Raw genomic sequence first — 122,212 nt, 5'->3', positions numbered from 1 at the left:
CAGCCAGCTCAACCTAACTCCATACTGTGGTGCTCTGCTGCCACCCTCTGGCGGTCATAGAACATAGCAGGCACACTAGCAAATGATGAACTGATAAAAAAAATCCAACCACAATGACTAACGTTCTAGGACATATTCTACGTTGAAGGTGAGCTGAAATGTCACGAAATAATCATAAAAATATCAAGATGATATGATACACTCATTAGTTCCGTCGAAATTTTTCGATAGTCCCAACCCGCAGCTATTGACAATCAATTAACTTTATATCAGTATTGTTGTAGTAACCGTCTATGTCCACAGGAGGGCATCAGGATTACAGATCCTTCAAGAACGTAGAATAACATTATTCACACGTCTTCCGAAATAACATTGTTGTGTGGTTTTCCACGGAATAGTTTAACACATATATAGCTAGTAAATTCAACACTGCTATTATATTTGTTTTAAGGCTTTTGATGACGTACTTAAAGCATATCAGATGAAGAAGACTGAGTCAGATGCAGGCAATTTATTCGCTGTGGAGACCCCTGAAGGTAAAAGCCGACAGGAAAAGGAGAAGTACTGTAGTTGTTAACCACCCAGCGGGGTCTCTATCTATCCATCTGCCATCTACCTATCATCTGTCTTTCCATAATCTATTTTCATATCAATCATCTACCGGTCTTTACCTCTTTAGTCGAGGAGCATAAGAAAAAATCCAATGAAGAACAGGGCGAGGAAGCATAGCACATCCTTCAAGGTGGTGTCGTTGCCGTCCAGGTACCTTTGCACACATATGTAAATGCCAGATGCCCCGAAAGTCATCAAGTATAACGCTAGTATCAGGAGAAAGTGGTTGCTGCAAAGCTTACTGAGGTCCAACAAGAAGTTTGTGGCGCGCCCCAACATGGCCCTTGGCATCGCAAATTAATCCAGACGTTAATTCATGCTTGTTGCTTTAGGCATAGCAAATGAACGAATGAATGTTTTTTAATGTTGTTTTATGCCTTTTATGTTTTCAAGCTTTTAATTTTTTTACGGCTTTTAAGTAATTCGTCTGTGGACTTTTCAGGAAATGTGCTGACCAGGAAGTGGTTGAAGTACATTCACCCGAGGTCAGGGCTCGAATATGAATTCAGCATGCATGTCTTATTTTTCTTGTATTTTCGTTCTTTTAAAAGGTTTTGTGTCTTTTTGTCTTTGTTATTTTTGGTTTTTGAGTTCACATCAGGAGTCACAGCCTTTAATTGTTGCTTTAACTAATCCAACAATCAAGAATGTTGCACGTTGAAATGATAATTCTCTGTTTACATCGAACCAAAAGCGTCCTATGCACTCCAACTTTGAAGGAAATACTTTAATTTGTTTCGTTTATCTTAACAAAAGTTTGCCTTCTATCCAGTAAAAAAAACAAACACATGGTGATTGATTTTCTGAAGTTTTATTTAGAATATTTCATCCAGAGGCACTGGCATCTTGTTGCATCTGTATTAAATGAAATTGAATCATTTGTAGTTCCTCACTTTGGCCACAGGAGGGCATCCAACGCATTTACCATCAAGAGCCTTCCTAATATTTTATGAGCAATGGGGTTTAACATGTCTTACTATTTGAAATCGTAAAAATCCTAAAACTTCCCTAAATGCTAACTAGCAGTAGCCTTCCTCTCGCTTCTCGTTAGAGTTTCCTTAAGGTAGATGATTGTTCGTCTGGCTTCGGACACTAAAACTGAGTAAAACTAAAATGTGTAATACGGCCATTGACCACAGGAGGGCAGTGTCACCAATATGTGTTCATGTCCGATCTTCTTCTTCTTCCGGTGGTGTCTCAAAATAAAAGCATCAAATGTACAGGAAATATATTTGAGCGACCACCGGACATGAACCCATGTTGGTGACACTGCCCTCCTGTGGTTAATGGCCCTTTTACACATTTTAGTTTTATTCAGTCGTCGAACCCAGACGAGCAATCCGATGATTGGTGCGTTGTTGGACTCCTGGCCACGCCCTCCCTGTTGAAGTCTGGCTGATGATTGGTGCATTGTTGGAATCCTTGTTAATAATGATTAGTGGTTATTAAAAGAGTTTACAATTTCATCTACGTCGGAAGCAAGCGTGCAAGCAAACAGAAATAAAAGTGTGTAGAAATGAACGCATGAATTAAAAACATGAAATGGACCCAGACCCGATGGCAGCTCGGTCGCCATTCCAACCAGGAAGTCAGCGTCTCTCCATGAACGCGCCCTGCGTCTTCCTCCAGTCGGTTCTCCGTTTTGGTTCGTTCATCCTCTTTATTATTTATCTCTGTTCACCAATTCTAAAATTCAGAATGTTTAATAAAACACTTTACCCTCTAATCTGCTTGGGTAATTTGATGTTGCTTCCCTTTCCTCTAGACGGGTCCTAACATAAATGGGGGCTCCTAGAGGATTAATGACCAAATTTCCGTGACGGTATTCACGGAGCCAAATTGAGAATTTTGAATGTTGGATTATTTTAAAGATTCATCCGGATATTTAATTGGGGAGTTTGTTTAGCTGTCTACCTTGACGCAAATGTCTGACAAATGTTTTGGATGCTCAGATGCCCCCCTCGTCCCTCCGATTCTGAATGGAGCTGTTTCAGACAGTTCCTTCTGTGTACAGTAGGCGTGTACACAGAAGTGTACTTGTGTACTCCAGAACACGTGTACTCCAGAACACGGCAGAAACCAGTTACTACTTTGCTGCCACGAAGCCGCTCCTCTGCGTAATATCACGGGTTTTCCTTCTCAGCTGTCGTCTTTCTCCCGGACTACACTTCCGCTACACTGTGCTCGGTTGCTGGGCTGTGATTGGTGCATTACTGGACTCCCGTCCACGCCCCCTCCTGAGGTTTGCTACGATGATTGGTGAATGGCTGGACTCTTGGCCACGCCCTCCCCGCTGAGGTCTGCCCGGTAATTGGTCCGGTTACCTGGACTCCACGCCAAAACCTTTTACCACCTGCACTTATTTGACTGTACTTCAGCTTTATTTGGAAAAGTTGAACCTTCTTCTTGGTTTTCACCAGATTTAACTCACAGCTTTAACACTTTTATACAAGAAACTAACAGATTTTGAAACTTTTTGAATCTCACTCAAAACTCCTTGTACGTCTTTATTTGGACGGTAACAGTCGTTCAAAAATGATGTTAAAACATTAAAAACTCGTCACCATTTTTTATTCGTACTTTTCCCGTGAAATTAAATCAAATATATTTCCTGCTCGTTCCTTCATATTTTCAGCAGGGCTTTGAACCGGTTCATAAATCGAAAACCGGAAACGTTTGGTATTTTGGCAGGAACGAAACCGAAAACTTTATATTTTTTTTAATGTTCCAGAACAGAATCGGAACAGAAAATAATTGTAAACCGGTTAATACCGGGTTGTTGTTTTTTTTTTTCCCGTTATTTAAAAAAATATTTGACCTCATGTTTCACTTCCTGTCATTCACTGGAGGCAGGATGAGAGCAGAGAGAAGTGTCGGCTATCAGCAGCAGTTAGGAAAAGGGAGGTCTCCTGGTCACCATTTAATCATAACAGGTAAACACTGCATTATGTCAATCTTTAAAATGTATGATTTAGACATTAACTCATCGGCTGCAGTCATTTTCAGAGCAGTGTGTCCTCTACTGCCAGCGCTGTGTAGTAATACTGAGCCATGGGAGAAGCACAATGAAGATCTGTTGTTCAGCAATAAATGACATGGTGGAAGTTATTCTTGTCTTATGTCATGTAGTGTCTAAGTAGGAGGCATAAGCCTTAACTACATGATACAACTGTCATAAAGCAGAGGTGTAGTGCTGTGGTACTGTTTACTGTAGGGTAGGGATATATCTGTAATTATAGTCTCTAGTCTATAAACTGATTGCTTTAGTCGCCAATTTAAAAGTCCTTATTTTACCGTATTTTGCGCACCATTCTGGTCATTGTATAAAGAGACGCAGTCTAGATTACGGAGTTTAAAACGGCTTTATTTTTCGGTGCATGGCTGCTATCGGACGCAATAAGGTGACCGGTTGAACTGTGTTGTACTATGTATTTAAATTTCAAAAAATACACCGACATTATTCTTTAAATTGTTTTTTTTAAATTTATTGATAAATCTGTGATAAATCCTTTGAAACCCCCATCGAGTGTCTCGGTAGTTTCTCCACCGCTGACCGTCTGGTTTCCGGGTGTCTGTCCGGTCATGATGCCGGCTTTACAGTCCAGCGGGTGGAGGTTACATGTTGCGTCGTAAAGCGTGTCTCTTCGCTGACGTCATTGTCGGGGGTCTTTAGCCAATCAAATGTGGTTAACGGCATACCTGCGGTTCAGTACCGGTATATCCTCTATGCCGGTACCTACCGGAGGTGTGCCGGACGTAGCATCGCGTCGTGTTCTCTGATTGGTCCATCGCTGCCGGCGTACGTAGTGACGTAATACGTCCTTTGTCGGTGGACAATGGCCGAGCTGGCGCAGCGCTGACTAAAGTCACAAAAACATTTTTAGATTTGAGAAATTTTAAGGCTTTTAAGCGCGTCTAATGGTGCGCAAAATACGGCACCTACATATTTATGTTTACAAGGAACTTTATTTTTTTGTTCTAACCGGTTCAGGAACGTCAGTTTATGGGTGGAACACAAAACCGGAAACGTTATAATTCCGTTTCTGTTCGGAACGAACCGATTGGCAAAAAATTCTGGTTCAAAGCCCTGATTTTGAGCGACAACCGGACAATAAACACATATTGGTGACACTGCCCTCCTGTGGTCAGCGGCCGTATTACACATTTTTGTTTTACTCAGTCTTCGTGTCCAAACCCAGACGAACAATCATCTACTTTACCTTTAGGAAACTCTAACGAGAAGGGAGAGGGGGCTAATTCTAGTTAGCATTTCGGTAAGTTTTACGATTGTATTCATTTCAAATAGCAAGACATGTTAAACTCTATTGCTGATAAAATATTCAGAAGGCTCTTGATGGTAAATGCTTGACACCCTCTTGTGGCCAAAGTGAGGAACTACAAATGCTTTATTTTCATTTGATATCAGACGCAACACGATGCCAATAATTCATATTAATATAATTTTACTTAACAGGACAATGCAAAAGGAATTTCAAACGAACCAATCAATGAATCTTTGGAAAAGGTACTGAACTAATTTTCTGAGTAATTTCTCAAGATAACAATTTATCCTGATTCCCAAGATTCTGTGAATATACATTTTAAAATTCAATAACCCTTGCAGAAAGTTAATTTGTGGATCCTGCTTCACATCATTCTCCACATTTAATAATTAAATCCTCCCTGTGCTGGATGTTCTAACAGCCGACAAAGTAGCACTGAGATGAAAACTTCCAGGTCTTTTTATTGAAGCTTGAGAAAAGATTTCGCAGATGGAAACTTGAAGCAGAGAAATGATCACACCCAGTGAGCCACACACAAACACTGGGAACACTGGCGAGAGTCAGGTGAAGGCCACTGATTGAAAATTACCGTTCAGGATTGGTTGGCATAAAAATAGAAACTACACAGATGTTTAATTTGTGTTTCAACTTTCCTCTTGTGGGTAAGAAGACATCTCCTCGAACTGGGATGTTTGGAAACGAACCACTGATGCCGGTTAATGTAGATAACATGGAAGCTTTCATGTGTGGGACTGACAGCGGGTCAGTCTACCTTTCCTCTGTCCCCCCCCCCCCCCATCGGCCTTCATCAGGGTCTCTAATCCTCCGCTTTGGCCTCCATCTCTTCGTCGTCGTCATCTCCGTCCACCTCGGCGTTCTCCCGCTCTAGCCTCTCCAGCTGCCGGGCCAGCTCCGTCTCGTCTGTGTCCGTCACCACCTTTGGCTGAAGAGACAGTTGGGGTTTCGTTATTTGTGCCAAAGCAACAAATGAGAGAGCTGTAAAGGCTGATATTAGAAGAAAATGCGGCCCCTCACCTCCATCTGGATGTTAAAGACGCCCCTCTTCTCCTCAATCCTCTCCTTGATGGCAGTCATGGCCTGGTTGAGAACAGACAAGCCCTCCGTGCGCTCCAGAGTGGTCGTTGTCATCACGTAGCGAGGGGGAGCAATCAGGTTAATCTGGGAAGAATGGAAACATCTTGGTTTTATTCGTTTGATATATAAAAGTGTAAAACAGAAACGAGTAACTCTGGTCTAACTGGAGGTCCGGGACTGAAGACACAATATTGCTGCAGCTACCTTGATGGGCATCGCCTCTGTGGAGCAGCTCAGGCCGGCCCTGAGGGCCTCCTTCACCGCGTCGATGCCCTCATACCCGTAGCACGCCACCTCGATGTCTGCAGGTGAGGAAAAGAGCAGCAGGAGGTTAAAGGTCACACTTGGATCACACGTCAAACAAAGTGTTTTTAATGCAGTGGAATCAGAAAACTAAATCAGCAGCAGCTCGTTACCTGCTCTGATTTTGACGGCCTGAGGAGTGAGTCGTCTGTTGATGTTATCGATCAAGATGCTGCGTTCCTCCTCTGTTAGGTCCAGACTGTCCAGAATGGCAGGATCTCTGGAGGAGACGAACATATTTCACACTTGATTCGACCACCTAAATCATCATTTGCTAGCTTACATTTGTGTCTGACGGCTCAAAACCATGACTTACGATACGGCCTGTTTGAAAACGTCGTAAGCACCGTATCCCGGCCGCTTGTACTTCTCGTCAAAGACCCAGGCGGTGCGCTGGTACAAGCTCTCTAGCTGCTCATCCTTACTGTAGTCCAGCACTTCAGCCACATGTCGCAGGATACTGTAAACCTGCAAACACAACCACCACAATGTCAACATCTATCTAACAATGATCACGTGCTGCACAACATGAAAGCCTTTAGCCACAACCTGACTTACAGTCTTAGATTTGGTGAATTTATCTTCACACTTGATGGCCTCCTCTGGTGAAACTCTTCTTTTTGATAAATCAATGTAACCTAAAGTCAAAGCAGAACGAAGACAGGACATGATTCTTGTTTTCTCAGGACATAATCTGAACAGAAGCCTTAGACACAAATACAGAAGTTTTAGACATAGAAAGACATTTTAGACACAGATAAAGAAGCTTTAGACACAGGGTCTGAGAAGACTGTAATTTCATCTGTGCTGTCTGTCGTGCATATATGGTACATTTGACAATACAGTTCACTACGACATGAAGTTTCAGACACAGATAAAGAAGTTTTAGATACAGATAAAGAAGATTTAGACACAGAGGAAGAAGCATCCTCTGGCCTATACTCACCTTTCTCTTTGTCTACTCGAATGACCACCACACACTCATTGCGGCCTATGCGGATGAGCTTGTTGATAGAACGGATACGCCGACGCGACAGCTCGCTGAGGAGGATCATGCCCTCAATGTTGTTGTACTCCAAAAGGCTGACGTAGGCGCCCATCTCAGCGATGGACCTCACGTTCACCATCACGACATCCTCCACCTCTGGGAACCGGTGCTGGTAGAACCGACAGCTGAGCCCCGGCATTGCTGTGATAAAAGAGACGCAAAGATAAGAATATCTGAAGTGCTTCTAATATCGAGTTTGATTTCTAAAAATGTCATGAAATTATTCAACTTTAAAAGCAGTAGTTTAGCCTACTGCTTTTCAAGTAAGCTAAACTCTACACATATGGTCAGCCTGTGTGACTGACCATATGTGTAGAGTTTTCTATATGTAGGAAGGCCAAATGTAACCTAACTTCACCAGATTAAAACAAAATCATTTTGAAATAATTTAGAGGTTCACTGGTCATTACATACATTAGGTCTATAATCTGTAGTAAAATATACCCGGATTAGTCTTTTTGCCAAGATGTCCCGTAAAGAGCCAGAAAAGTTGGGAATCACTGATCCACAAGCCTCAAATCGCAAAACAGACCAAACAGCTGCTTTTCACTAAGACATGCAGATATATTTGCTCATTTTTAACTGCTCATAAATAAAACACGTGTCCCTGAGACTGTCAAATAACATAAAATGACTCCAACATCCCCAGTTCAAATTAAAGGGTACAATAGCAGCAGGATAACAAAGCTTGACAACAAGCTCTACATTAATTAATTCTATTGCATGAAATTTAAGCAGATGTTGGTGACTTATACTGTATTGATAGACGTTTCTGCAATATATCAAAGATATAAATTGTGTGAGCAAATTCTCGCATTACTCCCAATATTAAGTAAACAAAGCGAACCATTTTAAATGAAACTTTTTATTCACGTTTCTTGCGGTTGATTCAGGAGCTTTAGGGAGATTCGTTCTAGATATAACCCCAGGGAGTAAGTTCGCAGTTGTTGCTCGTTATTATTTCACATTTTAGCTTTGAATGGATGACGCAACGAACACGAACGACAACCGCTGATCCGTTTCGTCTTAGAAGCGACAACTGCCGTCAACAAAATAAGAAATTACTGCAACTCTTTAATGTCGATTACCAGAAAAAGCAAATACAACGAGACAAGGATTAATTTTTGGATCAAAGTCTGTTAGCTTCCTTGCTAACAACCGGTTTCTGACTCACATGCGGCGCATGAAGTAGCGGTAGCAGTAATGTAGCTAACTAGTTAGCTGCCCCGTGTCTTCGTCAATCCCTTGAAAACCTCTGTTGTAACATTAAAACTCACCTGTTTCATATGTTTAGGAAAAGGCGCGATGGATATTTCTCGTTTGGATAAATTTAAACGTCTAATTATATTCACTTAAGGGCTTAATCTAAAGATGTACTCGGGCCCGTTAGCTCACAATCATGGGTGCGCTAATATCTCGACCCGGAAAAGGATCGTCACAGGCTCTTCGACTCACGCATGCGCAGAACGTCTTCAGCAGTCACATGACCCGAGGACAGCTGATCAGCGACGGAGGACGATCACGAACGTTAGCTTTACCTGTCTGTGCACGTCGTTCTGCACGAAAAAAGAACGGTTTTGCGTACAGCGAACATATGTTAATTGAATAGAGTAAGAACTAACACTTCGGTAGTAACTGTTGGAAACGGAATTGAACAGAAGATCGTTAATATCCACGGAAAAACGACAAGATGTCTGGAAAGGAAAGGATCGACATATTCCCCTCTAGAATGTAAGAAGCCTCTTTGCTAGCTGGTTGCTAACGGATTTAGCTTGTGAGACAGCTGTGGAGATGTTTAGGCTTTCCACTCCTCATGTTGATAATTTCCTGTTATTATCTTTGGAAAATTCTTATAATGAACGTGTAGTTATATCAGGACCGGGTTACTGTGTAAAAGAGGAAGAGTTATCTGCTTGTCATGTGATGTCTCTAATATGAGCTGGCAGTCTGACATTGTGGCCAAAAAAAACCTCCTAAAAATGAAGTTTGTTGGATAAACCTGATGATTTATTTGCATATGATTAAAAAACGTTTTAATAATAATTTGAAAATAAGACGGTTAGCTGTTAGCTGTGTGTGTTTGAATCGCTTGTGTGTTTGGCTCCCAGGGCTCAGACCATCATGAAGGCTCGGCTGAAAGGAGCTCAAACCGGCCGGAACCTCCTGAAGAAAAAAGCTGATGCTCTTTCAATGCGCTTCCGTCAGATCCTCCGCAAAATTATCGAAGTCAGTTGAAACTAATCAATAACTAATGCATTGGTCCGTGTCCTTTTATTATTATTTTTTTACTGATGCGCGTTACCTCCTTATCGCTTTCCGTAGACTAAGACAAAGATGGGAGAGGTGATGAGAGAAGCTGCTTTCTCATTGGCAGAAGCCAAATTCACAGCTGGAGACTTCAGGTAAGACTCGGGCAGATCACGTGATGCGTTCGGGACACACACACACACAACTGTCTCTCACACGTGGAAATTCCATCCACAGCACAACTGTTATCCAGAATGTCAACAAAGCCCAAGTAAAGGTTAGAGCCAAGAAAGACAACGTGGCCGGTGAGCAGCAAAAAAATCCTGCCTAGGATTTACATCATAACTCAGAAGACAATTTCTTATATTTCATTTTCTTTAAGGTGTCACCCTTCCTGTTTTTGAGCACTACCAAGAAGGCGGGGACAGTAAGTCATGCATATACATAATGAGCCTTTGCAGCTTCTGATTGGCCGGTTCTCACCCCAGTGATGTCTTCCAGGTTATGAGCTGACTGGTCTGGCCAGAGGAGGAGAGCAGCTCTCCAGGTTGAAGAGGAACTACGCCAGAGCTGTGGAGCTGCTGGTGGAGTTGGCCTCCTTACAGGTAGGGGGCGCTGTTATGAACATACTCAGGTTAAAAGAACAGATTCCAAAAAGCGGTTCATTCTGAATATTATTTTATTTTAAAGTAATCGTCCTCTTTCTATCTTTAGACATCATTTGTCACTCTGGATGAAGCCATTAAGATTACCAACCGCCGTGTGAATGCCATTGAGCATGGTAAATTCATACCTTTTGACAGAATTGTTGATTTTGTTGTTTTCCTAAGCTTTATAATACCAATTTTTATCCGCTGCTGCAGTGATTATCCCCCGGATTGATCGCACCCTGACCTACATTGTGACAGAACTGGACGAGAGAGAACGAGAGGAGTTCTACAGGTCCTCCTTTTTTATTTACAAAGAACTCTAGCTGTTGCTTGAAATATTCTTTACCTTTTTAGATTCATTGTAAAATTTTAAGTATCTCCTCCTCTGGCAGGTTGAAGAAGATCCAAGAGAAGAAGAAGCAACTCAGGGAAAGGACGGAAAAGGAGATCGCTGCCCGCCTGGCTAAACTGGGTCCGATTGCGGAGCCGGCCAACATGCTGACAGAGGAGACTGACGAAGATCTACTGTTCGAGTGAAACCCTCCGGCGGACATTCGCTACTCCACCCTTCACCCTATTTATTCTGTGCCTCTCAGGCCATGTCTATATCCTCTCTTGCAAGTGATGACAGTTTTCTGCGTACTTGTTTGTGATTTGTTCTGTTGTTTCAGTGCAGGAAGGTGCTGTGTGTTTGAAGATCTGTCACCTCAGAGCCAAAGTGTTGTGTCACTGTATGTCTACACGTGGTTCACATTCCATGTGAGGATCGACTTGTAGATATTTCAGTATTCCTCACATTTAGAGTCATTGCATGCTGTAAAGCTTAAGGTGATCGTAGACTTCAGCGAGACTTGTGAGTCAGATACCCTCACGATGTTACCTCGTTACCATCGAAGCCCGTAAATAAACCCTGATGTAAAACTTTGTGTGCAAGTCGACAAAAGAACTACACTTGATCGTAATAAATTTCGCTATATCCATCTGTTGCCTGGATTTTTTACTAAGATTAATGCTGATTTAAAAGCGTTTCAACTCAGTGCACCGAAAAAAGATGGGATAATTGGGATAATTTGCATTGTGTCATCAATTTTTGAAGCTCAGGATGAAATCAATACATTTTAGGAGGTTCACAAATGTCAGATTTTATTAACACGTTTCAACAATTGTGCTTCAGATTCAATGAGAACCCCAGAAAGAAGCAGCGCTATTTGATGGGGACGATACAGGATATGTTCTTTATGGTACTGTAAAAAAACCCAACATGAAATACTGATGGTGACGATAAAAACTAGAGCTGAAGCATGAGGTTTGAAGTCGGTTTTGTTGTGGATGAGACTGGATTAAATAATACTGACTCTGGTGAAGACTGATTCAAAAACCATGCAGGACACATCCCGCTTCTCATTTTTTGTTCGGTACTCGCCTGATCAAGAAGACGTTTCATGTGTGTGTACCGTATACGTACACGCATGAAACAAACACAAAGACGTAGCAATAGAATAACCTTTTCTCTAGAAAATATATATTTACATTTATAAATTACTAAGAAGAATGGGATTGAAGTATTTCTATTGGTTTGATAAAAGACTGCATAAAATGAAACAAGGAAAAAGAACCACCCACAAGGACGCACGCACACACACACACACACACACACACTGACTAAAAAGAAAGGTAAAGCTTGAGTCCATCCCTGCAACACCCGGTGAAGATCACCTCAACGAAGGAGCAGAATGTGCAAGTGAGAATCCAGCGGCGATGTCGGTTCTCCTGTTCTACCTCCTTCCTCCCAGAGGCTCCCTGCGGTGTGAGCCCCCCCAGTGACCTCTAACACAGCCATGACGTGGGCACCCACTGAGGCTCGGTGTCCAGCTTGTTTATCAGTCTGAGCAGCTCGTGGAAAGCCTGGTCCGGATCCACGTTCACGATGGTCGCGTCGAAGAAGTGGCCGAAGTTCTGCTCCATCTCTCGGGCCTTCTCGATAACCGTCTTTAGCTCTTCAGGCTGTGCACAGAAAACAAGGTCAATGAAGGTTCCGATCAGCAGGTTTGATTATCTTAAGTCAGTAATAGGAATTATTAAAGGGGTAGTTCTGGTTTTTCTAACAGGAACAGAAAAAAGACAACTGTTCTCGTTTGAATAAAGACGGATCGTTTGTGTCGGACGACTCAGAAAAACTGAAACTTCCTTTTAAAATGATGCTCTTTCATGGTTGGGTTGTTTTTTTACATCTTTACGTTGTGTGTTTTTACGTTGTTTTTAACTCACAGAGTGCCAAAGACGTCATATTTCGTCTTATAGAATCCAAACGTTGAGTGCCAAAGACGTCATATTTCGTCTTAGGCGTTTTTTATAGGGAACGTTAGATCAAAGCGTTTCGCACATTCTGTGTGATTTTCAGCCTTGTATTCCATTTATTCCGGTCGGGGGCAGTGTTTGACACCCCAGATCACCAGATAAAACGACAAAGAAGCGTCGGTGTTGGGGCAGTAGTGGAGAGAAAAATGGCGAAGCGCAAGGCGAAAGCATGTGGAGGAGGCAGGTTCAAGCAGCTCACACTGGCACAGAGCTTGTCTGGCAGTGTAGCAGCTGGGGAAATGAGCGACAGCGGTAAGGATCGGGGTGCAGGAGATGCACCCAAGGAGGTTGAAGACCGGATCGGAGGCGAGGAAAGCGTGGCGGGTTGTAGCGGGGCCCCCCCGCAGTTCGGCGGCGTCCCACACGGGAGCGCCGCTGCGGAGGGTTCTCCGCTGCGTCTGTCCGGCGACGGTTCTGACTCTGAACCGGACCCGGACTCGTCATCTGACTGGATTCCGTCGGAAAGCAGCAGGGAGTCCTCCCCAGACCCGTGGGAGCCCACGGAGGATCTGAGGAGCAAAGGTAACTATTTTGCTACTTTGTTGCATGATGTAAAAAACACGCGTCGGCCCTCCGTCTCCCATAAGTTGTTCCCCATCCATGAATGTATTACTCTTTTGTGTAGAATGGTACTTATTTCAGGCATGTGTGTGTATATATGTATAATATGTGTGTGTGTATGTTTTGTAGAATAGTACATATTTCAGGCATGTGTGTGTATACATGTATAATATGTGTGTGTGTGTGTGTGTGTGTATGTTTTGTAGAATAGTACATATTTCAGGCATGTGTGTGTATATATGTATAATATGTGTGTGTGTATGTTTTGTAGAATGGTACATATTTCAGGCATGTGTGTATATAATATATATATATATATGTTGTGTAAAATGATATCCTACTTATTTCAAGCATGCATATATATATAGTGTAAAATTGTATATTTCTATATTTTACAGTCCCTAAAACGAGTAGAGGACGTGCATCTGCAAGAGGGAGAGGTGCGAGGAGACGCCAATCACTGGAGGTGGATGAAGGTGTTTGGGGTCATGATGGCTGGAAACCCACTAAGTTCCCATTCGTGGCAACCCCTGGTCCCCAGAATGCGGCTGCAGACCTGGATTCAGACCAGCCGGTTGACTTCATGGAGCTGTTTCTGACTGACGAGCTGCTGGGTCACATTGCCTCTCAGAACAACCTATATGCACGGCAGTTTATACAGGCCCATCCTGAAGCTCTGCCACACTGAAAAGGGGTACGTGTCACATGAGGAGGGCGAGGAGAGGGAGGTCGAAGACGTGCTGCAAACCAGGTCAGTCAGAAACAGAGACCCAGAAGGCAGACTCGATGGCCTGATGTCCAGGCACAAGCTGGAACGTTTGAGGGCCACCACAAAGAAGGCACATCCCTCAAGGAAATGTCGGGTGTGTGTTAGAAGGGGTGGGAGGAGTGAGACCAGGATGTGGTGCAAGGCCTGTCGTATTCCCCTGCATGCAGGAGAATGCTTCACTGCGTATCACACGCAAAATAAATATCATTGATTACACCCACACACACTCACCTGTAAATGGTTCTGACAGTTGAGAGTGAAATGAATGTACTTTATGTTGTCTAATTTTCAAAACTGTTATAAAATCATTTGTTCATCAAAAAATATTTTTCTAATGTTGTTTTCATTGTTTCAATAAGTAAAAGTATTTTCAGCAGTTTGATGTTGGAGTTTTGCTTGAATTTGCTTCTGTGCAGTAAAACGTCATTATCTCTGTTTTCTGGTCAAAATCAGCCGTTTTTGCTGAAACCACCCTGTGTTCTACGGGCAATAACTAAACACACATAGATGCTAGAAACAAACTTTTTTTTTCTGATGAAAGAAGACAGTCTAAAGTTTCGGGTGATATGTGGAATGCTTATGTAGCCTAAAAAATGAATATTTGGTGGGCCTTCAAAATTCAGTGAAAATGCTCAAAATCTCTGGCACTGGGGAGCTGTCCGCTCTGAATGTGTCTGGCAGTCAATGAGTTAAAGTCGCTTTGGATTTAAGAATCAAACAAATGTGTGTGTGTGAACTTGAATCAGTGGGCACCTTGGGTGTCTTCCCCTCTGAGGCCAGCAGGGTGCGCAGTCGTTCCTGCGAAGGGGGAGCGACGAAGATGACGAAGGGCTTGAGGTTGGAGGACCTCAACACCTGCAGCGACTGAATAAGAACCGGAAGGATGTGGAACTTTTAATTATCTTTAATTAATTTTTAATTACATTTTTAAAAATTAATGAATTCCTGTGTTGTTCAGGGAACGCCGCTCCTACCCTGGTGTGGAGGCACAGCAGACAGATGCGTCCCGAGTTGACCACGTGTCGAACCGAGTCCGTGCTGGTTCCATACAGGTTCTTCTCATATTCCCCAAACTCGATGAACTTCCCGCTCGCTACGTCCGTTTCAAAGGCGGCCCGGCTCACGAAATGGTACTCGCGCCCGTTGCGCTCGTGTATCCTGGAGTTCCTGGTCGTGTCTGGTGACGTGGAAAAACTGGTTGTGTTCCGTGTCACGTGATTTAAACGGGGATAACAGACACACGTGACAACAGCATGTTGGGACTTACGTGGAACGGCGACGGCAAACTTCTCCGGATCGATGGACAGGAGCCTCCGCCGCAGCTCGTCGTGGCCGCTGTTCGTCGGGCCAATCAGAGCGATGGGCCGCTTCCGGCTGGCCGGCTGGTGATAAAGCGACATCTCCTCATAGGTCAGGATGTCATCGTAATCTGAAGACACACACACACACGCACGGGGGAGGGGTTAATTAAAAGCATCTCTCACCGACATGTAAAAATCTCGGCTCTGCAGCTAACCATGACCTTTGACCTCCATGATGGAGCTGAATAACGCTCCACACTGTGCAGACAGCACGCCTTAGCTAAACATAACATCTGTCTGCTCTCCACACATTGATCCACATGTGTGTGTGTATGTCTGAGCACACACACACACACACACACACACGTGTGTGTGTGTGTGTGTGTGTGTGCCAAGCCTTCAAGCTATTTAGGCACCTGCTGGGCACCTGTTGACGCCTCCGCTGATCCTGTCTGCGAAAGCGGATCTAATCTGACTGCGACACGTCAAGTCGGGACAAAAGCGTCTGCGGGAGTGACGAGACGTGTCGACCTCGGCTAACGTGTGGAGTTAATTCCACCGATGCGTGGACGCCTGGAAGGCGGCCAAGGACAGACAGTAAATGAGAAGCGACAACCGGAGCTTCTTAGCGCGTGTTGAGGAACGGCGAGCACGTTTTCACGCATGCAACACGATTTTCAAAAAAAAAAAAAAAAAAAAGTCTAAGCTTTCTGAAGAGACAGAAACAGGCTCACCGGTGCTTTTGCTCACGTTCGACGTGCTCTTCTTCCGTTGTTTCTTGCCCTTCTTCGCATACCAAAGCTTCCCTGGAGGAACGACACGTCCAAAAATTACAGACCACGACCAGAGTGGATGCAAAATGTTTAAACCTGCAGGTAAGATGTGACGCTCACCTTGGTGCTCTCGACTCCTGTCCGTAATAGATTTCCTCATGGTTTCTCTCTGTTGCTGGAAACTTTTCCCTGAAAAAGAGCAAAGCACAGGGGAACAGATAGATTACCAGCAACCTAAACATGTGACCCATCTGGTGCATTTCCACTTCAAATGTGCATATAAATTGAAAAATGTCCATTTCTGATGTTCCACCATGGGGTTGGACTTCCAGGAGAAACCGAGGAACACCATAGAAGATGACTTGCTTTCCAATTCCAGTACTTAACCTCATTTTCTTACAGCCACAACAGACGGGGGTCAGAGTGTAATCACAAATAATTCTTAGGTGTTTGTTTTAATCTGCTTGTCGTGCCAGATGGGCGGTGTTTGCTGCCAGGATAGTCGTGCCAGGTGGGGGGTGTTTATTCACTTTCCTGAATGACACTTTCCTCTGCCTGCGTTCCTTCCTGCTGAGTGATGGAAGTCAGAATGGATTTGGATAAAGATCTTAAACACTGGGGTCCGATCCCGACCTGGAACGAGTCCGGCCAGCGGCTGGTTGTCCTCGTCCCCGTCCCTGTAGGCCTGCCACCAGCTGGGGTCCTCCTGGCTGATGACGTGGAGGATGTCCCCCTTCTGGAAGGACAGGCCCAGCTCCCGACAGGGCAGGAAGGGGTCGTCGGAGGGGTTGTAGTCAAAGTAAGCCCGCATGTGCATCTGAGGACAGGAAGTTACATCGTCAGGGAGGGCGTGGCGTACATCCAGACAGGAAGTCTCACGCGGGGACTTACCACCGTCTGTCTGTGCGGCGCCGGTTTGATCTGAGTGCTGGGGATGAGGAGGAACGTCAGGGTGCCGTGCATCTGTTGCTGTTGGAATAGAGAGAATTCGATGAATTAAACATGACAGGCGTCACATCTTTATTTACCCGGAAACCGCATGAAACATTTAGCAGCGTTTCATTGCTGGACATTTTTTACGGATGATATATTTTAAGAAGAACTATTTTTGCAAACCTGGCTCCGGAAAAAGAATCATAAAAAGACAAGATATAAATAAAGTCAGCTTTAATGTTGGTTACTCTGTCCCGACAGCAAAGGACGCTTCATGATGGATGAATGTATTTTAAGTCCACAGATTCAGACTGGATTTGGAGGGACTTGTAACAGGAAGCGGTTGTGCGATCAGGTGACGTTTCGCCGCCGGGCCTCACCAGCAGGTCGTGGACTTCATTGATGTGTTTCCCACGGATGGAAATCCCGTTGATCTCCAGGATCTCGTCTCCTTCGCTCAGGAGCCCGCTGCTCTCCGCCGCCCCGCCTTTCACCACGCGACTCACCACCACGCTCTCCATGTCGTTACGCACTGTGGCGCCCTGACAGGTGAACACACACACACACACACACACACACACACACACACACACACACGTGTCGGTTAACGGCATTCTCAAGTGGTCCGTAAAGCCAACCGGTCGCCGCTCACCAGCGGAGTGTCGCGAGCCTTCTCCAGCCGCACCAGTTTCACCGTCTCTCCCAGGTACTGGGTCACGTTCTCCTCGGCCATTTCCTGCGCCGCCACGCTGTCATGAGCCTGCATCAGCGCCTGCGTCGTAAAACACACATTTTTCCAATGCAACACACACAAACAAAATAATGAAAGACATTAAAAGTGATGAAGACAAAGAAGAAGAAGAAGAAGAAGAAGAAGAAGAGAGCAAACAACAACAATACCGCCGGTCAGAAAACCCGACTCGGAGCCAGGAACGATTGCTCCTTCATTTGGTTTAATGAGACAAGCGCTCAGCACCCCACAATTAATAACCGTCAGTCCAAATTAGCCTCCCCATTCCAGAGCTGGGGGGGGGCTTTGGCATACGAACAATTTGTCTTAACTTTTGTGTTTCTGGAACTGTCATCCAACGGCTTTGGCTTCATCTCAGCTCTGGAAAGCCGTCAAAGGGATGCAAATTTGGCCTAGAGGTGGGGGGGATGGAGGTGGGGGGGTGCCCCTGCCACACAAACACCTGACTTATCAGTATGGGGGCGTGATGTCAGAAACCAGCGTAATCTGTTCCACCCTGGCCTCGTGTCGTCGTTCTCCTGCTGCTGCAGAGACGCAGCTCACTGGAGGGGCTAATAGGGAAATGGGACGACTGGTCAAGCATCAGACCTCTAGTGCCCCCCCTCCCCCACCCACTTGTCAGGACCCTCAACCATAAACTCCCAGGGGAGTCTTCTACCTGAGCTTTCTTCTCACCCTGCTGCCTCTCTAACGGATGATGACAGCCTGATAATTCGGCCTTCTTTTTTTTTAAATCTCCAGAGGAACCACCGGAGCTCAAACTGACAAAATGTGTCCTCTGAACACCTCAGGTGTTTGAACGATACCATATATGGTGATGAAGTGAAGCCACCCTCCAGCTGCCTTTAAACCTGTAAGCAGGTAAGTCCCATTTCTCCTCTTATAATCTGACCTTTGACCTCTAGAAGATGACTAAAGTAATGCAGGCCTGGCCGGCTTGTTGCTCGCTGGTAATAATATTACAGGTCAAAGGTCGATATGAGGTCCGGGCTGACCTGCACATGAGGATTGGTGAGCAGAGCCCTGAGCTCCAGACCCTCCTTCTGCTGGCTGGACTGGAGGATCTTCTGGACCTGGACAGAAACACAGAACTGTGGTGACATAAACTGTTGAAACACAAACATCTCTAAACTATTTATTTACCCAAAGCTGAGCCAGAAATGACAACCAAGTCAAACTCTGTTGGAATCTAAATCTGTCGGCGCGCTCCAATTATCCGACGCTCCAAAAGTTATTCCACATTGGTGCCAACGTCAAGCTGTGATTGGCCGTCTGGGAGGCGGCTCTGTTTGGATTCTGCACCAGAGTCTTCACAGAAACAAACCCAGTAACTGTAACACTACCAACGCTTCCTGGAACGCCCGCCAGAACAATCTGCGTTCTTAACGCAAAACCTTTACAACACGAACATCTGAGAACTCAGAACTCAGTGAGATTTGATTAATACGTTAAAAAACAGGCAAAAGACTTCCACAGGGAGCTGAAACAATCAAATAATCTGATGTTTAACTTGCATACGTACAAACACGTCATGACTTCTGGTCGCTGTCAAGTAAAAATGTTGTGGGACAAAATCAAAAAAATCAAAAGTGTGGATCACATAAAATCGTGTGTTTGTGTGTGTGTGTGTGTGTGTGTGTGTGTGTGTGTGTGTGTGTGTGTGTGTGTGAGAGAGAGAGAGAGACAACTGAATCATGACAACAGAAGTCCCGTTACTCCTCCTTACGTCTCCACTTCCTGTTTGGAGCTTTAGTGCGACCACAACACTAATCAAAGCTCTCGCTAAAGAGCTGACACCCCCCCCCCCCGGTGCTCTACCTCGGCCCACGCTGCTCTAAGCTGCTGGACTTTCTTTTTCTGGCTGCCCAGATCCCGGCCTCCTTCCTGCGCTGTGCTGCTAGCAGGGGCCGCTGGGAGATTAGCCGACCCGACAGCCAATCAGAGCGTCCCACGGCCGCCGCCGCTCCGTTTAGAAACGCCGGAGCTCAAAGCGTTTGCTGTGTGAAGCTGACACGGCTGACTCACTGTATATAACGCTTTCTTTACCGCCTTAAAGATAGACGCGAGTCCTGCTCACTGCCCTCTGAGTGACCTCAGCCCGGCTCGTAGCGGTTCCATCAAGCGGCGGCGATTCAGCCATCAGCTAAAAATCACACGGCGCCAAGACGCCCGTATTGTGTTCATTCATGTTCCACCTCTCAAACGCTGACAGTAATCCTAATGAAACGTCTATTGTAGGTGTAGCCTGTCATTGTTGTCGACCTCATTCACAGAAAAACCCACGATCGCAATTTGACTTTTCACGGGGGCCGGGCTTCGAATCAGACGGTTTCTTTCCTTTCTCTACACTGGAGTGGAGCTCAGGAGTCAGAGCTGCGTTTCAAAGAGGAATCGGTGATGGGTGAACAATAAAAAGACTATTAAATACCATGTTTCATTGTTTCATTTACATGTTTTCCTCTTGTTCATCTCAAATGCGGAGCCTGTCCCCGAATCCCCGATTAAAAATCTTCTCCCTCCTGCCTTTACTTTCCAGCTCGCTCCATTTTCATACCTGTCCAGCGCAAAACAAATCCTTCCTTTTGTTTTCAAGCATCTTGTTAAGTACCAGGCAATTTACATTTCATAATAATTCACATTGGTGCAGCTGTTTTGTTTGGAGGGGGAGGCTGAGTTGAATTAATCAGCACCTGAAGCAAAGATTCTTCGCGCTTCATTGAGATTGTTGGGATGCTTCTCTCACACAGGCGCTTGCCTCTAAGTGGGTCCAAAATACTTTAAGAAGCTTCACGCCTAATGCACAAAAATTCCCCCTGTGTGCATACGGACGCTGGAGTTACACACTTGGTTTTGTGGCTTGGCAAGAATGGTCCAAAAATGAAAGGGTACAAGTCAGTTTCTTGAAAGCGCCGACATTAAAACAACCAACATTTCTACACCTTGAAGATCCAGCTGTATAAACCACATGAAAATCACTGGATTGATGCTAATAGCGAGGCTAGCTCCCGCCGGTTACGTACCTCCTGGCAGAGATCCTCTGCCTGCACGGTGAGGGGCGAGTTGGGGCTGACTCTGGACTTCTGTTGGGACACGGCGGTGTAGAGGCTGTAGGCGTTCTTGAAGTCCGCATTGGCGAGGAGCTGCACCACCAGCTCCACGTCCTGTTGGCTCTGAGCGTCGGTCAGGCAGCAGCGAGCCCACTTCAGGGCCTGCTGCAGCTCCTCCAGTTCTGGGGAAGAGGAAGCGACAGTGAGGCGGACTGGACAGAGGGGAAACGAAGAAAAAACCCGGCTAAACGATGGAAGTCAGGAACAATGTCGAGCTGAACGTGGGAATCATTTGTAGGATCACGGGGGTCACTTAAAGAGTGTTGGTTGTAGATCTACAACCTTCTCTCCCCCTCCCGCCCCTCTATTTCCTGTCCTACTCGTCTTCACTCACCAGCGACGTGATGCTGAGGCTCCTCTTTGGCGTCCTTTTCCTTCTCCTCAAAGGTGGGGTTGTCGATGCCCACCTTGGGGTTCTGCGACAGCTTCTTGAGCCTCAGCGAGGCGTTGGGGTCGATGTCCAGCCTCCCCCGGCTCTCGTCCTCTCTCTTCCTCCTCAGCTCCTCCTGGTAATGCTGGATCCTCTCCATGTGGGCGCTGTTGTGTGGGGATTTGACCAAGCTGCTCTCCTCGCACGGACAGTCCACCGCCCGCTCCCTGTGGCCCATGGGCTGACCGGAGGCCTCTTGCACAAAACCGTTGAGATGGGACATAATCATCACTCACGCATCGGAGCGTCGCTTGGACTGACCCCCCCCTAGCGTTTTCCAAAAATCTGCTAGGAGGCGTTACGAGGCGCTGCGCAATTCAGATGCCATGGCGCACTGGCTGAGGGTGTAGTCCTTTATGTTCTCCTGCGAGCCGTCATCCTGAAAGGAAGGGTGAGAAAAACTGTCAGCTACTGTTGAAAAGATCCAAGAAAGACACAATTTAGAAGAGATTCATAAAGGGATCTTTTTCTCAAGGAGACATTAACAGCTTGAAGGGTTTCATTGCTCGATAAAATATGCACAAGTTTGGCCACTGGTGTGACAGCTTGACAGCAAATTGAAAGCACACCTGTCAATATTAAACATACCAGAGAAGGCTTGGAGAGTCTCAGCTGGCAGCACACTCTTAGTTTTATCATACTGGAAGCGGAGGAGGGTAACTCGAGGGTTAATTAATTCTCCAAAAAATTTAATATTTGTATGACTGTTGGAAAAATTATAACTATTACACCTCTTGTCTACCCAAGTTCTACCACAATAATGAGTCCTTAGGAAGCACATAAATAATTGCATAATTATTTTTCATATTTTCCTTTTATAGCTCTGAATTCAGCTCCACTGGATCAATAAATCCTCATCATAGTTTCAGGATTACACCCTCTGTTTGCATCAACTCTCTCATGGAAGTTGAGTCGATTGATCCGGCGTCATGAACGGAGTAACTCCTGTGATATATATATTCAGCCTCAGAATGATGCAACTCATCAATGCCTTAAAGTTCTGGATACTTTCATCAGGCTTATTTCTGTGACTCTTCCACCCCCGCAACCTAACAGTAGATCAGAGTCGACCTCATCTATCAAACCACTAATCTATCCCCTTACATGGAAAGCTTTCTGTCCTCAGTCACCTGAAATCCCTTCGCCTCAGCCTCATCCAGCCATTTGCTTTGGGTACACCTGTCCACATTATCCTGTCCCGATGAAGCGTCCAATACAAAAAAATGTCCAAACCACCCTGAATGTGCAATCAAATGTCAAACTTCTTGTGATAAAAACTTATTTTGAGGACAACTGAAGGAAGGACCAGGACTGGGGAGGGAAAGTGTTCTTCCTGGACGCAAAAAGTGGATGAAATCAAGAAAACCCTCAACCTCCAAAACCCTAAAAAAAAACAACCTTTATTCCCACTGAAACCCACCCATGAGTCTTGTGTCATATTTTCATAGCCCCCCCCCCCCCCGCTCATCTACAGGATTCCCACAGTTAATTATATCTGACAGGTCTACCCCCCCCACTCCAGCATTTATCTGCATTTAGAGTGGCTGACAAACAGCATAGGTTGCCAAACGGGCCATCTGTTCCTGTGGGCTTAATTAAGCCGCAGATCTCATGCCCGACCCCGGATCAGCGGCCGGGCAGCACCGGCAGGGAGGAACCGGAAGTGCACAGACCTGAACATAAACATGAGCTCCATAAATGTATTTTTATTTATTTTTTATTAATTAACTCAAAATAAGATTGTAATGTGTGGTAGAGCTTATCTAAATAACAACGTTTTGGTCATCCACATTAGAAATAACTACAAATACATCATAAGATGTTGTGTTTAGGAGTGCATTCGAATAAAAAAAAAGGAAAATTAGCATTACATTTAATACACGTCACGTTATAAGAAATGCTAAAGTGAAGTATATTTTAAAAAGTAGCCGGAAGATGGTGGAATTGTTTTTAAAAAAATCAATCATGTTTTCTGAGATGTAATTATTTCTAACAACTTTAACTTTAGCAGTGTAACGTAAGCACTTATTATCTGCATTTATGAACACATTCCCGATTTAAAAAAAAAAAAATTTTGCTGGTTAAAATTGGTAGCAACGTCAACAATAGCAAGGATTTAGCTTAGCGTGCTAGCGCTAACTGCGTAGCTAAAAGGTAGCTGTCCCGTTAGAAACCGTGTACTCACCGCTTCAACGCCGAACTGTTTATCTAAACCAAAAAAAGGTTATTCCTTTAAACCAGCGCTCGAAAAACGTGTGTTTTATTCACACACGGACTGTCCGAGGTTCCAGGGAGACTTTCACGCTCTTCTCCGGACCGCGTTCACAGACCTGGGACTGACTTTTGTCCAGGCACCACTCGGGACACTTGTGGCCATCGCTTGCAGGACTGCTCCTGCTGTTGTGAGCCGTCTCCTAGGCAACACCGCGGCTCCACAGCGCCCCCTTTCTGCTAGGCGCGTAATGACTAAATCCCCCACCCGTAAGTCACTGGATGTGATTAACTCGGAATATTTTAAAGGTTCTCTTGACATTTTAACAATTAACAATTAATCATCTTGTTGTTAAAGTACAAAAAAAAATCCCGCAAATCTCACTGTAATTATCTTCTTACATTGGAGTTTTCTTGATCTCACAATAACAAACGACATTTAAGAAACAATTTCAGGTATTTATTTAAATGCTTGTTTGAGAACTGAAACTCATATAACAAAAGCAAACACACATGTACATATAAAACATCCAACCATGACAAAAAAATGTTTTTATTTTGTCCCAAATTATTTGAAGGGAAAGTCATCTGTTTGTACCATATAAAATAATAAACCAGAAATGGAGTCCTTCATTCACTACTGCTGTATATATTCATTAAAAAAAGTATGCTTTAAACGATCATTAAAAAGTCCATATTAATAATTTGTTTTAAGAATGCTTTTATACTTTTTGGGGGACTATCAGGTTTTAAATTTTGAAACGATAATAGCATTAATTAGAGCAAATTCCTCTGCCAAGAATCAAAATTAAAAAATGTAAACCATTTGGCCAACAGTGTGCACATTATCCTCATAACCAATACGACAGAACGGACCATCCCAGCCTACTAATCACCCTGCTGTCTACTCTTTCATCCCCGGGGCCCCAACAAGTTGAATTATCTTTTTTCGAAAATTACAAATTCAGGAGGAGCCCAGAGATAAAATGGTTGGTTACTCATTCGCTGTATATCTTCCAATAAATGACACACATTTCCTGCACCTGAGGGTGTGAAAAATTATCCATTATTTTCCCCACAATCCACTTCAAACTGATCCCTTTACCTTCTACACATTTCACACACACTCCCAGAGATGACTTTAAACCAAGTTCTTGTCACAGCATTATTAATCATGGCCAGCTAATGGGATCTTCTGTCATTTCACCTCACAGAGCAGAACGGAGCCTGTCTGAAAGCACGCAGCCTCAGGAATATCTCCACCAAAGCCTGGAGCTGCTGCTTTTCTGCTGTATTTTATATTAAGTTAATCCTTTCTGACACCTCTGTGCTTAACCTCTTTTCCTCATTAGACTCTCTCTGCCAGTTCTGGATTCTTAAATGCTCGCCTTCCTGGAAAGAGACACAGTAAGACCCCCCCATTTGCTTTGCTGTAATTCATTCCAATGCAGCTACTCTTCGTTCATTTAAGCTCCAGTGTTGGATGAAGGACTCGATTGCTGGTATATTGTTTTATAGGATATAATTAGACTGCTTATACTCTAATAACAATGTGTAAGTATAATTGTTGTTCCAAATAATGCTCAAATAAATTTGGTTTCATGAGATAATTAAACTCTCAAATATAAAAGTTCTGTTGTGAAAATGTGCATTTTAGATGCATTTCTTATACACGTACATACTTTTGTTTTGATTAAATGTTGGGTTATTTCAGCTCTCAAACAAACATTTAAATAAAAATAACAAAGAGTAAAGAGGAGAAATAAAAAACTCAGAACAGCCTGAAACAACCAAAGCCATTGTGATCTTTAAAGAAGGTTGGAACCCAATTTAAAAGCTCTTTATGTAATGAGTCAAATAAATAAAGTTGATTAAAAAATGAAATAATTGTCAAGTATAAATAAAAGTCAGACCATTACTCATTTATGCATCTGGCAAACTTTTAGCACCAAAAAAAGAAAATCATTTCTTATTTTCTTTAGATATATTTTATTAAAAAAAGAAAACCAACAAGAACTTTGTTTTTTTTTGTTTTTTTTTTTACATAATGATCAAGGATTTTTATTATCTTAGTCTCTTTCATCAGTTTCATATCATTACAGAAAATGTTATAGTACAGCGTTGTTCAATGTCTCCTCATTGCTTAATAATTTCCTTAGGAGTGCTGGTCACATATATCTGTACAATATGGTTCTTTTTTTTCTGTACATTTTTTGTGAAGTTGGTTAAAAAGGCTGTCAGCACTTAAAGAAGCTGCTTCTTTTCTTTTTTTTTCTCAAATAGTTGATCAAATAAAAGACTATTTTTCTCCCACCCCCAGGTTCGGCTCACCCCTCGGGGGAGAGGGGTGTGTGTGTGTTTGGGGCGAGTTTACACCTGGTCACCGTGAATATAAGGAAGCTTCAGGGTCTGGGCAGACTGGGGTGTGCCCCCCACTACCACCACCACCCTCCTCTTCCCCACCTTCCCCATCCCCGACACCACCTCCTCCCTGCCCAGGCATTTTGGCACTGCGCACATAAACAAGACTCACAAGATAAACAACAAGCAAAGCTCTTTGTGAAGCCATTATGATGCATACTAATGAGAGAAAAACAGAAGTGTCACCTTGATGGGCGCTCTAATGAGGAAGGGGTCTCGATGTGCCCCCCTCTTCCTCTTTCCTGAGCACCAATGGGGAATCTGGAGTCTTCCTCAATATTTTCATCATTTTTCAAAAAACTGATTTTTTTTTTTCCACTAAGGATGAGAAAATAATAATTTTCTTTTTTTTTTTTGTCCTGGCAGGCACCTACAGCTGTCTATTAAAATGCTACTGCTATAGATAAGGTCTAGCATTGAACACACAAAGCAATTGCAATGAAAGGAACAAAGTTGCCTTAATATAATAATGATAATAAGAAGAATAATGATAATAATAATAAGAATAATCATAATAATATATTACAGAATAAATCTCTTTTATAATTAGATTTTTTTCATTAAAATTTATATTTTCTTTGTTTGAAATACTATAATCTTTTTAAATTAATTTTTTTCATATGTATCTAGGTTGTGATCAAGATGTTGACTATACCTCAACGTTATCCAAATCAATAAAAACTAGCTGTGCCGTTGCATATTACAGAATAGTCAATGATATGTGGACATGCACCGTGAACCACCCATTCCGACCCTCGCTATATGACGCCGACGCTCCGTCCCCGGGTGATGACATCATAGCCGGCCGATGACCATGACGTCGACGACCTCGCCCTTGTGCAGCTCCACGTATTGCTCTGTTTTGGGAGGTAGCATCAGGAGCCCGTTAGCGCTGCGCATGCTCATCAGCCTGCTGCTCACCTGGTTCCCTGCAGCAGAAAGGAAGGGAGGTCAGAAGGGACAAAATACTGACAATTACAGAAATCTAAGACAATTATTTAGAGTATCTGTAATAGATTATAGTAGAAATAGTTTGATCTGAATTTATCAACTGAGCACTAAAACTTTTCAATTAACTACATCATTTCTGTGCGTTTAACAGAAATATTCTATCTGACAATAGCAGTTTTACAATCTAATGATGCAGAGATATGAAGTAAATATCTATTTGAAGTAACTGCATTTCACCAAGTGTATTTTTTAGCAGTATAAAAATAGCAAATATTCGGTCTAATTCTCTTTTCCTCATCCTGCATCCCTGGTTTGATGCTTTAGGGTCCCATCCTGGGTACCTGTGCTCTGTGCCCACGGCAGGGGCTCCTGGTGATGCCATGTCAAAATGCAGCGGTGGTATTCAGGACGAGGGTCTAACTTCACATCACATGACAACTAGAGAGGAAACACACACACAGCGTCACGTTACAAAAGATGGACAGATATTTGGAAATCCGAAAAACCCACCTTTGGCTGTCGATCCAGAACGGAGGATGCAGTTTAATCTATGTGCCAAACATTAACAAACCCTTCACATATTTTCTAACAGGCTGAAGGGGAAATGTGTTGGAACTTTCCCAACTATATTGGCAAAGCTTCCACCCCCCCCCACCCCACCCCAGAACACTATTTGACCCGGTCTGGAACCGTCTGCTGTGGGATATTATCGCCCTGCGTCTGCGCTTTCAGGCGATCCGGCGCGCCGCTAAGTGGCAATAATGCATTCAAGGTGATTTCCAACTGCTTTATAAGAGAAAATGATGCGACGTCTCCCCGGATGAGACAGGCAGGGGACGCCGGCTATGGATGTTCAGCGAGTAGGATATCATTAGGATGTTTCCTGCTCTATGATTTTGAATATTCATGACCAGAGCAGGCCTTCAGGTTAGTGTGGGCCATGATTGGTTTCTCTCCCAACCTTCAACATAAATATGCATCAGGAAGATGATGAAAATACTATTACATATAAGATGCAATGCATTGCAATAAAAACAGCCTGGAATTCAAGCATAAACATAAAACTTTTCATGCTTTCTATTTCCTCTTTGCAGCAGGTTGTTGCATCTTCGCTCAAATTTCCACATAAAGGAAGAGATTTTTATTTTTTTTTGAGGGACTGGTCTTTCTACTTTTTGGACATGAAAGAATAATTTTAAAAAAAAAACCTCTTTGCAAGAAAAAAATAAATCCTTTTTATGACCACCAGCGCTTCAGCGGGTGACGGTCTCGAGAGTCGGGCTTCCTTGTTGCCCTGTGCATCCTACCCTCGCTTTAATGATGGTGGGCCTTGGGTCCAAAATGCCCTGCATCTTCCTCAAGGCAGGGATGACAAAAAGATTACAGGTGACAACAGCGGACACAGGGTTTCCTAGGACAGATGGATGGATGGATGGACGGGGAGAGGATGGCGGCGGGGGGGGGGGGAGAAACGGAGAGAAGAATATATGAGCAACGTCTCTTCAGAGCCAGTGGGTGAATCACTCTTTCTCTCAACTTCACACACTACCTGGGAGGGCAAAGATTAGTTTGCGAGCACCGTCCATGTCCAAGGTGGCAAATGTTGTTGGGAGACTAAAAAAAAAGAAAAACCAGTGTTGATTTTAATTTTGATCCGTTCCTCTGAGCCTCCACTTTTTATTACTTACATTTTATTCATATAACTGCCTAGCAGGGGAATAAAGCGACGCATTTTCTTACCCTGGTTTCATGAAAACACGACCAAAATGGATCTGAGCGTGAAGATCGATATCCAGCACCTGCTTAAGGTAGTCCTACGAAGAGACAGTACAGTTACAAACTTTAAAGACGTGGATCTTCATCAAAGAGTCGTTTTGAGAGATCAACGGAATTATTTGGACTTACAGTCATTTGCAATTAAAGTTTTTAATGCTGCGTTATAAATATAATCTAAAAGTCTACTTTTACTGACTACTGCAGTCTCTACATGAACTGATGCTGATTCAAACACCAGTTTCCAGAGGAATCTTATCTGACCCTCACACATGTTGCAGGTGTCCAGTGAACCAGGAAGTGTTTTGTACACATCCAATTGGCCAATGTTTGAGAGTTGAGAGTTATATTCAGAAGATTTGGAAACTGCAGTAATCAATTAAGTTAACAGTTTGTGACACAAAAAACCCTTAAAATCTGTTGTATTGACCCATTTGAATGGTTTTATGTGTGACTGGTTATTTGTGTTTATAAACCAGTAGAAGTGAGAATAAAGGCTGCCATTCCGTTCTCTACCACAAGGTGTCAGCAAAACCCAACGCAGTGACCAGCTGGCTCACTTACCTTCTCTCCCATAGATACTCCTCCTGAGGTAATGATGACATCAGCACGGCTGATGCCTTCATTCAGAGCGTTGAGAAGGTCGTCGGGACTGTGGGACGCAAACAGACACACTCAAGGAATGAAAAGTAACTCTGGAGGAAGTAAAGAGATGCTACTGGAGCATAAACAGGAAGTTTACTTGTCGCCTACGATCCCCAGATTGATGGTGGGGTAGCCGTGCTCCTGGATGGTGGCGAGCAGGGTGGAGCGATTGCTGTCCCTGATCTTCCCAGGATGGAGGTCGTCTTCTGGGTTTAGCAGCTGCAAGACAGACGTGGAGAAATGGAATATCGAAAATCTGATTCCGACTTCACGTCAGTGGAGGTAAAAGTGAGGGCGGGGCTTGAGAGGGCTGTTATCTATCATATAACTTATTGATAATAGAGAGATTAAAACTAATAAAACCAATCATCTAGCGTTGTTTGTTATTACCTCATTCCCTGTGGACATGACAGCTACCACTGGGAATTTTTGGACCTCCACCTCCGTGACGCCCACAGTGGCCAGGAGGCCGATCTCAGACGGGCCCATGTGGGTGCCTTTAGCAAGAACACACTCCCCACGCTTGATGTCATGACCGATGGGCCTGTGGCGGGACGGGGAAAGGAGGACATTTAAACTGCGTTTAACAGGAAGGCTAATAAAATAATGAAGTAAGGCACTGACCTGATGTCCTGACCCGGACGAGCCTGGACCAGGATGCGTACCTCCAGTTCCTCTGTTCCCTGAAACACAAACCGCCGGTCAGATCCTTCAAAATGAGGCTAGAGGAGCACTGGCCCAAGCTGAAATCTTATTGGATCCTGAAGTCCCGCTTCTAACTAAATGTCATAATTTAGAATTGTGCTAAAAACATCTTATTTTTCCACATTTTGAAGTCAAAAGTCAGGTTTGTTCTTTTTGTGAACACAGCGTTCAAAGATGTCCTCACTGCTCGGCTAAAATCGGGCTTACGTCTTCGGACTCGCGGAGCAGCTCGGTGTCTTCCACCTGGACCACGGCGTCGGCCCCGCAAGGGATGGGGGCGCCCGTCGTCACCCGCATCACCTGACCGGGCATCACGGTGTGGGTGGGCTGCAGAGACACGCAAAACGTGAGGAAAATATCAACTTAAAATAAATAAAATAAAATAAAAAAACCAGCATGTAAGGAATTTCGCAGGTCTAGTCAAGGATACGCCGGCGCGCTCAGAGAACACATTTGCATGCTTGCCGATTCTGCTCGAGATGAAAGGTCAGTGTGGTCGATAAATCTGTGCAGCCCGCTCCTCTCTGAGGTCTCATCTGTTTTATACTTTGGCAGCACTTTGACTTTCAAGCTCCGCTTTGGAGCAAAAGGGGGTTTCATCACCTGCTGAAGGAACGCAGGTGTGCAATTACAGCTGGTCGAGGCGTGAGACCAAGGGCGAAAGCCAGGCGCTCCGTTTGTGTGTGTGTGTGTGTGTGTGGCAGGTGTGTGTGTGTCGTTGGGGGGGTGCAGACGGACCTGCTCTCCAGCCTGGGACTCTCCGATGATGAAGCGGTCGCCGGGACCGTCAGCCGCTACGACGAAAGAAAGACGTATTTAAGGGACGTGATTTAAACTTTATTTAAAACTCTTTAGCATAGCTTTAGCTCGAATTCTTGTGACGTTTTTTCCTTCTTCAGCAGCATTTTCATCCACGGCTTTAAATTTAAAAACTTGGATGTGTCTCCACATTCTGTAATACAGGTCCACTTCCTCTAAAAAGGTTCAAATTAGTCGTTTTTTTATTTAAAAATGTTAAAAACATACATAAACCTATTAGGAATCAGTTGCCATGACGACCCGGGACTCACCTCTCACAGCGTAACCATCTTTAACAGAGGCGGGGAAGGGGGGCAGGTTGTCTTTGGCATAAACGTCCTGAGCCAGGACTCGACCCATCCCATCTGTGGTGGAGGAGGAAGAAGACGGGAGTGAGGGGGAGGGTGGAGAACACACACACACACACACACACACACACACACACACACACACACACACACACACACACACACACACACACACACACAAACACAAACACACACTCCTTTTTTTTTCGGTTTCCGCCTTGTTGATTCGTGCATTTTCATTTGACCGTTTCCACCAGACAGACGACCAGAAAAATTAAAAAAAAAAAGAAACACACTCAGGAAACATTCGTGTGGGAAGAACAGAGACTCGGCAAAGAGACAATAGATCAGAGGGAAGGAAGGAAAGAGAGAAAAAGATGGAGAGAGAGAGAGAGAGAGAGAGAGAGAGAGAGAGAGAGAGAGAGAGAGAGAGGAGAGAGAGAGAGAGAGAGAGAGAGAGAGAGAGAGAGAGAGAGAGAGAGAGAGAGAGAGAGAGAGAGAGAGTGGGTGGAGGAGAAAAATCCTGGCACTAAAATATCTTAAGCTGCTGTGTGGCTATAAATAGATCGTCCCAGAGCCTTTATGCTGTGATGATTATGTGGGCATTAATGTGAAGATCTGAGCGTCGATACCAGTGAGTGAACACACACACACACACACACACACACACACACACACACACACACACACACAAACGCACGCACGCACACACGTCAGCTGATAGGACAGTCGTCACAAGCTTCTGTAAATAATGCATCTCGAGTTTATCCTCCGGTCTCCACGTCCGTTGCCGATAATGGATTGAGTTTATCGATCGATATTGATTCATGACGCTGACCAGAACACGCTTGAACGTCAAAATCAAAGGTGGGTGAAAATCATCGATAATAAAAACCACAAACGTGCATTTTGGGCGGTTATTTCCTAGACGTGCTAATCCTTCCAGCAAAAAAAACATCATAACTAATGTCAGGGGGCATGATGGGATGGGTGGAGGGTGGTGATGAGGTCACGGGGTGAGGCGGGGTGAGGCTCCTCACCTCTGTAGTTGATGATCTCGGTGCCCAGGACGGCGGTCATCTCCAGCACAGTGATGAAGGCCTTGTCCATGGAGGTGAGGGGGAACGGCGACATGCGGTGCCTCCGGGCCACCTTGGTGATGTCCACCGCGCTGTGACCTGCAGGACACGCCACGTCAGGAAGTCACGACAATACGTTCACGTCCAGGCTGAGTTTAGTGTAAAATCTTAATTTGGATGGTTTGAAAAACGATAGGAGGACAGGGAGGAGGATGTACAGTATTTTCCGCACGATAAGGCGCACCTAAAAAGCCTTTAATTTTCCCAAAAACCGACAATGCACCTTATAATCCAGTGTGCTTTATAATCCAGTGTGCTGGAATTAATTTTAATGAATTAATTTTAGCCCAAGGTTCGGAGAAAAAATGTAAAAAACCCTTCAAGAGAATTTCAGATTAATTCGGGAGAAGATATTTAATCACATAGGAAATATATATTTATATGTATATACTTTTTTTTTTTTAAATCACTAATATGACTGGATTAAACTGATTTGTATTTGAAGGGTTTGTATGTTTTCACATTTATCAGCGCAAACTGAAAACCCACGCAGAGGGATTGGAAGAAACAGTCCCATTTGTTTTCTCCCGGTTGCAGGATCCAGGTGTTAGTCCGTCACGTCGGTCTAATAATACCTCTCTAATAATCCCACAGGTAAAAGCAAGAAAAGGAAGGTGTAACTAATCTGTAATCTGCCCCTTCTCTTCCCTGCCTTATCTCTATCTGCCTGCCTGGCAGCGACGAGTAGATGCTGTGCTTTCACTCGCCTTGACCCAATTCCTCTCCTCTAAACGTACGCTCACGCTTCCTCATGACATCCTCTTGCTGAACATGAGGCTGAACAAACCGCTGGAGAACAAATCGCGATGCAAAAGCGCCACGAACCCGGAGTGGAAACTTGTTACTCACTTGATCTTAGGATATTTTCTTTGCTGCTGCATCGTGACTGCACCTAAAGATGGAGAGAGCGATTGGGAGGAGAGAGGAAGGAGAGAGAGAGAGAGAGAGAGAGAGAGAGCAGAAGCGGTGGTAATTTGAGATAAACCAAGCTGCTCTTTTGACATGCTTGAGATGAGAAGCTGTTTATACAACAGTCAGAAGCATTAGCAAGAGCCGTGTCACACTACACTGTGCACTTTGTCCTGCTGCCGGGAGATGGCTGCATCTCCTCCAATGCCATTACCATCACTTAATGTGCATTACATCATACCACAGGTGGTGCTGACACTGATAAATACACTGACATGTCACATCACTGGTAGATTACGGCGCTAAAAAAGAAGATGTGGACAAAGGCAACGACATACAGAGTGACAATATCGTATCACAAGGTCATAACAAGATGTTTCAACTGTGCTACGGTGTGACATCAAATGTGGTGGAGATGTGTCGAGTATAGATATAGAGTGGCTGTTCAGATGTGGTGCAGGCCTAGAAGGTTTTCTTTTCTTTGTTTTTTTTTTTTGTCGGAGAGTTTTAGAGAAGTTGTAAAAGTGGCGAGGAGAGCAGAGCGGGTTCGATCGGGGCTGAGCTTCCCAAAAGGCGTGACGGAATTCCCTCCCGAGGTCGGGAGATGTGTTGTGGATCAAATGCAAACAGGAAGTGACGCAGGGATGCTCACAGATTAATTTCCTGACGGCGTTTTGCTATTAAAACTCGTGTCTTCTGCCTTTTTTTGTGCAAGGCATTGTGGGATACTGAAGCTTATTGAAATCACTCAGATTTTGGCAAGAAATTTTACATCCAAATCTGTTCAACGTGATTAAATCCCAGCTGAGACAGGACAGCAGCGCCGTCATCCTCTTAATTACTATCATACAATGTATTTCCATACTTTACAGACTTTAATATTAGCAGCTTTGCTAATGCTAACGGAGCTGTTTTTTAATCCTCCTTGCGAAGAAGACGAGGCGTTACAATCGGAACCTGCGTTTGGGAAGCTCGGCCTCACGTAGCGACGAGATAAGGGAAGGAATCGGAAGTGGGAAATAATCCAGATTGGCCCAGTTTGTGTGGTTTCAATCAATTTTTCAGCCAATGGGACGTTTTTTTGGGGTTTTTTTAGCTCTCCAGTCGTCTTTCTTTTTTTTGCTGGTAGGATCTACTTTAATCCAGATGTGATGTCATTTCCTGGATGTTCCTTTCCTGCAGCGGCTGCAGCCTCCATAACGTCTGGGACCCGGCGTTCTAATCTCAGGTGGGCGTGGCCAGTGGTGAAGGTGAAGGCCTCCCTGTCTACACACCCAACCCCCAACCCTTCCTCCCTCGACGCCATGGTAACTGGGCTAAAATCTGTGACACCACAGGGCACCAAACAGCCAAGGTGAGAGGGTGCGATATGGGAGGTGGGGCAAAGTGAGTGGGATGGTGGGAGGGAGAGTGATGGAGAGAGAGACAGGCAGAGAGAGAGAGAGACAGGTAGGGGAGGAGGAGTGTGAGAGGATGGAGGATCAGCGTGACGTGGTCCCACAGCCCGGACAGAAAGGAAACAGAAACAGGAAGCACGGACTCGACAGACTTCACTAAACTACAGAGCCGAGACACAGCTGGGGGGGGGGGGGGGGTTGGTGAGGGAGGGGAGGGAGACTAGAAACAATAAAGACCACTAGAACGGCCTGATGACGTCTACTCCACAGACATCCAGCACACCAGACAGAGCTACTGAAAGCGGAGCATGTTAACCGGAGAAGACGGAAAACGAGGGGGCAGACAAACGGATGTGGGGGGGGGGGGGGAGAGAAGACGAGAAGGGAGGAGAAGGGATGGAGACAAAGTGAGACAGGGTGAACGACAGACAAAGAGATGGAGATAGATAAAGAGAAAGAGTGAACGGCAAGCAGAAGGGGGTAGAGAGAGAGAGGGGGCATTTGTTTTGCGCGCTCCTCGGCGGAGGGTGAGGGAAAGGTAAAAGGAGGTGGGGGGGGGAGGGGGCGGGATAGTTACTCGAGAGCTGAAGGTCCTCCTGCGATCATCTTTAAGCCCCTCCAACCTACACTGGAGCTAGTGGAGATAAAGCATCGAATCACATCAGCGTCAGTGCATCTGTCCCCAACCACAGCACCACAGACAGACAGACAGACGGGCAGACGGACACACAGACAGACAGACAGGCTTCCAACAGGACGAGCATCTCTAGTGGGAGGACAGGGCGGAGACGGGTGGAGAGGAGAAGAAAGAAAGCGTGAGGGGCTTCAGGGTGGATTAATACTTTAATCTCGTGAATAATCTGAAGCAACGCTCTCCAAAATATAAGAAAAATATGTTTTCGTCACTGAATCGATGAGTCGGCCAATCACGGGCCTCACTTTGGGACGAGACGGATGTGACTTCTAATGTTGCTGTCGATATTCCGCGTCTTCGAATCCGATGCAGCCAAAACGACTCCACCGTCACCGTGACAACGCCACATAAAACAGTCAGTCTTTTCTCTTTCACGAGCGATGTACGTGAATGCTGGTAAAAAGTCGTTGTCAATGCGAGAGTTGGGCGCGTATTAACAAAAACTTAAAGCGCTGGCTAACATATGCTAAGCTAGCTAAAAATACTCACGCATGTGTGTTTGTATCTATAATAAGTTTATTTAACAGTGGATTGGGATGATGATGATGCCTGCTGTGGTTGCTAGGAGACCTGTGTGACAATACAGCCCTTATAGAGAGAGAGAGAGAGAGATGGAGGAAGACAAAGGAGGAGGAGGGGGGGGCTAAAAACAGCTACAGACACAGATCAAACTTGCAGACATTGAAAAGCAGATGTGAAAACTAACAACCGACGACCAGGACATTGATTTTTTATTGAATCCACAACAGTGACATCACAATCTGACTAACTACAGCGGATCTGTTTGAAAACATCGCTGCTCTGATGTACCGTCACCGATCAGGGGGTGTCGTGTGTGTGTGTGTGTGTGTGTGTGTGTGTGTGGGGGGGGGGGTGACACTCAGTCTGAAAACAAGAGCCGAGCATCATCAGAGAGCCATGGGAGAGGAGGAGGGAGGGGGGGGGACACCTTGCATATGTAGGTGAACACAATGGTAAAGCTGGGCAGGGAGGGTGGTAGGGTTAGGAGGTGAAGGGGATTATGGGTGCGGGATGATTTGGGAGAGTTGGGGGGGGCGAAAAAGCAGACAGTCAAACAGTCTCACCCTCGTATCTAAGCTACCCTTCGCCTCACCCCCCCCTCCCCCCTCCACATCACTGGTGAACCGAGTGAGAGAGAAGAATGGCTTCAATGTGAGGGATGCAGATGTCGACACACACACCTCACACACACCTCACACACACACACACACACACAAAGAGTTTGGAAGCTCCCTTTAAGAACAGAAGTCGACGGGCTTAGATCGGATGCCCCCCCTCCCTGCCAGAAAACAACAATCAGGGCGATCAATGGGCCGGCGAATAGGTGGCGGTGTCGATGGACACAAAGTGGGGAGCGCTGCCAGGTCAGCGAGATACGTGGCTCTTGGGGTGGTGGTGGTGGTGGTGGTGGGGGGTTCAGGCCACCCGGGGGCGGGGGGGGAGATCGATGGGGCCAATAACCAGCCTGCTGAAGAGAAGCACCAGGAAATGATGGGATGCAAGCGCAGCGGTGCTGAGCTCAGCACAAAACAAAGGAGCTGTCAGACAAATTATGCAAAAGGAGGGGGGAGATTTATCCGTCCGCTGCGAGGAGGAGAGCGCCGTGACAGGGTGGGGGGGTGGTGGTGGTGGTGGTGGTGGGGGGTTCGTCTCATCCGGATTCAACCACCTCACACCATGGGACGGAGGAGAGGAGGGATGGGGGGGGGGGGGCAAGACGCTGGAGTGATAGCGACAGTGATGGAGGGAAGGACAAAATGCTACTGTGGCATTCCAGGAAGACGTCCCCCCCCTCCCTTGGGAGCGGAGGTGAGCGCCTGGACACACACACACACACACACACACACACACACACACACACACACACACACACACACACACACACACACACACACCCCAGATGGGTGAGGAATGAGTGGAGATCTCCAGAGGGAGGGAGAGAGGCAACGGGGAGGAACGTGACTCCAAAGGTGGCGAAACACAGGAGGGCAACTTCTGGTGCAACTTTCAGGGGCAACAACATCCCTCTGGATTGTGTTAGCTTCACCTCTGATACATTTAATTTTATTTTAATTTCTGCATGAATGATCACACTAACACAAAAACCTGAGTGACTCACAAAGCTTCTGTCTGTTAAAGTGAAAAATGTGTGTTTGTGCTTCTAAAATCATTTCCCTACAGATATGGGGGGGGGGGTCCCATCAGCTCATTGGCTCACAGGGATCACATGGTTTCAAGAGGCACATTATGATTGGACGACACATGTTCCACTTCTCTCTCTTTCCTTCAAATGAAAGGTGAAAAGGGAATTTTTTTTTTCTACTCTGGAGGAATTTGGAAAAAATGTCAGATTTTGGAAATTCTCAAAATAAAAAAATAAGTTTTTTTAAAAACTTTTTTGAGTGTATTTTAATTAAGTTTTAATTAAATGAAAATGCCAGGCTGGAGCTGACTGCCCTTACAATTATATGTAGGCGACAATCACAAGATAGAACAAAATCAATCAGTCTTTATGGCTGAATGGAAGCAGCTAAAACTAAAACAAAGCACAAACTTTCAATAAATCATTGAAACGTGTGTGAATGGAGTCCATGGGACCTACTGGTCACCCCTTCCTGCCTGTGCGCGTGTGTATCGCTGAGTGTTGCTAACGTGGATGCTAGCGGCCTGCATGCCGGTAGATAAGAGGTTGGTAGAAGGTTGGCGGGTTTACCTGGTCCAAGGTAGAGTACCTTGACTTGAGCGTGATGACCTCATCCAGGTGAGCCCTGAATTCTCTCCGTGAGGCCTGGTGGGAAGCCACAGGATAGTCACTCACCGTCATTACACACACACACACACACACACACACACATTCCACACACAAGTGCAGACAAACGGGCATGCACATCCACTCTCACTCGCACCGCACATCGGTTAGTCGTTCACACGTCTCCTCAGGCTGAGGGTGCGTGACCCCTGGTTGAACCCAAGACCTCTGTCTGACAACATGTGACCAGAGGGACAGATCAGAAACGATGGCGCCGCAGGGTGATGCGGATACATTCATCCAATCGGTGTAGAATTTATAAAGAAGTAGTGAATTACATCGAAAATATATTCAACAAAACTCCGAATATACAGCTCGTATGAAATGATCGAGAAATATTATTTGAAAGTCCAATGCAATTCAAATAAAAAGAATTTCTTAATGCTGCCGGTTGCACTTCACGTCAAAACCAGAAATTAAATTAATATAACTGAACATCTACACATGTTAATTAATTTAATCTGATAATAATAGATTTAAAAAAGACAAAAAAAAACCCAGAATATAATAAACTGGGCAGAACTGAGTCTCATAAACATTAAATTAATTTAATCTCTTAAGTGTATAATGCACAGGGTAACTGATATATATATATAGATGATATCGGTGTTTCTCTATCAGAAATACAACCACAGTAATCAATAAGAGTAAGATCTATATTTATAAAACAGTAGATAAATTATGTCAAACTTCTTCAGATTTCATTAATACATATGGAATAAATGGAGTCCGGTATCTTCTACTCAACGCCCCCCCTCATGTACAGATCAGAGTCACTGGGCCCTGACTAGAGTCACCAACACCGGCGCTCGTCGGTGTTGGTGACGCTGTGTGTGTGTGTGTGTGTGTGTGTGTGTGTGTGTGTGTGTGTGAAAGGTTGGAGGTGTGCACATACAAGGAGAGAAACACACTCTGTGTGTGAAAGCAGCATCGCTTTCACTCAAATACATAATTCAAGCAACTTTCAACTTCAGCTCCGAGGTTGAAACACAGATGAAGAAGATGCCGAGTGACGGAAGGTTAGACGCAACGTCGGGGGCGGCGGGACGTCACACACACGCACGCAGACACACACACACACACACACACACAACATCCATAACAAACCCAGGGAGGTGGGACAGGAAGAGATGGCAGGCAGGACTGGGGGAGGGTTACACAGGAAGTAAGGATGCAGGGAGAGAGGGAGGGAGGAGAAACGGGTGCCACGGTAACGGCATGCAGGAGTACCTCAGCAATGCTTAGGGTGGATGAACAGGAGGGGAGCCGCGCCTGGGGGGGGGAGAGAGAGAGGGGGACGGGGGAGGAGGGGAGAAGAGAAGAGGGTTAACAGAGCTGACCGACGGGCAAAGCAGACGGCGCCCTCTGTCTTTCAGGAGGACATGTGTGCCTTCCGAGCCCGATGGATGTTTCCAGCGCTTCACCTTATGTGCACTAATCCTAATCTGGGATGGAGACGCCTCTGGTAAACTCAAATATCTTAATCCTGCTCCATGTGTAACAAAATTTGTTGTGTAACTATAAAATCTAGATACGCAGATTTATTTTAAAAAACAATAAGTCAGGTTTAACTTGATCTCGAGCACCGAGTTTCCTCTAGCTAACACAGGTCCAAACCTCACTACGACACAACGCCATCCATGCAAGCATCAACCGTGGATCCGGAATCCTCGGCACGCAACACACTCCTCACACTCCTCACACTGCATGCCAACCTGGAATCTCACAGGAAATAAAACGAGACAGGAAATTGCAACGCAATTTATTTCTAGCACCCAGAAGTACCACCTATTACTGCTCTCCTGGGGTCCACTAGCTGGAGCATTTCCATTCATGCAGCGGTGAACACTTTTAGTAACTCCGCCGAAAGGTTTCACCACCACTTTCATTACACACACACACACACAGTCGGACGAGGATGGAGGTTACAATTCCCGCCTCCTTTAGCGAGACGTTTCAGGACGTCGCGCCCACGCGTTTCCTTACATACAGACGCACGTATGAGAAATAAATCCGACTTGAGACGTGATTGTGATCTGAAGTCGTTACGCCGTTCATTCATGAGGGAAAGTCAGTCATTCCAGCATTTCATTCATTTTTCTTGTCTTAGGTTTAGTGAAATATCAAAACAAAATCACAGCACAAACGCGACCATCTGTGCTGGCAGAGACTTTTACTGATTGAAGAGCCATTTCCATCGCAAAAATGACATATCTTATTTAAAAATATCACATCTATTCCTGGCATAATAAACCAAACTCAACGCGAATTATTACCAAAGTAATCAGATCCCTCTTGACCTTTCCACATGACACTAACATTTTAGACCATATAATAAATTGCCTTTTTATAGACTGGTTGTCAGGGAAATGAGCATCCCAATCCCGTCTAATTGAACTGCTGTAGATTCACAGTTGTTGCCCTCATCAGGACCACGGCTCAGATAATGGACACTGGCAGGAAACCACAGGAGGCTGAAAACTGGGACGAGGGAGCGAACCCCACCAGGATCTTTTTAAATACTCTGACAGAAAGTTGGCATTTTGTTAAGAGAAAACCGAATTCAAAAAATTAATTATAACAATGCACCTGATACACTTGTAGAATCACTGTGTGTAGTATTTTTAGTTCGTTACTGCATCAGAAATCACACTACTGTCCATCGTGGGTTCAGGGTAAAGGACCTGAGAATACTCCAGGCATCATTAAGGATATCAGAATTCTATTAATAAAAAAATTAAGATGAATAAATATCTGCTATAATAAAATACTGCAGTATTTTCAAACTGGGGGCCCTACAGAGCTCACATTTTACACAGAAGGACCAAGAATATGTGCAATTTGAAGAAAAATAAAAAATATTTAATGTTCATTCCCTCCAATTAGAAAAAGTGTCAATAAAGTTTTAAGACTTTTTTGAGGCTTCCCAAACACAAAAAAGACCAGTTACACAGCGAGGCAATTCAGGAACCAATCAGATTTCACCTACAGTATAGTGTCATCTGTTCGACTCCGCCCCTTGAATTTTCTGCTGTCCTGCTTTCAAAGTAAGTTTATTATTAGAATAAATAATGTTAAATAAAGATAAAAATGGCAGCCAACGTCTGTGCTGGTAATAAAATTAGATGAGTCTCCTTAGAATTAAAAACGGGTCATCACAGCTAACCGGAAACGCGTGTCCAGCGCTCCTCCTGCCCCGGTGATCCATTCATCACCTGCCCCCCCCCCCCCCGGGACATTAAGGACGAATTGAGTGTGTGGGCTGGACACTGTGCGATAACAGCTGACTTGACTGACTTGTATTCTGCTGCTTGCACACACTCACACACACACACACACACACACACACACACACACACACACACACACACACACACACACACACACACACACACACACACACACACACACACACACACACACACACACACACACACCAGCTCTTCTCTCTCCATGGCCCTCGGGCCAAACTGTCGGGATTCAGTGGGCGTGAATAACTGGAGACAAATATAACGCCGAGGACACCGTGCGCAAAAGTTGGGCGCAATCGCAACACATGTGCGTCGGAGGAGGCGCGCAATTTAATCCTCCTTTATATATATATATATATATATATATATATATATATATATATATATATATATATATATATATATATATATATATATATATATATATATATATATATATATATATATATATATATATTTTTTTTAAATAAAAAAAAAATATATATATAAATATTTTTTTATGTGCACGAGCTTTGCGCGTGTCACGAAGGATCGCCGAGCCGTTTGACCCAAATGTCCATCCGCGTCCCTTCTTGTCTGAGGCTCCCATCATCTGTTCTCTCCATCCACACCAGCGTCCCACGTGACCCAGCCGTTCCCCATGCGCCTGACATTTATCAGGGTGACGTCATCCTCCACGTATAGATCAATATTAAACCGCTTTTTAAAATCCTGGAGGCAGCTTGTCATGCGTGTCTGTGTCACCCGAGGACACGCAGATCCACAAAAGCGCAAATATCCACATGTAGATGTTCCGAGTTTTTAATTCTTCAATCCACTGGTGAAACAACAGTTTTTATTTTATAGAGGAAAAGTTGATCTTACCTCTAGTAAAGCAGCCTGTTGGATTTATTCTGCCTGGAGTTTGTATCTCTAAAACTCTCTTATTAATATCAACATTAAGTCTTTATAAATGTATAAATTAATTTGTGACTAAAAGATGAAAATGCGAATATTGTCGTCCATGCACGTCTTCAGGATACATTAAAAAAACCTATGTTGTCACCTTGAGCTAGGCTAGGCTAATTTGGCGCTTAGCTTTGCCGTATTTAGCATATAGGCATTAAATTTAAATATCCTCCTGGAATATACACATTTACACAAACTTTGCATCATTAATGAGGGAGATTTGTACAACAACAAACCACATCTTGATGCTCTTTTAGCTGCAAATGCAAACATTATATTTTAGACGCTTGAGCACAAAACCAGAACTTCAAGGTTTAAACAATCCCAGTTTAAACTATCCCTGGCTTGACACATCACGGTCTCCACGGCGACATCATGGATTCCGGAGGTGCTGCTTTCACACTCCTCTTTCCATGTGAGCCTCATTAACATTTACAGTAGTGCGCCGTGTGTGTGTGTGTGTGTGTGTGTGTGTGTGTGTGTGCGCGCCGTCCGCCATCATCAAACACAAGAGAAACGGCAAGGCGATAGAAATTACTCAACCCCACGTCTGCTTCCTCTCATCCAGCAGCCCCCCCATTCTATTACCCCCCCACCCCACCTCCAGGCAACATCATCATCATCATCATCATCATCATCATCATCATCATCATCATCAAGAACAACACAGGACACTAACGATATTTAACACACACAATGCATCCGTCCGTATTTCTACTCAGTTAATAATACAAAATTTCTTTAAGCAGGTATACACACAAACACACACACACACACACACACACACACACACACACACACACACACACACACACACACACACACACACACACATACACACACGTATACAACGCTCAAAACCTGTAAACACTCAGATATGCAGGAGGAAGGACATTACTTACCATCTTCTGCCTGGAGTCGGAACAGAATGATCTTCTCGGCACATGCACACAGGAACACACACACACACAGACACACACACACACTCACACACACTTTCACACTAACTGAGAGAGAGCGACTGAGCGAGAGGGAAAGAGAGGGAGAGATAAGAAAAGGCAGGCTGGAGTGAGAAGGGAGAGAGAGAGAGAGAAGAAGAGCCGCGAGGAGACGCAACAGCTATCGAGACAATGGGAAGAGGAGGAAGAGGAGGAGGAAGAGGAAGAGGAGGGTATGTAGCAGCACATACGGTGCCGCGCTAAATCATGCATGCATTGGGGGGGGGGGGAGTGCATCATTGGGGGGGGGGGAGTGCACGCGCAAGCTTGTATGAGCATTTCCCATGAGCCTCTAGTTTTCGTTGAGGGAAATGACTGATGGGACTTTTCTTTCTCTCTCTCACACACACACACACACACACACCACACACACGCACACACACACACACACACACACACACGCACACACACACACACACACACACACACACACACACACACACACACACACACACACACACACACACACAACACACACACACACATCTTCTCCTTGTCACCCCTCCTCTTCTCTGTGTCATTTTCATACTGATCTGATTCGATGGAGGGGGAGGGGAAGAGGAGAGGTAAGGGTGAGGGAGGGGGGAGGGAGGAAGGGTGGAGGGGGGGGGTGCTGCTGTGAGTCACACTACTGGACTCCCCCCCAGAGATGGACGGATGGATACAGACAGTCGAAAGCACCAAACCACCTTCCTTTTCCATTTTGAGTCTTCCATCTTTTTGTTTATCCTCCCCCTTTTCTCACCTCCTCACCCCCACACCGCCCCCCCCTCAGACCTCAGACCCCTCTAACTCATCAGCGCTCTGCCCCTTCCTCGCCTGTTTGCACCCTCCCACTCCCTGTTCCTTCTCCTCTTCTCTTCTCTCGCCGTTTTTCTCACTCACTCCAGAAAAATAAATCCTCCCCCCCTCCAGCAGGCCGGAACACGAGGAGTCACTTTTACGAGGCCTGCTGCACCAAGGGAGGACAACACACACACACACACACACACACACTCACACACACACACACGCACGTGGAAACAGATGTGAGTGGTCAATACCGTCAGATAAAACCAAACGTGAATAACTCCGGCGTGCGACGGCGCCGTATAACATCTGGTATCTGCTGCTTCCACAGGGGAATAAACCTGTGAGGAGCGACGACTCGGGCCGTAAAACAGCTTCGCACTGCGCCAGGAAACCATCAAGTCCGAAAAGGAAAACATAGTCCAGTTTAGAAACTTTTAAAAACTCACTAAAGTCAATAAATTAGTGATGCGAAGCCAGTTTCTAATGCGCTAAACATTAACCATGTTTTTGCTGATCCCTGTAGGCCGGAAGCGTCTGCAGTCACTAAAATTCTACCCCTTAAATGTTTGTTCGTTACTCAAAAATTCCTGAACAGATTTACACCAAACTCGGCAGAGGGAGGGGTCGGAGGTCAGGAGAGAAAGGTTTAAAATTTGAAGCGAATACGAGTAAAGAGACGAGATCCAGGGCTTCCTGAATCTATCGAACAAAACACCGGGCGGCGGGGGACGGGCAGCTTCAGGCAGAAGGGAGAGGCTAAATTATTTCCTTTAATTTCTAAGGAACTAATCTAATAACATCTCATGCTTTACATGAGTAACATAATATTATTAACACAATAACATGATATTAATATAATATTATTTGTTTTTAAAAAGTTTACTAGTGATTTTATGATTCCAGTATTTGTGATGGGTTTAAAGTCAAGTAAAATAAAGTTAATTTTCATTTTTCGCGACCCACGACAGCGGACAAAGCTGGCATTGGCGATGGATGAATCAATCATTTTTATTTTTCCACGCTTTTTTTTTGAACACCGATGTCTAACCGAGAACGACGTGAGCCGTGGTTAAGCTTTTCCGTCTTCTGTCTTTTTCTTTTCTTTCTTTTCTGGATTGTTTCAATCCTCTGTCACGACTTGTTTGCAGGTAAATCATCTGTGTGCCGATCACACCTTGAGCAAAATACCTTCCCTATGCCATGACATCACACTTCTTGCGAGCATGTGATCAGGTTAGCGATCATTAGAAGAACGGGATTTTGATCAGGCACGACGAATCCAACTGCTTTCAGACTTTTCCACCAAATCGGTGCCTTATATCCACGTGTGCAGATCGACACGCCGCTTTTCTGGCTTTGGCGGCGAGCAGAGTGGAAATACATTTACAGCGAAGGTCACCGGGAGGCGGCGGGGCGACGCACGACATTTGTCACCCTCCTGGAGAAAGATGAGGTGATTTCCATGAGCCGCGGCCTCGACTCTGAAGCCATACATCAAGTCATTGATAAAAACAAATTTAAACACAGCCGGGACCTCAAAAATGTGTGCAAAAGCTCCACTGGTGGGTCATTGGACATGATGGGATGTTTGGAACAATACACAGTAAACACAGAGCGTGATCGGAAGAGGACAGCAGACAAGAATAGAGAGATGTTTTGGAACACGGGAAGAGCACGTAAACTTTCAAAAGTGATCCAGAACCCACGTCTACGACAGCGCCTCGTGGATACGACCGTAATAAGACGACCGACACACTGATGAGCAGACAGGCTGGCATCAGCTGTGGATGTGTCTCAAAGAACCAGCGCACATAAAGAGTCTAAACAACATCACTCCAGGGAAAATAAGAAGGCCAAAACACACACACACACACACACACACACACACACACACACACACACAAACACACACTGACACACACCGTCAGCCATCCTCCCAGTCTGAGCCTCATCCTCCATATGCTTCATTAATTCCAACTCATCATTACATAACTGCACTAAATGCTCACAAGAGTGGAAGAGAACAGCTACGTGTGTGTGTGTGTGTGTGTGTGTGTGTGTGTGTGTGTGTGTGTGTGTGTGTGTGTGTGTGTGTGTGTGTGTTCACATACGATGCAATGTGACACAAGAAGAAAACTCTGGCTGCATGAATGATTGTCGAGCAGCTCGGTTTGTAATCCGTCTGTATCTGCTGCGGTTGGCGTGACGCGCATGAGAGGGAGGCGGTTGTTGATTCTGTGTGTGTGTGTGTGTGTGTGTGTGTGCGTGTGCGTGTGTGTGTGTGTTGCTCAACTCATGCACTATAAACGCTCTAAAAAATAAATCAATTCCTATAATTCTTTGATGTTATTTCAGGTTATCAAATCATGTGACAACCTGATGGAGAATAAAAATGGCGACTTCTATGAAGAGCAACTTTCCCATGATGCTCCTCTGTCGACAGGATTTTTACACTCCTGTAAATAATGAATCCTGTAAATTCTTCAGAGATTGAGCAACAGTGAGGCAACTTTATCAATACGAAGACATTTTGGGTTTTTGAGTTTGCCGCTAACTGCAACTAGCCGCTAACAGCTGCCTTACAAGTATAAAACATCACTCCCATCATGCCTTGCATGTTGTGATGTTTCAGTGCTGCTCACTACTTCCGAACAAACATCCCATCATGCCTTGCTTACGTTTCAACAGAACTCCAGTGCAGAATGAAGGCGCACCGGTCCCAAACCCAAAGCGGTTTTTATTGTATTGTTTTTCAATGCAGGCACTACACACACATTCCATCCGTTCACCAGTCACATGCTTTTTGCACATTTAGAGAAAACACACACACACACACACACACACACACACACACACACACACACACACACACACACACATGGAACCTGTAAACACACTTCTTAAATGCAACAAAGACAGTTTGGGTAACAAAGCGTTTCCACCCTTGTGTTTCTTGAGACCACGGCCCACTTGAACTGGGGGGGGGGGGGTAGTTGGGTGGGTGGGGGGCTCGACAGTGAGATAAAGACCTCCTCCATTCCTTCAACCAGACCCGGCTCACGCTCCCAAACAGCCTCACTGTGGAACATGAAACGCTTCCGTGAGCAAACCGTTTGGGCTCCGGCTCCGGGGAGGTTGTGTACATTCTGTCGCTCCTCACGTGGGAATTTCAAACAACATATGGCGGCTTGTCGCTGGGAAACAGCCTGTGTCAAAGTCTAAACAAGCTAACAGCTACACCAAAAGAAGCCATTAAGTGTCTGCTAGCTGCACACACACACACACACACACACACACACGCAAACAACTGCTGACTAACGTGGTTGGCATGTGATGGTGACAGGCCAGCGATGCTTAAATTGGGTCGTTGGAAAAAGAAAAGCTTCGGCGGAGAGACGGAGCGTGTGTTTGGACGTCAGGGATGGAGACGGCGGCCGATGGGCGCGGACAACCTCATTGCATCAGTGGAGTCAGGAGCAGCAGTGGGTCGACGGCGGCATCATTAAAGGCCCCCGCCGTCCAATTACGATGAGGTATCTGTGTGACGTCTGCGTCTCCACCTCATGAGACTAAACTGCCAAATTTAAATATTTAGATTTCCAGTGGACTTTTTAAATTGCCGTTGCCGAGGTAACGCCCGCTGACCTCTCAAAGCTCTACGAACACGAACGATCCCTCCGTCTCGTGACCCGCCGATGCACCTGCACCCCCCTTTCCCCCATCACACTCCCTCCTCTCTCTCTGACAGGCCGTCCCTCTGTTGCCTAGGCAACCGCCTCCCTGTATTCCCACAGCACCTGCCTGCTGTCCACCAGGAGACACATGAAGATGTGACGCTGACGGATGAGAGCGAGAGAGAGAACCGGGACGTTAAAATTATGCAGGAGAGATCGGCGAAAAGACGTCCACCCTCGCATCCTGACCACATGTGAAAAAAAATCCAACAAATAATGTCATTGGTGTTCACGTCTGAGCGATCTGACCAACAACCTGTCGTCACAAACACACATAAAAACACACAAACCGCAGCAAACACGGGTTTCACATGTAAAACGCAACAGAATCAGACACTAAACACACAGTTTGCAAAGCTGAAAATAGAAAATCGTCGACGTGTACGGGTGGGATGTGGAAGCAGGAGGGGGGGGGGGTGACGGGACTCACTTTGGGGGTGGGACAGGATGCCGTCGAGAGGCGGGACGTGGCCTGGGCGCGGGGCGACTCCGAGGGCGTGGTGCTGAGAGACGCCGTATCCCTGGGAAGCACCTGTACACCCCGGGAGATGATGGAGTCTGGGATCTGAGAGCACGCACACACACACAAACACACACACACACACACACACACACACACACACACACACACACACACACACACACACACACACACACACACACACACACACACACAAACACAGATAAACACACATGTTAAAACCACACACAGTAAAGCCATAACATGTAGGAAGAACTCCAAAACTGCCAATATTCAAAATCAAAATGTGACAAGATGACGCCACATGATGAGAGTTTTGGGGGTGGAGTCTTACCAGCATCGCTCTGTGATTGGACATTAAGGTGGGATGATGGAGGAGGGTCCAGGTTTCAGGCAGGGTGATGGGTGCAATGAAGAAGAATGTTTACAGACAAGATGATTTGCACTTTTTGATGACCTGTGACGTATGAAACGTTAATAAGTGACCTCACAGCGATGACATCAGGAATAAATATTGATATTTATAATATTGCGTATCGCTGACTGTTGCACAGCTTCTGGGTAATTTAGCCAAAAGCTAGAAAATACTCTTTTCCATCAGCAGAAACTCACGGAAGCGTTTTGCCAGATTTTGGAAGCAGCAGGTGTTTCCTCAGCCGTTATCAACTATTAAACCATTAACTACAAATAATGATTTGTTTTTCTTCTGTTAACTTTACTCAACTATCACGGTGCACACGCAGCATAATAACATACATACACCTTACGTAGACAAAGAGCCATCTGGATGTTTAAATCCGTATCTTAAAACGCCCGTTTTGATCTGCCACGTTCGCTGAAGTCGGAAACGACGGCGACTGAAAGCGGAGAAGTAGAAATGTTTGACTGCGCACTTCCTGTTTGAAGAGGAGATTAATCACAGATTTTGAAGGAGTAAATGATTGCCCAGCTGGACCATATTTAAGCCCAGCAGGAAGTGGCGGCAGCGGAGGCGTTTTGTAAAGGTACAGCTTGAATAACAGTAAATCCGTCATTCCGAGGCGCCGCTCGTAGAATTTTAAACGTCGGTGTGTCGGAATTTGAGTAATTTGTACCTTTGGTGTAATAAGATCACGACAGCATGGATTAACAGCTCTGATCAGCATCAATTATGCAAGAAAATATGACTCTGAATCTCTTTAAAGATTGATGACATATCTAAGATGCTTTAACCTAACATCCAATGGCGTTAACGCAGGTCACATGACTTAAAACAATGGATAAAGTCTCAACACATCCTCTCCTGCGTTACCTTGGCAGCTATGGAGGCGGCGGTGATGTGGGAGGAGGAGCTGTCCTCGGTGGACGCCACGCCGCTGTCCTTCTTCTCCTCGTCCTCCTCCTCGCACTGGACGCCCTTGTCCTCCGTCTGTCGGCGCGGCGAGCTGTTGGGCGGCGGCGAGAGGGGAGGCGGCGGCGACGGCAGGTCCTCCAGCTCGTCCGCCGCCTCCTTCACCTTCACCACCGCGTCCCGCAGGAGATCGATGGCGTGCGGCAACGCCGGCAGGATGAACTGGAAGCATTCCTGGAGGGGGAGGATAGAAGACGGCAAAATGAAATGAGTAGAAACTCTAAAAACAGAAACACATTCAACAAAAAAACGTGATAAAATTGATTTGAAAACAGGAAATAAAGGTCCTGCCTCCCTTCAGAGCGAAAATATTTGCCAATTGCTCTGTGCAGGAATATTATTATCTGTTCATTCTTATATTAAAAGTTATTTTTGAGGCGGTGGCGGAATAAAAACACATCTTCCTCGACCTTCTTCGCGCCCAGCTTTCGCTCTGTGTCAGTGTGCCTGTGGGCTCCTCGGCGATGCTAAATACTCCATTCTCCTCATTTCCCTAGACAAGAGCTAATCTGTGAAATTATTTATCTCCCTGTGTATTTTAAGCATTGAGAAGATACATTATTAATCGCCCCACCCGCACTTTACAGCGTCTGAAAATGGGGCCTTCTGGGGCCGACTTTTCCCACTTCCTGCCTGGATCAAATATGACAATCTTGATTTGACTGAATTGAAATCCGCTTTAGGATTGTGTGTGTGGAATAACGTCCTCCAAGAAAACGGGTAACAGGAAAGCAGAATGGGTTAACCAATATCTTTAAGCTGTACTTCCTCCTTTATTTACACATAAACACACAAAAACAACACGCCGCCTCCCGTTTGTGCTTCTTTAAGCGTGTTTGAAAACAGTTTTGGACAGGAGCTGTGTCAGCCTGAAGGAAAAAGAGGAATGGAGAAAATCAAGAAGCGAGGATGGAGCGTCAAGACCCCCCGAGACATCTCCTTGAATTTTGAGCTTTCATGACATGTTGGGTTTTTTTGGGTTTTTTTTTAAGGTGCATCAGGAGTGGCTTTTTTTCCCCTCCTCTCGTCTCTTCTGTTTCGTCCTGGAGGAGAGTAACTGTCAAGAACACTAAAGAGCCAAATCCCTGGATGTACTGTCAGCGGAAGTGAGAGAGAAGGATGGAGGATAAAGGGAACGTTGGGAAAGGAGAGGGATTCACAGGAGGTGAAGAGAGACAGAGATTCAATGAGAAAGCCAAAAGACGCAGACAGAAGAAGTGAAGAAGAAAGACGAGTGCGAGGAAAATGAGAAGGAAGCGTCTTCAACGCGTCTGCAGCACGTCTTACCTTTAAGACGGGAGATCACAGTCATTAAAAGTCTGAAACGGGCGGCCGGTGTCGTTAACGTTAACCAGGGTTTGATGAGTGAGACGCTAATATGACAGCAGATGGGGGGGGGGGGGGCGCGGCGGCGGCGTAATTGATTAAAAGAAATAGTAAAATCGATCAGCAGAGGCGGGCGGGGCGTAACGAGACAGAGACAGATGTGCAGGTCAGCACAGCGGAGAGAGAGAGACAGATGGAGGGGAGAGGAGAGGACACACACACACACACACACACACACACACACACACACACACACACACACACACACACACACGGTAACTGATGTCAGAACCGTCTACATGCAGCATCAGGACCGGGACACCGGCTGCATCCACCTTCACACTGCTGGGTGACATCACCTGACCTTAAGCCTAAATCTCGGATTGTGGCTCGGATCCGGAAAGAGAACAAATGAGTGGACCCAGAATCCAGATCCCAATCTGGTTCCTGATCCTGGTTCTAAAGAGAGCCAAAAGAAGAAACTCATAGCAGCTTCTTCTACTTCCTGCTTCCTACCTGCGAGCCTTTCTTGCTTCCTGGTAGGTTGATGATGAGCGTCTTCCCTCGGATGCCGCACACGGGTCTGAAACATGGAGGCAGAGGGAGAGCCGTCAAACGAATGAAGAAGAACGACAACAAGAAAAAAAGAAGAGGAAGAAGAAGAAGAAAGAGGGGAAGAAGAAGATGACGACGAACAGGAAGTGCATTAGGGTGACTAATGTGTCCGATTATGGTGATGTATGCCTGCTGCTCCGCCCTGATTGGCTGATGGGGCGGCGCCGGTCACTTCATCAGCGCTGATGAATGAACCCACTCACAGGTCCATCTCACGTGGACAGGTTAGACGGGCGGAGTCACTGTACGTTATCGATCCGGAGGGAAACGCCGACCGCCTCCGATCACGACTCAGCAGTAATTATTACGTCAGGTCACATGACGTTTACCTCCAGCAAGACATCCCAGACATGGATTTTGTGTCAACGTGATTATCTTGTAAATTTGTGAATAAACATGATTATAAAAAAACAGAATCAAAACTTTGTGCTCTCTAAATAATGTCCTCTAACGTTTTTGTTGTGTCGTGTGTGTGTGTGTGTGTGTGTGTGTGTGTGTGTGTGTCTGACCTGGACAGCATGCCTAGCGGCGTGACGTTGAGGGATCCCATCAGCATAGCGAGGGACATCCCTGGAGCCTCGCGCTCTATCACCTCCTTCGTGGCCTGGAGAATGCGGCGATGAAGAGGAGGGTCGTTAGTGAGGTCACCGTCTGATGAAGACGTAACTATAAAATGACTTAACCGACTCAAATAATGTAAAGTTCAGATGCATAAAATACACAAAGACACCACAGCGTTTAAGTTTCCTCACTTACAGACATTTTTTTAGAACAAAATGAGCATAAAAATGACTTTGTTTAATTTACAAGGGCGTGAATCAGACAACATGTGGTGGAGTTCGATACTGCTGTCTGGAAATTGTTGAAAAAAAATATTCTTTTACCGACAATAATACTTGAAAACTTTCTGTAACTTTGACTGAGTGACTCAGAAAACATTTACAACAAAATGTGGAGCAGATGGGAGCAAAGAAACGCCAAACAGGGCGTCTTAAATATATTTCTTGTTTTAATTTTATTACATTTTTAGTTATTACATGTTTTTTAAGTACACTGCTAGAATTAAAAGAAAAAAACTCATTAATCAAATATTAAAAATAACAATTTTGTTTTTTCTTATATATCTGACATTTTTATCCTACCTCGTCTAAAAATGTAAGCTGTTAATGGGATTTTTCTTTAATATTCAGGACATCAAAATAAAATTTTTGAAACATATTCAACCCAAATGTTTTATTTTATTTTTTTAGAATAAAACCAGATTTCACCAATAAACCCTTAAAGGAACGTTACGCTTCAGAATAACGCCTCGTTCAGAGAAATCTTGTCTCTTTCTCGGAGGAGAGGTGAAACTGTAACGATCAACCGGATGACCGGGAAACGCCGACAATCGTCCCACACTTTTACAACAACCTATTGAACGTGAAAAATCAGTAGTGCCCTTCAGGTATTGATTTACAATCCCTCTCACACAATCTATGTCTCAACTGTCTGAAGGCAGGAAAATCCTTATCTGACCCGTCTAATTCGCCGCATACAGTCCAGCTCCCATTAGCAGCCGGCATAGATTCGATCTCTGGGATCAATACAGGAATATATCTCTTTTCTCGGTCAGTTTGTGCAATTAAACAGTCTAATATCGACTGGGTTTATCCTGCAGCAGGGGATTTTATGTAAAAATGACTTTGTACAGCGCGTGTGTGTGTGTGTGTGTGTGTGTGTGTGTGTGTGTGTGTGTTTGTGGGTCGGAAGGGGTTGTATGACATCATAACTGTCAGAGACAGGTATGGGGAGGTGGGGGGGGAGGTAAAGACTGTGGGCGGTGCCAAAGATGTGACAGATGACTGTACAAGGGGTGTGGCTACTTTTGACCACACCCATAATAGAGGAAATTCTAATTACATGGAGCTTTTTAGTAAAATGTTGTCTTCTGATTTGGACTAATCAATCAGAAATCAATAGAGTTGCCTGTGAAGAGAGAAGCATACATTGGTCGGGTGGCGACGAAGAGGAAGATATGAAGGTCTGATGCCTTCTTGGAGCTTTAACCTTTGACCCAGACCAACCACGGAAACTCTGTGAACATTGTTCTGATCCAACAGAACAAAAAGTCTTGATAAAAATCATCTGTTTTCTTTTAAATGTGCTACTTTCCGAACTTTCCAATTAATTATAGGAAATATGACTAACATAAAAATTATGATATAATGTGTCAAAAACATACGATCAAATTTAGAAGAAAAAAAACAGAAATGGGACATAGCCACATCGCTAGGAGAGTTAGCGCTAGCTGTCGCTACTATAGCAACACAACAGGATGACAGACGAGCTTCAGCAAAGCCTTGAGATGTTAAAAAAAACAAAAACTAGTTTCCGTCGATTGCGTCATTAATTTATTAGCATGTAATTAAACCTAAACCTAAAGTAAACCTAACGTAATCAGCGGACCCAACACAGTCACAAGTGTCGTCTCGTGTCGCGCCGCCGCAGACAAAGACGTCCATGTCTCCAGCACACGGGGGTGGGATCAGATAGCAGCCATTATCAGCGTCTGCGCGCCGTCCCTCTTCCAGGAAGACTGCCGTCCGCCATGATTAATGAGGACCAATGATACTGCTGAGCACCACAGCTCGCCCCCCTGCAAGATTGCTTGTGTGTGTGTGTGTGTGTGTGTGTGTGTGTGTGTGTGTGTGTGTGTGTGTGTGTGTGTGTGTGTGTGTGTAAGAGAGCGAGAGCGAGGTCGGCTGAAAACGCATCGCAGAGGATAAGCTAAGCAAAACCAAAAGACTGAATCCAGAAATTCACATTTTTCATCCATAAGTTTGCGTGACATTTTGCCTCCACGTATTTTACTGGTAGAGGAAATGTTTCACGCTGAAACACTGACACCCATTATCTCTGAATCGCTTGCTGCACAATCCCTTTTTTTTTTTTTGCAACAGAAGTCAGTCAATAAGGATCTAACTTTTGCCTCTTTATTTCCCATGTGACTGTGAGGCTAATTACACTGTGTATTAATCAGCGCTGCAACACACACCTGCATCATCAGCAAAAAAAACCAAACAGCCGTGGCTGTCAGAACACACAGATCCGTCTTTCCTTTTGTTTAAAGGCCTTCACCAACAAACAAGGAAATGCAAAAACCAAAACAAAAAACCCCACAACAACTAAAAGACATGTATGGACGACGTCGCTATCGACAACCGACCTCTGGTGTGACGTCTCTCGGGGCGAAGCCAGTGCCTCCGGTGGTCAGGATGAGGTTCAGTTCCTTCTCATCGCACCAATCCACCAGAGTTTCCTGTTGGTTCACAAACGCACGGTTTGTTCATAAAGATGGCTGCAGATACCTCGAATAGATGTGCAGACGGATCTGGAGATTACGTACCTTAATTTCGTCGATCTCGTCCGGGACTATCTTGTAGGCCGAGATCATGCCCCCCAATCTGAGGAAGGAAGGAAGTCATTAGAGTACACGTGCAATCAGGAATACATTCATTCCTAGATGATATTCTCAATCAATGGTTGCACAGTTCTTTGCAACGAGAGCTCACCCCCCCCCCCCGGACTGCACACACCACCCTGCCTCTGGAGGTGGAAGGCCCAAGCGGATCAACGGGTTAAGCAACAGATCTGGAGTATTGTGGGTTCACCTATACCTTCCTCAAAGGGATAAAGCATACCCTGCTGAAAAAAAAAAAAAAAAGACTCCCAGATCCAAGTCATGCACCCTGGAGCTTGTAGAAGTCTGTCCCGGTCAGACGGCGAACAAGACTGTTAACGCCTGTCATTCATGAAAACGCATACTAGTGAAGACACAGCCAGAGAGAAGAGAACGCAGAAAGAATGAAAAGTTTGAAAGGAATAGAAGGAATGCAGAGAGAGACAACAGCAGGTAAGGAGAGAGAAAGGGAGAGAATGTCCTTGAACATCCCTGATATGAAAGGATTTTCCAGCGTGGCCCACAAAACAGCGCCGCATGGCGACCTCTTGTGGCCAATCTGAGTACTACAAGCCAAAAAAACCCACAACCCCGGGCTCAAGGTGAAGGCACAGACACTCCTTATGTAACCCTCTGCTTTTTTTTCCTTCTTCTTCTTCTTAAGGGGAACTATTTTTGGGCGACTACTGCATCATATTCCCCCGCCGCATCATCCAGTTAAATATCACGCCCCGCTCCCCCACAGATAAACACTCATAAACTCTCTGAACGTCAAAGCATCTGCCCTTCAGACGCTTTTCATCCACAGAATCCGTTATCTCTGCTCGATTTTTCAAACTGTGCATCGGAGCAGCAGAGAGACACGCAGCGGGAGGGATGACGCGGAAAAACCGCAACGCACGCGTGTGTGGAGTGGATGCGTGAAACTCAAAGAGAGGCCGCGTGGTTCTGACACACACACACACACGCACGCACACACACACACACACACACACACCAACCAAACACACAGTCCTCTGCTGACATTCCTGTGATGGCATGAGGGATTTACTTCTCTTGATGTGTGTGTTACAGTGTGTGTGATGCATTCATGCACATGCATCCTGCTGTTTATGTGTGTGTGTGTGTGTGTGTGTGTGTGTGTGTGTGTGTGTGTGGGTGTGTGTGTGTGTGTGTGTGTTACACCTCGGGAGAGTGCAGGAGCTGTCAGGTCAAATCACCTCTCTCCCTCTCCTGGGGTTTTTATGGCTCTCTGTTTCAGCCCAAATGAAAATATGCTCAACACAAATAACTAGGGTTCCTTCCCACCGTTTCCTAGGCAACCCCTCCTGCCTGGAGCCTCTAGTTGCCGTGTTGTTTATCGTGAGACATTGTGTGAGAGTTTTCTGTAACTATCGGGGATGCCATATTTGTGCGAAGGCAGCAATATGTTGTTGACTGGGCATTTTGAGTGTGTGGAGGTAACTGCGCGTTAAATGAATCTGTGTGTGTGTGTTTGTTTGTGTGTGTGTGTGTGTGTGTGCATGACACATGACAGGTGGTTATAGCATGCATCGACTGCAGGAATCAACGATTTAAAGGGCTCGTAGCAACAGATTTTAACATTTGTTTTCCACACTAAACACAAAATGCTACATTTAACGACAACTTTGTATAAAAAATATTAAATTATTTAATTGCCAGAAGAGCATCCTTCACATATTTGCATATCAGATGCTGTGTAATCTCTGGGCCCACCCTTGCTTCGTCATTTCCACCACTTTTAAATCATTTGTCCAAAAAAAAAATCAACCCAAAATTTCTCAGCAACCAGAAACTGGCGTCAGGATTCGCATCAGGTCACATCAGCTCTCGGGGAAGAACCGGCGACGCTGGCATTACGCCGCTGGGATGGACACGCCCCTCACTGGTGATTGGCAAAATTGAATTGCAAACAAAACATGAACATGAACACAAGCTGCAAAAAAAAAAAAAGCATGCATGCAGATTCTGGATACTTTCATACACTGTAGGATGTTTTTGTGCAGGCTCATGCATGAGGAGGCGTGCTTATGCATGAGTGGATGTGAGTTTTAAACTGTGCCCTTTTCTTCTGCAGAGGGGGGTCAGGACATATGAAGCTCTTCTTCAAACCGGGATGAAGGCTCTCTGTCGGAGGTGTGGACGGATTCTGACGCGGCTGGAGGAAAAGGATGGAAGAAGGGAGAAAGGGGCGAGATGGAAGGGTGAGAGCGCGACAGAAGTTTTTTGACCTGAAAGCCTGGATGCTTCTGCCAAATCTGTCTATGAATAAAAGACGAGCGCAGAGAGGAGGATGAAGAAGGAAAGGATGAGAGAGAGAGAGAGAGAGAAGAGGGAGTGATAGACTGTCAAGGGCTCACTTAACAAGAGGGATGAAAAGCGTGTGTGTGTGTGTGTGTGTGTGTGTGTGTGTGTGTGTGTGTGTGTGTGCGCCAGCTGTAAATGTTGGTGGTAGTGGGACACTTCCAAGATAAGACCCATCTGCCGGGGTGATTCCATTAATAATACAGGCTCGTTGTACGAGGCACTCAATCTCACTCTCTCATTCTTTCTCTTGCTTTCCTACAATCACTCCGTCCCGGGAGGAAGACGGGGGGGGGGGGCATTCGGCGTTAGCGTGGAGCCCAGCCCATTACGGCCTTCTTGTTTGGTCGTCTGTATGTGGGAAAACCTCTCAAGGGGTCACCTCTCCACAGCCCGACCCCGATGAGAGCTCTGAGTGCTCCGAACGCTCGGCCAGGGGTTCCACTCACACACACACACACACACACACACACACACACACACACACACACACACACACACACACACACACACACACACACACACACACACACACACACACACACACACACACACACACACACACACACACACACACACACACACACACACACACACACACACAATAAAAATATTCTGCAGACCACTCTGCCCCACAAGCGTTCTATTTATTTCCAGAATAAATGTCATCCTGCTTCAGATCTGCCCCAGCTCAGAGTCCCCCCTCCTCTAGAGTCCTCCTTCCTTGCCCCCCCCCCCCCCCCCCCAAACCATTCCATCGTCTCACGCTTCACGTGTTTGAACAGCAAAAGTTAACACCCGTGTCCAAACACACGGTCGATGCTGCGTCTTTGCTCTCATCTCAGTCAGACGCTCTGGGGTTTGTTTTGTCCATTTTTAGCTCTTTTTTTGGTCCCCCACCCCCTCCTGAACCGTATTTGCCCCTCATTTCTAAGCTCGGGGCTGTTTTTTGACAGCTAGCGGCTAACTTTATCTGTCCGCCAGCCGGTTCTGAGCAGGTCGCGGCCTTTGAAAACCTGCTGTGTCGGGAAAGAAAGCCGCTGGGATTGGATATAAAACCAGTAGCCTGTAGAAACAAAACGTTACGCTGAAAGACACTAAAACGCTTCTCAGAGCTGAGATGAGCCGCGTGGCGATAACGGGTTTGATTTTGATTTAAATGCTACAGCAGCTTTAAACAAAAAAATTGATGGTGATCACGTGCTAGCATGCATTTGGTCAATGAGGCTTAGCATTAGCTTAGCTTAGCATTATAAACTGTATGATGGCGCCAGATGTCAAAGCTACATGGAAACTTAGCTTTTGATGTGTCGTAAGTTTTTATTACATAAACTTTAATGGACTTTTTACTTATTTTTATTACATTTAAGGACGCGTAACAACACAGTGTTGTCATTGAAGGCTAACAGGTGGCGCCGCTGTTAGCTGGTTTATTCTCTGCCGTGACAGTTTTATAAAATTGACAAAGGTTGTTGCAACAGGAACTCACGGCGGAAAGGTAAAGCGTGCACAAGGACAACCAGACACAAACACACACACACACACACACGTACACACACACACACACACACACACACACACATACACACACACCTGCATCATCTACATGTCCTTGAGTCTAGGTATCATTTATTTGGCCGCCCATCTGTTTTTCTGTTTTTTTTCCCCACGCATCATTTTTCTCCCACCTGACACACCTCTGGATGCTCCTGAACGTCGATCCGGGCAGAGTGACTGATTGCATGCGCCAACATGTGTGTGTTTGTTTGTGTGTGTGTGTGTACCTGTGATTGTAGTTAATGCTATATGTGTCCTGCTGTGGCCCTACACTCCCTCTTCCTCTTCCTCCTCCTCCTCCCTCCCTGTCTCTGCCCCAGCAGTAGAGGCATATTGGGGGCCCAGCATTCCAGCTGGTCAGCCTGATGGAGGCGCTGACTCGTGGCGCGGAGCGACGCCGCACCGAGGTCCCAGAGTCGCTGCCGGCGACTCATCGAAACACGGGACCGGAGCGGAGGGTGAGGCAACGATCCTCGACGAGCGAAACATAAACGCCAACACAAACAAGTTTGTCAGGGAGAGTTTCTGGGGGGGCAGATGGATACAACATCAGCTGAGACCGGACCTCCTTCTTTACCATGTGTTTGTGAATTGGGGAAATGTTTCACTTAGGAGTTGTTGGACTTCGGAGCTCAGTCACTGAACTGCTTAAACTTGTATCTCGAGGTACTTTTATATTAACAAAAACGTAACTTGACCAAAAACGACCTTCTTAATCATGCTTTCTTTGCCACAAGCCCGTATTAAAGGCTAAAAAAGCCAAATACAACCTGGAGGACCGGGCAGGGTAAAACCTCCCGATCAGTTCTCGCACATAAAGACAAATATTCACCCTCACATTTACACTTATGGACACTTCAGGGTCACATGACATGTTTTAGGCGTTGGGAGGAAGCCAGAGAACCCAGACGGAACCAAAGCCGGCTCATGAGCAGCGCTAACCACCGTCAGCGGTAACATACACGCTACACATCAGCCTCAAAATCAACACACCGTAATGGAGATGACAAGCATGGGTGAGTCCAGGCTCCGATGGAGGGGGGGTCTGGTGACACGCCGGTGGTATTGACCGGTGTGATATTGTGACAGGGGAGCGGGGAAGCATTGGCGAATCAATGGCAGCGTGGAGAATGACTCTGATGTGTGGAGCGGCGTGTCTGAGGCGGCGTCGGGTCGCAGTCTGTCGTGTTTCAAGTCTCAAAAGGCGGTGTGTGTGATGTGTGTGTGTGTGTGTGTAGTGACATGAAGGCCGGTTATCGATCAGCTGACATGAAACACAACCTCGTCTTTGCTCATTATGTGACCAAAAGTATAGGGACACAGGTGTTTAGTACCTTTGCAGCTGGGTTTCACGGACCAGACCCGGTCGCTGGCTCCTGTTGGAGGAAACATTTTAGATGGTAGTGTGATTCCACAAGTTTGGGGATCCTTTTTCTTTCCTGTTTGAACTCTTTGCACAAAGCAAGGTCCATAAAGCGGTGATGAGGAAGAATCTGCCGAACCACATCGGTACCCCAACCTCCAGTGATGCTCTTTGACTGAATCAACAATCCAAAACCTTGAGGAACCCGTTTCTGGACAGCAAATTCATACCTGAGACGCTAAGCCTCTTCGTTAGTGCGTCCACATACTTTAGGACATGATTTATTTCTTATTAGATAGGTAAACGGTCGCTTTTGAGTCAATAACTTTAGTTTACTTTCGTTCACATGAAACACGCAAAGGCCCACAAGTCCAATCGGGATGTAAATGATTATTTTCTTGTGTATTTCCTGCTCTTCTGTCCTCGACACAAACCTTTTAAGGGAAACTGTGGTTGATTTGAACTCCTTTTGCCTATTAAAGACTTTCTGCAGCAGCTAAGTGTCATCCTGAAGCAGGGAAACACTGCAGGTCTTTTGTTGTCGCCATGCATGCTGGGAATTTCTCTCCGTAGGGCGACATCGAGCCCCGACATGTTGCGTTCGAGAGACATTTTTTAGTTTCTTAGTTACATTTCCTGCACAAAACCAGGAAGCCCTGCACACACACACATGCAGAGAGGTTCGTCTTCACAGAGCGGGACGCTTAGGGTTAATTAAAGGACTCACGTTTGCATAAACGATGATGTGCATGAAGGTTGCCTGATGGTTTTTTCACATCATTACAGTATTGGATTTATGGAAAGGAAGGAAAATACTCACAAGGAGGGATCATGGACGAGATCTTTGAGGTTGACGCCGCTGCGGTCCTCGGCGAGGTTTCGGAAACAGCTGTCGCTCACTGGAGGACAAACACAGGAACAAACATTAAATTAAGGGTACAAAATCATGAGCAACCAATGTTACAGCAGCAGCATTCCTCAAATAAAGAAGATTATCTGAGTAGATGATGAAAAGTCCACAAACAGCATCCAAAACATTCCAATGGAAGATCATTTTTTAACATTTTGACCCTTTTCTGGAAACAAGTTTATTAATCCTTACACCTTATTTCACACCAGTTTAAAAAAAACCTCTCTCTTGGACACACTGGGCTCCTTTGAGGGTACATTAGCATGATAGCTAAGCTAAATTTACCCGCTATGGGAAAGGATGAGATGCTGCAGCATCTTCAGCATCTCATCCTTTTCATATTCTTGCAAATCAAATATGGCCGCCATCAGATTTAAGCGAGGATTCCGACGTCACATCCGCTGCCATCATCGCCTTCATCACGCTGGGAAGATGTGAAGCCACACCTTCACAGTAAGAAACCCCCGGCTGCCCCTCCACTGTACAGCAGGAGCCGGTCGCCACGGTGATTACAGACGGATAGAGTGACGGATGGGGTGAGGCAGGGATGAAGATGAAAACATGGGGAGAGGAAAATTGGAAAATAGCAACACAGGGGGGGCGGGGGGGGGACAGATGGACCAAGAGGATGAGGAGGGGGTGGGGGAGGACGAGGTGTTTGGCCATCTCTGGGGGGGCCAAAAGTGAACGGACACGCTGACGTCTTAGACGAGACGCCGACGGTGATGGCGCAGTGGAATGAATCCAAAAAAGTCAATACACCGGTCGTAGACAAGACTGGAAATGTCACCGTGTTACTCCAATAAAGTGCCATGATCCATGAACGGGGGTGGGGGGTGGGATGGGAGGGGGGGATACTGGGAGAGAGGATGAGTGAAGCAGGAATGATGTAAAAAATAAAAAACTGGAATGGAATTGGGTGTGAAGGAAAGAAATGTAACTGAGCAGGGAAGGGATGCCGGGGAGGACAATGGGGGGCAGAAGAAGGGATGAAGAAGATGCAGGATTTTATAAAGAGAGAGAAGAAAAGAAGGAGGGGGTGACGAGGGACGGGGCAGCGCCGTGGAGACGGAGGTAAACAGAGGGTGCGGGATGTTGCTCTGGGGGCTTTTGGTAAATAAATAGCAAGAGTGCTGACATTTGCACACCGAGCCCTGCTCAGGAAAAAAAAAAAAAGAGAGAGAGAAAAGAGAAAGAAAAGAGAAAGAAACGAGGGATGAATGTGAGATACGGAAAGACTGCAGGGGATTGGGTGAGAAGAAAAAAAAGGTTGCAGGAGGAGAGGAAAGACGGGAGCGAGCCCACGGAATACACAGCGTGGCTTTAGAGGGGCGCTGCTGCATTCGGTGTGTGTGTGTGTGTGTGTTTATGTGCATACGTGTGTGAAACGGGGACTTCCTTCAACACTGCAGTATTCCTTACATTTACTTGCACACACACACACACACACACACACACACACACACACACACACACACTGAGCCCTCCTCAGTCTTTCTCTCCCAGCTACCCCTTGATCTAAAAATAGCCGTTCCACTCTCCTACAAGAGGCAGCAACCATTCTGAACCAATCAACATGCTCTGTCAAAGGCAACCGGTGCCCACCACCCCTCTATGTGTGCGATTATGCACACAGAGGGGTGCAGCAGTCTGCTGCACCAAGGGAGGACAACACACACACACACACACACACACGTGTGTGTGCGACGAGGGGAACCCCATCGTGAGCCGGCAAGAGAGGAATGGCGGCAGGGCGATCGCTTCGATGGAACGACGAGGTGGATTGGAAAGCCAGAGGGAGGAGATGGGGGCCTAGGGGTGGGATAGGGGCTGGGGTGGGGGGTGGGGGGGGGCAATAAAGACATAAAGAAGGTGAGATGGGGGGGGTGGGGATGAGAGGGAGATCTGGAACAGGCTTCAAAGGATTATTAATGTGATCCTGTGTGAGAGGATGGAGGGAGATGAATAAGGAATAAGTGTGTGTGTGTGTGGGGGGGGGGGGGGGTCTTCACAGGAATTTCTGACATCGCTCCCTCCCACTCATAAGCTCCTCCCATGCACTCCAGGTATAATCTAGTGCTTTGCTTTCATTCGCCGTGTCCCAATTCAGGCCGCGTTCTTGGAAAGCTGCAGACCGTTTGCGTCACAGCGAGGGGGGGGGGGGGGGGCAACAGGTTCCGTCCCATTTTGAAGACTCCTTCAAACGTGGCCTTCTTTCCTCCCCACCCCACCCGTCCTAAGAATCACACAGCAGAACAGGCGGGATGGATGCCCCACGGCGGCGGAGGAGCGAAGGAAGGTGAGGCGTCTCCACTTCACGGCTACATGTCACCGCTGCCATGGCAACAAGTATGACCAACAAACCGCTACCCATTACTAGACAGGGTCCTTCAAAGGACATGTCTTCGTAGGAAGTCATGTGATACCGTACGCGCATTCCATTGGCTGACGGCATCAGGAGGTGCGCTACGTTCTGTGAGTCTCGGACATCCGTGAGACACAAAAGTGCTTTAAACAGTTTATCAGAGTGCGGGGGAAAGGTAATACAGATAGAAGGGGGTTTAAAATCAGTGTGGGGAGGATTCATGAATGTTTAAATTACCGTAAATAATAAGATAAATATTGGTCGCTATATATTGTGGAATTAGTTATTTGCTTGTGGTTCCTGGAACGCATTAACCGCGAGGAATAAGGGATCACTGTACTAGCCTTTAAACACATCAAGAAGCTGACGTCTCGTCAGTGTAGTTTTAATACAAACTTTTATATAACAGTAGAGTTAGCATTCGAGCTAAGCGTCTGTCTGTAATAGTTGTGTAGCGGCTAGTTGCTGTCATCCTGTTAGCCACCGGCGGAGAGGATTCATAAACTCCTACTTATGTTCCATTCAATCATTTCCAGGACATAAAGCAGTCGGGTCTCATTATCTCCCTGGGATCCGACACTAATGGGGTTTTCCCTTATAGCAGGTCCTCAAACACGCATATACACACACACACACACACACACATATGTGACAAAACAAACACACCTGAACGCTCGCAGACACCTCGCCACGGAGGAGAAGTTTCACACAACTCCTGCTACAAATCACAAGACGGAGCGCCTGGAGTCCCTCGCTTCAAAGTCAGCCTACGCTAACGACATTAGCCCTGATGGTGGCGCTACACCCGACTGACACACACACACACACACACACACACACACACACACACACACACACACACACACACACACACACACACACACACACACACACACACACACACACACACACACACACACACACAAATCTAGACTTGTGTGTAAAACTTAGAGCAAATCTTTACAAACATGTGCAAATCCATCAATGGAGAGCTGGCAGCTCCATCCTGGCATCTCTATTGCGTGTTTCCTGCTCTTTCTGAACCAGAGACGCCACCACGGGGTGGGGGTTAAACACCGGATTGGTCTGACAACTGCCGGTGGGTGGGGCCACGCCTCTACAACACCAATGAGCCCCAATCAAAGTGTTATCCCCGCCTCTTTCCCCGTGGATGAAACGCTGAGCTCCAGGCCTGGGATTAGAGGGTCTTAATGATGACTAAAGGTAAGGACCCACCCCCAGATTGTAACGGGGTGGGGCAGATATGGAAACCCCCCCCCCCACCCCCCCGGCCCCTGCGTAGAGCAGCGGTGCACAAACACCAACATCTCCATTCCATGGCAGGGTAAATTTCCAAATTAATAACGGCTTCACGGCGGCGAGTAAAATATAGTAACAGCAATAACAGCAACAATAATCTAATATAAGCCCGCCGTATCTTAGCAACCTTGTTAATTCTGAGAGGAGCAGTGGGGTAAGAAGCACAAGCACAGCATCCATCATCAGAGACACACCCAGCAGCAACACACACACACACACACACACACACACACACACAGCAATTACTCACAAACTCTCAAAGCCACGACACCACGCACACGCAATGCTATCTCACCATTAGCCACCATCTCTCCCACACTGATGCAGATGAACGCATACACATGTGCAAGGTTTTACACACACACACACACACACACACACACACACACACTGATCCCCAGGCTTACTGTAAGCAGCCAGGAGAATGGAGGGGGTGCGGATTGGAACAATGGGATCCTAATCGTAGGGCTGCGTTTCAAAGCCTCTCCCCTCTACAACGCTGTTTCTAGATAAGATTTGAAAAATGCTATTTATATCCGCGGGGAAAGGAGCCAACCAGCAGCTCCGTTTCCATTTATTTGAAGTCAGATCTAAATTGGGATGGAGTTACATAATGCAAAGGAGTGCGACACTCCACTCCACCTGCTACCGCCGAGCCAGCCGTGGAAGAACGACCGCGGAGGGGGAAACGGGCCTTAGAAATGCTACCATTCTGATGCTAACGTCGCAGCTAATTGTCACTCTGGATTAATGATCATCCCGGTTCATCCCCCCCCGTGGGACAATCCGGATCTCAAATTCAGACCCTCTCCAGCCAGGATGAAATCTGGCAACGACGAAACAGAACATGGCAACGCAACACCAGATGTGAAGACTCCACCAACTCTCCCCCGTTCCCATCCCGTCTCCTTGGAGACGAGATGCAGGCATCCGTCCCGGGCCGAGCGTTGGAAGAGGAGGAGAGGTGGTAGGAGCCAGGGGAGGATGACCCCCCCCCCCCCCCCCGACAGGATTAAGAGAGCAGGAAGATGCTTGGAGGAGAAAGGGATGAATGGAACACATGCAGGAAGAAAAGAGAAGGACGGGTACCATGACAACGGAAGCGGAAACGGAAGAGCTCGTCATCGCCGTATGAATTAATTACGCCGGATCAATAAAAACGGTTGCCAAAAGTGTGTGGACTGCATTTACAGCTTGATCAATTGATTGAAAGGTAATCAACAACAATGTACCGTCATTGATTTTCCATTTAAAGTCAATTAACAGGAAACGTTTTAGGGGTTCACGCTCAACTGACAGCGGCGGTAAAAAGCTTCAACCGCCCTCTGGTCAGCTGACCTCTGCTGCCTTGCTCACGGGTTTTACCCTCTATATTATATAACCAAACTAAATATATGGATTTTGACATACTAGAAACTACTTTTTGGTATTTTATACACCAGCAATTCATCGATTCATACGAAAATGAGCCAAAAGAAGAATCGATCATGAACATCCAATAATCGCAGCCTCACACGTGTCCTATAAGTCATACAAAATCCTCTCCAGAGAGGCGGATTTGTGCTGAGTGTTCACCCCAGTGGCTCCTGCCGTCATTTTCTACTGGTATAAATAAATCATGAGCGTCCGAACCGGCGTACTTAGTCAGCAACCATCACACCGTCATCACACCCGCCCACAGTCGACGCAGGAATCACCGCCGACCTCAGCAAGATCACACAACTTACCCCGAGACCAAAAGCAACTGAAAAGACTTAGCTTTTTATTTGTGACCCCCCCACCCCCACCCCCCAACCTCTCCACATGACTCTCACCTGAACCTCTCCTAATCGCCGTAGCATCAGACTGCGGCGCCCAGCATAAATATTGAAAAGACAACTCACTAATGAAGGAACGGGGGAAAGTACCAGACAAAAAGCAGCAACCGGGGGCTGGGGGGGGTGTGGCGTTCTATACGCCCCATCTTTATGCACTCCTGCTCCTTCAGCACCCCCTCCAAAAACACAAACATACATATTTTCTCATATTCTCCCCCCTTATCTTTCCTCTTGTTCGTCACCATCATTTGATTGGAGGGGCTTGAGATGCACCACACCCCCTCGCAAATATTAATCACGAGTCGAGGGGCCGGGAGTATAATGAGGCTCGTTTCTAATGACAACAGGCGTGATGAATGTGTCTGTGGCGCCGAGTGGCATTATCATATAGCCGGGGTTCGTGTGTGTGTGTGTGTGTGTGTGGTCTGTGAGTGTGGGCAGGTGTATGGTGGGTGGATGAGGTTTCAGGTTGTTGTTTTTTTTATCACCCCCCACCGCCCCCCACCCCACACCCCTCCACTGTGCAGCGTGACATTTTGATGGCAAAGGGCCCACGGCGAGCCAGCTCTCTGTGGCATTTCCAACAGCTGTTTACACACCCATGCACACGAGCCAAAAGTGTGTTTTTTCTGAATACATTAACACATTCACAGGATGCAGCGCGCTTTACTACCAACGCCACAGAAGATGCAAGCATGAAAACGATAGCAGGAGTTGAAGCTAAGTGAAGAATGAGCATCTTTTAGCATCATGTAGCATGAGGGTCCTCTGGAAAGTTACAATTTTTGCAAGATGCACACTTTAAATAAGTCTTTTCCACCACAGATGTGACTGTTGAACGCATTATTACTTAATAATAAAAAGGCTTAAGAGGAGGTTTAGATTATTGTGCTTGATTTGTTCACTGGGAACCAGATCCAAAATGAAAACTGGCCACTGGAACCAAAAAGAAATATCATACACACACACACACACACACACACACACACATACACACACGTCTAACAGCGAATAAAGTCAGAACAGACAGATTTAGTTTGATTTGTTTCGTTAATTTGAGGCTAAAAAAAACAACAAGAAAATATAAAAACAAACAGGAAAATCTCATCACAGGTGGACGGGAATAAATACATCCACACATAGCGGGTGTATCCTCTGCTCCCTGTGTATGTGTGTGTGTGTGTGTGTGTGTGTGTGTGTGTGTGTGTGTGATCTAGGGCTGCTCCATTAGCCAGCCAGGTAGCACTCTCTTGTTAGCAGCCAAAATGAGCTCTGAGCAGCTCTATTGATTTCAATAGAAATGTGCTTACATTGGCATCAATAAAGCTCCACATTTCAGATACCTTCCCTCCCCTCCTGCTTCCACATCCCTTCATCTCCCCTCCTCCTCCTCCTCCTCCTCCTCCTCCTTCATCCCCACAAGCTGCTGATGCAGGGGATCCCGGGGCTGCACCAGTGCAACCACGGATTAGCTGCGCCTTCCAGTTTGAGGGGGTGGAGGGGGGTGCCGGTCGAACCTGGATGGGGAACGCTCGGCTCATTCGTTTCACTTTACCCAATACGACTCGTGACGGAGGGGTCTGGAAAGTGGATGGGCTCTGGAATGGATAGCTATTGGCTAACATTAGCAAAGGGGCTCTTTATTTGCTGCCGTTTAACGGTTGTAGTGAAACGTATGTGCTGAGGTCTAATCAGATCAGGTATTGATTGGGCTTCATAGAGGAAGCTTAATGTTCTCCCTGCTTCTCTGTGATCTCTCAGTCGGGAGGAAAGAGAGGGGGAGGGGGGAGATAGATGGAGGCCGAGGATGGCAGTGCGACCGTGAGGCAGAATCGATGGCAGGATTCCGATCAGAGTTAAGGTCAGAAACAAGAAGATGGGCAACATCCTCAACCCGTCCCAGCCCAAAAATCCCACTTCACTCCGAGAACGCTTCCGAAAAACGTCAGACCAAGCCCTGAAATCAACCAAGCAAGGCGGAACCAGGAAGTACCAGATAGGAGGAGGAAAAGGAACTTCCTGCTGCTGTTGAAGCTCAGCCCAACTTCAAAACGCGGCGCTGGATTTCCACGGGCGTGTCCGTCGGTCAGACAGCTGATGAATCAGACGGTGATTATGAATCAGGAACACTCAGCTGAGCGCGTGACGAACGCTGAGCTCCTTTAAATTAAAACCCAGGGTGAACGTTCACCTGCGGTTCGGTTCATTCGGTCCAAATGGGAGGAAACACATGAGTCACCGTCGGATTGTTGTTCTAGTCTGCTTCCTGTTTGTGCCGAGTTTGTTCAAATAAACCAAGAGGCATAAAGTTCATTTACACAGAGCAATATGTCGCCCTCTGATTGGACAGTTACGGCCTTGATGACCCATCATCGGGGCCCAAATGCGGACGTTTATGCAGCTCTTTAATGCATCTGGTTGCATATTTATAGTTCTTCTGTGTCACAAATTGATTATGAGGATTATAGATATTATTGGGCTGCAGATTGAACACATTTTATGACTAATGACGGTGACAGGAACGGCTCAGGGCTTATTAAAATGCTGCTGCCGTCACACATGATCTGACAAAGCGGGCGGGACGCGAGCACAGCGGCTTTAACGGCTTCTGGTCTATTAAAAAAGTGAAACGCCACCGCGGTTTGGATTACTGTTTATAAGATCTGCTCTCCAACATCAGGGAGAAGATTCATTCATCGTTGAGCTTATGCATAAAAATCCACTGGTTGGTTTTGTTTTCTCCAAGTCAAAAAGATTAAAAAAAATAAAAAATCTCTCCCCCCCACACACAGAATGAGTTAAGATTCAACTTGTAATTGTGAACATTAAAAAAAGTACAAATAACAAACATCCCTGAACACCAAAAAGCACCACAGACCAAAAAGCATCATAAATGTGGAGTACGGTGGCTGAAAGGACCAAAAAGCCTTTTGGAGGAAGAACTCCTGCGTCTTTTAAAGTTCACGTCGACATATTCCGCGTGCAGTCGCCGCCCGGTAATGTGTCGGTTAATGTGTGTGTGGGTGGGCGTCATCACGCGTGTGTAATGCGTGCATGCGTGTGTTTACGTGTGTGTGAGTGTATGTGTGTGTGTGGACCATTCTGCCTGCCTTATTTCCCAGGATGCAGAGTTGTGCATTCCTACATGCAGGCGCGTGCACACACACACACACACACACACACACACATACATGCACGCACGCACGCACGCACACACACACACACACAGGCAGTGCCCCAGGCCTGGCTGTAGTAATGAAGCAGCCTGTAAGCAGCTACCTTCATTACATTCAATCCTCTGGACAGTGTCAGCAATTACAGTGTGGCTTCCCACTGTCAGAGCTCACACACGTGCACACACACGTGCACACACACACACACACACACACGCACACACAGTCAGTCAGAAGCCTGTCCTTCTTCTCAGAGTTGATGCAGGCCGAAGCTGATGAGGAGTAGAGCTCCTGCTCTTCCTCACCATCATCTTCCTCGCTGGTGGAAGCTCGGCTCGGATTTGCCAGTTTGAAACTCAGCCGGGTCCTCCACCGTCGCCACGGCGCCGCCTCCGTGACGTATCTCGTCCCCCAGCCTCTCTCTCTCTCTCTCTCTTTCTCTCTCTGAAGCCCGGAGGCGAGGGGAGAGGTTTCCTAATGGAGTGCTCCACTTGCCATTTTTTACACATCTCATCAGTAATTCTGCTGAGACACACATATATGTTCATGTCAGAGCGGGGGAAACCGAGAGGGAAGCCCCCGGAGGAGTCACAGCGTTCAGAATGCTTCAGGAATCCATTGGATTCTACCGGGAAGCCAAACCTGTGACGTTTTGATTATTCTAATTTGATCGAATCTCCTCACGGCGATCACAAATGCTCCTTATAATCTGATTATTTGCATTATTATTAATCCTTTTGGGAAAACGTGTCTTCCTTCCGGGGGTCAAGCCACCAATCATGTCATTCCTTCATTTCCATATCATCTCTCTGGTGTCAGGTATCCAGCAAAGACATGACGGGTCCAAAACGTATCCCATGGAAGCATCTTCAAATCCTAAGATTTATCACCACAAGCTACAAATTTTCCCAAAAAAACAATTATATAAAATTAATTGATAAATTTTCAGACTTTTTCTGATTCACGTTGCGTTCAAGCACCAGAGGCAAAAACTCTGGCATCTGGGTTCCTGGTGCATTCAAGTGTCGTTCCCAAGTGGGTCACACGAGCGCCGAGACTTTATTCCTCTCCATAAATCTGCTGCCACAATAGGAGTAGACAGAATACAAAAAGAACAGGTGGGGCAATGGAGCAGAAAGGAGGAAATTGAGTGAGAAACTCCTCGACTCACGGCTCCCAATGTACGCCGTCATGTGCCGGCGAATGAAAAACCACCTGTCACGCCTGTTGTAAGACCATAAATGATGCAAAAAGGCAACAAAGCCGCTGAGCCATGCCACGTCACGTCAATCAAACCGGCTCTTTGCGGCATGTGTGTGTGTGTGTGTGTGTGTGTGTGTGGAGAGCGGATGTCTATTAACATTTGATTCCCAGGTGTCGTGATCTGAGAGGTTTTTGCGGTATGACGGTGAATAATGGAGGAAGAGGAACACCTTGACCACAATATGGCGCGTCCTCGCCGATCGCTCGGCGGCCTGAGGTCGGCCATCAAACACACCTGCTTAGGGGAGAAGCTGGCCTCCTCCATTATTCACACCTACATGCTCCCTCCGTAGCGATCGCTGCTTCGCTCTGCCGGGGAGATGGATGGAGTTAAACACGGCCAGACAGCAAAGGTAAAAAAAAATTTTTTTTTAAAAAGTGACAAAGGTGGACCGAGGAAGAGGAAGGGAGGAGGAGGAGGAGATGGGGACAAAAATAGAGAGGAACAAGGAGATGGTTGGAGATAAAGTGCGACACTTGGAAAACATAGACAGCCATTTATTTGTTATTTATTTATCTCCAAACTCTTGCGAACTCGATTTCAATTAGCGCCGATATGGAATTGATTATAATTCGTGTAAATAGAAATGTGTGAGCAAGCCGACGACTGATATGATTACTGTCAATTATGAATGCGGTTGCAGATCCGGCGCACTTTTCCTAGCATCCTCCCTCCTAGAAACGGTTCTCCAACTCAAAAAAAAAAAAAGGTTTCCCAGGAAAAAAAGGGGGCGTGTCAGCATTTAAGCCACGCCCCAGGAAGTAGGAATGGGCGGAGCGAGTGAAGATGTTTTACGCGATTGGGAAAAGTTGGATTTTTGATTTCCAGCGCCTCACAAACGTTTGTTTTTATTCCCTATAATAGGCGGATCTGCTTCGGCGTCGCCTTGTGATGCTTCTTCACCTCCAGCTCTTCTACTGCGAGTTATTTACACGTTCAACTGAAAATTAAATTGGATGCATTACGCAAGCATGCAAAGATTTTTGTGGTGGGAGAAAAAAACCAAAAAACAAGCTCTCACTTACTGAGCAATTTATTTACTTGGCATAGCTTCACTTTGACTTTCTCTGTTTTGTCTGTCTCTTGCTTTCCACCTCGACACTCTTCAAACTACGCCCGACTCCCTTTCCTCTGTTTGGCAAACAACAACAAAAAAATGTCGAAATACTGAAAAGCTGAGTGATGTTGACATAAATGAAGTTCCCCCCCGTCTCTTCTTGCAGGGAGTCAGATTTAATAGCTGCAACGTTACGTAGAGGATCTGAGGAGGAGTCCTCGTGGTTCCCTCAGATTCTGATACCTGCCAGAGCGGTTCGGTCCAGGAGCGGGAAGAAAACTTGATTCCGAGCCGATTGGTGTGATTAAAAGATGCTGAAAGCGCGGCTAAAGAACACGGGGATCCTGTCTGTGCAGGCGTTCAAAGATCGGAACGGGCATCGCCTTTCGTTGCCCGTTCAAAACAAAATGAATTTGTCGTGCTAACTTTCGGGATTTGTTAGCGACGTTTCAGTACTGAGCAGGAAATGCGGTAGACATGCATTCAACATTGCTGCATAAATACGGACATAATATGCACAAAAAACAAACATCAAATTCACCTGAATTGGCTTCCTATTAGCATTAGCTACTAAAACCTACTAGCTGACCTCCTGATTGGAGGTTGCCCGCTTCGTGCATCCCGTCTTACCGTCTCACCTGCACCGCAAAGTTGCTGAGAAAACCATTTCTGACTAACTAATTTGTAAAATTTAGTTTGTTAAAGTGACCAAACATCCAAGTAAAACTATGTCAGCGTGTGTTGACACTCAAACATCGCACTGCAGAGCGTATTAGCATTGTTAGCATAGCCCTACAAGCTCTCGGTGACATCCACGCCGTGTCGGCCGGTGATAGATGTGTGATCCGGGCGAGCTGACCCCCCCCCCCCCCCCAGCGAGTGAAACATGAGAGAGGTGTGGGTTTCAGACACCTATTAGATAAGGACCGACACGGCGGTGTGGCAGTTCACGGGGGCCGCTGATGAATCAATGACTTTTTTTCTTCTTACCCCCCCCCCCGTCCTTCCTGCATCGTTCGCTCCCTCCATTCCTGCAGCCCTAATTAACACCTGGAGCCAGGACGTCCAGCGGCAGCAGATCACAGGAGTGACCCATCAGTTAAAACCCACCGCCGTATCTTTTATCTCCATCTCTATCGCCATCACTCAACAGCGGCTTCTCTCCTTGCACAGGTTATCACCAGGGGGTGACCCCAGAGGAGGGAGAGGAGGAGGAAGAGGAGGGGAACCCGATTCCTGTCCCTCCAAAGTGGATCCAAGCAAAGAAAAAAAATCAGGAAGTGTCTTTTGTCTTCAAAGTAAAAGGTTCTTTGAAACACACGATGGATAAAATCCTCCTTCCTTTGTTCGCAGCGAGGATGATAAAACGGAAGTTAGCTACACCTCACTGGAGTTTTCTGGGGTCACAAACCCAGTCAAGACTCCAGTGAAAAATAATTCAACATAATGAAACCTAACATCAGGTTTGGGTCAAGGGAGATGAATCTGGATGATGTTTAAGGTGGAAAAGGAAAACTATTTCAGGGGACCAATGGTGGAGCCCTGTGGAACCCCAACGCCTTTAATCATGAACAAGGACAGATTTGACCAGACAGGAAGCGTTCCAACCACATTTTCAGGTCGTCTTCTATGTTCAAGAGTTGTTTTTAATGTTTGGGTCTGTGTTGTGTGTCAATGAAACTGGTTGTTTCAGTCTCAATATTTATTTTTTTGGAGGAGATCCCGACCAAAATAGGACATTTTCATTCCAAGCGACTAACAATGAATGAAAACACAGAGTAACTGCAACTGTACTCAGCCGACACCAATGACACACCAACCATTTAACGAACAAACAAGAGTGTTTGGATGGTGCAAAATCCGCCAAGGCCGTTTAAAAAATTCATGGATCTGGATTTTGATCTGGATCATCACCAAAATTTACACTCAGGGATTTGCCAGCATCCATCTTTGTTGGAAATTTCAACTAAACCATCCATTTTTTTATTTTTTTTTGCATAATCTTGCTAACAATCTGAAAGCATCAGCGACAGATAAACAAAATTTCTCAATCTGCCAACATTTATTCCACACCAACAAAATCCATATCCGTCAGGTAGTTACTGCATAAAAGTTACAAACACGTCACTTTCGTGCAATCCTCGGGTCGGACATTCAGACTCTTGCTGCCTTTCAAACATATACCTGTAGGCATCATCGGTCCTGCTTTCTTTAAACAAGTATTTCCTATTTATCACCAATTCAGAAATAGAAAGTAATAGCTTCAAGCTCCACATGTCCGATGTCTGTTTTTCTGTCAAAACACTTTTTTTTTGCTCTTTTGCTCACTCCCAAAAATATCCAGCATACTCTTCCTCTTCATTTTTGGCGAGCCTCGCGTGATTATAACCTCAAAAGAACAGCAAACTGTAAAACTACTTGAGGCCAGGAAGGATTGAGAACCCACCAACTCTCCTAAACCTACGCATCCAGGCTGGGAATAGTTTTCCCAGCAGCCCCCGATGGAGCTCCTCTCTGGAGAGACGAAGAGAGCGGAGAAGACTCGGCTCCTCGTCCGCCAAATACCGCCTCCCCCCTACTCGCATCCCAATTAAAGACTATTTACAGTAAGGTGGGATTATTGTGCCATGAAACCAGAGAGCGAGCAAGAGTGAGGGGGCGTGTGCAAAAGGGAAGAGGAGAATCTTCCCCCCACTCCCCACCCCGGCTCTGAAAACACTCCCCTCAACTTAGACGTTGAAAATAATTCCTTTGCAGTGAAGACTTAATTCTCATTCCGTGTTTGTGTCCCTGATCCTGCATTGTCTATTCTGGTCACATGGGCGGCCTGTCTGTCCACTGTCACAGCTGTGTGTGTGTGTGTGTGTGGGGGGGGGTCATTCTGTGTTTGAACTCCTACAGTTTGAGCCCCACCCAAGCCAAAGATAAATCCTGGTCTGACATGCAAACACAAAGCTTAAATATATTTCTAATGTAAATACCAGCACACAGAACATCCCGTTTCTCCTCTAACAATCGTCTGTTTTGCTTTTACGGTCTTGGGATTACAGCATCAAGGTCGATGCGGAATAAATTTGAATTTTTAAGATCTTGAAATGTAGAAAATTAGGCACAAACCAGCTCCTTCTCAAACTAGCATATTGTGAGACAGATGCCCACATATTGTTGCACGGGAACACCCCAGTAGCGGCTTAGAGATGATTCAACCATCTACAGACACAGAGAGTTGGGTCAAAGCAGAAAAATGAGGAGTGAAATGGTGCTAGTGGGTAGACGCACGCCTCAGGCTGTCTGATTCCCAAACACAACACGTATCTTTGCATCGCCACTCAACCCAATGCTAACGTCTATTTTCTTATCCAGTTATGATGTCAAATATTTCAGGATACCACTTTGGCTGTCTGAGCGTCAGCGCTAACGTTTTGATGCTAATGGGGACGCAGACAGCCGGCCAGCCAACAGAGGAGTTAGAAAGGACTACAAACATGGAGGTTGGCTAAGTCGTCTTAATTCAGGCTCTTGTTAGTTGAAAAAAAAATATTTTTTTTGATCATTCATTCTATGTTCTGTTTGTGACGCTGTTAAATTAACATCTATTGTATGTCTGTCTCCTATATCTCCCAGAATGCTTTTCTCCATCTCTTCTAAAGAACTGTCTGGCTTCTCGTAGATACACAAAACAGATAGAAATGGAGACGGATGGATGTAGAGAGAAATGGATGGATAGAGATGAAGAGAGATAGATGTTATAGAGAGATGGGTGATAGATAGAGTGATAGAGATAGATGGATAGAGATAAAGAGAGATAGATGTTATTGAGATGAATGATAGATAGTGATAGAGATAGATGGATAGAGATAAAGAGGTAGAGTGTTGGAGAGGTGGAGGCAGGAAGAAAGATTAGATAGGTGAAGAGGAAGATAAAGATAAAGGATAGAGAGGGTTAGAGATAGATGGATAAGAGATAAGTGATAGAGATGAATTGATAGAGATAAAGAAGTAGAGAGTGATAGAGAGGTAGAAGTAGGAAGAGAGAATAGATGATAAAGGACAGAGGAGGTAGAGATAGGTGGATAAAGAGATAGATGATAGAGATGGATAATAGAGTGATAGAGACAGAATAGATGGATAGAGACAGAGTAAGAGAGGTAGAGATATATCTCAAATTTTTAAAAAAAGGCTGTATTTGAAGAGTAAACCTCTTGTTTGATTGGTAGTTCCAACCCAGCAGATGCTGATTGGTCGAAAGGCGACAGCACTTCCTGGTTCTGGCACGAGATTCTGCCTCTCGCTGACATGACTCCTGTTCCTCTCTTGAGCCTCTTTGACATCTCAGCCGTTTAAAGGTGAGTTTGGGACAAAGTCCAAAGATTAAATTATGTGGAAAAGCAGATTAAACAGTTATTTAATCTGCAGCCTGCGCACACGCGTGTTCACCAACCGTAAAACACGCTACAAATTCAAAAGTAGCCCCTGCTCGTGTGATATGCATGTGCAGGAGTCTCCAACTAGCATCAGACATGCTAATAAAATGATGCTATTCCTCTTCCCCGCTCACTTTCTCGGACAATCCCTCCGTTACTTAACAGACCGACAAAATTCACACCACATGTGATTAAGAAACGGCTTCCACCCGTTCTGCAGGAAGTCACAGAATTAGCTCCGCCGAACAGACAGAGTGAGAAAATACTCTAAATTTGGTTGTTTTGGGAAGCCTGCCTGCCGTCGATTCATGCCGATCTGATAGACATGTAAGTTTAGAGCGCCGCCCACGCATCCATGAGAATCTCTCTCGGCTGCTACAAGCGAGGGAGAGCAAAAAAAAAATGAAGATGATGAAGAAAAAGAAGAAGAAGAAAGAGAGAGGAGAGTGTAAAAAAAATGTGTAGCCGTCTGTCGCATTGGGGAGCTTTTCCTGCTCCGGTTCCTGATTGGAAGCTCAGTGCCGAGTGTCTGGACCGGAGTTAACCCGGCGACCGTCAATGGAGCTTGGTATGGATTGTGAATCAATCTACACCACCGAGAGCATCTGTGGCTCATGCGTGGAGAGCTGCAGGTCAGACTAAGTGATTCCTGCAGGGCTCCCTCTCTCTCTGCATGACATCATAGTTGGGATACATGCAGGAGCTATATTTGGTGATGGAGGGGGGGGTCTGTGATTTCAATCCGGGGCTCGATAGCGGTGCATGAAGGCAGAATCGAATGCAAACACACACACTGCCACACGCACCGGGTGGAGACTGCGGTTCACGCTGCTTCCACTTGCATTTGCAAAAATATTTTTATAAATGCATGTTTGGCTTAAATACATGAGCAGTTAGCTGGACGCTCAGACCCTGAGGGGGGCCCAGGAAGTGAGACAGACCCAAGATAATTAAAACTCGCCAGGATAAAACAACGACAGCCAGAAACACGCATGCACACAGGTGGAGAAATCAAGACGCAAACACACGTCACCATCATTCGGACGCAACGCGAGAAGCATTCGTCCGCTCCCGACAAAGGTCACGATTTCAGCGTGACGTCCCCCACGAATGACAGCGCCGTTCGCCCTAATTACCCAGGAAGTTCCCTACCTTCAAACCCCCTCCCCCCCACTTCCTTTTCAAACACACCGCTAAACACATACATTATTTCACAGGACGACAAGCTGGCCTCACCTTCCCTGGCCCGTGTGAGCAGAATCCAAATAGAGACGTCCCCTGGGGGGGGCTCTGTCACCTGTCTAGAGGGATGCGGGGCTAAGTGATGGAAGAGGGTGAGCCAAGGTCTCATCTCCTCCCCCGGTGGCTGAATGCAGGAGCGGACTGCCGACCTTTGACCCTAGCAGGAAAGGAGATTGAGCACTGCTCCAACACCTATTAGCATTCCGCTCACGCTGACCCCGCAACACGGCAGACTAACGGCGTGAGCGGGGTGGATGTATACCAATATTTGGAGCAATGCTTCCTCGTGGCGGCAGATGGAAGGGACTTCTGTCTGTCAAAACATCAACGCATAAAAAAAAAAAAGTAATTATGACACACCGGTCTTTGTAATCCTTCTGTGATTGGATTCCGAAGGAGCCAGGGGTCAGGTAAAAAACACGGAAAACACCGATTTGCCCACATTTTTGTTTCACATCATGCGGCTTTGACGTTCCGTTTTCCTAACAGCGCCAGCCGTCCCGCTCCAAACACACACACACACACACACACACAAACACACACACACATACACGTGCATCAAAAAAGACAAATAAGCCTGTCTGTTGCGTGTCTGTGCGTCTCAACATCGGCATATGTATGCAGGAATTGTCAACATGCACGACGAGATCAAACTGGCAATCTGTCAGTATGGCGGGGATGCAGTAGTGGTGGTGGAGGGGTTCAACTGACTGATGACATATAGAGAAACTACCCACCCCCCAAAAAAGTAGTGTTAAAGAACATGAGTGTACTCAAACCCCCCCCCCCCCCCCCAAAAAAAAGCGAAAAATTTGCCGTAAAATAGCACAAACACAGTTTGGGACTATTTTCTGTCAGATGTTGCCTAAAAATCCTCATCCGACTTACGCCAGCGCAGAAAAAGGTGACGAAGATGAGCATAAAATATGACAGGAGACTGGTTTATCCTCCTCTGCCTCCCGGTGTGTATCTATCTGATGCAGTATTTACCTTGGATGGGTCAGTACCGCACTGATTTGTGAGTGACGCTGGGTTTCAGCACCACGGACAGCAGCTCCCCCTCCCCACCCCCCCAACGCGAGGACAGGAGGAAGAGGAAGAGGAGGAGGAGGGATGGAGATGGAGACAGCAGGATGGTTGTGGTGTTGTTGGTGCTAGGGGTTTCCCTGGTATATTTCAGGAGAGGGTCTACACAGTGATTCCTCCACCATGCGCATCGCCTGCCGCCTCCTCCGCACCGGATTCTCCATAGGAAGGAATACCGAATGTGTGAGATCACGGCTTTCATCAAACATTGATCGATCGAGCCTCACATAGGATGGAAGGAGAGGGAGAGAGAGCGAGAAAGAGAGAAAGAGAGAGAGGAGGGAGGGAAAAGTGGGTATTCCATCCATCCATTCCCCCCCAAAAAACGCCGACTCCCTTCCTCTGCACATCCTCCAAAAAAAAAACCCAAAAAACTAACCAATCATGAGAAGAACCGCTGGATGTTTGATGATCAGAAACATGACGAAGCAATAGGCTACACACACACAAACACACACACACACACACACACACACACACACACACACACACAAAATGAAGGCCGGCGACGGCCAGATCTAATATCATCCGCCGTCTCGGAGGCGCACATCCAGGCGCAGAGCGCATCCAAAAAAAATTAAAAAATTTGGGCGACGCGCCGTCATCTCTTCGCGTTTGGAGGAATGTCACGGATCCCCCCCCCCCCCCCCGTGTGTGTGTGTGTGTGTGTGTGTGTTCCCAGTTCAGCCCCTTAAACCGAACCGAGTCATGTCAACCCCCCCCAACCAACACCACCACCACCAACCCCCCTATATCCCGGTGCTGTCATTCACAAAACGAGCCACATCTACGCGCAATTCCCCCCCCCCCCCCCCACCACCACACCACACACAAATATCCTCCCGGTCACCCACGGCTCTCCTCACAGGCCGTGGATGCGCTTCAGCCCCCACCCCAACCCCCCCACCTCCCCCAGCGTCACCTCCAACACCACATCCACCTTCAAGCAACTGTCGTGGGTAAAGACTTGGTGGTCAGCTGCGTGTCGGGAACGCGCGTCTCTAACCGGAGCATCTTCCGCGGCGACAGAAGCCGCGGTCAGCGGCAGTCTCCAGCAGATAGGAGACATGAATTATTCAATCCACATAAACTCAGCTCCTCATCTTCCGCGGCTCCGACGAGACACCAGCGGACGCAAAAAAACCCCATCCATTTCCGCGCAAAGAAAAAAAAAAGACGCGGATGACATGTCGCAAGCATGGGGAGGCATTACCGGTAAATAAGAATATTATATAATAATATTAATATTAATAATAGATAGAAATCAGCGTCGCTTGCAAACGGCAGAGATAGAGAATCACCGCCGCCACCAGAAATAAAAAATAAATTAAAAAAACCCCAGCCGACATCCACAAAGATCCGGGCGGACACGCCGGTGGAGATGGATTCAGAGGGAGATGGGGGGGGGGATGACAAAAAACAGACGATGGGTTATACTGCCTTTACCTGTCAGGACTCCGACCCGGATTTGGTGGTCGTGGTTGGTTAAAATCATCCCGTCTGACGCCATGTTCAGCAGCGCTGTCGCCCGCACCGAGAACTCGGCCCAGAGCCGATCGCATCGAACTTAGTCGGGAGAGGGAGGGGAGGAGGAGGAAGAGGAGGAAGAGATGGAGGAGGAAGGGGAGGAGGAGGAGGAGAAGGGATGGGACGTACAAGAATAAAAAAAAAAAAAGAAGCCAGACGAGATGAGTAGAAAGCCGAGCCGCACATCGGTACACCTACAGATAAGCGCGCCGGATGCGGGGGCCGTTTAAAGCGCACGCTGGCCCCCCGCCACGGCAGTGGCGTGCGTCCAAGATTAAGCCCCACGGAGATCGCTATTGATTTCCTGTGAGGGCTTTTAGGAGGGACTGACGTCGCTTTTCCCCCACGTCATGTATTTTGATGACATACCTGCTCCCCCACCCTCACCCCAGGGGGCCCATGATCTGGCACCCCCAATGGGGTAAATAAAGGAATGAAAAAGTCGGTGAGATGCACCCCCCTGGGATTTAAGGGGCCAGAGGCTTCAGAGAAGTCCACATTCTGACCTGTAAAAATTGCATCCGTGCCTCCCCAGGCAGAAGATGCGCTCGCTTCTATTCATAGAGCGGCTGCACGCTTCCAACGGTGGGCAATTCCTCTTTGTTTATTCTCACGGAAGAAAACGCTCATCCTCCAGCTCCTGTTGGGAATCTATCAATATGCATGAGTCATTAACACACGTACGTGAACACGGAGAAGAAATGGGGCCAACTCCCCCAGCCTGACTGGATCCCTTCAGTGGGGTTGTGATGTCTGTGTCCAGTGACCCGGTGGAAAGGAGGGACACGGTTTCCATGACTTTATATGGACTCCAACTCTCCCTCAATATATTTTGCAACGACTCGTTGGAGGATGTAACTAATAAATGTAACTAAATGTAACTCAATCTATTGTAATATAAATGTAACTACCCCTTAATATTAAATAACTCTAAATTTATCACTTATTCAAGTTACAAACATTACAGTTACACAGGAAAAAATATATTAGCTTGTTACCCTGTTCTAACATGAATCCTTTTGATTTTTTAGGTTATTAAACCCACAGAACTCCATCAATAAAGGATCAAACTGTCCAAGTAAATAAAGACAAATAACGTCAAACCCAAGTTAGAACATTAACTTAAGTTTAAATGGGCTTAATTACTGCATTGTGGGAAATGTAGTTTTTGGTCAAAGCACACTTTTGACCTATTTATTTCTAGACACTCTGATCTTTTATGTTCTCAGGTGCCACATAAGATGATGTGGAGGGCCACATTTGGCCCCCGGGCCTTGAGTTTGACACACGTGGTCAAGAACACAAAAACTGAGCTTCTATGAAGTTGAAATGATCACACCTGACACAATTAGCTTAGCTTAGCATGAAGAATTCATCTACTAGCATCTTTAAAGGGAAGAGAACAGAATATGTAAGCTTCTGTCCTTCCTTCCCCCGCCCCCGGGGAGCGGTAATCTCAACCGGGAAGTGACGTCAAGGAAAACACCCACACCCTCTGGCACATTTCCACATCGCTGCATCAAGGTGAGACACCCACCCACCAGAGGTCACTGCGAAAAAAGTTTTCATATCCTGTTTAGTCACCCTCTAAAAGTCCCTTGTTGGCAAAGATAAATTAGCGTAGCTCATGCGGCTACACCTGCGCTACCGCTGTTGATTCCCACAAACAAATCTCCCGGTTTTTAAACGTGTTGCTCGGCGTAGCGTAGCGGGGTCCGCATCTGTCAGCCTGTCAGCGATGGAGACGACCCAACGCTAAGCAGGCCTGGTTAACGGTGGGAACCAGCGTGCACAGAGGTGTTGTGTAAGCATGTGAGCATTTGCACATGCATGCACAGTTGCACTCGTTTTGTACAGTGCAAACAGACGCTATCTCGCATCCTCTCACACACACACACACACACACACACACACACACACACACACACACACACACACACACACACACACACACACACACACACAAACACACACTTCATGGTCCAGAGCTTGCAAGCTTTCCTGGAAGAGCTGGAATTCCCTCGCTGGTGCAGCGAAGGAGAGAGGAAGATGGAGGATGGCGAAGGAGAAATGTATGGAGGCATGGAGTTGAAGACATCAGGGACCCCATCTGGTGCACGGAGGACCCCGTGACTGTTTATACTTGTGCACAAGTGTGCATTTTAATGATGGTGTAATTACCTCGTCGTCGTCAGTTGAGCTGCTCGCCATTCGTGAACAGGTGATGAGGAAGCATCGCTCTCCCCGTTTCCCTCGCCATCCATCACAATAATAAGGGGGATCCCCAGAAGACGGAGGAAGCTGCTAACATATGCCTAGGGAAGCCCCTCACGTCACCCCCCCCACCCCTAAATGGCTGCAGATGCAAGAACGACACGACGCTTAAGCACCGTCTACGCCACTGTGGCATCTGGGAAAGGATGGAATCACACCAACATGAATATAGTAGAGATGAAACCGCTTTGGATGCACTTCTTATTAATTGTGTCTGATGTTGGTGGACAAAGGTGAACATCCATCCGTTTACGGTCATTAGGTGTGGAGGACACAGTCGCCAAAGATCCATAAAGCGTCCCTTCCACGCCGATGAGCCCGAGCATGTTCCCCAATCCTAAAAGAAAACACCCGTCTGAAGCCGTTAAACGCCCGATAAGGCAGGCAGCGGCAGGTTTTACTGGGTTCCGCCGCGCTGCACTTCCAACTTCGCACCTCCTGGTTTTATTTCATTAAGTTTGAAACGGCGCCGGATTGGTCAGCAGCACACGTGTTTCTATCATCTATGCTGACGAGACGGTCGGACTCCTCCAACCAATCACGTGTCGTCTTGCAGAAGCCCCTCCGCTCACGATGGAAACAGTCTCTTTAATTAAAAAATATCCAAGAAAGGGAAATTCACCCTGTGGCTTATTATTCAACATTTTCCCATGATGCCTTCTCCAGAACACCTGACTAAATCCGGCCTTAGCTGAAGAGGAGTCAGCAAGGAAAGGGGGTGGAAGGTGTGGGGTGGGGGGGTAATTATCAATCTGCAAATGAGTAGCAGAGACTTGATTCAGGACTGACCTGCTGGAGACAACCCCCCCATTTGGGAAGAGTCAGGTTGGAGCGAAACCTCTGGTCATCCCAGTTGGGATGAAGATGGAGGGATGGAGATGGATAGACATCTGCATGTGTGTGTGTGTGTGTGGGTCAGGCAGCGTTCAGAGCCCCCCCCCCCCATTATGGGAGCGCAGAACGTCGCCCTGGGGGCTTTGGAATCAAACCCATTACATCTGATACTGGAATCCTCTGAAGGAATGCCATGTGGACTCGCCTCCTCTAAAGCCGGCCTGTGTCGCATAGCATCGCTGCGCAAAGAGCTGCACCGCGAGGAAAAAGGAGGACAGGGGAGGGTTGGTGGTGGTGGTGGGGGGTGGGGGGGGCCTCAAAGTCTGAGAGGAATGCCGGCGTGGGGAGGCAGGCTGGCTGCAGCTGGAGGGGTCATTTCATATTTCATTTTGTTATTATATGGAAATGAGGGCCGGTTGTCGGCGGTAACGGGCAGGATATATGGGACCATGCACACATAAAGGGGGCCCCGTGTAGATGTTTATACAGGGGGTGGGGGGGGGGCTTCGTAGTCCATTTGCATAATTAACAGACTGGCATTTGAAAAGCAGAATGTCAGCGCAAACAACCTTGGACACGAAACTACCCCGGGTCATTTTTTTTTTCCAGCCGTGTAATTGGCTCCTAATGCAGACGAGTTAAACAGGAGATTTTCTGCCCTTAAAGCAAAAAAAAAAAAATCTCTTCTTGTTAATGGGCTGAGCACTCCCAGATTCCTGCCGGTGATTATCAGTCAGCATCGGGCCAAATTATTACATCTATTTCTCGCTTTTAAATCAAATATCCGTGAACACGACCGCGACGCGAAAACAGGTTTGGAAAACAGCGCCACCTGTTGTGTTTCTGACGGCGAAGGCAAAGCGACGTTCGTGCGAACAGACGCACAACATTCTGCATGCAAAAAGTTTTCTGGCAGCAGAGGAACACTTTGGGAGACGTGAGCCATAAAGGAAATGATGGTTATGGGAATAAGTCCTTAATGACTTTCATTAAACTTATTGAAATACATTTTGGACTGCACAGAAGAATTTTGCTGAATCGCTTTATTTCATTTCATATAAAAGTGAACTCGACCCACCAGGAGCTCACTGATCGGGTTCATCCGATGTATTCATGTCTATTTTATCACTATTATATGGTTCTGTGACGTTAAAGGCAATTTTTTTATAACTTTTAGTCATATTTCACTCTTTGATCTGTTTTGTAATCGCGACATCAAACATTCAAACATTCTTGAAATAAAAAAATTCATGTAGCAAATCAAAGTAATCCATAAATTTTTTTTAAAAAACCTGTTAAATTTGATTGCAAATGAATTCTATTTTGTATTTTCATTCGCCTACATATTCAGATTCCGATCAGAAAACAAATCCGCGCATCTCTTTCATTATTTTACGACACATCTTTTGTTCCTTCTCTTTCTTTAAAATTCATTTAAAGGCTTTTTCAGGTCCGGTTCATGAAGAATCGCCTCCTCCAGGAATGGATGCATTTCTGCCTTGAAATGCGCAGAAATGCTCCAGCAGACACTTGTGGCTGTCTCTTGTCATCAAACCTGACACGCGAGTCAGGAAGCGTGAACGGAATTAAAAAAAAAAAGAAGAAGAAGAAGGAGAGGGGAAATAAATACCCTCTGGCACCTGTCCTTCCAAGCTGTTCTCAAGGAGGAATTGAATTTGGGGATTTTTTTTTTTTCCCAGACACCACTTAGCCTTTGGGGTGTAATCTCAAATCCACACACCTATTAACCTTTACCAGCAGAGAAGTTGGAATGACTTTCAAGCTCCGGTGGGTCCAGTGCAGGATAATGACTGTGGTGAGTTCAGGTAATGTGGTTAGTGCGCTGTTGGGGCTGAGCTGTCAGCTCCATGGCGGAATCAGAGGTGGGGGAGGAAGGGAGGAAGAGGGGGAAGGAGGGGGAGAGACTCTGAGGAGGGGAAGAGAAAGGGAAAGTTGGAGCTGACAGGATCGGGGACCGGAGTCGGCATCCTGGGAGCAGGCGGCTCCATCGGACTGGACGTTTACCTGGAGAGGATTCTCCAGAGTCCTTCAGATCACACGCACCTGAACACAACACACACACACACACACACACATTCATACACACACACTCCACAGCAGCGCTTCAGAGCTGCTTCCGTGCCTCCAGGTTGGTGGCGAGGAGCCGTGAACTCCTCCTCTGGCCTGTTAGCTCGTCAACTAGCAGGCTAGCCCATCAGTCACAGAACCAGTCAACCAGTTATCCCCTTACCCATCATCCCCTGCTCCCATAACTTCATCACCCCCGCCTCACCCCTCACCCTGCATGTCCTCCCATTACACCGCGGGAGCCGTGACTCATACCCGGGCCAGTCGGAAAAAATGAGCCAGCCATGCAGAAGAGATAAGATTCAGCCGGGGAAGGCAAGCGACCAATGAAAAGCCATCGTTCAAAGTGAGACGATAAAGAGTGAAAATGAGAGGTAGGAGATGTGCGGCGATGAGAGGTGAGAGGAGCGGCAGGAATACATTTACTGTCTGCTCCTGCAGGCGCTCAAGACGTTCAACACATCTGATATCCGCCGAGAAGTCGGAGCGCGTTTTAAAGGTGCAGTCCGCACCGTTTCCCAGCTGCGGATGGAAATCTAGAGCAGCAAGGAAAGATAAAAGTGGATTTTGGTCACGAGCGGCAAGATCCGCTCGCCTCAAGTGATGTCATCTGAGTCTTGGTACTGAAAGGAACAAGCCTGAGCTATTAGCATAAGGATTGTGGGAAATGAAGTTGAGGAAGTAGCTCATGGATGGATACCTGGAACCCATGATGAGGAGGGTCCCGCCTCCCCTCGATTCCGACTAAACTCACTTTTACGAAGGTCAAATCAGAAATGGATTCTACGTCCACAGGAAGTGGCTCAACGACACGCGTGGTCATGGAAACTCTGACCTCTGGGCGACGCCGCCTTATTGGATAACGATGACAGCAGCGCGGCGGCGGCGTTCCTGCCATGCTGTGACAAATGGAAGGGATCGTGACAGAGGCGTTAAGGAGTGTGTGTGTGTGAGTGTGTGTGTGTGTGTGTGGGGGGGTAATTAAAGCGTGCAATGCGTTGTAAATGTGTGGATCCAGCATGCAACGCAGCCTTCAGCAGAGACTGACCTCACCAAGGACACGCGCAGGCCAGAATCCTTAACTCACACCAGGCAGGCATGCTGGGACGCCAGATACTAAACGGGTACCAGCGGACACCCCCCCCCCCCAGACAGGACGCCTAATACCCTGCAGTGTGAGCTTTTATCTGGCAGACCTGAGAGGACAGCCAGCTGGGGAGCAGAGTGTTAAGCTGTTGGCTGTCGCTGTGTCATGTCTGCGTGTTAACAGGAGGCCCTTCGCCGCCGCCGCCGCCGCTGCTGCTGCTGTATCTGAGGGCTTCTGCGAGATGTGTGTTGCAGTTTGATGAGTGTTTCTTGCTGCATTGCGAGAGAGAGAGAGAGAAAGAGGGGGAGAGAGAGAGAGAATCCCTCCTATCAGAGCCTGGCATTTCCTGCTGCTGCACGGTTGCATACGTGCACACGTATTTTACACGCCGGCAAACACGTGCACGCTAAAGATACAGGCGTGCATGCAAAAGTAAACTTGCATGCAAACGTGCACGCTCAGCGCCGGAGACAGGAAGTGCCTCAGTGACCCGGCGTGGCGAGATAAGAACCGCTCTGCAATTCAGAAATATGCAACCTGCATGTTAACAACCCCCGGAGCGCAGCCGCCCTGAGATGCTCTAGTTCCTCTCTCAACCCCCCCCCCCCCCGCCCGCCCCCCAAACTCCTCTGCTCTGTACGTCCCCACCCCCTCCACCACCCATTCCTTCATCCCACACCTCCACCCTACTTCACCTGACTGCAAAAGGAGGAGGGAAATGGAGGAGAGTGGATTTCGGTTCCTCCATCGTCCCAGCGAGCTGCTTCATCTGGGGGGGGGGGGGGGGCAGGAGGGCTCAGGGAGGCAAAACACAACATATGGAGGACTAATGAGGTTCTATTTGGAGGGCTTCTCGACGAAGGGTGAGGCGAGGGCGAGTTTGGGGGGACGTGGGAGGGAGGAGTTACGGGAAAAACAGACGGATCAAAGTGACCAAAGAGGGAAGGACACTGATAGAAAGCCAAGAAAGAGAGAAAAGTGAGATCCATTCTCAGCGTTGGGGGGTGAGGGGGGTTGTGGGGGTGCTATTGAGAGTGACACATCCACACGACACGGCCGGAACACATCGGCTTTGATACTAATATCAGTCTTTTTTAGTGGGGAGGTTGATGAAATTTGCATTTAGATTGAAATGACTTGGGGACGGCCAGGAGACCACAGAGGGCCGGAGAAAGGAAAAGAGAGGCAAAGGGGGGTGGGGGGGGTAGTGTGTGTGCGTGTGTGGGGGGGGGGGTGATGCGTCTTTGCTTCATTCACAGCTGTTGGAGGATCCAGCTGAGCCCTCCTCAAAAAAAAAAAACAACGGAAGAAGACAAATGCACAAAGGTTCACACCTGACAGGGGCACACCTGATGGGGTGGGAGCGGGGGAGGCGCCCTATTGCTCTCCAGCTTCACCTGACATCTGTATCGGTCAGACGAAGACGAGGAGGAGGAGGGTAGGAGGGTAGGAGGCTCAATTTGTGTCACATTAAATTGAACTTAAATTAAACTCACAAATCTTTTACATCCAGAGGTGATCAGACGGATTTGATGGAATCTTCCTCTTGATTTGTCTGAAATGATGAACTTGTTATTGTTCTCATTGATCTCATCACCTCACATTAAAGTCATCTATCCCCCACCCCCTCCACCCCGACACATTCACACATACGGAACCGGCTTCAGCTTGAGCTCTTCCAGAGGACAACAGCGCCACCTTGTGTTGATGTTTCATAGAGGCACCGAACTCGAGCCACGCATTCCGGTAACACGTGGCGCCGTGAACCCGCCACAAGTGACACAATCGCGTGAAAATACGTTTAGTGTGGGAACCTCAAAAAGACAAAAGTCCTGCGTGTGCAGAAAAAGTACAGAAGCTCAAAACAGCCTGAAAACGTCTCCAGCGATTCATTTATTCGAACCAACTTTTCAGCAAATCTGAACATCCTCCTTTGTCTTTAAGTGAAGTGGATGTTTTAAATGTAAATTAATCATTGGACAGCATTGATATTCTGCATTGGAGGAAATCGATCCGGGCAAAGTGTATGTGCTGCAGTTTAAAATAAAATCAATAGGATGAAGTCGATGAGATTTAATAATGAAGTGCGATTAATTAACAAGCTGGGCTGCGCGTATATGCGCATCCATGTGGGACTGAATGCGCGCTCAGGTGACCAAACCCAGCAAAAACCTGACGGTGGGATCGATACCGCGGTGTGTGTGTGTGTGTGTGTGTGTGTGTGTGTGTGGTAATAGTGGATTCCTCCCAGCGTTATGACCATCAATGTACATGGATGTGCGCTGAAGAGACATAGGGGAGAGGGGTTTGAATTACATGTTAATAGCACTCGAACCCCCCATCCCCACTTACACACACACACACAGACACACACACACACACACACACACACACACACACACACACACACACACGAGGAGGATCTTCTGTGTAAAACAATTTAATCCTCCCTGTCAATATAATCCTGCTGATATTATTAAAAACACCCATGAAGACGCGCGGATGTGAGTGTTTTGCCTCGGAGCCAACACCTTTAATTTACCTGGTGGGAGGCAGCACGTGTGCGTGGGAACGAGAGAGGAGGAGGAGGAGAGATGATGGGGAGACATTTTAGTGATTAAGAGGCCCCCCGGGGGGGGGGGGGATGTAGCTCTGGAATACCTGCGTATTTACATCAGGAGAGTCAAATAGATCACGCAGGTACACCCACGCGCAATATATTTGCGTTAATATCACTCTCACATATAGATTTTAATATATGTACTGGTGTTGATGAGGATGTATAGAGAAATACAGAGGGATTACCCCCTCCCCCTCTCCTGTTTATTGAAGAATGAATATTAACATGACTTCCTCGGTCTTGTAATTCACGAAATGCACCAATGCTCAAAAAAAAAAAAAAAAAAAACAGGAGAAAAGGAGAGAAAGTAGGATGTGATTTAAAGTCTTAGGGGACATTTTTAAGCCTCTCTTAACGGCTGAGTCCTCCCCCATCATACAGACATAATGAGCTGCCATTTGTCCAAAGTCAGAGGTTAATGGTCAAATCACCATAAGAGTGCGGCTTCTGCGGTTTGCGCCTTTAGCTGTGGCACATCTTTTTGTGTGTGTTTTTTTTTTAATCTCTTACCATCTTTCAACGAGCCTCACCGCACGGGTTAATGGGAGATGTGTAGTACTGCTTCCGGCCAGCAGGTGTCAGTGTAGCCTTCAAACACCCGAACGGCCACCTGAGATGGGGGGTGGAGGTGGGGGGTTGAACCTTGAGTGGAGCACGGAGGGGAGAGGCCTGCCTGCAGTGGACTGGCCAGCCAGATCCGCACTGCATCAAACACAAGGTGGGCAAATTGCTGTTAATAAGCGAGAGCAGACTCTGCTGGGGAGCGTGATAAGAACCCGGCGCAGGATTTATGGACCCCCCAGCCTCCTTTAAGTCAGTCCGTATAACTCATTTTTAACCTTCAGCAAGTGTCAGATACCCAGGATATAAATTTGTCACACACGCTGTATAAGTCAGCCAGGCTGTCTCGGTGTGTGTGTGTGTGTGTGTGTGTGTGTGTGTGTGTGTGTGTGTGTGTGTGTGTGTGTGTGTGTGTGTGTGTGTGTGTGTGTGTGAGACAATGAAAGCCCTATTTGGACTTTGAAGTCATAAAATACCCCCCTTCCACTTCCTCCAGACAAATGGAACCAGAGCAGATATACAGTTCACAATAGCAAGCAGCAAAGGGAGGATGGTGTGACGCCGTCTCAGTTTTAAGCACCTGATACGAAGTTTTATGATTCTGTTAAGCTCCTATTATATCCTGCAGCTTAAACACACACACACATAAACACAAACATTTAATTGCTCCTCTGTGGACTTTGCTCTTCGTCGCCAGAAGCTACACCCATGCAGACGTGACCCTTTAACCCGATTAGCTGAGGAACCTCCACGATGACTCGACCCCCGTTTAAGACACGTGTCCATCAAATGATTTATCTGCTCAACGTGTGGTGGACACCTGACGTTGATTTTTATTTAACACAAATTAATTAAATTAATAGATTACTACGATCAATAAAACGGATCATTGGTTAAACCCTGTGATATTTTGAGACATAGCCTTGCTCGTCGTTTTGCTGAGGGTCAGAATAGACGATTAATACGGCTTCCGTGTTTCTCTACCAGCTGTCGATTAGCTTAGCTTATGGATTTACAGCATTTAGCATTTGCACAGGTTAAAGATGGTGATGCTAATGACTGGTAGTATCTTCACATTTAACAGGAAGACATGACAGTAGCATTAACCTTTAGACATTTTAAAAAAAAAATCCCACCTCTTACGAGAATGATTAAAATAGTTTGTATAGATCACTTTTGAAAGCAGGATTCAAGGGATTTGGAGCCTATCCCAGGTGAAACCTCCTTATAATAGTTACGTTGAAATGACCATCACCTGCAAATTCCTGCATTCGCCATGGCAACAAGTTTCCCCCCCCATCCTCCTGGACCAGCAGGGTTCGAGTTCTGTGTGGTCGGACCGCATGTCCACATTTCATTCTAGACTGTGTTAACTACTCCACTCTGAAAGCTAAATGTGCGCCAAGCTGCAGGAGCAGAATGAGAACAGAGAGACAAGCAGTTCTTTTCAATACAAGTGTATGAAGAGCACATTTATTCACATTAAAATGTGCAGTCGGCCAGGCACAAATAATGGGCAGATGGAGTAAGGGAATGAAAAAAAACAGATGAAGGGGAGAGGAAAAGAGTGGAGATCATTTGCGTAACAGGTTGACAGAGGGAGTGGAAGAAAAGAGGAAGAGACACCGAGCGCAAACACTGCATGGAGGTCGGGAAGCGGGGAAGAAGAGAGTAATTAGCTGGAGATAAAGCACGTGGCGCGGGGAGGTGTGGGGGGGAGACATCCTCCCGTTCCTCCAATTAATCCAGATCGGAAAGACAATAAAAAAGAATTTAGTGCACCAGAAAGTCGGATCCGCGTCACTGTCAACAGTAAAGGGTTCAAAGGGTCACAAGCGGGCATCCGAAGCTGACGTTGGCCTGCCAGACGGGCGCGTAAAAATCCGATTCCACGTGACTTGTTGATGTATTTAATGCTTGGATGCATCCAAAGCAGAGGGATTATTGATGCTGCCGAGCGGTGACGGCAGAGCGCGTAAATACGCACCAAGGCTCCGCGCGTTCACGTGTGTTAGCTCCATCCAAATAAAAAAACGTTTCAATAAAACACCGATTATTATGCAGTTTGTTCATTAAGAGGCCTATCTGGTGCCAGCGGGTGGGTTGAAATTTCACGGATGGGTTCGCCCCCCCTCCCCGCCGAGAAGTCCTTCACCGCCCTAATTAACGCGTCTACTCAGCCACAAGTCGGCCAGGACGAAAGATCCGGACTTTAATTAACTCCGAAGCTGCGATCAGGTCTGACCCGCGTCAGAACGAGGCCGTGTCCGAGAATCACGGCCGACACCACCCCCTGGAACCGCCGCCGAGCTCACGCAGAGACTTGCAAAAAGGCAAAAAAGTGATTATTTGCACTCACGTTCGGGATTCCTCTCCTCAGACACGAGCAGAAAAAGCAATTTATTTCAGTTTTTGAGCCGCAACTTCATTAGGCTTATCTGCCTCAGTTTCCAGACGTGCGAGAATTTTTGAATCCAGACACAAAATACTATTCTCACCTCTAAACACGACAACCCCCCCCCCACATAATATCATGTTACTGTACAATAAATAATAAATACACGTGACTGTATTAAAATAAGGACGTATAGTTCCGTCACTCAAGATTCACGTGATTGTTTTTAATTCAGATTAGTTAGTGATAAACTTTTGCTCCTTATAAATTAATTCTTGAGGAGAAGAAGAAGAAGAAAACACTCAAGGAACTCTGTTGACTATTTACTGTACAGTACTTTAGCATGTCGCATGTAGCTTTACTTTAGAGTGTGGGTCAGAGTCAGAGTTGTCATCAGAGAGAGGGTCACCACAGCCACTATATTCACTAGCGTTTACTTTATCATCCATAATAAACAGTAAAGTATTTCTGTTAGCTATGAGATGCTAACAGAGACAACCAACAACAACAAGAGGGGGAGATGAGTTTTGGAGCTGCGTGAACGCAGCAGTGCTGCTGCCCCCGATGGGATTGTGGCAGAAAGTGGAACTGCAGGACAATAGCTGCACATAACTGCGCGCAATTGTTCATTAATCGAATGTTTGTACATTGAGGACTACCTGTACTTCTTTCCACCCTACGCCTCCACTGTTCTCTCCAGCCTCAACTATGAGTTTTTTAATAGTGACATTTCAGGCCACATTGGCCCCCCACCTTCTCCCGTAAGCAGGGAAGGCTTGGGTGCTAAACGTTTGTTTTTGATCTTATAGTGATTTGCTGCAGAGTAACAAGAAAAAATCCAAATCACGACTCCACAGTACAGTTTGCATACTGAGCATGCAGATTTATTCCAATGCCTTTATAAGTTCTTTATAAAGTTTTTTGAGTTCTTACAAATAATCGTCAGAAGACCTCACAACCTCTAAATAGGTCCCGAGCGTTAATACCCATAGCGTTTTGGGTATTGACCGTGATGGTAATGGGTATTAAATAGTATTTTACATCATGTTACTCTGGTCTCCAGAGAGGCAATACATGAACACATATCTCGACAGAATCATTATAAGTGTTGTAGAGTCTGGACACAGTTTGGACACACTCCCTGCATATACTGCAGGGAGCTAAACTGCCAACACATTGATTCCCACCTACTTCCAGAATATAACGGCTAATTTTTAAGTTTGTGCATCTGTAGTATTGATACATATAAAGCAAAAGTGAACTGATTAAAAAGGAGAATTTGTTTCTGCTTGAGACGGGACACCTTCCTCAAAGTTGCCGGAGTCTTCAGACATTTCAAGACACATCCAATGAATTTCCAAAGGAGAACTGGGCAGATCTTCACTCACCAGACGTGTAGCTTCACCTTCATTGAGCCTCATTCATTTAGGATCAACTTCTGGAGACCCTGACAAACCTAGAAATTCAACAATGTCTAGTCTGCATCTAACTCTTACTTGTCATTGTGGGCACATCATTTCCTGTGTGTGCGTCATGCGACCTGAGTGACAACCATTTGTTCAGATTTACATGCAGTCACTTGGAGTCGCATCGTCTAATCATGGAGTCGATGTTTGCGTGTCAACATCCCGTTTATCGGAATGCTTTCTGTAAATATTTGCCCCCCACCCAGCAGCAGCGTTTCAGGCCGCAAAAAATCACTCTTCCGCATGTTTGTACAGGACCATAGCTAGCTTCTATTTCTTCCTTTGTATCCTAATTTTTTTTTCCAGCTAGCAGATCAAATGGTTGTCTTGTTTTCCTGTCATAATAGAGATTTTCGCTTTCTCTCTCCTGTCAGCTGCCTGAATACACGACTCTTCGCTCGAGGGGGAGTCGGTTGAGGTTGACAGTTTTCCTGTCAGCTGACATCCCATCAGCGACGGTGCTGGTGACGACGCTACATATCGAAGCGATGACATGTCGCACCTCAACAGTGCCGAGTAGGAGTCGTTATTACGCTCGCGTTACTTCAGCACTTTTTTTTATTTTTATTATAGTGTAAATGATTTATTCTAAACTGGTCAGGTCTCTAGGGTCTCAACGACTTCCTGCGACGACAACATGGAAATGCTTCGCTCGCATTGATCTTAATGCCACAATGGCATTCCAGCTGCTAAGGGGGGGTGACTTGAAAATATCTGGGATGGTTAAGGACTAATCCGTGAAGCTCTGAAAGAGATCAGTGTCTCATTTCTAACATCTTTAGCTAATTAAAGGGATGATTTTCTACCAGCTTTGCAACCTTACAACACATTTTTTATGTGCAAATGAACTTCTCTCCATCTTGTGTGCACCCAGAGCCCCGCAGCTCATTTGTCCTCCAGATGAAGGCCCCCTGGGAGGGTGATGGGTGGGGCACAGATTTTACTTCTGCGCCACAGCCTCCCAACCTCTGGCTTCCTTAAGCCCATTTAGCATCATTTTCAGCTGTAAACAGAAGGTCATCGATGGCCATGTTTCTGAAAAGAGAGAACCTAAAAAGTGGAGCTGCTGATTAAATCAAAACCAAAATCCTGTTCTTTGCACATTTTCAAAACATCCTTTAAAGGATTGTTTGTTACCAGCCGGCTGCCATATTGTTTCTGGACGGATGAGACAAACCGAGGATTGCCCAAATCTCAGACACCCACCAGCTGGATCATTTACTGGTCTGATGATGTGCAATTCATTCTGATCGCCCCAACTCCCCTCCTGTGAGCTAAGATGGAACACTATTTTCTGTTTTCTCTGGCTGTGTAATTCCAGAATATATATCCGTCTGTCTATGCTGTAAAATAGACAACCCAGTGTTCTGACACCAACTTCCTTCTAGGGCTGAAACGCTTGCGGCTGCTTCTCCTTTGGTACTTTAGTACGATTTGTTTTGTCTTTCAGCATCTGCTTTTCAGGGTCGTCTGCCGCTGCTCTCCTCTCAAATTGGACAGTTTTTCCTCTTAAACGGATGAGCCGGGTGTAATCCTGTTAACCTTCGGTTCTCTCCCCGGCAGATCTGTTCTTTTGAGGGAGCCACGACTCGACTCTGCAGAAATTCCAAAAACTCCTCTTTTGAGCTTCCTCCCTGAAGCGCTCCAGTCTGACAGGTTAGGTTGAACGTATCCTGTGGCGGTGGTAGCTGGGTCAGTGCTCTCGCTTTAGCATTCAGCGGCGGTCCCGTTGGCACTGAGTGTGTCCAGAGCATTTAATTTCCATTGTCCTGATTTTGCACTTGTTTCTGCACAGTTTCAGGCGATACCCTCGGGCTCAGAGTCTTGTTATTCTCTTTCTCCAGCAAACAAATCACGAGCGATGCTTAGAACAGTATCCACACCTCTGAAGCACCACCAGCATGGGTAAACGGCAAGGGCTGGGGGTGGGGGGGTGGGCGAGGGCTGGGGTGGCTGTGTAGCTTTTCAGTATGAAATATGATCAGCCAGAAGTTCTAATTAGCATCCAGCACAGAAAGGTAATTTGCATTAAGCCAAACAGAAATTGTTTTCCCTACTATAATGGTATAAACTAATGTTTGATGGTTCTGTTGGATTATTTTGGATTCATACTTTTTGGATTTGTGCCACAGAATCAACATTTGTTGCATTTTTTTAAACAAATTAGTTTACTTGTCAGCGAGAGATGTTATTAACATCTTTTAAATAGAAACCTTCACTATTACCTGTTGGCTAAAAGCACTAGCACACATCCTGTGCATTCGCGTCAATAAATGGTAATTTAAATTTCATTTTTTGGACGAAATTTTCCTTCAATTCAAAGTTCTGGGCACCAATCGTCCACGCCGAATACCATTTCATTGCTTTGCTCTGAATCCAGCAGTGCTTAAGTTAAACCCACACTTCCTCCAAGCAGTAAAACCCAATAATTTTAAACATCTACTCAAAAACCACCCCTGGAGGAAGAATATAGGACCTGAAACGGCGCTAAGCAGAGACCTGGGGGTGTTAATGCCTGAGCTTCAGCAGAGGAGGAAGAGGAGGAGGAGGCGGCGATGCTCAGGCTTGGGAGGGCTTTGAGACAAGAGTGTGAATAAAAGCCTGACAAAAGAGACATGCACACAGGTGGGGCATGTAAAACAGGTTGGATACTAGCTAGGAAACAGCCACCCGAAGCTCAGATGTGTCTTTTTAACACCCCCCCTCCAGCCCCTTTCCATTCCAGGTGTGTGTCGGCCGCTGCAGCTTGACACGCGCAATTGCTTTTTGTCTAGTAAAGCAGCAAAAAAAATCCCCCATGCCCTGCTGACACGTAATGACAAATGTGTGAACACTGGCAGGGAAACCAGCTGCGATTTCTAAAACATTGTCTGAAATAATGGTGGCGGAGGGAGGGAAGTGAGGATGGGGGGAGAACGCCGGAGAGTGCAAATTACAGCAAAGGCAATGGGCTGGAAAAAAGAACAGCCTTGTTGATGACAACACGCTCTGCTTTTGTGACAGAAGCCCTCACTTTAGTATCCGTCTCTTAACTTATTCCATAAAACAAATCATCCGCTCTTAGGGGAAATGGGCCGCTAAACGGAGAAGCATCATCACAATTCCTGACTGGGATCCGGGGATCTTGCGTTGCGTGGAAACGGTCTCCTCCCGACAACCCGTCGCGGCAGCAGACTGGAACACATGTAAATAATATCTCAAGGTTAATGGAGAGCTATTTCCCTTCCCAGCGAGAACTGGTGCGCCATACATGTCCGTACACAATAAATAAGAAATGAATTCCCGACCAGTTTAAGTTGCTCCCTGGCATTTCTTACAAAGCTAATGGGCCCAGAGTGAATTATTGATGAGTGTTGATCAAGGAGAGAGCAGAAAATAGGTTACCAAAAAGCTCATGCTCAGACGTGGTGACATGCCTGAATATTTAATCAAAAAGGGCCAAACAGGCATGTGATATGATGATAATATTCCAAGGCTCCGCTCCTAATCGCTAATTTGAGAAATGAACCCCGGCGTCGATATTGACTCGTGTTCTCTTAAGTTCACGGAACTGAATTGGAGCGTGACGCTCAGCTCCAAAGCGTTTTTATCTTTCTTTCCACCTTCGCATCCATCGCTCCTTCTCCCCCGCCACAGGAAGTGGCGACTCCCGCTTGATGCCGGTGACCTTGGCCTGGTTCTATTGGTTATGGAGGCAAGAGGGAGGGTGGATGGGTAGAAAGTGTCGCACTGCAGCGAGGGCCCGGCGACGTTTCGGAGCAGGGGCTCTGGCCCGAAAGTTGAGAAAAAAGGAAAAGGGAGGAGGACTTTTGATGGGATGCGACAGCCGGCGGGGGGTGGAGTGTGTCCAGGAGGACTGGGATAATGGAGCGGTCCAACGGTGGGTCAAGTAGGACAAAAAGCCTGAAGTGATCTCGACGGGGACGATAAGACATGAAGCCCTGAAGGGATGCAGCCATCCGGGCTGCGCCTCGGAATGTTTTACAGCTCCTGGGAGCGTGGCTGCAGACTGGGATGACAAACACTCAGAGTGGAGCTAGTTCATTATAGATGCCATCAAACGACACAGAAAGTCAAGAGGAGGCGACGGAGGCGGAGCCAAACCTGCTAAAAAAAACACCAGATGCGATTGTGAATGCATTAAGCAAGGAGTTACAAAGCATTTCTGTAAAGAGAGGAAAGAGAGAGAAGTGGAAGCACAAATCTTGCAGTTTGATATAAAATTAGTGAGAAAAATAGACGATCGAGGTCTGGTGGAGAAGAAAGTAGCAACATTACGAGGAACAGGAAGAGGAAGAACTTTTTGTTTTTTAGAAAAATTCCCATTATGGGATCTCGTGAAAAGGTTTTTCCTGAGTCAAGAAGACTTTAATCAAAGATGATTGTTTGAATCTTTTGTGCGTTGCCATCACATGACCTCCATCAACAAGAACCCTTAAAGTGCATTCATGAGGGTAGAATTTGAAAGTTGTAGAGATCTCACACGGTGTCTATGCTTCCACCTCCAGGATTGACGCTAAATGCTTCGTGTTTTTCTTGGGCCTCCGGGGTCCGTTCTGTCCTCTTCAACCTTCTTCATGGCCTCCTTTCATCATGATGCAACCACACACACACACGTACACACCCAGCAGATGGGCTCACGCTATGACAGCCACCCCTCCTGTGTCCTTGACTACCCCCCCACCCCCAAACCCCATTCCTGTAATTCTGTCCTCTGCTGCATCTCTTCCCTCTCGATTCAAATCAATTCCAGGACGCTTCACGTGTGCGACAAAGTTCTCCATCCCTCCTCCATCCCGTCCATTTCGCTCCCCCTCTTTCTGACCTCCCCCCACGCCTCCCATTATACACATCTCTTACAGGAGGCCCAGCCAATCGACCCTGGCGACAATCCCGTCTTTCATATTGGCAGATTAATATTGACTCAGGGCCCTGGAGCTGACGCTCGGCCCGTCCTCCAGGTGCTGGAGCATGCAGAGTGAGAGAGATGGAGCTTCATAATCATTCTGCCGGCGCCGCTCAGACCACAAGATTTGCACCAGCGGCGCTAAAAGTCAGGAAGTGATTAAGGTTTTGCACGCTTTTTATACACCCTGGCATGCATGTGCGCTGATATGCATGCATGTGCTCACAGCAGGACTCAAGTTTTAAATCCTAAGGTTGCAAAAAAAAAGGAAGCATCATGAATAAAGGATTTATTTAAATACCCTTTGTCCATATTCTCACTTTGACAAAACGATTGCGGGTCGCAGTTTCCATTCTCCGGTGTGTGTGTGTGTATGTATGTGTGTGTGTGTGTGTGTGTGGGGGGGGTCATGAACACACAGACAGACAGCTTCATGGTGATTAATGAAGATTTGATGAGGACAAATCAATGGTGGTTATTAAATAGAAACCAGCGAGAGACATTAAATCGAATGTTCCAACATGGAATAAAAATGACATGTGAATGAGGAATAAATGGGGTCCACAGCGGGTTGACATTTGAATCCATCGCCGTAGATTTATTGAAGAACTCGCTAATGGAAATGTGCTGATTAAAAATAAAACCCAGGACTGTTTCGATCATCTGTTTTGGTGGATCTTCTGAAGGGTAAGCTGGCGACACGGACGATAACCTACAGGTTTAGCCGAGGCACGACCCGGTGAGGGAGGATCTAAATCGATCCTGCGACTAGGAATCTCTGTGGAGGATGCCGTTTTATGGCTGACGCTGACAAATGGAGAACACACACACACACACACACACACTACGGTCCACTGAGATGACACACACCCAGCTCTTCACTCTGCTGTGGGGGGATTAATCAAAGGGGGCAAAGCTTAAATTAACATACCTGACAATGGAGAGGCTACGTGCTTCAGTGTATTAAAGCACATACGCACCTCTTCAAATGCTAATTAGCCTCTGCTAGGTGGAGCTAAATCAACTTAACATGTACAGATGTGAGGACACATGCGTACAGGAAATAACATGTTAAAAGAGTAAGAATACAGGAGGGGGGAAGAGGTCAGGTGATAAATAGAGATACGGGGAAAATGTTGAAAAAAAAAACAACACAGAAAAAGATGCAGGAAAAAAAAAAATTGAGCATAATTTGACTGATGTTGTGTAATTATAGTAACATAACAATCAGCCCAGTTTCACTACACCTCGTCCTCCAGTGTCCTTCTTCATTTTACTGAGGTATAAAGTAATTTCCTTCACCTCACTAAATATGGAAAATGAGCGCACTGCTATCATAACTTATGTCCTTCGCCGCTTCCTGTTAGAGTCTGCTCTGAAATTAAAATTTAAGTCCCAGCATTACTAATATTGGAGGTGGGTTTTAAATATTTGAAGATATTTGGGGTGCAGATGCTGGTTAGCATGCGCGCCTCATATTGAGGCTACTGTTGGTGCAGGTTTGATTTAACGCATGAAAGGGGAGGGGCTTACAAAATGTGATCACCTGGTTTTAAAATGTGGCAATCTCAATTCCTTGTCTTTGGATGTGAACACATGCAGAATAATCATGTAAAAACAAACAACAACCCACGACCAGATTTTGGCGTGAACAGCGCTGCGACCTTTAAACCGCCGCCACTCAGAGACAACGACCCGCCAATGCAAATGAAAGAGGTCCTGCTGGTGACGCTCGACGCCTATCAGGTGCCTTGGCATCCCGCGGTGGATAATGCACTAGACGGCGCTGAGCCACGCCGCTGCACACATCTCCATGGGGACGTTTTCTGTCCCGAGTATTCAAACGAAAATTTACGACAGATCTGCAGAAGTGATTCATTGCTGACAGAAAAATCACTTTCTGTTTTGACAGGGGGAGAGATGCTATCGAGGAGGTGGGGACAACAAAACAAAATATCGGGTCGCGTTTGAGAAATGGCTGACGATAGATGACCGGTCAAGTTGACAGGCAAAATGGTTTAATGCTCGCCGGCTTCTCGCCTTCGTCCTGATTCACGGTTTTGACTTTTACTACGAGTCTAAGGACCGCCAAAGTGTCACAAAATTATAAGTCTGTGCGGTTCCACCTGTGTTTGGAGTCACTTTCTTCAAGTATGAGGCTTTTCAGTTGATGCCATTTATCATTTTAACTGAGCAATGAGCCATGAGAGTCTGTTTTACTGCGGCGCAAGAAGAGGCTGAATTAGGGATCCCATAAAGTAAGAAAATACCCCTCTGAGTAACAACTAAATAACACGGTTGCTAAAAAACACTTCCACCATAATGTGGTAATTTTCAACCCTTATGTTATTGTTAAAATTAAAAGTAGCTGCCGTCAAAAAGCGTCTGTTCAAGCGTTCCACGTCCAGTTTTCTGGCCCCACCAACCCAACACACCGTGGTGGACACGATGGACTGGTAGAACATGTTAAGGAGCTCAGATCAGATGAAGACTGAGGCCCGAAGGAGTCTTGGCTCAGTCTGGCTTCTCAGCATTGATGTCACCTGGTCAGGAGTAATGGTGGTGTTGGTAGAGGTGGGAGCAGGGGGTTCTGGTGGACCCAGTGACGTAGGCGGTCCAGTGAGTGGAACGGGTGAAGTGGGTCCATTAAGTGCAGTAACTTCTGGAGTGGGAAAGGGTGTGGGGCAGTCCACACACTGGGCCGCTGTGGACAGAGACGTGTCTCGGGTGACGTGGTTGAACTCACAAGTTCAAATGCCTCGGTCTGAATATAACAGATCTCATAATATCTCCTTTTATGATAAATAAACTGATGTGAGTAAACAACTTGAGAAATCTAGTTGTTTAGGTTTAGGTATGGTTATTTTAACCCAATCGATGAATGATTAAAGGGCCCACCTGGACAAGACAGACCAGGATCCTCACCGACACGGCATTTTCAAATAAACCAGAATGTCTGACCAAGACGCAGAATCTAATAACTGGACCACAATTTAACTTTGACGGTTAGAAAACTGACTAAAAAACTACTAGAGTATTTTGGTAAACACAATGAAAATGGCAGTGCATTCAAATTGGTTATTTCTAAACCAAAAACTCAGCAGTTTGAAAGGGAACTGAATAACTTTAACTGGGACACCAAACCTGGATGAAGTAGAAGACAGCTGTGACTCTAACTGAGGCCATGATGGGGCGGAGAGAATACAGAATAATAGGAGAGAATAAATATTCAAAGCAACAAAAGTACAGGCAGAAGGATATTGCTCTACCATGGTTAAATAATGAAATTAGAAAAATGCTGAAGATGCGTTATTAAGCACTAAAAAAAACCCCATAACCTCAAAACTTAATACAGATCCTTCAACATATAAAGTTAAAGAAATAAAATGGTAAAAGAACTCTGCAAAGCTAAAGCATCATATTACAGTCAACATATAGGCAATGAAAGGAGCAGCAATAAATCCCTATGGAAACATGTGAATAATATTACTACTAAAACAAATAAACACAAAAGAATAAAAGAAGTCACTGTGCAGGGGAAAAGTATAAATAACCCTGTCTCTATGGCCAATGAATATAACTCCCATTTTCTGCAGTCAGTAATGGAATTAACTAAATTTTCTGAACAGACAATTGATAAATTATCCAACTCTAAAATTAATGACATGTACAACATGAGCATCTCCTTTCTCAAATACCACAGACAGTACTGGCTCAACCACTGACACTTTTAGCTAATCTCTCAATAAGAACCTGTACCTGCACGTGCATGTGTCTGTCTGTTAGTGTAGTGTATGTCTTGTGGTATGTCCTGTGATGTCAGTGTTTCTTTTTCTCCTGGTGTTTATCCAGTATTATTTCTCATGTAATACCTGAGCAGTGGATATATACAATTTCCTCCGGGATTAATAAAGTATCTATCTATCTATCTATCTATCTATCTATCTACCTTTCCATCTGGTTGGCAAAAGACACTTAATGTACGGGTATTCAAAGCAGAAATAACGATTGTATGAGCAATTATTGGCCTTTCTCCATAGTACCCATATTATATGCAGTAATGGAAAAAGTGGTTGCATCACATTTGATATAAGACCTAGAAGCCCAGGAGCTTCTCCACCCTCATAAGTTTAGATTGCTGTCTGGTGGAAAATGCCAAAAATCCCTAGATAGAGGCAATGTGGTATGGGCTTTATTTCTGGACCTCAAAAACTTTGTTTTGTAGCGAGTCAACCATAAAATACTTGCAAAATTTCTATATTTCTAATGAGGCAACATGTTTGTTTGCATGATGTCTTCAGGTTGGGGTTCAGTGTGTTAAAGTTAATCAAGATAAATCTCCATGTCTAACCATATTGATGGGCTCAGTGCTCAGACTGTAAATGAGTGGAGTCACCTGTATGCAGATGATGCAGTTCTTTATACACCTGCCATGACACCAGAACAGGCTGCACATACACGAGCTACAGCCATCCTGCGGATCAGACAGCGGCTCAATAAAAAATCAGGTCTTGCTGAACCTTTCAAAAATTGTGGCAATGTGTTTATTTATTTTTTAAAAATTGATTTAGACAAAAACTTTGGTCCGAATCTATTTTTTGAAGAAAACGAATGAAGAAATACAGACTATCAGGACCTACATACCAGGAATTAAATACTTTGGATTGGCTCTTTACCCCAACTCAAATTTGATAAACATTTTTTAAAAAAAATCCAAAACAAAGAGACATAAACTGTTTTAAATTAAAAGAAATTTCCCTGCATAAGCAAGCTCTTAAAATCATTTGGAAGAACCTAGCTGGGGTCCGGAGTTAGCATTAGCACTAGCTTTGAACTCTATATATTTCACATAACTACTAGCTTGTAACTATGTTTGACTTTTAGCCTGATGCTAATAGCCGTTAGCTCCAGATCGCGACTTCAAAGCATTTTCAAAGCTTTTCACGGTTACACGTCCGGGCAGACAGGTAACGGTTTCTTCTTCCGGGCGGTGTTCCGAGTCCCGGTCCGCTGGCGGGGAGGAGAAGCTGGTTAGCTTGACGTTAGCATCAGCATCGGAAAGTTACCTGCTAGCCGCGTCTGGGAGCTGCTGTCTCTGTTGTGACGTCAGCACGTCCAACCGCGGCTAGTGGCGTTAGCCGTTAGCTTAGCGCGACGCGCTTTGAAGTTGCTCCTCCTAGCGGTCGCTTTGAAGTGCGTCACCGTTCTCCACTGGTTAACATACTGTATATAAATGTGTGTGAGTGTTTATGTGTGTGTACACAATATAATATTATTATTATTATTATTATTATTATTATTATTATTATTATTATTATTATGTGTACGATACACCTGAACAAAATTGATTATGAAATGGTTGGTCGGTATCCCAAAAGACCTGATTTTTTTTAGTAATTTTTTTTTGGACAATTATTTAAAAAATGTAATAGATTTTTTTTTTTTTGGTGGGTTTTTCTTTCTTTTTTTTTGAAAATTGATATCCCCAGGATGTAAGACGTGTTTAATCTCAGCAGACTCACACTCACAGTTAGTTTTGGTAGTTAGTGGTCTCAGTCTACTGACTGATGATGATGTGATTGTCAGTGTGCACATGATTTGTGAGTAAGAGCTACGAATGAATGAATATACAGTATGTATTCCATTCATAAATGTATTTATTAAGAACATAAATAAGAATCTACTTTCAGTGCTGTTAAAATGTATTGGACCCACTCCACAGTTGCATATTTCAAATATAATGACTGGGGTTACATTTTCTAAGGTTTGGCATCGATGATTCAATATTGTCACCCTCTTAAAATATTTGCTCGAGTCATTTTTTTTTTTTAACAGAAATGATTTTCCTTGCCTAAATTATCTAAATATTCAACAAATGGTTCAGTTTTTTTGTGTTCCCTGAAAAATCTGAAGAAATAATTTGGATATTCAATAGGAACAGACCAGCCATCAAGGAGCCAAGACATTAAATCCAAAAGACGGAAATGCCAGAAGACATTGGTGTGTGTGTTTGGTTTTGTTGTCCTACACGAGGTCATTCTGTTCTTTTGTGTTCTATAATATCTGATGTATCAGAAATAAATTAGCAAATAATAGATTCTTATGTAATTTATATGTCATATACAAAATTATTCTTCACTTAACTGGATAACACTTAATAAATAAAAAGATTTATGTTTTTTGTAAGCCGTAACGGTCGTCAAAGTGTTATTGTCAAAGGGTGAAAAGAAAGTTGATTAACACGCACACCTTTTTGCTTACAACAGAAGTTCTGTCGCTGTCAATGAAGTGCAAACGAGTGGAAACCAGGACGTCTAGATCTGAACAGGAATTGATGTGTCGTAAAAAGTGCAGTAAGAATATATACTGTACATGTTCCATTTAAATACTGCTATCAACTTATTTAAGGGTGAAAGGAAAGTGGATTGAAACATGCACTTTCTTGCTCATAACAGAAGTCATGCTGCTGTCCATGAAGTGCAAACAAGTGGAAATCAGGACTGAATCTGAACAGGAAGTGATGTGTCCTCATAAAAAACACAGTAAGAACTGACATGTTCTGTTTAATACTACTACTAACTGATTTAAGCGTTCCCTTTGTGGAACATGCGCATACAGGGATAAATAAAGTTATAATCTGTACTCTACACACAAATTTGTGCTTTTTCTCCCAGGGTGCAATGATTTTCTTGTGAATGTCGATAACATGGAGGTGGTAACACATGACCTGATCGATATAGACAACAAGATCCTTACCACGGACATCCCTGAGTGGTTTCAGGTGTGTGTTTGTCAGTGTTTACCATGCTATCAAACTGATGAATTGTTGTTCTATTGTCAGACACACCATACATGATTGTGGTGATTACATCATGTGTTTCCAGTCTGATTTCCTGTCATCTGTCTCCCAGTTACGATCCATCCCTGTTGGGCCTTGTAATGATGGTGAGCTGGCCAAGGAAGCAGAATGGATCTTCACATCAGCCTTCTTTGATGACCTGCACGAAAAGACAACCACAAAGTTCGATGTTAAAAGCCACCGCATGATCAGCAAAATTAAAAACGCCCTTGACTTTATGAGGAATAAACTGTATGAGGTACGGTAATCTCACCTTCCAACCACAATGAATTCCCCTCATATTTACCTGAGGTTGCTCTGTCCTTCTGACATTGTAAAGAAGTTTTTTTTACGAAGTTTTTTTTACATATTTTTATTCCCATTTAGGTTCCTTTCATCGCTTTCTACAGGAAAGAGTTTGTGGAACCAGAACTCAACATTAGAAACTTGTGGAAGGTGTGGCAGTGGGATGAAATGGTACAGTATGGTTCGTTTTGCTCAGAATAAAGAGATGACATTTTACTTTTGCTTTGAATTATTTCACTTCTTTCATGCATCAGCTTGACATACTGTGTGTCTGCTACTCCTAATTTTGTCGTTCATTATTCATTCACCATTAATTTTCATTTTACACCCACCAGTGGACTCGTTTCCAGATCCACAAGCTGAACCTGACCGTGGTGTTCGACAGGATGCAGTCGTATCAGTCCGAGTGGCTCTCAGGGCATCCTGACAAACATATAGCCAGTGGCATCCGTCGTGTCTACCCGTCTGACATAAAGAGGTAAGTTTCCAAAGCTCAGGATGTAAAATATATACTGAATTTAGTTGTGATTGTACTAAGACATGACTCGTTGACAGATCACTTTTCTTCCATCATCTCTAGGCGTTTTTCTGTCCCGTTAAAACAGATTTGATCTTGTTTTATAGGCTTGAAGCAGTGCAGACTGTCGAAGGCCTGAGGGATATGCACAACCAAGTTCTGCTCTACTATGGCCAAGACATCCCCAAGATTCCAAAGGTTATCGGAGACTTCGAGAAGAGATTTGTGTCAGAGATCGGTGAGCATATTTTTCTGATTTGCTGATTTTGTTGGACGATGGATGGATGCTGCGAAATCAATAGATTCTCATAGAAAACATTTTAATTCAGAAAGTTCTACGTTTTTACTGATTTCGGTTCATGATCCATTGTAATTTTACCCTTTCTTTAGGTGAATACCCTAAATTGGCCTCTCAAATAGATTTTCACACTAGCTACCGGAAGTCAGGATTTGGTGAGTCTCGTCTCACACAACACAGCATGTTAAAGTATGTCCACTGTGTTCACCTTGTTGGCAGCACTTCAGAGTTCGTACATCCTGCTTTGAAGCGGTGATGAACTGTAATTGTCAGTGTTCGTGCGTTTGTTTGTTTGTTTGTTCGTTCGTCCGTCCGTTTGTCCACCAAATATCTTCGCAACCGTTGCAGATAGAAAGATGAAACAAAAAGCAGAATACTTGGACAGCAAAGGGGATGAAAATGAGACCTTGAAAAAACTAGGTCAAGGTCAAATTTCAACTTGTGTACACTCAGGAACCGGATAAGATAGAAAGACGAGGAAGAAGGCCAGTGTGAGTAGGACCATAGATCAAAGCTAGTGCTTTGATCAATGACAGTAGGTCAGAGCACTATCTTTGATCTTTGACCCATGCAAGTAGGTCAGGGTAAAATTTCGAATTCAGGGGTGATCGTGGGATGTTGCAGGTCCGATTGCCTTGTTTCTTCTTATTCTGCTTCTTCCTCACTGCAGGTGGCTTTGCTATGAAGTTTGGATGGACTCCAAAGGTGTTTGAAGAAAAACTTATGTGCAGTCACTGGGGCCATGACACCATGCAGTACCCTGATGATCCTGTAGAAGTGGCCAAAGATTATGTCAGCTTGGTGTACAACACTCCGGAGAAAGTACTGGAAATAACCACGTTTATTGTGGCTATGCAAATTGCGTGTCACCCCGCGGTCAGATACAATCTCCGACGGCTCTTTGAGAAGAAAGCCATTGTCAACTTTGCTACCGGGACAGACAAACGGGTAGATACCAACAGCATAACATTTTTTTTAACTAACATGCCCTGTTATTTGCTTATTTCCTGTCAAAAAACCCCATAATTCTCATTTTGCTTGCTCTTTGGTTTCTCTAGAGTACGCCAGTGAAAGACCTGAAAGGAGATGAGTTCTTGAGGATGTGTTTGGCAGAGGATGGGGGTCAAGCTGTCATTGATATCAGCTTAGATCCTGCCTTGGCCAACAGGTAAGCATCTTGAAATCACAGGTGAGCAAATGCACAGCATAAGAAAAGCATGTCTGATAAAATGTTAGCCCAACATAGATTAACCAATAGTTAATAATGTAGTCTGATCCAGTCCACCTAACAAAAAAATGCTCATATTAATAAGCACAGCAAGTCCACTAATTCCTGACTTTTGAGTTCCAACTTCATATATAAATAATAAGTTTGTATTTTTCCTCTGCTTTTCTTCAGAATCAGAACAGACCAGAGGTACATGGACTTGATCGAACAGGCGTACTTCAGGGACACTTTGAGTCCCCAAAAACAGAAGTGGAACAAGCTACGACGTTTAGCCGTCAAGACGTCTCTCACGCAGTTCCTCTTCCATCAAATGGCGTGGGAGACGAAGCTACGTCTGATCGCCGCCGCCAAAGAAAGCGTTGTCAAGGTATTTAACATGACGTGTTTTCTGACCTCAGGGTAATTGAATGAATGTTAATGAGCAAAATATTACTCAAACGTTGATGCGATGGACGTTTGTCGACATCTTCATCGAGTTCCATGTTTTTTCTTGCAGTCCTGCACTCGTCAGTTGTTTAAATGGCTCAAGGTGGCTCCTTACAGACCAGAGCAGATTGACAAAGACGATATGAGGGATGAGAATCAAGGCCAAGGCATTCGGACACTAGGCGTAGCCTACACACCCTCCTGGTATCTACCACCACATTGTTCTTGTCTTTCCCCCAAGCAGTATTGCTCTCTGTTTAACTCAAAGCGATGTGTTAATGCAGCAATATGGTTTCTAATGTTCAACTTTCATCTCCCAGCGAAGCACCTCCTGTCTTCTGTGCGCTGATCAATGAGGAAGGAAAGGTCACGGACACCTTGAGATTACTCTATTTCATGAAGAGCAGGAATTCCTTTCGCATGGATGAAAAAAAGAGGAAGGTAAAGCCGGGGAAGACGACAGCCAACAGTTGCTCTTCTGTTTTCGAGATGATCGCTCAAACATTTCTCTGTCCCACTCAGGACTTTGAAGAACTCCAGATGTTCCTGAGCAGCAAGAAACCTCACGTGATTGCTGTTGCCGGAGAGGACTGGTAAATACCGTTCTGATCCTGATAAGAACGTAAGCCTTTCTAACAGTATTCACAAGCTGTGATTGAGTTCATGACGCGTTCATGTGCACAGCGATGTCCAAATTATCATAGAGGACATCAATCGGGCTATTAAAGGACTCCAGTCAGAGTCTGCCCTGCCCAGCATGAAGGTGGAACTGGTTGACAACGAATTGGCCAAGCTCTACATGAGCAGCAAGAAGTCGGAGGTAAACCAGTGTCTCCATCACACGCTGGTAGAGACTTGGCTGTGGATTCGCTGCGGTGTGTTTAATCACACTGAGGCTCTGCGTTCTCTCCTTTAGGTGGAGTTTGCGTTATACCCTCCTCTGTTGCGACAAGCCATGTCGATAGCCAGGAAGCTCCAGGATCCCCTGATGGAGTACGCTCACGTCTGCAGCAGCGATGAAGACCTTCTCCGTCTCAGACTTCACCCGCTCCAGGTGAGAGACGCTGAAGAAAGGTTTGTTGTTTTATCCATTCGGATCTTCCAGTTCTTTATTTCAGCCACATTTACTGGGAAACCACTGAGTGAATTGTTGATTTATGTTAATGTGAAAATATGATTTGAATTTTTGAATTTTTTTTGGTGCCTTTTGGATGTTGGTTAGCATTTCCTGTTGTATTCATGCAGCTTTTATTCTCTGTGTCTGACTAATTAAACTTAACAAAATATTCTATGTAAGAGTGAATTCTAGGGGGAAAAAAAATCGTAATTTTTCTTGCATCAACTAACTATTAAATATTACGCTGAGAGGATGTGACTGAACGCTTCTGCTAAGCGACAGCTATTTACATTTGAGAGTCTGTCTCTGCTCACCTCGTTTCTTAGGAACAGGTGTCGACGGAGGATCTGCTGTCTTCTCTCCATCGTGAATTCATCAACTGCATCAGTGATGTTGGAGTGGATTTGAACAAGGCCGTCGCCCATCCTCACGCTCAGAGCGTCGTTCAGTACGTCTGCGGTCTGGGACCCAGGAAGGCATCGCACTTGCATAAGGCGTGTTATCTGACGAGTCTTGTCATTTTCTGAGCAGCGTTTCCCTCTCTACTTCATCCAATAACCGCCGTGGTCCGTGTATTTGTGCAGGTTCTGAAACGGAGCAGGACTCCTCTGAAAAACAGATCCCAGCTGTCCACCTTGTGTGGCCTTGGACCCCGAGTTGCAAACAACTGTTGTGGTTTCATCAAGATTAACCCCATGTCGCTGGAGAACAGGTTGGTGTCTGGTTGAGATCTTCCACATGGAGACAAGAAAACAAGATGAGAATGTTTCAAATCAACGTTGTTTTTCCTGTTTAGCGCCGACTCTGTCATCAACCTCCTGGACGGTTGGCTCGCTCCATGGCCGTAGACGCCCTTCAACGAGATGGGCGGAAAAAGAGCCCAGATGAGGCTGTGGAGACGATCTTAAGAAATCCCCAACCTCTCACACATCTGAACTTGGGTGTCTATGCCAATCATCTTGAGAACCTGGTCAGTGTGTGTCGAGACTTTGACTTCAGGACTGTTGTAAACATTTTTAACAGCTTAGAAAACTTCTACTGGACAAAATACTCAGTGTGCTTATGAGGCCACACTGAGCTACCCTGGGGTCATTCTGTAGTTTGATCCCCGGCCCTTGTAGTTTACTTTTCATTGGCTTCTTGAGATAATTTCTCCCAAATATCCGTCCCATTGATGTCCGACTGATTCTGAGAACGATTACAGTTCCACGTGAGCTGGTGGCACCTTGCATGGTTCCATTTGTTCTTTTGTTTAGGGTCACGGCAGGAAAATAATCACCCTGTCTGACATCCGTGAGGAGCTGACCTGCAGGTATAAAGACCGCAGAGTTCCCTACAGATCACCCAACACTGCAGAGGTCTTCCACATGCTGATTAAAGAGTCTCCAGAGGCTTTCCACATCGGTAAGATCCAATATACAGTATATCCTCAGTATTGTGAGGGAGGGTGCAGGAGGTTGACGTTTCTCCTAATCTTTTTGTAGATAAGGAGGTCACCAGCATCATAACTGGCATCGCCTACGAGACGCCTCAGACAGGTGAAAGCTTCAAGCCCATCAAAAGCGGCGCCACCGGGCTGTGGATGTGTCCCAACTGCCAGGAAGAGAACTTTCACGACCTTCAAGAGGTAACAAACGCCCCAATTTGTCTTCTCTCAACAACTTCACGCTAAAAACAGCGACAACAAATGAAGCGCTTTGTTTTTCCATAAGTTGTGGCGACACACGGACGGCGGTTCGTGTCACGGTCAGACCATCGGTTTGTGGACCCGACTGGATAACGGACTAAAGGGATTCATCCCCGCCAGATATTACGCCAGCAGCTCAAACAGACATCCTAAATTGAAGTACAAGGTGAGAATCCTTCAGCTCGTGTTTATTCCACTCACTGCTGACAAATGTGACGATTAAGATGTCAGTTTGTTTCTTTTTCTGGCACTTTATAAAGCCTACCTTGTTTCTCTTCATCCTTCAGGTCGGCATGACGGTTTGTGGCAAAATCAGGAAAATCAACACAAAGGAATTCTGTGTGGAACTCTTTCCGTCCATCTCAGAACAGCTGATGATCTGTATGAATTAACGTCAGCTGAAGTCTGTCTCAACTGGCTCAGGGTTAGGGTTAGTGAACCAACTCGTTGTTGGTTCACTCTGGGAAATACTTGAAATACAGTAATACCTCGCGTATTCACTCTTCAAGATTCCGAGACTCATGGAACACAGCGCACTTCTGTGTATTAAACACGTAAAAGTGCTTTAAACTGTCTATAATAGTGTGAGAAAAGGTAATAGAAATACATATGGTAGTTTTAATATCAGTATGGGGAGGGTTCGTAAACATTTAAATTTGTCGCAACCCTGAATAACGAGGGATTACTGTATGTTGTTAATACACAAATCTATGCACTAGTTACTTTAATACATAGATTAAATAAAACATAAGACAAGATGTCTGTGTCTTAAACCCTTCTCAAAAGGGGACTTCTCTCTCATATTATTTTATAATGCTTGCAATATTTGACCATATTGTAATATCTCTGTTCAGAAATTCGACAGAAAAAATAAGATAAAATGTGAAAAACCTTGATCACTAGTCTGCACTGTTTATCCTTGTAGGAAGTCATGTGTTTTGTATTTAACACGGCCTGGAAAATGTTAATCTGCATCGGCAGATCTCCGTATGAGAATGAAAGAATAACATTTTTATCATACATAGATTAGCTTTGTTCTTATATTTTGATTTGCAGTATACTATGATTCTAGTGATTGTGATCACATGTACATAGCTCTAAATAAAACTACTACAACTTCCTTTCGTTTTGTCCCGTTGAGGGTCGCCACAGCGTATAATCCTTTTTCCAAGTTTTTTATGCTGGATGCCCTCCCTGCCTATCAAAAGGTGTGCCTTTACACTCCATTCTAAATCTCTCCTATTAAAAAGGAGCACTTTAAATATCAGACTGATGGAAGGAGAATTTTCCAAAAGCCAATTTCTGCCATTTAATCCATTTATCAGCTGCATCTTTACACTCTGGAAACCTTGTTTTTGTGCCTTGCTCTTTTAAATTTTCACAAAAGACATGAACCTTAGGCTTTAATATTTTGGAACATTGAGATGTGAGCATGCACGACGTTGTATGATCGGTTCCAATTGGACGCGGCGCACGTTTAGAGTAAAGATCTATCAGCGCTAATGGCGAAGTGGATTCAGTGTGCAGGCTTGTCCGCATCGTTGGCCGGTTAATGAGCGTTCCTATTTGCATGTATGTGGGCGTCTGTGAGGTATGTGTGGAGAATATGTATCAGGTATAGGAGGGGCAAACGAGCCAATCACAGTCCAGCAGCCATAATGTCAAGAACCCAGATGAGTGTGGTTCTTCCTGAACCGTTCCTCTCTCTTTTGCATTCGCCCTCCATACGTCCCTCCTCTTCCTCTCCCTGGAACAGCCTCCCTCCTCTTCCTCTCACTGGAACAGCCTCCCTCCATCTCCAGCACTCCCCACAGATTAGCGTTAACGAGGATATTAGCCATGGCAGTAAACACAGTCCCCTTCCCCGATCCATTTGGCAGCGCAGAGGTGAAGGGAGGGAGGATGGGGTTTTTTTCCAGCCCTCTTAGCGGCTGATGAGCGCCACTAGAGAGCAAATACAAAACCCGTAGGTGGGATCAGGTCACGCTGGCTCCAGTTCGTGTTACGTGTCACGCAGTTTCATCTTTCTAGCTGGAGGAAGGCAAAAACCTTTCATGACAGACAGACCTCACTTAGCGGGCCAAAACGCCGGGATGCTGCTACGACAGGAAACCCACGCCGGAGTCGCGTGGCGTTCTGTTGTGAGATCCAACAACCGCTTCTGTCCTGAAACAGGAACCTCATCCCAGTTTTATTTATTTATATTGTTGTTTTCTCCAGAGGGGGTGGAGGTAGAGGTGGAGGTGGAGGGGGTGTTGTCCATTTCCATCTACCCAGATCCCTGGTGGGTTCTGGAGTAGTTTAGCAAGTGCCTCAGGTTTGACCTTTGCACTCTCCCAAAACACATTCAAGCACTTTCTTCCTGACACTTAAATTGGAGGGGAGGCGCCTTTGATGGTGTGTGTGTGTGTGTGTGTGTGTTATATCCGCCCCAAAGGACTCACGGAGTGCTGCCCGCAAAACAGCTACAGATCAATACTACACACACATGTGTAAGGCTGGGATTAGATTGTCCTGTTCCCACGGCGCGCGCGCACACACACACACACACACACACACACACACACACACACACACACACACACACACACACACACACACACACACACACACGTGTTCCCGAATGAACTCGGCACTTGTTGTGAAACGCGAGACCCAAGTTCAAGGCCCGAGGAAAGGTCGCCGTCATTTGACCTCGGAGGCGGAGCCAGACTCCGGCGAGAGGCTTCGAGTGTCACGCCCACGTTTACCTCGGGGCTGCGTGGAAATCGACAACCATTTTAAGGTTCTGGTAGCACAAAGAGACAAAAGCTGACCTACATAGATGAATGTGTGGATTGCTCTTGTTTTTTTTTTGTGGACACAATAGGCCGTCGTCACCACCACCACCACCGCCGCCGCCGCCACCGCCGCCACTGCTGCCGAAGCACCTCAGGACAGGGAGGGAAGAAATTCATCAAAAAGGCAATCATCAGTGCTAGGTGGTGACTGATCTAGTGCGGCATCCACTCATTATGTAAATCTCACGAGCTAGCCTTCTTTATCATCAAAGACCCTCATTCTGAAAAATTAGCCACTCTCCATCTGTGGAAAAAACAACAGAACACTAAAACTGGACTGTTGCTATGGAAACTATGTGGGAGAAACCATTTTAGGGAGCAAGAGAGAGGGCGGCAGGGTGTGTGTGTGTTGTGTGTGTGTGTGTGTGTGTTGTCAGGCAGGTGCATGAGGAAAGCAGTGTAAGCAAATCAACAGGTGAACCGGCAACGGCAATATGTGGCTCCCAAATGGAACGGCAAATTAGATTTAGGACGCCGTGGCATCGGCCGGTGGATTAGTCTGGCAATATGATGCCGTCTGTGTCAACCAAGATTGAGTATTAAAGTAATGGCGCCGTGCTCATTGTCACTGCTGCAGATGGACCTCATTATTAGGAGATTAGTCCACGGCTGCGTGAGAAATAATCCGATTCATTGATGTCTATCAACATTTGCAGAGCGACCAGGCAAACGGGCCGCTCCCATCGAGGTTGAATTTTTTAAAAATTGGAATAACGCAGTCAGGTATGAATATTGCAGGATGTGTGTAAAACGCCGCCAACCCCCACGACCGTCACGAACAGGGACTCCATAAAGCTTTCAAAGGTGTGAGGGAATTCCTTCAAGGGCGCCTGAGACCCCCGAACGATCAATTTACATTCATGAATCAATAATCCTTGGCGGATGAAAGCGGGAGATAAAAGGTTCGGGTTCATCTGAGCATCCAGGGACCTGATTTTCATTACTTTGGGATGAAGGAGCTCCGAAGCGCAGAAGGCCTCGGTTCACTCCGGCATCGGTCATCGCTGACGGCGGCGAAACGCTTCATGTCGGGATCCGCGAGGGGCGTTGCCTCGTCTTTAACAAGTCTGTAAAGCAAAGAGTTCTTCATGACCGGGTCAAGTATCAAAGAAGAAATGGAGAGCGAGAATGAGAGGAATTACAGTAGAACCTGGAGATACGATTTTAATTTGTTGACTGACTTTACTCGTAAGTCAAAGTAATTTCCCACTTTAAAATAATTACAATCATTTTAATCTGTTTCTGCCTTGTAAAAAAGACCCAAAAACCCTAAATTGTGGGGAAAAAAAGTTGTATCAACCAATAGAAATGCAAACTTTACCTGTGTATAATTAATTTCAAGCAAACCTTGGTTTTCCAACGCTTTAGACATCGAACAAATTGGAGCTCGACCAAAAAATTCGGAATTTTTTTTGTCTTAGAAGTCCAACAAAATTTGGAAGTTGAACACAAAACAAACGCCTTTTTCTCACCGCCAAGCCCGAGAAAAAGCCGAGAAAAGTCGAGAGAAAACGTGACGGTAATGCGCTTTTTATTTTAGTTTACTGTATTCAATAATTTTTCACTTACCGGTAATTTGCGTTCCATTGCCTATGGTACGAGTTACCTTCAGTCCAAAAGACGATGGTAATTCGTACCTTAGGCTAACCTGGTTACTTTCTTTCTTTCTCGTGTTTGCTTCTTTCTTTTACATTTCTTTGATATGTTTCATTACTATACAATTTGATATATAAATGACATCTAGCGGTTTGGAACGGATTAAAACCATTTACATTATTTGTAACGGGAAAAATGTATTTGGAATTCGAACAGCCTTCCGGAACGAATTGTGGTCGGAAACCGAGGTTTGCCTGTATATATAAGTTACGTAAAAAATGACACAGAATGAGAAAAAACCCATGAAAGTCACAAGAACACACGAGCTACGTCTTTACGCCACCAATGAGAACGAGATCCGGTCTCACTGATGTTGTATCCATCCGCCAACTAGCGCTGGAGTCCTGAAACACGACTCGTATATCTCGAATATTCTCTGCTGGTGTTTGGTGATCCTGGAGATTCCCGTGCAGCTATTCCGAGCAGCACGGAAAGTTTAAAGAAATCTTTTATATGCTAATTTCCAGCGGGGAGCGTGCGTCTGAGACGAGCGCATCTTCCTCTATATTTGTACACATGTTCCACAGCAGGAAGCCTTCCGCTGCAAACCTCCAGGTATCTGCTTTAATCCCATCACGTCTCATGAATCACACCAACATGTCCCGCAAAACTTTTTTTTACAGACGCGACTGTATTCTTGGAAGAACGGACGGACGTGACGACACGAGGAGGAGGAAGACGAGGAAGAGGAGACCATTTATGGAAAAATAAGGGAGGGATGGGTGATCGATCGGGCTCTGTTACACATTTCTGCCCGGCGACAGACGACAGTGCCATCGCCCCCTGAGGAATCATTTCACAATAGTCGAGTGAAAATACCTGCACACACCTGAGAAGAGAGCATGGCAGGCCTTTCAGCACCTGATAAGTGTGGGAGATAACAGCTCACTCCAAAGAGGGGGGAGGGGATATGAGTTCATCCGAGGTGAATCGTATTCGGATCCTCTCCTCCAGGCGAGTCAGAAATATCCACATACAAGAAAATAAACACACTCAAGGATTATGCTTCACATCGTATATAATCTGTGGCTGAGTAATCCAAATATTTCCTTATAAGGAGCACAGGATTGTGTTTCTGCTTGTGTAGATGAATCCAATCAGGCTTCAGACACAATTTAAGTCAATTCGGTTTAAGCTTCATCTCAGGTGTTTTTCCTCTAAGGATTCCCATTAAAAGCTGCAAACAACGGATAAAAAGTGACCTTCATCAGACGACGAAGGGAGAAAAAATAAAAAAAAAACAGATGGCGACGACGCAAAAACAACTTTTTAGATTTACTGTGACTAATATTGAGGTAAAGACGGGACTGAATTAAAGCACAGAAGATCTGCGCCATATGGCGCGAAAAAGAAATAATCACATTTCAGTTCAAAACGCCATAATTTTATTTCTTTTTTTCAAAAATTAAAGATTTTTCTGGCCATGTGGCCCCCTCCCCCTCCCCAAAAGAGCTCCATGGTGTCTTTCTTTTGTCCTCTCTCATTAATGGATAACAGGATTGATGCTCCTCTTCCTCACCACTTATTTCGCGAAATTTGTAAAAGCACGTATTGCATGAATAAAAATTGAAATCTGATTTTGTCGTCCACGCCGGTGGAGATTATAAACTATATTAACGTCGTGAATTGATCAACTCTCACACATTCTTTTTTTTTTTTTTTTACATCCACCTTTGATGAACACCAGGACTAAACTCTAATAATTGCACACCCCGCAATTACAACTGTGAGCAGCCAGCCTGTAATTATTCAGCTACAAGGCCATTAATGGGGAAATCGCTTCCTTTCTTTTGATTTTTCTTTTTTTTTTTTTTTAATCTTCTTCTGATTTTTACTCTGCTTTCACATCAGATGAAAATAGCAGCTGGAGTCTGGAGAATACGTATATCTTAAAGAGTGTCAAGCAAGGTAAAGTAGAATAAAACAGAATTAAAACATAAATAGATGTGAGGACCAAAACAGAGACAATGAATGAGTAACGGTTAGATTCAAACGCTCTCGCGGATTCACTCACTTTGTGTCTGCTTCGCTTCCAAAGAGGGGAATAAATGTACGTATATAAATAAAAAGAACATCCGAAGCAGAAGCCTTCATAGAACACAGCTAGTTCCAGCCAACGTGGCAGCAGTAGCCGTTTACAAGGGAATCGAAATAAAGTTTGGTTGAAGCATTAAACCCAAGACCACGTTGTATTTGAGTCACCCCCCTCCCAGCGTGATCTTGGTTTTAAAAGTAGCACTGAATTTTCTTCAACGCTGCTGCATTGGCTGAATGATGGACCGGGGTGATGCTGTCCATTTCCTTTCATGCCATGACATTAAACTATGGCACCGTTTCCGTTCTGGTATGGATCTTTCTCAAACCAATAATCGATCGCTTCTGAACGGAACGCTAGTCAATCCGCTCTGGATTCGTCAGATCGGATGACTGAGAGCGTCTTCATCTGATGGAAGTCAAGAAGCAAACACAGCCAGTCTCATCCAGTGTTTCTTTGTCCCACTAGTGATAATGATCAAAATCCACTTTTTCATCTACATAACAATTTTTTTTTCCCAAAACTTTATAATGAGCGTGGCAGACTAACAAGCCGAGCGACTATTGGTCTTGTTATTTTTTTTTTCCTGCTACTTTTGCTTTGATTGCCTCATTTTATGGTCTACTTACTTTTGTTTACCTTTTATCTGCATGTGTGTGTGTGTGTGTGTGTGTGTGTGTGTGTGTGTGTGTGTGTGTGTGTGTGTATCGGAAGCGTGGTGGAGTGCAGTGCTGCAGGTAATGATGTGCACAATTAAAGATCTGCTATTTGAACCTCTTCACTTCTAACCCTTCTAGTCCATCGCTGACGCAACCCGTTATCGACCTGTTTGAACTCTGGGAAAATCCGGTCGTGGGGGGGGGGAAAGCAGGTGGAGGTTTAAAACACTGTGTCCATCCATTTTTCACACGTTTGGGAAAAAAGAAAAAAAACCCAACAACCCTCATAATGACGATAAGAGGAGGCGGTTTGGAGCGCAAACGTCGCTTCACAGCGAGGAAATTTACTCCATCAATTCTGCTCGACTCCGCTTGGCTTTGGCTCATAAATCTAACGCTCGACGTGTTTCTGAGCAGGAATGTCGGCTGTTATGGAACAAACGCCTCTCAAAAAAAATTGCCCAACCAGAGAATATAGAATATATATAGACTCAGAGTAATTAACATTATATAAGAGGTAATACAAAAAAACAGCCTAACCCAAGAAATTACGCCATTAATCCGCGTTTTAATCCACCCTCTTCCTCAGGAAGATGATGCTAAACATTTCAGATTGCCTCGGTTTGTGTTTCCTTCCTGCAAGGTCACTCTGATACCGCCCCCCCCCCCCCCCAATCCCCGCCACCTGCCGCCCCCAGCTTGTGCAAAGACCATCACAGCACTCTGATCCATTTCCTGTCGTGGGGGCCCAAAGGGCTCGCGACCCGCCGTTAGAAATTCATGAGGCCATCAGGCTGTTTGTTGGTGGAGACATCTCGGTTACATCTCGCAGATACGTGTTGGGTGACCCCGGTTTCCTCGGTGGGGGCCCTCCACTCCATCGGTGATCTATATTACATGAGCCAATTCTTCTTCTCAAAGGCTGTAAATCTTTATGCAAAGAGCAAAAGGTTCTATTAATCAACCGTCTGCGCCGTCGACGCCCGAGGACGTGCACGCCGGTGTGAGTCATGAGTCATTTTGCGCACGGAGCTCTTGTTGACGCCTAAACATGGCGCTCGTCCGCCTCCTTGCGACCCCATCCGTCCGTCGGAGGTGACGGATTAAAAGCGTCGTCTGCATCATCCCGCCCGCGTCGTCGCAACGCGTGACGCATGCCGTTTATCAAGCAGGAACGGTAAATTATCCTCGCACGCATCGATCGACTGGAAGCGGCGCCGCGGTTTGGATCCATGGCGGTCGGGTTCAGATGAACCCGAATATAATCGATGATGAAATATAGATGTTCATTAACCGGTTGTGAATCATGCAGTAACAGCTGCTGGGTGAAAACCTGCACGCCACGGCGCCACGCAGCACCCCCTCCCAGCCTCGGGGCTTCATCTGCAGGGCCCCCCAGGGTCGCTGAGGACTCATCAGTCTGCAAGGAGCGCAAACGCGCTTTTTGATTTTATTTTTGGCGTGTGTAAATTATTCAGATTGCATCCTTCTACATTTATCTCCGATGGCGCCCGGCTGGTTAGTCGGTGTTGTTAGTTGGACGGGGGCGGTGCTTCGTGAGGCGGCCCGACGGGGGATTTTAGGACGTTGTGATGTCACAGCGAGCTCGGCGGCCCGTGAGGCGCAGCAGGGACGCCTTTTACATGGAGGCACCGCCGCATGGTGGGGCGCTCAGGGGCTGGGATTAGCCACAGAGAGAGAACGGTGCAGCTGAATTATTAATCTAGAGGGAGGCCGAGGAGTACTTTCTGTCTTGTTCACCCCCCCCCACAGGCGAGACAAACCATTCTTGGCTTCCTCAGATCCAACTGGGGCAAAAAACCCGTCAGAGGGTGAACTAGATTCTTTTTCTCCGCACTAACTAATGCTGAAGTGCTTTTTAGCAAGACGTTTGACGCCGGGTTGGTCGTATCTGAAGACGGATGGCAGCGCTCAGCCGTGAAGCCGGAGCAAGAGTCGGACGAATTCAAGCCAAAAGGAGCAAAAAGAATATGCCTGATAGGCAGAAATACGTTCGCCCTGGGAAGGTCTTAAAGCCCTCCTTTGCATTTAATCCCTCAAGATGAACTTTCACACACAAGCAAGCACCAGAAACAGGAAGCAGCAGGACGGAGTTAGACAGCAGAACCTCCAGATACGAGTTTAATCTGTATTACGACTGAACTTGAAGGTCAAACAACTCGTAACTCCAACAAATTTTCCCCGTTTAAAATCACTAAAATTATTTCAATCCATTCCAGCCTCGTCAAAAACACCCAAACACCCTAAATTATAAAAAAAAATCCCCATGAATCTATAGATATTCAGATTTTACTTGAGTATAATTCATTATATATGTTATGTAAACAAGGATAAAGAATGAAAAGAAATGCAAAGATCACACAAAACTACATTTTACTCCACCAACGAGGACGAGATCCGATCCTCTGATTTTTGAACAAAAATATCGACAGAGCGAAGACTCGTATCTCAAAAAACTTGTCTGTGGAGCAGCTCTCTTATCTTCAGGTTCTACTGTATATATTGTGTATTTCCCCTCCAAACCTCACCTGGATGCAGGTGAGTCTTTCCAATCTCGTGTTGGAGATCCTGGAGTTTGATCAGGTTTGATCATCTGGAGATAAAACATGGATCAGATCGATCAGGCGTGTCATTACATTATGTTTTTTTTTTTTTTTTTTTTTAAATTAAAAGATGAAAAATATTTCTCACCTACCAAAACTGATACGGGATCAGTCACGGAGCGCGTTAGGAGCTGTGTGGAATTTGTTTGCATCTCCCACAGCGAGGTGATTATTGATCATTTAATAGCGGGGTGTCTCATGCAGGAAGGCAAGCTCATTAGCATAATCGCCGCCCCTTCCAGACTGCCTTATATGGTAGTTCTGCTCTGAGCACATTTCCTCCACAAAACTTGTCTCCCCAGAGTGGAATCAACCTCACTCCGCTGCGCCGTTAACTTAAATCAGCAGATGAAAAAGACGTTAGGAATCCAGCGCTGTCAGCCCTGATATACGGGGAGGGATGAGACAATATTGCAAGAGCTGTCAGCGTCGTGTCGCTTCATTTCTGTGCAATGACAGAAATAAAGAAGGAATTGTTTGACATTAAGTTAACTGCCAAAAGCATCTTGCCAAAGCAAAGTGGCCCATAACTGAAATGGGAGATGACAGTCGTCGGTGCCTCGGGAAAGAGACGCCGACGGAGCCTCGACGCAGCTGTTGGAGGGTTTTACGTCTCGTTATTACAGCCCCCCAAAAAATTAGCCGCTCACCAGTCCGACACGGCGAACATAACTCTAATGATTAAGGATTCATCGGGATTTTTTTTTCAACCTAAATTCCCACTGAAATCCTCTCGAATCCGTCTGTTCTTCCTGCGCCTCGTGTTTTGCGGGTGGCCCAGCGGTGCCGAACGGTTTCAGCATCGGTTCTTGAATTCAGCTCCGTCGCGTCGGGTTTGGAATCACAAATGTTTTACAGCTGAAAAAAAAAAAAAAAAAAACCCCACTGGAGGTAAGTTCCAACGTGCGCTTTCCATCCTTTGAAGAACTCCCGACGCCGTTCCGAACGCGTTCATTCCCCTCGAAAACTCTCGTCTGGGTGACGCCGGGATTAGGTCATCCTGCGTGGAAGCTGATAGCGCTGCAATCAGCCTCTCAGGGGTTACAGGTACTGCATCCGTTATGGGTGTTGAGTAAATTGGCAAACATCTGGCGCGCTATGAATAACCCAAATTTTCCGCTAAACCTGGGGAATGAAATCACCCCCACTGTCTGGCTGATGAACGGCGTGCTCAGGCATCCTAATAAATACTTGCCCATAATTTCAACTTGCTATCACGCTGGGAGAGGGCATGGGGTGCGGGGGGAGCAGGTTGTCACCGCTTTGAATGGGGGCATGAGAATAAAAAACACAATTAACGCACAAGTGCACGTGTTGGAATAATTAGCAGTCTGCGCTTCC

The 122,212-nt window shown here is 45.7% G+C and overlaps 5 protein-coding genes, 1 long non-coding RNA gene and 1 pseudogene across 10 annotated transcripts; 4 read left to right on the top strand and 3 right to left on the bottom strand.

The window, feature by feature from the left end:
- The first annotated feature begins 1,991 nt into the window (after window positions 1-1,991).
- Window positions 1,992-3,834, top strand: LOC137613901 (uncharacterized). The gene is made up of 4 exons (XR_011039003.1): window positions 1,992-2,257; window positions 2,756-2,910; window positions 3,466-3,545; window positions 3,609-3,834. It is a non-coding gene; the product is annotated as an uncharacterized lncRNA (long non-coding RNA).
- Window positions 3,835-5,338: 1,504 nt separating this feature from the next.
- eif2s1b (eukaryotic translation initiation factor 2, subunit 1 alpha b) lies at window positions 5,339-8,771 on the bottom strand. The gene is made up of 8 exons (XM_068341918.1): window positions 8,619-8,771; window positions 7,240-7,482; window positions 6,852-6,931; window positions 6,610-6,761; window positions 6,407-6,513; window positions 6,195-6,292; window positions 5,931-6,074; window positions 5,339-5,838 (listed from the first exon to the last, which is right to left on the bottom strand). The coding sequence occupies exons 2-8, from the start codon at window positions 7,478-7,480 to the stop codon at window positions 5,713-5,715; spliced, it is 948 nt and encodes a 315-aa protein (XP_068198019.1). The 5' UTR covers window positions 7,481-7,482; window positions 8,619-8,771; the 3' UTR covers window positions 5,339-5,712.
- A 74-nt stretch (window positions 8,772-8,845) lies between these two features.
- atp6v1d (ATPase H+ transporting V1 subunit D) lies at window positions 8,846-11,218 on the top strand. The gene is made up of 9 exons (XM_068341920.1): window positions 8,846-9,072; window positions 9,450-9,567; window positions 9,664-9,743; window positions 9,826-9,893; window positions 9,971-10,015; window positions 10,090-10,193; window positions 10,303-10,369; window positions 10,452-10,530; window positions 10,631-11,218. Exons 1-9 carry the CDS (start codon window positions 9,032-9,034, stop codon window positions 10,773-10,775), a joined length of 747 nt encoding a protein of 248 aa, XP_068198021.1. The 5' UTR covers window positions 8,846-9,031; the 3' UTR covers window positions 10,776-11,218.
- Window positions 11,219-11,367: 149 nt separating this feature from the next.
- pals1b (protein associated with LIN7 1, MAGUK p55 family member b) lies at window positions 11,368-23,601 on the bottom strand. The gene is made up of 14 exons (XM_068341917.1): window positions 23,407-23,601; window positions 21,126-21,600; window positions 20,705-20,913; window positions 18,680-18,757; window positions 17,586-17,705; window positions 17,314-17,475; window positions 16,892-16,969; window positions 16,634-16,817; window positions 16,121-16,189; window positions 15,962-16,033; window positions 15,194-15,355; window positions 14,901-15,103; window positions 14,680-14,790; window positions 11,368-12,242 (listed from the first exon to the last, which is right to left on the bottom strand). Exons 2-14 carry the CDS (start codon window positions 21,448-21,450, stop codon window positions 12,066-12,068), a joined length of 1,950 nt encoding a protein of 649 aa, XP_068198018.1. The 5' UTR covers window positions 21,451-21,600; window positions 23,407-23,601; the 3' UTR covers window positions 11,368-12,065.
- Window positions 12,259-14,172, top strand: LOC137613073 (uncharacterized). Its single transcript, XM_068341921.1, has 2 exons — window positions 12,259-13,118; window positions 13,556-14,172. The coding sequence occupies exons 1-2, from the start codon at window positions 12,743-12,745 to the stop codon at window positions 13,843-13,845; spliced, it is 666 nt and encodes a 221-aa protein (XP_068198022.1). The 5' UTR covers window positions 12,259-12,742; the 3' UTR covers window positions 13,846-14,172.
- Window positions 23,602-25,506: 1,905 nt separating the features above from the next.
- Window positions 25,507-80,414, bottom strand: gphnb (gephyrin b). Of its 5 annotated transcripts, none has more exons than XM_068342160.1 (25): window positions 80,329-80,414; window positions 61,045-61,123; window positions 54,926-54,983; window positions 54,746-54,838; window positions 52,047-52,141; window positions 51,439-51,505; window positions 49,498-49,770; window positions 48,156-48,290; window positions 39,233-39,274; window positions 37,907-37,981; window positions 35,056-35,112; window positions 33,022-33,064; window positions 32,074-32,211; window positions 30,998-31,090; window positions 30,666-30,721; window positions 30,135-30,254; window positions 29,847-29,905; window positions 29,613-29,766; window positions 29,320-29,441; window positions 29,142-29,229; window positions 28,545-28,618; window positions 28,351-28,418; window positions 28,112-28,215; window positions 27,146-27,242; window positions 25,507-26,782 (listed from the first exon to the last, which is right to left on the bottom strand). In XM_068342160.1, exons 1-25 carry the CDS (start codon window positions 80,390-80,392, stop codon window positions 26,649-26,651), a joined length of 2,388 nt encoding a protein of 795 aa, XP_068198261.1. In that variant the 5' UTR covers window positions 80,393-80,414; the 3' UTR covers window positions 25,507-26,648. The 5 variants fall into 5 exon arrangements, 3 of the variants coding, with proteins under 3 accessions (XP_068198261.1, XP_068198262.1, XP_068198263.1); XM_068342161.1 differs by having other exon boundaries at window positions 28,354-28,418; XR_011038921.1 differs by lacking the exons at window positions 25,507-26,782; window positions 27,146-27,242 and having other exon boundaries at window positions 28,148-28,215; window positions 28,354-28,418; window positions 28,545-28,644.
- Window positions 80,415-105,346: 24,932 nt separating this feature from the next.
- On the top strand, window positions 105,347-111,449 carry LOC137613820 (transcription elongation factor SPT6-like; annotated as a pseudogene).
- Window positions 111,450-122,212: the final 10,763 nt, after the last annotated feature.

This window comes from Antennarius striatus, chromosome 19, assembly GCF_040054535.1.
Source record: "Antennarius striatus isolate MH-2024 chromosome 19, ASM4005453v1, whole genome shotgun sequence".
In the NCBI taxonomy this organism is placed as follows: Eukaryota; Metazoa; Chordata; class Actinopteri; order Lophiiformes; family Antennariidae; genus Antennarius; species Antennarius striatus.
Note: the sequence above shows the minus strand (reverse complement) of the source record. Positions and strands in the feature narration are given on the sequence as shown.

Bases quoted from the DNA above. Each gene is read 5' to 3' on its own strand.
- LOC137613073 (XM_068341921.1), top strand. From the start codon at position 12,743: ATGGCGAAGCGCAAGGCGAAAGCATGTGGAGGAGGCAGGTTCAAGCAG. The intron at 13,119-13,555 runs GTAACTATTTTG...TATATTTTACAG, and splicing joins GGAGGATCTGAGGAGCAAAG to TCCCTAAAACGAGTAGAGGA.
- gphnb (XM_068342160.1), bottom strand. From the start codon at position 80,392: ATGGCGTCAGACGGGATGATTTTAACCAACCACGACCACCAAATCCGG. The intron at 54,839-54,925 runs GTACGTAATCTC...GTGAACCAACAG, and splicing joins ACGAGATCGACGAAATTAAG to GAAACTCTGGTGGATTGGTG. The intron at 32,212-33,021 runs GTGAGTAACAAG...CGTGTCCTGCAG, and splicing joins AGAAAATATCCTAAGATCAA to GTCACAGCGCGGTGGACATC.
- atp6v1d (XM_068341920.1), top strand. From the start codon at position 9,032: ATGTCTGGAAAGGAAAGGATCGACATATTCCCCTCTAGAAT. The intron at 9,894-9,970 runs GTGAGCAGCAAA...ATTTTCTTTAAG, and splicing joins CAAGAAAGACAACGTGGCCG to GTGTCACCCTTCCTGTTTTT. The intron at 10,016-10,089 runs GTAAGTCATGCA...GATGTCTTCCAG, and splicing joins CTACCAAGAAGGCGGGGACA to GTTATGAGCTGACTGGTCTG.
- pals1b (XM_068341917.1), bottom strand. From the start codon at position 21,450: ATGATTATGTCCCATCTCAACGGTTTTGTGCAAGAGGCCTCCGGTCAG. The intron at 17,476-17,585 runs GTGAGCGGCGAC...TTCACCTGTCAG, and splicing joins AGGCTCGCGACACTCCGCTG to GGCGCCACAGTGCGTAACGA. The intron at 12,243-14,679 runs GTGCCCACTGAT...TTCTGTGCACAG, and splicing joins CAGAGGGGAAGACACCCAAG to CCTGAAGAGCTAAAGACGGT.
- eif2s1b (XM_068341918.1), bottom strand. From the start codon at position 7,480: ATGCCGGGGCTCAGCTGTCGGTTCTACCAGCACCGGTTCCCAGAGGTG. The intron at 6,293-6,406 runs GTAACGAGCTGC...CCTCACCTGCAG, and splicing joins GGCCGTCAAAATCAGAGCAG to ACATCGAGGTGGCGTGCTAC. The intron at 6,075-6,194 runs GTAGCTGCAGCA...CATTCTTCCCAG, and splicing joins CAGAGGCGATGCCCATCAAG to ATTAACCTGATTGCTCCCCC.